The sequence below is a fragment of the Diprion similis genome, chromosome 14 (genome assembly GCF_021155765.1).
Source record: "Diprion similis isolate iyDipSimi1 chromosome 14, iyDipSimi1.1, whole genome shotgun sequence".
NCBI lineage: Eukaryota > Metazoa > Arthropoda > Insecta > Hymenoptera > Diprionidae > Diprion > Diprion similis.
The window spans coordinates 7,095,352-7,239,530 of record NC_060118.1 but is presented as its reverse complement, the minus strand read 5'-3'; the positions used below and the strand labels follow the sequence as shown (position 1 = coordinate 7,239,530).

The following is a 144,179-nucleotide window of genomic DNA, read 5'->3' as shown; positions in this document are numbered from 1 at the left end:
CCTGCTGCAGCTAGTAGACTATGGATGACGCGGACTATTTACCCCGAGGAGAGTTCTCGCCCTGAGTCACCTGGCCGTTGCAGGGTTCCTCGCAACCGCGAGTTGAATAACAATATGAGTCATGTTTCGCACACGAATTGGCCCCCCGTTTCATAGGGGTTTATGGTGCACGAGTCACGTCCGGAAGGGGGAAGGCAAAAATTAAACCAAACCCCATGGCGTGTGTTTTACTTAATTGGTAATGTCCCGCACTGCGTACCCTGTCTGCACAAATGGATATAGGATTTATAAAAGACTCTGTAAAAAGTGGTGGGGATGTACTTTCCCTTTTTTTCTGATTCGATTTAACCCCATTTGAGGCACAAATTATTGCGCTGAGTCAACGTTCACAGCAAGATAGTGTTCTATGGGTTTTGGGGGTCATTGATCACGAATCTGAAATCGAATTTTGAAAATTTAAGATGTTGCATTCAATATGGTTGACAAAATTTCAAAGATAACGGAATATGGCGAAAAGACTATGGTGCAGGGGTTTTCGGGTTCGCTGATTGCATTTGCTATACGGAATTTTTAAAAATACGATTTCAGATTCGTAATCAGCGATCTCAAAAACTTATAATTTATCTAAAATATGTGTAGATGAGTAATTTTCTCGGAGATGAATCATGCCTTCGATTCCTCGCAACGAAAAATCAAGAAAGATAACCGCGAACCGCGAAAAATTACTCGTAGAAAATAAAAATTATATGAGAATTGATCACGGTTTAAAAATTCTCGACGTTTCAATATCGTAAGAATGGGGTATTTTTTTCACTCTCTCTCTCTATTATACGTCTACTAATCGTGAAGAAATACGTTATAGCTTCGTTTTAGGGTATCGGAATGTAAGAAGTTAAGAAAACGGACGACTTCCGTTGCGTTAATACAAAACCCGTGTAATAGAACCTGGAGAAACCCCATGAAAATTCCTGTTACGCTTCAGCCTTGTGAAATATATTATACTATTATACTATTATACATACGAAGTAGGATAAAGTAGCTAATTAAATAAACTCATCTATGTATGAAAAAAAAAAAAACTTCTCTTTCTTTTTCACGACAGTTTTTGGTATGTCGATATCGGTATAATTATATATTTAATTTTGAGAGTACTGAAAAAAAATTTTTGCTGCTAATTCTAATTCCCGTTATTGAAAATGACTCGAAAAAATTTTCCCCCAATCTGTAGTTAGTGTGGAATTGAAAATTATTATTCATTTTTTTTTTTCTTTTTTCTTTTTTTCACAATTAGACAAATCATTCTGGTAATAAACTCGTGTGAAACCTTGATTAGAAAATAATTGACGAATTGTACTCGAAAGAATTCGATTATTTAGCCCAAATCTCATTAATGCGAGAACTCGAAATTTTCTTAAAATTTTTACCGACGAGCAAAAAATTTTGCACAAATTATATATAAAAAAAAAAAAGTAGGTATCTAATAAATTTCATGATAAGGCCTGAGGAAATTCGTGAAATTTTTTTCCAAAACTTATCCAATAAACGGGAATCTAAGAAGTAAGGGGAGAAAGAAATTTTACTATAGATTCTACATCAGACGGCGTAGAATTCGACTATCATACGTACTGTAGTGATATTTTAATACTGATTAAATCGTTTAACATCGTCGAGTGAATAAAATAAAATTGCTACTCGAACGTGAAAACTGTTTTTTTTTTTTTTTTTTTTTTTCAAATTTTTTTTCAAGTTCTTCTGAATGGGTTTTTGAAAATCCAAAAGCGTTAGGCTGGACGGCCGCTCCCAGATGACATAAAAATTTCATTCTACGCCCCGTCGCATTTTTAAAACGAACTACTTCCGGCTAATCACGCCCAATGAAACCCCGATGGGAATTCCTGTCACGCTATGATAAAAAATTGTCAAAGCGGAATGCTGCTTTGTTCCTGTAACACGCAGCTGTTGGAAACAATTTGTCTATGAATATTGAATTCTCTTTCCTAAATTGCAACTATTTTAACCATTATAATAATATATGAGGCATTCCAAGTGAAATCGAGAAGTCATTTGCCTCATCCCGTCGGATCCTTGCACAATTTTTTTTTTTTCGCATTGATTCCACTTCAAAAGAAGCCTAATTTTTTTTTTGTTTGTGTAGAAAAAAAGAGATAACTAAAAAAGTGCCGTTTTTAAAATTCTGCAATTTTTTCCACAGATACTTGGTAAAAAATAAGCAATATCGATCATAATCAAAAAGTTGGCCGCGGCTGCCTTATATTTTTTTTACATTTTTGTTTTTTAGTTTCCAAAATGATAAAAAAAAAAAAATAGATAAATAAAAAAAAACATCAAATCCTAATGGTCCTTATAGAAGCGGAAAGTGAAAAGAAAAATAAAAAACATGTCTTGGAAAATTTTGATATTTTGCATATTTTTCAAAATAAATGAGAAAATTTTTTAATTTTTTTTTTTTTGTTACATTTGTAGAATGAAAAAAAAATAAAATAAAAAAAAAAAAAAAAAAAGCAATCCGCATTTAAACACAGCATCGACAAACTAATATTTTTTCAGATTAGCCCTAAGTTTGCAAAACGGTGATTAAATTTTCAACAAACTCAAGGCTAGAATCTTGAAGCCCGCGATTCTTCTTCCCCTAAAATTTTCGCAATTTCGAAATACGTCGAAATTCAAAGCCAATCAGTACATCAGCTTGTTAATTGTGCCAACATGCGATTCAGCCGAAATGGATTCGGTTCAATCGAAAGCGGAAGCTTTAACCAATGGGCAGGGGTTGAATCCGGTTCGGGGTTGACGCCGAAATTCCATCCGCAACGTAAGGAAGGTAGAGGGGGTGGCCGCCCATCAGGTCTGTTCGCGCATATTTCAAACGGACCATTAACTCGCCCGTGAATTAATCCATCCATCCGCGATCCATTCATATTGTCGCATCAAATTAATGGACCAAAGGGCGAACCACCCCGTCGAGGGGTGGGAAAATCGCATCCACGCCAACATACCTACGTGCAGATCGTATTGCTTGCGGAATCGTGAGACGTGCGGCCGTTCCGCGACGCTTTTCACCCCACCCTTTGTGCCGGGAAAGAGGAAGAAGGGGTAGGGGATGGAGGGGGTGGAGGTAATTGTATAAAGGAAATGGGGTAAGTCGGAGGATAGCATTCATGCTGTTAACCTGTCAAATCAAGACCCTGAGACGTTAACGCTGATGCGGTTTCTTACTTCCGGTAGCAATAGCTTTAGTCCACCACCACCCCCACCCCCACCAACCCTTGCTATGTATTTTTAACTTCTCGTTTCTTCGTTTTTAGAGAAAAAAAGAAAGTTATTGTATTTTTTTTTTTTTTTTTTTATTATTTCCAGTCGATTTTTGGGGGGTGGAATAGAAAATATTTGTCGACACTCTGAATGAGGCTTCTGGCTTTACGAGAGACGATAAAAAAGTGACGAGAGATCGAGAAATCGCGACTTGATTTTTGTATGGAACTTCCTGTACTGGATTGGAAGATTTATTTCGGATATAAATAAGGGAATTCACCATATATTTAATGTTCGTTCAGTTTACAGATATGATAAATTTACTATGCAATTTAGTAAATTTGAGTTACCTTTTTTTTGGCGTTTTTACTTGAAATTTTGTTAAGTATAAAAAAAAAATTTCATCGTCAATAGACAAATACTTAGTAATTTATAAATTTGGAAATTTTTAAACTGATTTCGTTGATGAACAGCTTTTTTTTAGTACAGTATAAATGTGTAGGAAAGTTAAAAATAATTTTTAACAGTAATATGTGACTTGAATTTAAAGATATTTTTACGAAAATATTTTAGGTAATTACTCTTTGCTTAGTTAAAAAAAAAAAAAACGTGTGATTAATATTTCTACTCACCTCAGGAAGAAAGTTGAGATAATTATTCAAAGTACCTATTTTCTTTATAAAACGACAGATTAAAATTTTTATAACAAGATACTCAACGTTTAATTTAGTTAGTTTTATTAAAAATGTTAGTAATAATGTGTAGGTGATAAGAAATTTTATTCGAACAAGACTGAATAGATAATAAACGTTGATGGTTGTTGACAAACTTGAAAATCTTGTAACCTGACACGATAAAAGTTTACTTGGAACAACAAAAATTTACATGGTTTTTTATGCAATTTATTATCAAGAATTGAAATTTATTTTTACACTTCGCTCTGTACGCGTCAAGTAAAATTCGCAAATTCTAATTAAACGGGAAAAAATTTGCAACAAACTATACTTGATGCATGTTAAACAAAATTTTCATGTATTTATAAACGTGCAATAAAACTGTGCTAAAATTTAACTTGAGATAAGAAAAATGTGTGAAAAAAAACAGAAAAACAACAGATTTAAAAAATTTCAATACAGAGTCAAGTTTGTTCCATCTTAATTTTTAAACAACAATATTTTTTTTTTTTTCTTCATCAACAATCTACACATTTCGTATGTTACCAGTCAAGTTAGAAATTTTGACAAAAAGAAATTTGAATAGCGTAATTTCAGCGATTTCAATTCATAAACTATCCCATTAATTTCTAGTTTATCACATGCTTTCGTTTCCATAAATTTTTCTACAAAATTTCCATTAATCTCCAGTGAAATTATCGTATTATAATAAATGTGAAAATAATTGAAAATCGCTGAAACGCTCGAGAAATCATCAAACATCAATGAAAATCAATTTCAATCAGAATCAAAGGGTTGGAATCGTTCGTTAGATTTCGAAATGAACATCCCTTCAGTTTTTCAATCCTCTCAACACTCTTTCCAACGGTTTATATTACTTCCTGATGGAATCCTGGTTTCGGTTCGTTTAACCTTACGCTTCATTTGCAGATTTTAACTACCTCCATGCACGTCGGCGTAGTTTTGTCGCATTATTTATTTTATTTTTCCTTTTTAAACCACCACCACCAGAAAAAAAAAATAAAAATAAAGAGAGAGAGAGAGAGAGAGAGAGAGAGAAAAAAAAAGAAAATCAAAGGAATTATCAAATAGATTAAATCCGATTTAGTATTTTGATTAAATTCGATCGAACCCCGATCACTGGGATAATGATTTTTTTCCCATTCAGGATCGATTTGTTATTATTATTATTATTATTATTATACCTTCTCGGTGAACCAGAGTAATTGTTTATCGTTTGGGAGTTTGAAAATCGTTTTTTTATCACGCCAAATCTCCCGAAATGGTCGGGGCGTGAAGTACAGTAATCGTTACTAAAGCGAGCGAGAGTTCTACGTGGTCTATCTCTGGTTTTCGCCTTCCTCGAACCCCGATTTAACTACTTTGGATCCTTGAGCAGATGAACTTTGAGAGTTCCAGGCTTCTTGCCTCCTCCTGATCCGTCTTCGCAAACCGGAGAAGCAATCAAATCGATAGACTGCTGCCAAACCCTGCAGTGCGTACTTCGTGAAGAGTTCGTAAAGTTACTCTCTCTCTCTCTCTCTTTTTCTCTCTCTCTCTCTCGCACTCTCCTTTCGTCTCTCGGTATCGAGGGTAGATACGCTCCCGAGCCTATTCGTATACGATTTATTTAAGCTTGTAAAAAATGAAGAGCGAGAAGAGAGAGAGAGAGAAGGAGAAGAAAAACAAATTTTCAACGTTCTTCTTTTGTTTTTTTAATATATCGCAATTTTCCGTCACGCAGAGAAAATTTTCGGCAACGGTTGATTTGTTTCGATTTATTTCGTAAGTTTCTAGAAAAAAGAAAGAAGAAAAAAAAAAAAAAAAAAACATTCCGATAATATGCGAACCGTCGATAAATTGATTTGTAAATTTTTTTTGTTTTTGTGCTCAGCGGAAATAATTTTCAAATCGAAAAATGTCGAATTCTGAAAATAAAAACGAAAACAATATTTCGTATCAATTTTTATTCCAACACCCTATGGTTACAAACTAATGAATTATACATTTCTTTTTTTTTTCCCCCCAAAATCGATCAAAGTGTCGAAAAGAAAATAAGTGTTATTCTTGAGAAACAAAAAAACAACAACAACAAGCGTAGTGAATTTTTTTTTAACCTCGTAACATTAATTTGAATTTTTTTCTACGCGTTTAAAAAATGCATTTTTTTTTTTCCTCGAACCAAAACAACTAGCGAGCGAATAACGGTTATAAGTAGCGCTGTTCGATCAATCGATTCATCGACGATTTCGATTAGTCGTTTTTGCAATTGATCGATTGAACGACGGTTTTTTTTTAATTTTTAATTCCAATTAATCGATGAATCGAAGAACCGATTAATCGATCAATCGAAGTGTATGAGTCGAACCCGTCGATTAATCTAATTCATCAATTAATCGATCAATCGAAATAATCATTTAATCGATCAATCGACATCATCGATTAATCGATTAATCGAAAAAACGATTAACCGCACAGCGCTAGTTACAAATGACAAAGAAGGTACTTTTTATCGAACGAGTAGTTATCGTAACGTTCGAAGTTTGGTCAACGAAGTTTCCGGAAACAAAAAACAACAATAACAACGAAAAAAAAACATGGATGGAATAAAACGTTCCCGGAGAGTCGGCATGGAATGTCCCATGATATATTCGTATGCGTGTAATTATACAGACATAGATACCATAAATTTGCATGGGTGAGTTACGCCTAACCTAACCTAACCTAACCTCACTGATGATTCGACAAAATATCCCGTTCACACACCGGACGGCGACTCAATTTACATATTATATTATATTGTACATATCTACAGAGGACGCGAGGCCGAATACAGGGTGTCTCATTTTTGAATAATTAAATGTATTCGAGAAGCTGGAATTTTTTTTTTTTTTTTTTTTCACATCATCACGCCGCCGCGCCGGCCGAAAAACGAAATGAACATTTTCTAATTAACGAATTCATCTCGATGGTAGAATTATTGATCGAACGATGAAAATTCATCATCCGAAACATTGTCCTGAAATTCACCAAATAATTATAACAAAAAGTTGAATCAGCATCACAGAGAGACGTATTAAGGATTTTATCAAATTTTCAAATTTCCTTTTTTTTTTTTTTCCTTTACTTTTCTCTACGAAACTTTGAAAACCTTACACGTATTCTTTTTGACAGTGTTACTTTTTGCAAAATTTACAAAAATTTCATTATTTTTATACACTGCAATTTGAAAATCGATTTATACATTGTTCTCAATAATAATTCTCAATAAAAATTTATCTTTTTCTTTTCCCTAGGATCAAAATTTTTCACTGTATATTTAGAGTCGTTGAATGAAATAAGAAAAAAAAAACACACACACACACACACACAAAGTCACGCGTGAAAAATTTTCTTCACTCAAAATTTTTCACTCGCGCGGATAAATTTCCGAATATATTTCCGTTTTTTTTTTTTTCATTTTTTTTCACATTCGTTTTCTTCAATTCTATTCCACGTTTTACCGAGACACCCTGTACAGCAGCATGTTTGAAAAATTATTAACGCGACCGTCTCAAAAATGCCTCGAGTTATAAAATTATAGATGAAAAAGAAGAAGAAAAAAAATAAAAGTGTATACGGTTACCGTTTTAAGTTAAATAATAAATAATCTAAGGAGAGGTGAATTTTTTTTTTTGATTTTTTTTTCACAACTCGAATCTCGCGCCTCGTTTTTTTGTGTGTTTTTTTCTTCTTCTTTTTTTGCGATTTTTTTCCCTTGTTATTTTTATAACAACTCGCGTTAACCGAAAAATTTCAATATTCTTGACCTGAGAAAGAGATATAAAAGAAAAGAAAAAAAGAAGAAATTCACAACATGTGTGAAAAGCATTTTTAATGCGTATTCAGTTCAAGAATCGCGATTCCAACGTATTTTTTCGCGACTTGATGCGAAGTGGTTTTAAATAAAAATCAACGTGTCGATAAATAACTTTGTCGAATTATTTATCATTTCCGCGGTTTTAAATATTTTGCCTCTTATTTTTCACTCCTCGGTCCGATACATTCTACCGTGAATTGAAACTCAGGAAAAAATTAATCGTTGAAAGAATGTGATGAAAAATGAAAATATGTCTCAATTTCCGATAACCGAACTGATAATAATTAACTAATTACTGCGATTTTTTTCATCAATTCTAAATTATCTTTGTAAATGTATTATCGGAGAATTACTTTAATCGAATCTATAGATATTATACGATATATATATGTACTACAATATATCGAGTAAAAATTATAAAAAGAAAAAAAAAAAAAAAAATTGTAAATTAATCCTTGTTTTAATTATTCTTTTACTAAAAATTCACCCGTTATTACACCGCCAGACGATTTCTTTCGCAACCGCGAAACGTGGGAAATGATATAAAAAAAAGGCAAAAAAAAAAAAAAAAATGGTACAGACGTGAAGAAAAAAAGTAGACAAGTAGAAGGGAAAAATTGCGCTTATTGGTTAGAGATTTTGCTGCCTCTACTTGCTGCTGTATAATTATACATATATACCATGTATATTCTATCTGTATATATGTATATGTATACGCGCGTCCGGCGGCGAAGAGCACATTTTAATTAACGGAGTATTTACCTTCGGCTCAAATAGACTCGAGAGAGTGCCGCTATGCAGTCGTTGAAATTGATTCGAGAACAAATTTTCAACCGCAATCGTCGATCATTTTTTTTTTTATTTTTATTTTTTTATTTTCTGCTTTCTTTTTTTACTCGTTACTTTTCACCACCCGCTCGAGATAATATCGATGGAATTTTTTTTTTTTCTAATTGGCAGCGTTAAACTTAATAAGTTTTCTACGATATTCAGAGAATCAATTCAACTATTTTGTACCCCAGGGGTAAATTTATAATGCAAAATGAAGAAAGTAAAAAAAAAAATAGAAGAAGTATAATAATCAATCGACTAACTGCAAACCGTGGAATATAAGATCTACTATTTGAATTCCGAATTGTAAAACGAAACCGTGAAAATTAAATTTAGATAAAAAAAAAATTTTATGATGTCAAGTTTGCAATCACAAATATTGGAATATAGGGTCTATGATTCAATTCCGTTGAATCAGAATTGTAAAACGGAAACGTGAGAATTGAATTTAAATAAAAAAGAGTTTTTATTACGTCAAGTTTTCAATTACAAATATTAGAATATAGGATCTATGATTTGAATTCTGAATTGTAAAACGAAACCATGAGAATTGAATTTAGATAAAAAAGAGTTTTTATTACGTCAAGTTTTCAATTACAAATATTAGAATATAGGATCTATGATTTGAATTCTGAATTGTAAAACGAAACGATGAGAATTGAATTTAGATAAAAAGAAGTTTTTATGACGTCAAGTTTTCAATTACAAATATTAGAATATAGGATCTATGATTTGAATTCCGAATTGCAAAACGGAACCATGAGAATTGAATTCAGATAAAAAGAAGTATTTATGAGGTTCAAAGTTTTTAACTGCAAACCTTGGAACATAAAGTCGATTTTCCGAATTGTAAACCAAAACCTTTAGAATTAAATTTAGATAAAAAAAAAAGTTTTGTCCAACCAAAGAATTCCCCTTCGGGATTCGTAATTGGGGTAAAATAATGTTGGCAAAAAATAATAAAAATAAAAACAAAAACAGAAGGAAAAGAAAAGAAAAGCAATAAAACAAATCAATCAATTAATCTAACAGCTGTAAAAGGATTCAGGGGATGGGGTTAATATTGCCGTCAAAGGGGTGGAGAGAAAATGACCTTTTCTCCGATTTTATTGTAAATCTGAAGTACCTATGAGGGTCGGGATAATCCCTGCTGGCATTAGGATAAGTACAGGCTGTTACTGGCGTTGGTGCCGCCTATTGAACACTCTCCAATGGTAATAACTCACGATTGGATTATTGGGGGGGGGATTGGGGGTAGGGGGTTGAGGTGTAGGCACTTTGTTATTTATCACGTCGGATTTCGAGGCGATATCGGGTATTATTTTTTCAGTTTGCAAAAAAAAAAAAAAAAAAAAAAAAAAAAAAAAAAAAAAAAAAAAAAAACTGAAGGACAGAAAGATAAAAAAAAATGAATTAATAAATGAATTCGCTCGGTCTCTTGGCGTAATTTTTTTTTTTTTTTTTTGATTGTTTAAATATGCGTAATAACGAAAGGCAATATTGAAATTATTATAAACGACGATTTAGCTGCAATGAAAACAATGAGGACACGTTATGGAAAAATTCGGTGATTGTTTGAGAGAGGATTTATAAAGAGAGGAAAAAATAATATCGGCGTGAAAAATTGATGAATTTACCGATGAATTTTATTGTATATATGGCATATATTTCAAAGATCAATAGGAATGAATCTGTTTGTCGGAAGAATTAGAAAAAGAAGAGAAAAAATAAAGAAAGAAACAAACAAATTGTTGATCGAAATTTAGTCGACTGATGGTTAGAGAGTTTCCATATTTTCCTGTTAACCTGGGAATAAAAAATGAGAAATTGATAAATTGTCGAGATAGCAACGTAAGAGAATTGAAATGAAACTGTTCATCTCGAGAGTAACGGACTGCAGTTATTCTTAAGTACATCTGCAGCGATAAAAACAATTGGGAAAAAGGTGAAAAAGAATATAAGAATAATTTAGAGAAATGAAAGAAAGCTGAAAAAGAAAAAAAAAAAAAAAAAAAAGAAAAACACGCCGTACAAATTTATATAGAAAAGAGAAGAAAAGAGAAAAATAAAAAAGATAATTTCCCCTTGGTGAAAAATTATCCCATGAATAAATAATTCATACGAGATCGAATCTATACTTGTATTCATTTGTCATCTGTCGTGTGCTTTTGCCTATACATAGCTTTATGTATTCAACCCTGAATATAGATATATAGGGTATTCCACGTCAAACGAATGAGTCAATGCTCTGACCCCCTGGGATTCTGATGTCAATTGTATTTTTTCGGGTTTTTTTTTCCGTCAAAAATAATACCTAGATCTATATAATTTTTTTCGAAATTTTTTACCCCATTTTACCGTAAAAGTACGGCGATCTCGTGAACTAAGGAAAAACTGATCTTTGAGAATTTTGTCAAATCAAGGACTCGGAAACACATGTTTTTTTGTCACGATTCGAAAATGGGATGAGAATGCTGAATTATTGGCAATTTTTTTTTATTTCTTTTTAAATTTTTGTTTTTGGAAAACAATTTTTTTGATACTTTTCCTTGTAGCAAAAAGAGAAGAAAAAAAACAAAACATAAACAAATTTTGTCTTGGTAGAATTAGATTTTCATTTTAGTTCAAGAATAAAACTAAGAAAAAGATGATGGATTCGATGACAAATTATTGAAACTAAATGAACTGGAACTTTGAATAATTTGATCAGATAAACCACGTCATAAAAAATGTGTTTTCAATTGCCTGATTTTACAAAAAAAAGTTTCCTCGATATTAAAACCGTCCATTTACGTGAGACTTTTAAAAAATGGCATAAAAATTTGGAAAAACCAAGAGTCTCGTTTTTTTAACCGGAAGAAACAAGAAACAAGACATTCATTGGTCATCGGATTGACTTGACGCGGAACGCTCCATACATGCGTAGTTAAAGTTAATTGAAAACGCGTTCTACGCATTTCCCGCAGAAAGGCATATTACACAGAGTACATATACATACATATATATATATAGGTTTTACATTTGAGGTGTAATTTGCATGAATTTATATTCTCAGACTTGACAGAGTGACTGTGCGTATAGCGTATAAATATTGATTAATCACCGTATCGTGCCTTCGCAGGTATGCAATTTCAATTGTATAGCGGAAGAAAAAAACCGGGGGGGGGGGGGGGGGGGGGGGGGTGGAAAAAAAATTAATGAATAAATAAACAAGCTCGGAATCCTGAGTCGTTAAATTACAACGGATATGAGGTGAAATATTTTTTTCTTCAAAAAATCTATCGAGGAAAAAATTTATTCAGGAATTGGAAAAAAATCCATCGTTGATTTGAAATAAATAATTCACCCGGTATATAAGCGGCGCAAAGGTTATTATAAATTTTTTAAAGAAAAAATTTCACTCGCATTTCATTTTTTTTTTTTTTTTCCACCCTTATGTGGGTGAAATAATTCCGCGGTTTACGTTTGTCGTTTTATTTGAAATACCGGTAATATACATAAACGACGAAAATTGTTGCTAAGAAGTTGGGGAAATTTCAACCCCAAAAAACTCGAATATTGCCGCTCTCATGTGTTATACCTACGTGATACTGTATTTGAAATGTGATACACGCGTCGTACAGCCGTGTTATATATATATATATATATATACAAAATTGGCCGAGGGAATTCGAAATTCCGGCTCACCCCTGTTATATATTATACCTCTCTTCCCACTTTATTATGCTTATCTTTATTTTTATTCCCCGATCTCGCCTTCCATTCTCACAAATATTCAGCGTTGCTAAGTTTTGGTTTTTTACGAGGTTTGGAAACCGGTCAAGACGGTAAAAAACAAAAATACGCGACGTGAATATAACACAGGTCGTTAAAAAACTGATTTTTCTTTTTTTTTTATGTATATATTAGGGTAGCGCAAAAAAAAACCGACTATTTTTTTTTTTTTTCGAGTCTCGTGTGACAAAATCTTAGTTTTTGATGATTTAAGAGCCCACTCTAAAGGACAGTTCAAAAAAAAAATTTCAAGAGGTCACTACACATTTTTTAAAACGTTAGAAATCGTCAGAAAATTAAATTAAAAAAATTATATTTTTAGTATTTTGGTTGATTTTTAATTCATGTCGTGGTTTATTTTAAAAGTTTTTCTGACAATGTTCATTCTATCAAAACTTTTCAGTTGCTATAAAAATCTTTTGACGATATTCATTCTACCAAAAATTTTTAGCAACTATCTTAAAAGTTCTTTTGACGATATTCATTCTGCTAAAATCTTTTAGTAACTATAAAAGTTTTTTTTAACGATATTCGCTCTACCAAAATTTTTCTAGTATCTATAAAAGATCAATTTTTTTACTACAATATACGATATATATATCGATTTTGGGAAATGTGATTAATTTTATTAGCACTTCTACAGTAGAATTGCAAATATGCCAAAATTTGGTCAATTTTTCTCAATGCTTTGTCCGGATATTTACGGCGCGGAATTTTTCTGAGTTGGAATATTTTTTCTTTGTTACTTTCGCCCCTGGCATTCCAGATTTTCTTTCTCCTCTTTTCTCCTCTATTTTTCCGATCTGTTTTCGTTCCAATTCTTCTTCTCTCTGCAACTCTTTCTTTTTCCCATTCCTTTCCTTCAACTATTCGAGCTCTTGAACGGTTTTAGCGCATTGCTATTTTCGATCCACTTATACGTCCATCCAATTTTCTCCGTGATCTATCGAGATGATCGCATTGCAGCTCTTCTAACTCGAAATGAAACCTCGCTGCACGAAAAATACCAGAAGGTGATTATTTATTTCTTGTTTTGCAACTTCGCAAAATTTGGCGATAAATAAAATTTCGAAAAATTTTCCCTAAAATTTCAAACCGTTCGAACGATCTGGGAGTTTACTAAAGAAAAAATAATAATTCAGTAGTTGGATAAGAAATCTGAAAAAAATCAGATGAAATATACATTTTTTGAGCACAACTAAAAAACACCGAAATTGAATTTTATGAAACAAGAATAGAAAAAAAAAACGGTAATCAAATCGGAGACGCGGTATACATTATAATGGTTTTTGAAAAGATATGAAAATAGAGAAAAAAAAAAAAAAAAAAAAAAAAAACAATTGAAAGAAGAAAAAAAAATAAAAAACATCATCAAAATCTGAACCTTTGAGTGAAAACGTTTCGTTTTTGGAAATCGAAGGTATTTTTTTTTTTCGACTTGTTTCGTAAAATTCAATTTCAAAAAATCACGGGGTAAAAGATACGAGTGATAAAAAAAAAGATTGAAATTTTTTTTTTTTTCCGGAAGCCTTTCACGTGACGAAATAACGTCAGAAAAATCCTTGGTGAAATAAAAAAATCAGTCACGGTCAACCGCTTACTGAGTTGGCGTGGAATGGCCCATACATACATATACCTGATACTCTGACCGTCCGATAAGACGTGACTAAGGCTAACCATACGCCCACCAGATGTTCGAAACGTAGGGAATACTCTAACGGAGTGCAGGGAGCGCGTAGAAAGTCAGCCGCGTATCGTGGGTATGCGATGCACGTTGGGATGGTCGTTAAAAAGAAAAAAATATGTTTATGCTCCAAGTTGAAAAATTTTAAGTCAACCTTGAAAAAAGAAATTAAATTTATTTATTTTTTAGACCTTGATCTTTTTGAATTGTATAAAATTTTCAATTTTTTGTGATGGAATAATCAAATATCCCCCCCCCCCCCCCCCCCCCCCCTTGCCCGGAATAAAGTATATCCTGATAATTAGCCTATAATAGCTATTTGTATGGCATGCCCGTAAATCGTCTGTTTTTTTTGGCAAGAATAAAGATTTCAGGACGAGCTGAAGGCGAGCCGGAAGCGAGCCGGAAGCGGGTACTGAAATTATCCGAGCCAAAAAACGGTTTACGGGCATGCCACATACAATATTTTTTACGGTATGGGCATTGAAAAGCAAAACGAAGAGTGAGGTTATATCGCGATCTGTTCGACGAAGCTACTTTATTCGCCAGTTTGGGATGCGCACTTCGAACTGCGCATCAAAACTGCGGAATAAAGACTTTATTCCGCAACTTTGTTCGCTACCGTATAAAGCGTCACTTTACGGAACGAAAACTGCGAAAAAAAAGTGGACTTTTCAATGCCCATGCCGTAAAAACAATTTTAAATCATGTGCGGTGAGCATTTTTAATCCTAGTTTTATTTTACGACTACTTTATTTGTTTGTGACTTTTTTTTTTTCGAATCGTTATAAAATTTGTAAAGATCAAGGGCTAAAAAAAAAAAAAGAAATATGAATGACATATTATTTTAAAAGGGGACAAGATAGAAAAGAAAAGAAAAAAAATGAACAAAAATCTGACGGCACCCCTCAATAGTCAGATTGAGCATTGAAATTTGAGGATCGTTTTTTTTTCAACGTTAACTAAAAATTTTTCAACTTCGAGCCTAACCTTTTTTTTTAATAGTCACTCTAATGTACACACTTATATAATATTCTTTACATCCCGGTTGGAATGAACGTCGAAAACGGATTTCCTCCCGCCCACTGAGCCTTCCGGGAGAAGGATCGAACGAAATCATCCCTCGCATCCTGCAACGGTGAGCCAATCGGTTCGCTAATTAGGCCGTCGTATATATACGTCTTGTAGATTTCTAACAATCTTCGAGGAGCTGGAGGGAAAAAAAACGATGATAAAAAGGAGGGAAGAAGGAGAAGGAGGAGGAAGGAGGGAGGAAGTGAAAGGGAAGGGGGACGGTCCTCCTACAGGCTTCGTCTTTATCCAGATTTTTTTCCCTAATTTACGTTCAACGTCTGCAGGAGAAGGGGGAGAAATATTAATAAATCCAAAAATAGAACGTCCAATAATTCCGATTCGAGAGTAGAGCGATGATTTTTTGATGCGGAAATTTCCGGATCCAGCAACGCGTTGTGAAATTAAATTGTAATGAAGGTATCAGAATATTACTATGGATCATTATTATTATTAGATAAAATTATATACGGAGTTTGGATTGAGGGGAAAAAAATTTTTTCAACAAATCATCGATGTTTGGACTTTTTTGAGAATCGGATGCTTTGCTAAGGTAAAAAAAAATTTGTTAAACACTCGAATCGCTTGTACATCATTTTTACTTTGTTCATCTTTTGTTTTATCAGGACAAGGGACAAGTTGCGCAGAAACAGAGGGTCGTGATATCGAATTTTTCAAGATACGAAAATCTGATTTATACAATTTCGAAATGTATAAATTTATATTCGCATTGTGTCGGTTGATCAAAATATAGAGAGGTAAAAATATGCTAAGCCGATACACGAAATGGTGATAAATTGTTGATTTTAACGACTTGATATTTTCGCTTTTTTATCTGCCAACATTTTTCTACATTTTTATTTGTTTTATATATAAAATATATATATATACCTCGAGATTCCTTCAATTTATACGTTTCCAAATTCTATGAATTAGACTTAAATTGTGAATTATTTATTCTAAAGATTCTCGTGCATTTTCATTTTTCTAAATTTTGAAGTTTTCATATTTCAATCTTTTTCATACATTGCAAAATTCTACGGATTCAATTTTGAATTGAAAATTATTCATCAGTACCTGTGATTCTAACACATTTTTGCCATCTATATTTCAATGTTTTTTGAGTTTTTAAATTTTCGTATTTCACCTTTTTTACGCATTTCAAAATTCTACGAATTAAACTGAGAATGAGAAATTATTGATTTGAATGATTTTCATACATTTTCGCAATCCATATTTAGATATTTTTTTAATTTTGAATTTTTCATATTTCACCTCTTTTACGCATTTCAAAATTCTACCTCTTAAACTCGGTATTGAAAATTATTCATTTTGATAATTTTCACGTACTTTCGCATTCTATATTCTCTTTTCTCGACATTTTGACTGTTTTATATTTCGGCTCTTAACATTTCAAAATACAAAAAAATCAGGATTTCATCCCTTCAAAGAGTCGATATTGCGATCCTTTCATTGTCAGGTCATTCTACTTTTCAGCAAACAAGTTTTTAAACCTACCATCGAATTTCTAAGTCATTAATATGCATTCTCCCTTCCTCCCTCCCTCCCACTCTTCCTTCCACCCTTTCTCTTTTCCTTTTACCTTTCTTTCTTATTCGTAAATGTCACTCGCACGGTTGGTCACAGGCTGCACGACACAATCACGCGGCTCGTAATTACCCCAAGAATTATACGTGTCATGCAATATATAATACAAGTATCAGTACGCAGAGGGTAACGAGAAGGGTGGCGAGAAAAGGGTGGTTTAAAAAACCAGCGGAAAGAAAAATAATGAATTGAAAAACAGAAGTTGAGGCGAGAAAAAAATCTGAAACGCAACGCGCTAAAAACAAACAAGATTTATATAGGGCATTCCATGCCAACTCAACCCGGGTCTGACCCTTGACCTCTCTGATTTGGCTAGCGCGGTTTTATATGATTTTCTTCACCCTTGAAGGCATTCAATTGTTTTTGAATTTTTTTGAAATTTTTCGAATCGATTAGAATCATCTAAAATTAGAAAAAAAAAAAAAAAACGAAAATATTAATTTACACAATTTAAAAATCTAAAATAATCCTGAAAGATCCTTTATATAAATAACAATAATAACATCTTTCCACTAAAAGAAAGAGTCAGTCCACTGTGAGCTGTTACTTAAACATTTTCACACGTAAAACCGGATTTTTATAAATTATTTCAGATTTTTCGGAGTTTTTTTTTTTTTTTTTATGGTAAAGATTGAATCTCAATTAAAAAGCTTTGGAAAAAATTCCCAACAATTTAACGTCAGTCTCAGTTTTCGAAATGTGTCCAACGATATTTTCGATTTTAATAATCGTAGATGATTAAAATCGATTCGAAACGGTTTTGAAAATAATACCAAGTGCCTTTGAGAGTGAAAACAATCATATAAAAAATCGCGAGTCAAATCAGAGAGGTCAAGGGTCAAACCCAAGTTTAGTTGGCATGGAATACCCTGTATAATAATAATAACAAACCCTGGAGAACTCGACGTGTAACCTGGCTTACAATTCGAAAAAGAAAGACGCTTTAACATGCAAATGTACGTAATTATGTACACCAAGCTTATTGTCCTGTAATATTATAATATTTTCACACGTGCTCCGCATGGCGGTTCTGTGAAAACGAAATGTATAACGAGAACTCGCACCGTGTTGCGATTATACACTTTGTGTTACTCATTTGGTGCAGAAAAAACGGACGCCGGTTGCTGATTTTTCAAAAATTTTAGCAGCATAAATTAAAACTTATTAGTCAATTTTTTTTTTTTTTTTTTTTTATTTTATTACTTTTTTTTGCGTCGAGTGATCGCATTTGCGCCGAATTTTTGAACTGTCGGATGTGATCTGAGGTAAATGAAATTATGAAATATAAGAATTTTTCAAAAGACTTGAATATTAATTGAATTATTGCAATCTGGAAATAAAAAAATTGATGAAATTATAAAAATTTCAAAATATAAAACACTTTGTGCTAGGATTTGATGTTATTTAGGATCATGAAATTTAAAAATAATTGAAATCGTTTGAGATAGATCGAAAAATTGTTAAAAATCCTCGATCGTCTTTTTTTTTTGTCGAAGAAGAACAAAATACGGACTAATTATTTGTCATTTTTCTGCTTTATGTGTATACAAAAATTAAATTATTCTGTTTTTTTGTTTTTTTGTGTGGAAAGTAAATACCAGATCTGTTTGACGCAAAGATATTTTATTTCAATCCATGAACCTGTATCGAATTAATTCAATACATGAATATATATAATTGACTAATTGGCGTAAGCGAGAAATGTTTTATTTTATTTTGTTCGATTAAAATTTAACCCAACCTACAGTTTGAATTTTCGATTATATCCAGCGAATTTTCTAACAAATTCGATGTCGAAATACTTATTAGATCTCTCTTCTCCGTGCCTCAAATGAAGTGAGATAACCTCTCATCGCTCTGAATATTAATATTCATCCAAAATCACGCCAATGTGTGGTGTGACTATACATATATGGTGTGCCTAGAACTCCTATAAAACTCCTGTTTCTTCGAGGTTGAAGCCTTTAAGTAAGATGTGTACCAACTGTCTAAAAAAAAAAAAAAAAAAAAATCCCTATATTGTCAGGGAATTATTTTTACTCACGATCGCTACCCTGCTGGGTAATGCCATCACGTATAGTTACGGTGTGATTTATTTAAAGTCCGGCTCATTTTTTCCCCACGCAGATTCAACGTCACAACAATTAATCACCACCGATCTAGGGTATTTGGTGCCGTTGGTACACGTCTTACTTAAGTCCAGTCCAGCTCGATAGAAAAACTTTTTTGTAAATAGAAACTGCACTCCTAGGCACACCATGTATACTCACACCACACTCCAATAAAAAAACTCTTCCTATTTTAAAAATTCAGAGAAAAACAGAAATTTTTCGATTCAACTTCAAATTCCGTGCAGCCAAAAAAAATCAAATTCCAATTCTCACTCGTTTCTAATTGTGGAACGGAAAAAAGGTTTTCCTTTTTATAAAAGGTCTCCCTCTTTTCTATTTCGGGTCTCTAGGCCACCAACGGAAAGTGGGGGGGGGAGGGGGGAGGGGGGCAGGCGGTAGTCAAAAAGAGGGAAGCAAAGAAGCGAAAACCATGATAGGAGAAATAACGGTGGAGCCAGAGGGGGGAGGGGGGCTAAAAGGGAGTTGCAATGGCTGCGAGCTGCATTCCAGGAATCTCTAGACGACAACGACGACGACGACGACTGCGTCTGTTACTGAAATAAAGTCGGCTCATTTAAACCGTCGAATAGTCGTAAGGGTAGCCGTCGCTGGGCAGGCTGAGTCTCTTATTCCATCGGAAGATGTCTGTCGTTTGAATAATTACTGTAGGTTTGGATGAGCAGAAGAAGTGACTTTAGAACGGCGGATGAGAAGCGCTCGTAGCTTCTCTTTTTTAAATGTAATGAAAAAGTCGAAGTTGAAGTTCCGAATTTGAATAAGTTTTGAAGGCGACTAATTTCGAATGATTCGATGGCGAAAATTGAACGAAAGAAATTAAACTTTTACGAAACAACAAAATTTCGAAAGGTCGGTAACGCGACGGCTCAAAATTCGGACTACAAGATTCCGAAAATTCAAGTTCTGGTAAAGGAAAATTCGGAAGAATAAAGTCTCGATAGAGTAAAATTCGAAAAATTTTAATATAGTCATACAACTTAGTTTACTCAACGTTTGGGTGTAAAAAATGAGAAAAAATGAAAATCAGAATTACCAGGATTCCGGACGTAAAAATATCGAAAATCGAAAACAAAGAACGATCAAAGTCCTGAAATTTCTCCAAATCAAAAATTCAAGGATCACTGAAAACCGTCGAATTTTTAAATTTTCTCATTCTAAGACTTTCGAAACTTTGCACTTTCGGAACTTTGACCATTGGCTTTCGGATCATTCGAAACTTAGATGTCGTTCGTCAAAGTTTCATTTCTTTACTTTAAGTTTTGGCACCAAAAAATTCAGAATTTGGCGCTTTCGGAACTTTTCGAATTTGGAATTTTAACCCCGCTCCTACTGAACCGATTTCGATTTTATTTTTTCTCTTAAAACCCAAAACGTCGGGCCAGATCTTAAAATATATTTCGTTACAACCAGATCAATAGTTTTTCCGGTATAAAGATGTTTGTAAATCAGGTTAAAACGCTATTACACATTAATTTAAAAGAGGTTAGATTAGGTTAGGTTAGATTAGGTCAGATATTACCAATCTTCATTTAAATATTCTTGACTGTAAGCAAGATTGTTTTATCTGAATAGAATTTCCATTTTACTACATTGAAATGGGATACGAGATGAGTTGCTTGGGTCTATTAATTCAAAAATAAGATTTCTTGATTTTGACGCTGATGTGTGACGTCAGAATTAATCGGAACGAATCAAAATTTCAAAAAGAGCGAAGAGACCAAAACAGAATCACAACATGCTCAGATTTGGTGAAATTTATACAGCTGCATCGGTACCGCCATTTTAAACATAAACTATGAAAACGAACGATAAATAACAATTTTTTTATTCTTCGTCTGTGAGAGGAGAACGAAATTCAACAATTTGAGATTGAAATTATTTTCTTTTCTGTTTTTGCAATCAAATGATTAGATTCATAAGCAAAAATGATTCTTTGAAACGGTGATTGTACACAGTTTTCGATGAATCAATATTTTCGAAAATTATATGGTAAAATAATTTGACATCCGAAAATGGAGCGCATAAATTCTTCTTTTGTCAATGAAAAATTTTTACATTATTTTGAACTCTCCTTATCCTCAGCCACGAGTTTACGGACTGACAGTAACTTTTGTCAGGGTTGAATGAATTTGAATAAATTATCGATCCCGGTCGTTATAATTGTTCCCACACTTTGTAGATCTCTGAACTGGATTATTATAATGCGTATCTTTTAAATCTAGATTGCCCACGTCAAGGGAGTGATTATTGTCAAGCTAATCGCGATCGTGGAAGGAACAATTTTGATTAGGATTATAACGGAACTTTTTATGTTACGAATCACGAACATTTTCTCCTTTCTTTCGATAAGACTTTCATAAATCTTTCTCTGATCGGTATCACAATGAACGGTAAATCGTTATGTATATTTCAAAATGAAATCTATCATTATTCGAATCTAAATATATCAAACCGCGTTTCGTTGACGATTCGGGCAAAATTTGTAATTTTGCGAAAGAGAAAAAAAAAAATTTTTTTTTAATTAAAAAAATGAACATAGATTGTTGAAATAATTAAGTTACAGTGAAAAATGGCTTGAAATTTAGTATATATTGAAACTTATTCGAAGAAATATTTTTTATAAGAATAGATTATTGATAAAGTGGAATAATTATTGATATTCATAACTCGACGTTGAAAAATTTGATTCACTTGTTGTTCGTTTTATTGAAAATTTTGTGGACAGAGTTTGACTTACATTTTTTTTTTTTTTTTTTTTTTTTTTTTTTTGCATACGAACGGTTGAGTAATAAAAATCCGAAAAAAAAAAAAAAAACATTTCTTTGTTATTAATTCTAATTGTAAGAGGTAAAACTTTGACAGAATTTTTTTTACGTCATCTTTGAACGATATTTTCACGAAAAAAAAAAAATAGTCATCTTTTTTGCTTGGCCCACCCTAAAGTACGTACGTATGAAATATTTTTTCGGTATACAGGTACACCAGAAGTATGACGCGGTACGGATTTTTGACATTAATAATATCGTGAAACCGCGTATCATACGAGATGTACAATAGCTCGGTACGTCCCGCGTCCTCATTTCTCATCTTCCATTTCCCATTTCACATTCTCCCATTTTTCCATTTTCCATTTTTCCATTTTCCGCGCTCTGCCGCAATTTCGTTGTTTTCACCATCGTCGCAGTACACACAGCTGGCTATTATTCTCGTAGAATTTCTACCGACTTCGCTGTAAGCCGAGCACAAGGCGAGTTATTTTTCCTCGCAATGCAGGAACCTGCACCAGTTTTTAAATCCCCCTACCGTATATGGAAAATTGAATGAAACCTGCCGGAGAGAAGCCCACCGTCTCAAATTTCAATTCCTACCTTAAAGACGGTAAAACGTGGAGATAATATTACAGTATATCGTGCAGCCTTTTTGAAAAGTGGAGTAGTACTAATTTTTTTTTCTTTCTTAGATTATTTTCGACGCGGTTCGAATTTTCTAAGATTTTTTAAAATCATCTTATTGATCGACATAATTTAAAAATATAAAAACTTTATGATAATTCATGTGTCGGGTAAAAAAAATTTTGCTATTTTTTTTCATCAGCAAAATTAAAAGGAAACAAAATTTCTTGCAAAAAATGTGAAAAAATTTTCAACAATATTCTGTGAGAGATGAAAATGTTTCAGCAGTAAAACGACTCCCGTTTCTAATTTTTTTTTTCGGAAAAAGATTGAAAACAATAAGAAGGAAAAATCTTCCTACTTCAGCTCTAAGTTTGAAAATTTTTATATCTGGCACATGATTTTTTAGAATTTTTTCAGATTTTTAAATTGTGTCGATCAATCAGATGGTTTTGAAAAATTTTAGAAAATTCGAACCGTGTCGAAAAAATTTAAAAAAAAATAGAAATTAGTACTTTGAAACTTATAAGTCGTTGTTAAGTATACTGAAAATAATGGAAAAGTAGACAATTTTTGTTGAGAATTGTGACCCGGTCGCAATATCGACGGAGAGTAAAGTTTTTCAATTTTTTTTTTTTTTTTTTTCTAGAACGCCATCGATCAAAACTAGTAGAAAATAATTTTTTATATTCGTTTATTATAAAATGATGTTTTCGTATTATATAATTGAATGAATCTATTTCAAATTTTATAACCTGTATGAAATATGCAATAATATATTTGTTAAAGACTTATAAAAATTTCAAAGAGCAAAAAAAGTTTTTCCCGTTACTTTCACAAGATACAAACTATCTTTTTGGAATCGATATAGAGAACTCAAATTTTCAGGGATTTTTTTTTTTTCGTTTTGTTATCAATTTGAAAGCTTCAAAGTGCTTTAAAGAGCAAGAAAAAAAATCTAAAACAATCCTATCAACGCGATGTAGCAGTTTTACCTTTACCGACCGAGCGAACTCATCCGTTTTATTCCGATATTAAATAAACAAACGAACGAAATGGGTTTAAATTTCGACGGCGCATAGCTCTTTTGTAGCGGAATTCAGGAAGGTTACTGATAACCCGAAAATCGTATAAAAAAATTTGTGGTTTTTCGACGCGTATCGCTATTTCCACATTTTCCGCATTTCAGGGGTAAAGAACGATACTTTTTTTTTAACGATTTTCTGGATACGAGTAGCCTTCCTCGATTCCGCTACAAACGAGCTATGCACCATCAAAATTTCAACCCATGCTGTTTGTTTGTTTATTTAATATATGAAGAAAACGGATGAGTTCGCTCGGTCGGTAAAGGTAAAACTGCTACATCGCGTTACGGACCACCCTATTGTACTATACATTAGGGTGGCGTAAAAAAACCGACTATTTTTTTATTTTTTTTTTTTGAGTCTCGTGTGACAAAATGTTAGTTTTTGATGTTTTAAGAGCCCACTCCAAAGGACAGTTAAAAAAAAAAATCTTTAAGAGGTCGCTCCACATTTTTTAAAACGTCAGAAATCGTCAAAAATCGATTATTTTTTTTTATTTAATATTTCTCTCGTTACGGTATAATTTTATAGACAAAAAAAAATAAGTTTCCGAAAGTTTCAGGTCAATATTTGAATTTTGAAAGGTCGCTCATAATTTTTTTTCAATTTTTTGGTGCATTTCTTTAGATCTTTTCGAGCGACCTTTTGATATTCATATTAAAATTTCATAATTTTTTTTTCGTTAGTTTTGTAAGAAAGAATCGATAACAACACACCACGACATGAATTAAAAATCAAACAAAATACTGAAAATATAATTTTTTGACGATTTTTGACGTTTGAAAAAATTTGGAGCGACCTCTTAAAATTTTTTTTTGAGCTGTCCTCTGTAGTGGGTTCTCAATACATCAAAAACTAACATTTTGTCACACGATACAACAAAAAAAAAAAAAAACAGTCGGTTTTTCTGCGCCACCCTACTATACGTATATAAAAATATCGGACGAATTGAATTTAAAAAGAAATTCGGGATATTGATGGTATGAAAATGAAGAGGGAAAATAACAAAGAGATATTAATAATGAAACCGGCGCATTGAATCAGACATTAAGGAAAACCTGGCTCTCGTTTTCTTTTTAGGTTAATGAGAATTAAGTAATAACGAATTCTTGAGTAACTTGCTTGACTGAACTTTTAAAAAGTTTGGTTCTATAAAGATCGATACTTTTCATTTATTTTATCGCAATGTAGTCGCTTTAAATGACGTGTTTTTTTTTGTTTTTTATGTTTTAATTTTTACGAAAATAAGAAATACCGGAATTGGAAATAAAAGCTTGGATATCGATGCTTGATTTCAAATCGCTTAAAAATAGTTGAAATTCTGTGATATTTGTGTAAAATCTAATATTTCACGACATTATACAGAAAAAATGTTATTCGTTAATTTTTTACTAAATGGTATTTCGAATACTTGACGAATCATCGTAAAGCGAAATCGAACGAATCTACCAGATTTTCAGCAATTCAAAAGCAATTTTAAATACAGCATCGATATTTAAGCCTTTTTTTATTTTTCTATTTTTCAAGTGATGCTCATAGCTTGGAAAAAAATTAAACTCACAAGTAAAAAATACTAACATCTAATATTTTTGGTTTACCTTAACCATTAGTATTTAAAAATTGACGAAACTGAGAAACGTGATAAAAATCGATAACGAATTTCATTAAAAAAAAAAAAAAAAAAAAAACAGAAATTCATTGAAAAAAGCTGCGACGTTTTGGTTTTTGTTTTTTTTTTTACTCTCTCTCTCTCTCTCACTTTCTTTCTTCTCGTATGTACACAGTGACTCAGAATTAGACCCTGCAGGTAAAAGTGTACGTTAACCGCCTTTTCACTCAGCAGGTATATTTTCCATCCGAGGATATATTAATAATTTAAATCGTTTCATGTAACGCGATCACGTAAGATTTAATATATTTATGAACAGGCTGGCGAGCAGCAGCATTCAAGCCGGCTCTGCAGGGATATGTAATACCTTATATGTTCCTACATGCATATTTTGGCAGCTACGTGCTCCACTTCCGGTCGATTTAAAATCATTCGCAGTGCTACCGCGTGGATCTTTCCTTCCCCCTCCCCCCCCCCCCCCCTCCCCCCCACCACAAATTTTTTATTCCATCATCGTGAATATACTCGACGATGGAAAATTTTTCAAATTTCCTGACGTTATTCAAAGAAAGAGACGGAAATACAAAGTAAAAGAGAAACAAAAAAAAAACAACAACAACAACTATTAATTGAAATGTTCCTGAATTCAGGATTTTTTGGATCATTTTTTTTTTTTTTTCTCTTTCCTTTTTGTCATATTTTATTACGAAATTTTTTATTCATCTAAACTTCATTCGTTTTAATTATCACAGTATTCAGTTGCTATACGCAGGTATTGTGAGAATATTTACAGAGAGTGGAAAATTTTCCAATATTCTAATTTCTTGATTAAATACGAGATACCAAATATAAAATTTTTACGACGTTCGTAATTGTTACTCCAATTCAAGTGGATCAACCGTGAATCGATTTGGGGTGGAATGTAATGCCTCATACAATTACAAATCGTCAAGAGTTTTCACTTGCATTCAGAAATCATACTCTATAGACATATTCGTACGGTTGCCCGTACGAGAATAAATAAATATACGTCATTATACAAATAAATTCGCAAACCACATCGAAGAAACCGAAAAGTCTCTATTTCACTTTATTCCCCATTTGTTTTTTTTTTGTTTTTTTTTTTGTTTCTTCTCACTCAATCCACGATTTTTTACAGTCGTCTCATCAATCGGATCTAACGTATTTTCTCCCATTTTCCTTTTTCTTTCTGCACCACACTTTTTACCCCCGCTATCTTGTTTTTCCCTGCATCATTTCTCTCTCTCTCTCTCTCTCTCTCTTTCTCTCTCCCTACGTATATATATATATATATATATATATATCTATATATATACCGACATTTCTATCGGTATTCTCTCTTTCGCTCTCTTTTGGAGATGGAGAGGCAAATTTTTTTCCATCCCCCGTACCTCTCGAATCTCGCACGGCTCTCCCCAGCTGACAAATGACGATTTTATACACCGCGTGTATAAACATACCGAAAACCTTTTTGTAACTGCCTTAGATCGGCGGTCTGCGGCGGTGGTGTGGGGGGGGGGGGGGGGGGGGGGTGGTTGACAATAAGGTGTGTATGTATGCACCGTATATACATATTTACATACATCTGGATATGTCAATACGTACATACATGAATATGTGTGTGTACATACATATATGTATACAATATATATATATATGTATTTGACGCCGAACGCGTCAGAAGTTCTTGACAGCGGTCGTTTGTGCAGCGGGGTAGCAGAAACACAATATACGTACCGCGAAATCCACCCCCGTGTATATCATATATCGTAACACACACACACACATTCATATATATATATAAATATATATGTATATACATACATACATACATGCATAGCAGAGTCGTTTCTCACACCGGTTTCGAACCGCGAACGTGACAGTCAGTCTCGCTTTGAAACTGTCCCAGCGACTAATTATTGCGTGTCATGTACAGCGAGGCGTTGCCGTCGAGATTGCTAAGGTATACGGATATAACGCGTATATTATTATTATATATACCGTGTGTTTATGAGAAAAGTGCGCACCTTATGCGCGCGCGTCGTCAAGTCGTTCGAATTTTATTGGCCGACAGTTACCGCCTGATTGAACAGCCCACGTAATACCAATTGCCACTGTCAGAAAATGTCCCTATAGGAAACCACTGTTAGCTGTTTGTCAGAAAATATCCCTAGGAAAATGTCCCATAGTTAACGGTGGATTCCTAGGGACATTTTTTGACAGTAGCAATTGGTATTGCGTCGGCTGTTCATAGAAATTGTCCCTAGGAACCCACCGTTAGCTGTGGGACATTTTTCTAGGGATATTTTCTGACAGTCGCGATTGGTATTGCGTCGACTGCTCAACGAAATTGTCCCTAGGAACCCACCGTTAGCTGTGGGACATTTTTCTAGGGATATTTTCTGACAGTCGCGATTGGTATTGCGTCGACTGCTCAACGAAATTGTCCCTAGGAACCCACCGTTAGCTGTGGGACATTTTCATCGTCGGTTGGAATTCGTTGGGTCCGGTTGAAACGTCGCTAGATATCATTTGCTAATAAAAAATTCTTCAATGACCCAAAATCGACGAATTCTTCCTTCACATATCCTCGTGGTCGCTAACTTCAAATTGAAAAATATGCCCTTACAGGTACATATACATGATATATATCGCCGGGTGCGCGCAATACGCAAGACACGCGGTGCGTAGGTATATAATAAGTATAATGTCATGTAACATGAGGTGGAACTCTGATATACATACATATATCAATTTCTCAGGGTCTCAAGGGGGTGGATATATGTGTATACGTATATTAGACTGTTTCAACTTGGAGCAGTGATGTTTTATTTTTTCTTAATATCATAGTTCTGGCTGAAAAATATTATATTGTACGTGACAAGTGTGAAAAGTGGGTGATTTCGGACGAGTGTGAAGTTTGCAGCGAGTCAGACATCGCCCATCTTCACGTGTGATACACCAGGGTGGTCCTTAAAAATGTCATTTTGTTCTACCCCTAAAATCGGTTCCGAATTATTAAAAAATATTTCCCTGTTTTGTTTAAATAAAAAAAAAGTCACATTTCGATGGTTTGAATTTCGTCAAGATTGGCTGATATGATGATTTGAACTTTTTTTTTCAGATAGTAGCACTAATGCCTGCTAAAACCTCGCAGTTACAGATTTTTTTCAACATTTTTACTGTTACAATAAAATATATACCGAGAATGTGTCCGAAACACATGTATTTTAAATTGAGGTTAAAGTTGAGGTAAAAATCTGAAAATATTTAAGATTTCATTATAAATAATTTGGAATCGATTTGCGTGGTAAAAAAGTCGTTTTTTGAAGGACCACCCTAGTGATGCGCACAATTTTTATCCAATAATTGTGAAGGAAAGTTTGATTTAAAGTTTGAGAAGTAAACGAATCGCGCGCGCAAACTTCAGGTTGAACTCAGCCCAATGACGTCACTGGCATTGCGTGAAATCCGTGCGTAAAATCGATCTATCGGAAAGCGCGTTTGCGCCGAAAAAGTTCTAGTGCGTAAAACGGAGAATTTCAGTGAAGCGCATGCGCCGTCATTGTTTTGTCACACTGTTCAGAAATGTGGCACTTTACGCTCGTTCTGCAAGTTTCGAAAATCTAACTTTCCAAGCATCCGTTAAATAAAAAAAAGTCTTTGAACAGTCGCTAAACACCTGGTAACTTTTTTCCATGGAATAAATCGTCGTCGATTATCTGCAGTCTTGTGTTTTGTAGTATTTGAAAAAAAAAAAAAAAAAAAAAAAGAAGCAACGAATCGTTGGTTATGGAAGAAAATAAGGAACAAGAGAAAAAAAGCAAAGCTGCGAAATAAGAAAACACGCATGTTTGTTACTGCAGTTAAACATGCGACGACTTTTTAGGGTGCGTAATACATACAATAATAGTAATTTCTTCAAAGGTTACAGAATTTTTGCGAGACTCGTGAATTCACGTTAATTTAACGCACGCTAGTTCCTCTGTGAAATTGTAAAAAATTGGCTACCTCCCACATATTCAACCTTACGTTTAATTAAAATTAATTCCCGATTCAGATGCTTTACTTTGAGGAATTCCTACTCAAGTCTTTATTTATTTATCAATAAAGCCAATTAAATTACATTCAATTAATCGTTTTCATCGCTTGAGGGAGATATTTATTTGTCGTAGATAATGAATTAATCAGGACATCGATTCAACGGTTTCACGTTTCTTCAAGGCTATCAATTTCAGCTTCTTTTACCTAATACTTGACCCTCATTCGAATTGAAAATTATACAATCATCGGTGAAATAATAACAATTCGTAACTTGTCTTGACCAAGCTGAAACAACTAAAAATAAATAAACAAACATCTAAACTTAGATAGAGGCCACGGTGTACAAAAGTTCATTTCTACGACTCAAATTCACTTCCTTCTGAAGAATAATTATCTAGTTTGGTTAAAACAAACCTGCATCATGTCCGGGAATTCGATCAATTACCTAAAGCTGATCGCTTCGATGAGATATAAATAAAAATTATCGGAGCATTGCGAATAGTTCGTATAGTTATCGACTTGCCTCCGTACATCTGACGTTCTCAATGGACGTATTTTGTTGAAATGGAATTACAAAGTGACCCAATTAAAACCGGCCTGACTGAGAGTTTGAGACGCGGCCAAATCGAAACGTGCATAACCGATATGAAAACGATCGGTAATTCGAATCGGTTGATACAGAGCCATTTGAAACCGGGTCATGTACTTGTTTTAATCGAACGCCCTGCGAGCGATGGAAAATCGATCGTGTTTTCAAACGTAATTGCAATCTGTGTTTGCTCGGTGGGATTTCAAAGGTTCCGCAATTAGACGTTTCCCCCCCCCCCCCTTCCCGCCCCCCATCAACGTAATCCTTTGCCACTTCACTTAACTGCAGCCACGAACCATATACAAAGACAAGAGAGTCACACTGTACCTTGTAAGAGGATTGATAAACGTGATGCGATTCAAAGACTCGTTATGAAGTCTCTGGGGTAGGTATTTGAAGAATATGGATTAAAATATCTCATTTGTCTTTCAGAAGATATTTGTTATTCTACTTCAGCCTTCTTCACTTATTACTATCCAAAGATACCCTGAGTTATATGAAGTACCTACACTTGGTGGAAGCTCTTTACAGTTCATTACGAATCACGTGACGTCAGTAGAGGTCACGTATTCATTTGAAAAGACGTCAACTCATTTGGAATTGCATTGAAGTCAATTCCTGTTCAGTTGAAGTCTTGAAGTCAGGTGGTAGGATGGCCAATCCCCTCATTTGACTAGTAGCGTCCTTCTCGTTGTTGTTGGCAAGAAAAAAGGTAGAGCATAATGATATTCGTGATAATAATAATGACACGTTTCTGAACGTAGCTACATTCACGCGAGGGAAAAAGGAAGGGTCACTTGACCCGTGGCCCGGGTTTCTCGTTTTTCCCCGAAATACTACACCTCGGAAAAACCATTTCGGTGAAATCCCGCGACCGTGACCTAAAAATGACGCCTTTTTTTTCTTCGCCTTATACAAGAGAAGAAAGCGCGTTATTCAAATCCTTGGGATCTCGACTTTGACTGGCTCAACCCGAGTGGCTAGGGAAAAAGAAACAAGCTCTGAAAAATCGGATTCGGATCCTCCGTGAAGGTGACTCCACTAGCAAAGTGGACCTCAGAACTCGTTCGGGAAACTCGGAGCTGGCCAATCCAGCATTTCCCAGTGGATATTAACCTGATTATTATTAGTTTGCATTGTTGTTCAATGCTTGGAGTTTCCTCTAGCTTAGTCAAATCCTCTTCCAACGTTGATTCGTAGAAATACCAATGTTTGCATTTAATATTAGGTACGTTTCTCGGAAGCTTCGCTAATCACAACTCCAATTCAAATATCTTACGACGTCTATCTTGTACGGCAAACGTTCGATTCTCTGATCAATCAGTTCGCACAGCTATAGTCTTATGAACAGTGAGGATGTAACTTAGGGTTACGTGCTTTTGTCTACATTCAAATGAGTTCATCAGTGTTCAGATTTTAAGATCTACAGGCATGATTTCAGAGGATTTCAAAGGACTTCGAAACATGCCGGGGGATCTCGGAGACCTCAAATGAATTCAGGGACTCTGAATGACTTCAGAAGATTCTCAAAATAACTGTCAGTTTTCATTAAAACTTCGAATTACAGTTGGTTCGAGTTAAAAATTGTTATTCCGTAGTAAACAATTGCAACGGTAATGGAGTCTCCCATTTGTCAAAGTCAAGTCATACACCAGTACGTTTAACACGTCGATAAATAATGGTAAAAACCAGGGTTCTGGGTGTCGATTCGTATCTTCGTGGCACAAAAAGCTGACTAGAAAAGCTTGGGAAATGAATTTGGTGAGAGTCAGGCGACGAGTCCACTGGCAATTTCGATTGAACATTAACGGACCGTTTGACGATTGGTCTGCTACCGCGCTTCGAAGTCGGTCATTGATATCCCGCGACGAGCCTTATCAGCGTCGTATCTTTCGTGCGGCTGGAGAGTGGCCCACACGTCCTTCTGCACCAGGGGGCGTGCCATCCGTGTCGAGATAACGGCGACGCCCGCCCCCCTGTGGATACTTCAAGTCGTGCCACGGACAGCTCATTAAGGCTGTCTGCGATAATATCAATTACCAGCCGAGTTCGAGGCCTCGTGGAGCTGGAGAACTAGGAGGATGAGGACGTGAAGGAGGAGAAGGAGGAGGTGGAGGGCGACAAAAATAGGAAACGATTTAGCGAGGAACCGGATGGTAGCGGCGACTTCTCCGTCCAAGGTAGTAAGGGTCCTACTTTTAGACGACGTTTGTCGTCGCGAGGACGAGGGCCAGAAATAGCGGCAGACGAAATAAAAGGAGTCCTTCCACTACCCCCTGAAGGGGAAAAGACCGGGGTTTTTAACTTGGGACCAGGAATGAATCCTGCTCCAGCAACTGTGCCGGACGTCCGATACTTTGCGACGCTACCGTTGCACTGCTGGCAGCTGAGAGCTCTCTGCAACTCGTTCGAGCTCCTTAAATCCCTACGCCGAAAAGTTACCCTCGTTGTGACCCGCGAATTACGACCGACGACTTACACCCAAATATGTCCCAACGGAAGATCGTGCGACCATTACTCTTGGCTCTTCAACATCCAACGGGAGAAGGTGCAAAGAATTCGTCATACTGGTACGTGGTTCCAGGTTTTAAGCACACCTTGAGCCAGATGGACATTGGTTGCATGTCATTTGAAGTCAGTTGAGATAATTTGCAATTCAGTTTTTGCCTGCATTTGGCAATGATCAATTAAGATGTGATCAACTTATTTGAGAGGATGGGGATACGAGGAATTGATGATACTTACTATCACCATGAAGATTTGATGCTATTCGATATGGTGACCAGGAATCATGACGATCTTCGTATTCACGAAGCTCCGAATCCAACGTCGAGAGGTCAAAAATCGAAAGCTACGTAATTTTTGTGCGACCGTAAAACACTGCGTGTAGGGTACTTCCTTTCTTTTCAAGCGGAGAGAAAAGCGTCGGTCGCTATCCGAGAGAGTGAAGCGGCTGGAATTGTCAGGAAATTTTATATCCCCCAGTACCCAGGAGAGATCCTGAACATAAATCCGTGGACAACTGTGCTACCGGATGACCAAAGTTTGCCCTTAGAAACTCCTGTATGAAATTATTACACACACAGTGAGAAAATTCATCATGTTTTACGTGTGCACACGTGATCGCGTATCGGATCTCACATCGCCTTCTTTTGTTTCTCTTCTTCTTGTACATCTTGTGTATACGTGAAGCGAATACCCAGATCGAGAAACACAAGGAACCACTTTTCAACCAGGTACGCTACATCGCATAAACTTCTTCCCAAATTCGAATCCTTCAAGAATGACAGTTTTATATGGTTGACAGCAAAAGCACTCACTTCAATCTGTTCACTGTGTTCACAATTACTATTTGATCAGGGCTTCTGTCAGCCAGTATGTCGATATTGACGTTTAAATACTGCAACGTTGTTATTACATGTTCAGTGAATCGCAGTTCAGTCCAGGGTGCGTCAAGTGAAGTGCATCGCTTTGAGAGCCGCTGGCCTGGGGATGCAGTCAATGACTTCTGTTGAAGGAGATGAAAAGAAAGAGACAGACGAGAGGGCTAGACGATGGCCAGGGGGTTTTAGAAAAACGCAGAGAGAGCAGAACACACTTTAGGAGAGGGTCTCTCCCGCCCCTTCACCCTGGCTGCATAAGCACTTTTCCTCTCTCATTCCGTTCCATTCCATTCTATTCTATTCCATTCTATTCTACTCTATTCCATTCTATTCTATTCTCCGCTCATCCTTCACCCTGCCACCTCTTATTCTCATTCTTCTTATTCTATATTTACCTTTGGTACATAGTTACACTGCACCACGTAGTGAGCGCCAACCAAGGCGCGTGTATTTCAGTCCCACCGGTAGACTTCTTCGTCTTCTTCCGAGTTGTCACGACTTAGCTGGGGTTCAATTTAAGCCTCAGCCAGCCAGACTACTCCTCATGGTGTCACCCGAGTCCATGTGCGTCCACCTATACCTACACATGCCCTAAAGCAGAGTCTTGAGTACACACCTATAGGTATAACGTATAATCCTGTGCAAAGTCCGTGGAAATCCTTGATCCTTGATTCGTTCGTCGGATTAACTCTCCCTATTTTCCACCCCTATAAATTTTTACGTTTTTAACTGACTTTTGATGTTTTGTTTCCAAGACACACATGCTGTGACACAAAATCTTTCCATTTCAAGATATGCGATTGTATCCTGCAGGAAATCAATTGAGCCAGAGACCTTGCAGATGTTTGAACTTGGGGAACTGGTATCACGTCTCGTGTATCGCACGAGAGACGACGTCTGCGGTACAAATTACACCGCGGATGATGCAGACGCGGTTTTATAACGCTTCGTATGATGGATGCGGAGCACGCTTTTTATCACGGATGGTAACTTGCGAGTCGCGAGGTGGGTGCACGACCCCCATATGAATGATCGCAACTTCCGGAAGAAGAGGCAGGAGGGGAGTAGGAATGAAGGGTAACACGCGACTTGGGGCACGAGGCTAAGTTGGAGAATTTATCTTTTGAATGGTCCAGAAGAGTAGTTAGCAAGAGGTTCCGTGCGCGCCGCTTGGTGTGCGCTCAACTTCAGAACCAGAACAAAAAGCTGTTTGTCTCAAGTATCCCTCGAGAAACAGAGCGCGAATTTCATCCCTTCTCTCTCTCTACTTGCCTCTCCTTCCCTCTTTCATAACCACCAGGCCGTTTTATGCCGTGCATGAATATTTAAACTGATTGTTTTCCAGTTGTATTCATTCGCTCTCCGGGTGAACCTCTAACCCAGAACCTCTGCACCCTTCGACTCAAGAGCCAACCGTGCACGAAAATTTGATTATACTTAACTCGATTGAATTCTTGCGGTGCACCTTCAACGCACGCCTTACACCCTTCGAAAGTTAAACGGAGTTAAGTGTGGGCCAAAGAAAGAAGAAATCAAACTCACGGAACTCTTTTCGGTCAGGCATTTTCACGACGAATTGTGGAATCACTTCAGTCAAGTCATGTGATTTGAATTCTTTGCGAGGGGTTATTCGCTCATGGAAATTATATGGATCATTCCAATATGGCAACATTCTATTGATTTCCTAATTTATAATGTAGATTTTCAATGTCACCCAAAACGGTGATAAATCAGTGGAAATCACTCGGTGAACTAGAAATCATTTGACAAAGGGTGTAGGTGAATAGATTTCCCTGATTTGAAACCCTTTTCCCTCATTTCTCAAATAATTCGCAATGATTTCAGCTACCTCAATTGATTCCTCCTTATTTCAAATAAAATTTCAGTCATCCAAGTTCGTTTGATTTATACTTTCATTTGGAACTGTTAAATTTATGACACACTTGAATGAATGGCCCTCGATTCTTCAAGTCAAGTGTGCCCTCAGTTCTAATATGATGAACAGTTCAGCTCGACCATGACACTTAACAAATGAGACAAAAAAGAAGTGCTTGAAAAGTATAATAAATGGTAGTGACTTGCAGAGGTGCATTCCTTTTCTTCGAAGTTGAGAAAATTATATAACAGACCATAACCTACAATTATATAACTATAAAACTAAATGAATTTTGGAAATTCCTAACTTGACGACTAAACAATTATATGTTGGGGTTTGTTTTATGTAAACGTATATAGACAGAGATTCGTTTTCACCTTCTTTCATCAGTATCAATTAATAGGAAGTATCGTTATACTGACAACCACATCTATACCTTTTCGCTGCATGACATGTTTTTCAATGTACACGAGATCTCAAAAACGGCTGAACCGATCAGCTTCAAATTTGGAGACAGTATTCTTGTACAGTATATCTATCCTCTAAAAACCTGAACAAACAAAAAAAAAAATGAAAAAAAAAAAATAGAAAAAAAACAAAGCCAATAGGCCTGTAATTTCCGAACCTCAGGACAATTTCCCAGCCTTCCCATCTACTCGCGGGCACTTTGCATATTACTCGGACTCCGAAGCGGTCTTTTCGAATGTGAAAAAAAAAAAAAATCAATGAAGAACGAGGTTTTTCCTCGGGCATTTTGTCGCCGCGACGTGCAGCATTGTCCGTTCCCTCTGTCTCTATTTTTGGAAGCGGACGGCGTTTCAGGGTCCCTAAGAGTTCACTGCACTCGTAGAAACTGTGAACGTAGCGTAGCTCGGAACACCGAACGTTTCGGGGTTCCACAGACGTTTCATCTGCATCCGTCATCGCCGGAAGGGAGTATATATGTGGAATAGTTTGCTTAGGGGTTAGCCGGAAACTGCACGGATTGCGTCGGGCTGCTCGACGATAAACCTTCGGCAGTGTGCGACGTGGCTGATTTACTTTACCCATCAGAAAAAAACGTGTCCTCGTGCCCATCGCGGTAATTGCCTCGGTTGATCGCCTCGACGTTACGGTTCGGCCGACATTAATCCACCGAAATTCAAATGCGAAACGTGAATAATCACTTACTTTAACACTTGACTTCGTTTCGATGAAGCAATTGTTCGTTGTCGAAATCGACGAAACGTAAAAAAAAAAAAAAAAACATCACACGAATTACCTTCGACCTTCGACCTTGGATTCACGTTTCGCATTTGGTAATTCATAAGTTTTGTACTATATAATTAAAGTATCGACTTTATTAAGCAAATGTAAGGCAATGATTCGAAATGAGTTTTTGGCTTTCTCGTCGAGGCATCTCATGCAATCGGATGAGATAATATTATTCATGGGAACAAATCTGTGAGGAAAATTGTATGAATAATATTCGTAAAATTTGTCAGTACCAGACGGCAGGTATACGGATAAATATTCACGTTGTTCTGTATTGAACGTGACATTTTAAACCAGCTGTAAATTGACGTTGTAATTACGTGAGCTCTTATTCGACGTACCGGTAGTTCAATTAATTTTGTTACGGGATTTTATTGATCACGTAATCAATGGTTAATGATGTTCGATGGAGAATTGTCATTCCAAAACGACTCGTGTACACAAGTTACGACGCCATGGTTGCAATTATGTTATTTAGTAGATTCGCACGAATTCTAGAAAAGTGATAAAAATAGTTGTCTAGATTCCTGATCGCTTTGATAAAATGAGCTTTCTTCATTTTCAAGTTCATTGCCCAATTTCCCATATTACGGATGAACGGGTCTAACCGTCTGATACAAAAGTTAGGGAAAATGAGAGACTTTTACTCCACTATGACGTAACATTCCATTCCACTAATGTTTTCTATAAAAAATTCTTGGATATGTGGTCACCCAGTAGAAGGACCCCAAAAACATTAGAATCTCCGAAGAAAACCAAGAAGGTTTTAGTTGTAAGCCCTTTTCTCAAATCGTTCATATTTCAGCTTGTGCCACTCGTTCGTATTACAAAGGGGCAGAGTATAGGGCAAGTGACATTATCGGATATTTTTGTAAACGGTTTTGTTTTTCTATTCTCCTCCAAAATTTTCATTCAGCCCGTAATTCGCTCTGGAAGCATCTGACAGGTTCTCTGATATCGCGTTTCGCAGCCGTCAAGTGTAACCGTCTCCTCTGTTTTCTCTCTACGTAGATAAAATTCAACGATTTTGATTCTTTTTTCCGTGGATAGCTACAAATCTGGCTGGCCAAATTTTACGCCATATTTCGATACAACCAGATCAATAGTTTTTGAGATAAATACGACATTTGTAAGCCAAGTTGAAACGTGATCATACATTGATGTAAACGAGATTAGGTTAGGTTAGGTCAGGTTAGGTCAGATAAAGATATAACGATAGATGTCTTACAGGTAGAAAAAACTTAGGTTCAGGAGCTTACAAAGTTTCGACGAGCTCGGCAAAAGACGTCTGCTAGAGCGTATGGCTATGTCTAATAGTTTCATTAGCTACTAGTTGAATTATATATATACATATATAGAGTAAATTTTTGACAACTGCATGGTCTGTCGTCTGCTAAAATTCAATGCGCATGCGCGACAATCCGAGAACGGTTGTATGTCAGGGCGACCAACTGTCTGTAACCTCAAAAATTTGGACAGTCATGAATTGAGTACAACTACCACCGAAAACTGTCAACATTTTTAAGGTTACACACATCGCGGCGACCTGTGATCTGAATTTATAACGGTTGGTCATCCTGGCAAATAGCTGATATCGGATTGTAGCGCGTGTGCAGTAAAGAAGAAAAAGGGTTAATTTACTCGGTCGGTAAAGGTAGGAGCACTACATAACCTTAAATTTGAGCAGACCACGGAACGTACAGTCGGTAAGAATTCACTCTGTCTATAATATATAATTATACCGCAAGGAATGAAGTCAGCAAGTTTCGGAAGGCAAACTAAGGCAATGATGAACGCTGATTTTGAAAATCGAGGCTCGCGTCCTGACTTTATATATATATCACACCGAAGCCCGCGGCGCAGCTGCTTCAGGTGGGGCAGATAATTGCTCTCGTGATGTCACGGCATTTATCAAATCCACGGACTCACCGCGGTTCCCCCCGACGCGGGTGGCAGCAGCCATGCGGCTTCGATAAGCACAACGATCCCCGCGGCAACCTGCGCCATATCCAATTTCTTAACCACCGACTTTTCCATCCCCGTTGATCCCCCATAACCTCCATTTTTCTATATATTCATTAGCTATCTGCGCGGATCGCCGTCACGCGGTGCTCTAGTGGTAAAGAAGGGAGGAGGAAATGGTTCGCAGACTGTTAAAATTAACATAACTTTACTTATTTTTATCATTTTTCAGATTGTTAATATCTGCATGGATCATCTGTCCCACCGCAGACATTCATCCTCCATTTATAATCTGATATGACTGGATGCAGCAGTTATGCAGATCTCCGTCGGTCAAAAAATTTCGCGGTGAGTCTTGAATAATTCTAACATAACGGAATCCCATAGACATGAATCAAAATTTATGATTTTTTAAACAACTTTCTAATATTTTTATACATCGGATTTGTTTCTTCGTAGTAATTTCAATGTTTCAAATTGTTCTCAATTGCAAATTGATTTCACATAGAATTGGGGTGAGAGTGATTGAAAAAATTAAGTATAAATATAAACAGAACGCGGCAAGTTTTATGTGCGAAAAATGTGAAGACCATCCTCACCATGGAAATCAAAAGGATTATTCCAATTCATTGAGACTGATTTTCAGCATGTTCTATTGATTTCTACTTCACTATCTCATTTTCATTCATTCACAGTTTACCAAGTGATTTCTGGAGTGGTCATAATCACATGAAATCACAAAAAATCACTTGGAATCATTAGAAATTACCTGGAACGCCAGAAAATCATTGAATATCAATTGGAATCTCTACGTCCGACGAGAAAAGTATCCCAATTCGATCTCTCCGATTCAATTTGTTTTGTAATACTCGTACGTTATAGTAAACTAAAAATTAAGCGACACGTGGTTTTTTTTATCGGCCGAAAAAAATTTTGAGGAGATGAAACCGCATTTATCCCAAAAATGGGCACCAAACAAGGTGATTTCTTAATTTGCTTGATGTATTTGAATGAAACCAACTATGAAATGCATCGATTGATGAATAAAGCATTACAAAAAATCATCCCGATGGGTCTCCTATATTTAGAGGTTATTTTCACCCCTCAAAGGGTTTTTTGGCCGATAAAAAAAAGTGTCGCCTAACGTTTAGTCAACTACATTTCATTTTTTTCGCAATATGTTGCAGTCACCAGAGAGAAAGAAAAACGTAGGTGTTGGGATTGACATTTTGCAATGCGCCATCTGGTGGGAAAAAATCGAACTAATATAACCAGACTAACATCTGACAATTGACCCTGATTTTTCACGTATGGATGTCAGAACAGATGTATTATCGATTATGTTTCATTAATTTATGGGACATGAGTAGTTTGAAACCTCATGAATTACGATTTGCCTCCATTAAAATTACAAACTTAGGTTATGTGGTGATAAAATGGCGTCGACAACCAGTCTCTGACGTCATAAGGACATTTTCCAATACGCGTTGGTAATCCATCGTATCAGGCTTGCCGGGAAAGTCAAGTGAGTGCCGGTCCACTCCGATCCTTCGGGACAAAACGGTGAATTCCTCTCCGACGCGACGACGTCGGAGTGACTTCGGATGTATTCAGACCACGTATCAAGCCCACAAACCTGATACGTAATACGAAATCCCTTGCGTTTACTTGTGATGTTTCGGGACACCTGATCGTCGACACCCGTTATCCATTATAATGGTCCAACATTCCCCCGGACATATCGAGACTGGAGAAAAATTCCAATAACATGAAACCAACATCCGGTTCACGCAGGGTCGGACTTTTCATGAGAATTAATCTAACATATGAAATGTTAGAATCTCACAAATCATCTGCGGATTTTCTTTTTTACTACACTATAGTTCTACACTTCCTGATTAGTTTTAACAATGGATTTAGCCCTTTGAAAATGGGGGGTGAGGGGGTGTACAGATCGGATGGTCTAAAATCATATCTATTTAGCTAGGAGTTATTGTTTTTTTTTTTTTTTTTTTCAATTAAATGGACACACTTAGAGAAATTTGAGTTTCATGGTTTTATTATTTATAGCTTCGAGTACATTTTTAGAAGTTTTTCATTGAAATTAATAACCAAATGGCGCGGGTCCAATTTTTTACCTACAAAAACACGGGAACTTTTATTTTTGACTTCAGTGGCATTATTTGAAGAGCTTTTTTCGCATGTTTTGTGCTCACGCGAACACCTTTTCAACCTGACTGTACACCCCGTACATAATAGAAAGCTCATATCTGCCCACGTAACACAGCGAGTGCTGGGGTGCGATGCATTCCCGGGATAACTCTCAAATCACGGTTTAGGTATATTCGGGGCTTTTCTACTTCGAAATCCGATCCCGTTCGTTTCATTAACCTTAAATACATCCATGGTTTTGTCGGCAACTCACCAACCCTCCTCTACCCTACAACATTCCCCGACGAATATTATCGCGGTTATTCGTCCCCGATATACACTTCGAATCGGGAGCAGTGAAATTTTTCTCTGTTTTTCTTGTATAAACGCGGAAAAAATAAATTTTAACAGGGTGGCGCCACACACCTGAAAAACCTGAAAACATCAGGGAATTTGAAATTGGGTCATGAAGAAATGGGAATTGTCAGGGAATTTTTATTTTGGTCAGGAAAAAAACTAGAAATATCAGTTTTTTACCGTGGGGATTAGGAGTGTGTTTTTTTTTTTCGTTTTTTTTTTTCTCTTACAAAGTTTCAACCCTTACGAAATCTCGAGTTTAATTTTTAACACCATGCGTATATAATTTAAATTAATTTCTACCTTAGAGGACACTTGTCGGTTAAAGAGGATTGACACGTGGATTAAAAATTATCAAAATTTGACAATGAGACGGTGAAAAATTGCGACTCGACTTAATTTAATTATATTGAATCAAATAATTCCTACAAAACATGGAAAATATATTAATATTATCGAATTTCAACCTCGAACGCTGGATCATTAAGAAATATTGACCGATTAGATTGTGGTATATTGTTTTTCTCATTGTCAGTATCAAAAATTTGACAATCCTTTATGTTCGCAATTTTTTTTCTAACCTCTTTCTTTCAGATTCTCACGATCTGAAAAAGGTGTTATTTTTATTATTTTTTTTCTTTTTAATGGTTATAGATTATAGTACACAAAATAGCTTCAGTAAACAAAAAGAAATTTTTTTTAACAAGTGCAAGTACTTCATTCGCATTTAAAATCAACTCGCGTTAATAAAAATGGTAAAATTGAAAATATTTCCCCATCGAGAGAATGCAGATTGTTTTAAAAATCATGATCGAATAAATAAATTTTAGTATCACTTTTCGAAATAAAATTCTCTTCTCCGTTTGATAATTTTTTCACCGGACTGTACGACCTGCAAATCCATAATGCGGCCTGCGATTAGGCCTCGTTATTATTCCGCGATAGACGAAGAAGAAGAAAAAGAAGAACAAGAAGAAAGAACTCCTTTTGTCAGTCTGAAAAGCAGGCGATTCGGGTTCTTCTTCAGAGCAAATTAGAATTCTCGAAACAAGTCCCGGAGAATTTCGGGGAAAATTCGGATTCCCAATGGTTAACAACCATTTTCGTATAACGTAATAATATATGTATATATATATCCATCCGCGGGATTCCCTCAGCCGAGACATACCCTGATTATACCTGGTATTATTAAAAACTTTTCTTTCGTCAGGCTCGACGAGGCCTTTCGCAGCCCGTCCGCCCCTCAATCCGAGGGATTCGAAAAGCTCGGGGTGACCGATATTAATTCTTTTTCCGCAAAGTATAACCTATAATACTAATTTATACCTTCGACACGTTCTCAACTTTTTACAAAGATTTATCATATTTATTATATAACCAGTTATACAATACATATAAAAGATTATTCGCCGGATATATATATATATATATATATATATATATGTAAAAATAAAACATTTTAATGAATTATAAGAGGAAGAGAAATTATTTTTTATTTTGTTCCTCTTTTGTTCTATTTCGAGAAAACTTTGAGGGAATATTTTATAGCACTCCTTTTTGTCGGCGTGAAAAGTTTTCGTCAAAGACGATCTAACTCATGCCGGCAAGTATGGCGAGGGTTATAAGACATCTTTGGAATTTAAATTTTCGATTCTTTGCTGCGTCTACATGTTTTTTGTATTTTTTGTTTATTTTTTTTTTTTTTCACCCCTCTGACGGATCAATCGTTCCGATGAAATAAAAAAGAAAGAATAAGAAAAAAAAACAACGGACAGATCAGCGCGTTTATCTGTATTATATTTTTTCTTCATTCTTTTTTTCATGTAACGGAGCATCAGTAAATGACTAGAAACAAAAGAAACTTTGTTATTTTTGTTGGATTTGTGAAAGATTTTAAAAAAATTCGAAATTCAATATTTAAAATTAATTATCACTTGTTTTGAAATTCTGCTCGTAATCAACAAGAAAAAAGTTGATAAATAAAAACGATACTCTCATTTGCGATTATTAAGTATAACTTTTACGAGAGAGTGTATATATATATATATATATACATACGTTGTGCATCGTCTGTAGAATATGCCTACATATACTATAGTATTGTGTACAGAACGAGCACGTTGCCAGACCACGCGTCGCCGTTCCTGCGTTCTCTTTCATCGGCGATGATTAAGTAATGAGGAGAAGCAGGGGCTGCACGATAGAAAGAGAAAGAGAGAGAGAGAGAGAGAGAAAGTGATGGAGAGAGGGTGCGAGGGTGGGAGGGAGAGAGGGAGAGAGGCGCCCGAGCAACGAGCCGCGACGGCGCCAGGACTGAGGTCTAATCGTAAGCTCCTTGGCTTCATTTTTCTATCTTTGCCCTTGGCAACTGAAAAATTCTACACTAAGGATGGAAAAGATTTCACAGAGAAAGCTTCGCTGTTGCTTGTGCCAATTGTTTATTAGTGAGTGATTTTTATTCTTGTCAGTTAACTACTTTCCATTTTAATTGTTCACTTTGAAGTTAAACAATTCATTGTAGTTGGTTTTAAAAGATTTTAAGGATCAAAAGATTTCAAAGATTTGCATGAGATTTTATAGAATTTTTTAAGATTGTCCTGGATTTTGTGTAATTTCAAGGATTGAAAATAAAAAATTTCACGGGAATTCTTGTGATTTTCAAGATTTTCAAAATATCACAAGATTTTTCATAACATTTTGAAGGATTGAAGAAGATTTCACGAGATTTCAGGGATTTCTTGTGATTTCAAAGTTGCACAAGTTTGCACAGGATTTCATGGAATTTCTTGTGATACACAGTTTCACAAAATTTCAAAGGATTACAATAGCTTTCACGGGATTTCAGGTATTGTCTGTGATTTCAAAGTTTTAGAGATTTCACAAATCTTCACAAGATTTTACAGGATTTTATGAAATTTAAATGGATTTCATGGAATTAGATGGATTTCTTGTGATTTCAAATTTTTCAGATTTCCAATATTTTAAGAATTTTTATAAGACTTCGCAAGATTGGATACGATTTTAAAGGATCATAAAAGATTTCATAGGATTCCATGAATTCCTTGTGATTTCAAAGTTCCAGGTATTTCAAAAGATTTCACAGGATTTCATAAGATTTGAAAGGATTTCATGGGATCTCTTATGATTTCACAAGATCTCATAATATTTCAGAGGATTTCATAAGATTTGAAAGGATTTCATGGGATCTTTTGTGATTTCAGAAGGTCTCATAATATTTCATAAGATTTCACGGGATTCCATCGATTTCTTGTGATTTCAACTTTCAGAGATTTCACAAAATTTGTAAAGATTTCGTAGGATTTCTTGTGATCCTTACAAGATTTCATAATATTTCAAAAGATTTTATAGCATTCAAGAGATTTCTGGTGATTACCAAGATTTCCAATATTACACAAGATTCCATAAGATTTCAAAGTATTTCAAAAGTTTTCACGGTAATTCGGATATTTCTTGTGATTTGAACGATGTTTAAACCGTTTTTACAACGATCCCGATATTTTACTAAGACCTTCCAACGCAGCCGTAACAATTATATTTTCTCCCAGTGTGCATTGAATTATGACCCTGAAGCCTTCGATTACTCGGAATAAAATTGTTCCGAATTCGAGAAAACACGACACATCAAAATCTACATCACTGATCCCCGTCAGTCTTGCATGACGACTGCATCACCGGCAATACGATAGACAAAGGTGTCTACATCGGCGCCTCGGAGGGTGCGGTTCTCGCGTTAATACGTGTTTTATGTAAAGGAAGTGATGCACGTGTGCAGTACCAAGGGGATGGAAACCCCTACTTTTCACCCCCAACAACAGTGCAGGGTAGTTGTTGATAGCGGCTCGCAACGCGTTGCCGGCTGCAGTCACTGAGAAGTTACACAAGCTGCACAGACTGTAAGAGTTAAGACGACCGTTGCAGCCGATGCAGCGACTCCCAGACTCCAGGCATGCCACCCTCCACCTCCACCCCCGTAAGATCAGAGCCAAAGAGCCGCGCCGCGCTGAAACTTTCATATTCTCACAAGAAATCCTCCCAGAGACGAGGGATGCAATGTTTACACAACGCTCAAGATCGGACAGTTTATTTTTATCTTGGCAATTTACGGCGCGTCCCACGTCCTCTCTCTCCTCTCTCTCTCTCTCTCTCTACTTTTTTTCCTTGCTTATAATTTTCGGAATGCATTTATTTTACTTCTTTTATTTCATTATTGTTGTTATTATTACTGATATTTTTATATCTATCCTTTTGTTTTTCTTCTTCTCTCTTCTTTGCACTCAACATATCGATTTGTTTTTTTTTTTCTTACGATATTATTGGATAGTTTATACGGATTGAAAAGTTTCTAACGACTGAATGGTTTAATGCGCATGCGCTAAAATTCGAGAACAAAGCGCACATCGTTTTACCAGTGCAACCAACATTCATAAATTCAGATTACAGACCGCCGCGATGTATCTAACCTCAAAAATGTTGTTTGGCCTGACAAAACCACGACTCTAAGCGCATGCGCATTAAACCATTCATGTGTATAATATAACTCTGGAAGCCGAAAAAGTGATCGGATAAATTTCACCTTGTTCCTAATCTTTTTTCTTTTTCTTTCGTTTGTTGTTTTCGTTTTTTCTTTTCTTTTTTTCTATCTACTTTTTTCATTCGTATTTATACACGAGGCGCGTAACTTTCGCGTAATCATGACCCGGGCATCAAACTCTCATGGGAATCGCTGACGTTGTCCGTTGTATACGTATGTATAGAAGATATGACAAAGGTAAAATCGCGTGAATAAGTTATTACAAGATGACACGGATAAGGTGAAATTTATACGTGATATGCAGGGAGTTGTCGTACCGTACCTATAACGCGTATAACTAATATAATGGATGGATGTACGTTATACGTGCACGAATTTATACGTCATATATCCTACGTGTGCATTTGACACACACGTATATGGGGCATTCCAAGTGAAATCGAGAAGTCATTTGCCTCATGTCATCGGATCCTTGCACAAATTTTTTTTTCTTGCGCATTCATTTCGCTTCAAAAGAAGCTGAATATTTTTTTTCTTTTGAGAACTTTCTCGCTACTCCTTCGGGTGGCGCGACGATCGCTTTTGTGTTATGTGTAAAGTGATAACTAAAAAAATACCATTCGTAAAATTCTGCAATTTTTACCACAGATTCTTGGCGAAGAAGAAAAAAAAAAGCAATGTCTATCATAATTAGAAAATAGGCTGCGGCTGTCTCATGTTTTTTTTTGTTTTTTTTTTTTTACTTATTTCACTTTTCGAGACAAAAAATAAAATAAAAAATAATAAAATCAAATCCTAACAGCCGTCACGAAAGCGGAAAAATAAAATAAAACGTGTCCTGGAAAAATTTGATATTTTGCATATTTTTCAAAATAAATGAGAAAAATCTTTTTTTATTGAAAATTTTGATCTGCAGAGCCAAAATGGCGTACATATTGAGATACGCCCTTTTGGCCTTGGTAACGCGATGTTATTCTTCGTTAACGATCCTTGATGGTTATTGGTTCTTCAAATTATGGTAAATACGTTCTGGAATTTCGTTTGAAAAGCAAAAATCCAGACAAATTTAAATATTTCGTAATAATCTTTGATTAAGTTTTTAATAAAGTAATAAACTTGTTACTTGTAGATTCTGGTCTTTTCACGAATTACCGTTGGTATCATTCTTGTTTTTCATTGGTATAGGCTATTATTGAGTTAAAATTTAGCATCGTTTTATCACTAATAAAAAAAAAAAATAAATAATTCTATTACACTTTAGAAAACAAAAGACTCGAACGTGTTAGAATATCTTATCTTATCTCAATCACGGGACTCGTAATAACAAATAATTGTGAAAAAAAGAAAAAAAAATTCCACACACATCAAGTTACCGTGCGCAAATAATAATCTGAAGAAAAAAACAACTAAAACCCAGAAGAACGGAAGACGGAGAAACAAAAAAAAACAACCAAAAAAATTATGCACAACATATTTTCGTTCGCTTGCATTTCGCCGGATCAGTTAATAATTAAATCATGAAAATTTGAGGTTATGGAAATGAAAATTTGTGAAAGAGGGTTCGAGAAAGGATTCGCGTTACGTATACGTAAGGAAATAAGCGATACCTTAAGCAACCCGCGGCGACATGCGTGGCATGCATGCGGGTATTAAGGTAACCGTAAGACATGGACACAGTAAGGTGTAGGTATAAGTATCAGGGTGCCGCTGAAAGGTTAGGGCGTGGTAATTGGCGGGCAAGGTACCAGCTCGTGCCTTCGTTACCGAATAACTAATTGTAATCTTTAATCTCGAAGCGAGGGAGATAAAGAGAGAAAGAGAGAGAATTGAACAAACTGAGAGAGACAGACAGAGAGAGAGAGAGAGAGGGGAAGAAAGTCAAAGGCCCGGCAGAATAGAAGGAAAGGAAAACTTCCTTCCTTCCTTCCTTCCTTCCTTCCTTTCTTCCCTTCTTCCGTCTTTCTCATAATTTTTCAGGATCGATATCCATGTATATTTATGCCCCGTTTCGTGTTCTAACGCGAACTTCACACACGCTCTACTCGAGTGCAGAGCGCTAACCGAAACGCGAGAGCTAATTCTTACACGTTCTACTGAATATTCATACCCATAATTTTCACGAGAAGCTTGAGAGGGAGAGAGAGAGAGAAAAAGAGAGAAAGAGAGGGAGAGACAGAGAGAGAGAGAAAGAACCGCCGCGGTAGGCGCATATCTTTAAACAGCTGCGACACACGTGCATGCCTCACTCGCCCTCGCCCTCCTCTCTACCCCCTTTTAATCCATTACGTTTTCCCTCTCGTACGTATATGTATACATACACATATCACACACACACACATATATATATATCTCATTCTGTCTGCAGTCTCTCCCTCCCCATCTCACCGATCCTCTGGGTTCATGCATCGTTGCAGGGAAGCCTGCACAGGGTGTCTCGCAAACCGAAACACGCAGAGTTTCACGATCTTACAATGATTCTTCGTCCAAACTCGGGTTATTTTTATATATTTTTTTTTTATCCAGACGTTCTACGACACCCAGACAGCGCAAAACTGAATGAAAGTCACGTCGAAAAAGGCGTTTGAACGTTTTTTTTTTTTTTTTTATCCATTTTTTATCCATTTTTTCCTGCCACGTACGAGAGTCGCGAAATACTTGCAAGTTTTTGAAAGTTAAGAGATTTCCTGTTTTTTTTTCTTCTTTTGTTGAAGGGGAAAAACGTAATTTAGATGATTTTTTTTTCCCCGTCTCTGGTTGGTTAGGTATTTGCAGGAAATTGTTGGGATAGGGTGAAATTGGTTGTTATCGTTTAAGTGACGTTCGAATATGTTGGAATCACGCCAATATGAGTCGAATTCCACGTCAAATGGTATAAGTTTCTATGAAATTGTGAATTTTGTAGAAGAACGAGTTTTTCCTATTTTTACAAAATTTTAGTTTTAATATTCTCGAAATTACGCTTATGAAATTCCAAGACATATGAAAGAATCGAATAAAGAAAAATTTGTAAAGGAATGTTAAAATCAAGACTCGAAAAGTTAAACTGAAATCGATCGAGTAGAATTTTATTCGAAGTATCTTTCTTGACATATCAAAAATGAAAAAAAGAAATCGAGAAGCCTAAATTTTCCAAGAGGAAATAATTCAGTTACCAATACGATCTTTGGAAAAAAATGACATTGTTGTTAATTACTTCATCATTATTCAGTCGAAAGTTGTGCCGTTTCTTCAACCTGTATATAAACAAATCAAGGATAATTTTGCACGAGAATGAATTTTATAATAAATTTATTGTTTTTTTTTATTTTTATTTTGTTTTTAATGAAGCTAAGTTTGTTAATTCAAATCTATAACACACCGAATTTTGTATAACGACGTTTTTGCAATTCACAGTTGGAAAACAATGCTCTTTTATTACATTCTTGCATCCATTTATCTATCTATAAAAAAAGGTTTTTTCTTCATCAATCATTTATCTTTTTTTCTTATTTTCACACAAAAATTATAATTTATTACAAAGCTTATGTTATAATTCGAGATCGCGTTAACGTATCCTTCGAAATTAGACACCCTGTACGTTATATTCATTTCGTCGATTCGATAGATTTATATACGTTATTATAGACTTCACGTATACATACGTACGAATGCACTATACATTTATGCCCCTACCTACAGAGGGAACGCTGCTGTTACTGCTGCTGCTGCTGCAGTCTGTCGCGTGCTTTATGAAAGCCTTTCGTTTCGAATCGATCTAATTAACGTCAGCGCCGTTAAATTATTGTTAGTCAGCGATTACGTTTCGTTAAGATGGCGATGCTGTTTATATAGTTAAGTAGAAGAGGGTGGGGCAAAGTGAGACCCTTAAGAAAATAATGCCTAAATGAGTTTTGATTTTATACATCGAATTATAACCAAAACCAACATTTATTACATACAAAGTTTGATTTTGTATTTTTTACGTTGATAAGTAAGTCTCGGAAGTTTTTGGTCGATAACTAATTGTTATTTACAATAAATGTTTGAGAAAATGAGTAAAATTTTACTTAAAAAGCGAAACATCTTTATTCTGGTTTCTACAAAAACAAACTTTATCTAATGCATAAAACTATATTTTCATTTATTAGTCACTTAGAAGAATTCATAATTTGACATCTAGAACCTAGACTCAAAATTCATGTTGACCGAATAATAATCGAATAATCAGCAATTGCACCGTCTAACGTCTTACACTTCGCATTACGCAATTACGCAAGTACTGAAGAAGAAGAAATATCCCCGTAGGATTCCTACGGTTGCAGGTTTTTCTAAGAGACATGAAAATCCCCTGGAAATACGTGGGATTCTACCACATTTCAACATTATTACACCCCGAAGGTTTTAAAAAAAACAAGTGTAAAGTAGCGGAAGTCGCGGGCTCAGCAGATTGCGTGTACGGTCAGTAATATTCCACCATAAAACCGACCGATCACGGGATATTACATCCAACACGTTATGTTTCCGCGAAATAAGGTGTTCCAGTCATGTACATAGGTATACTCATGTATATATATATTCATGGATCCACGCAGGTATATAAAAAGCTCGGTCTCGTGGGTGACGACGCGTTCGTGTGGTGTGGTTAAAAAAATGCTGTCACAACGAAAAACATTAAACCGACCCCCGTTTCTCCTCCCCCGATGTAAAAATCCGCCAGGGAGGGGGGGGGGGGGGGGGGGGGGGGGCTGAAAAGAATTCGAGTCTTAGGATTTTTTTTACCAAAGAAGAAGAAACTGTACAATTTGAATTTTTCGCGCCAAACAAATCAATTTATAATGACTGGTGATGAGGTTTTTTTGATATCAGAAAAAATTTGAATTTTTTCGCTTGTAATCAGGCAAAAGTACGATTCCCGTGGCGCCAAAATTCGAAGGTGACTTTATCACTAAACAAACATTGTTATACGGAGACCAAAATCATGAATACTAAAAAAAAGAAATAAATACAAATCGTTGAATTTTGTCCTATTTCCAAATTACCGTTAAAAGTGTTTAAATTAACCCCTTAACGAAGCCGAAACGGCAATATTTTTACTTTCGAAATTGTCGTCATTTTGTTAAAAATATCAAGAACGAATCTTCAAAAATTGTCGCTACGTATACCGACTATTCCCTAAACCTACAACAAGACACCCTAAAAATTTTTCTAAGATCAAAAGATACGGTTTCTTGAAAATAAATTCGTAAAAATCGCCTTACTTTTACCGCGTTACACGGTTCTCCGTCCTTGCAGAAAAGTCTGGGGTATTCGGACGATTTTCGCGGGTGCAGCAAGCAGCAACAACAGCAACAGCAGCAGCAGCAGCTTAAAACATCTAAAACAAAATCGGCAAAACGATCGTGTAATTGCTTACCCCTCCTGTAAAACCTCCCATTATCTTGATTGTTGAACGCGGAGAACGAGAGAGAGAGAGAGAGAGAGAGAGAGAGAGAGAGTGTAAGCATAAATATCTCCTCAGGCCGCCTACGACTCCACACGACGAGACGGGACGCGGGTCGCCGCTGGACGACCGCTCGTCTCACTCTCAAAGCTGCGAGCCGGTCGCGAGCTCGGCGCATGCGCGCCCCCCTCCACCTCGACCGCCACGCGACCCACTCCCCACTCCGATCTCGCGCGTGTGTCGCGCCCGTTGCCCCCCCCCCCCCCACTCGATCCCCCGTGGGGCTGACGGGTAGGACGGGCGGGGTGGGGGATTGCGGGAGGGGGGGGGGGCGCCCCAGTGGGGGGGACTCGCTCGGCGAACGCCAGTCTTGTACCTGCGGTGCAACGGGACGTATGTACTACGTCGATAGAAGGGGATCGGCGCGCGTATTTTCGAGCGGAACGAATGCGTGCGTACGGAGGAGACAATCAGGAGTAAGTAGGTGATAATTGGTGCATCGCGATCGTGTTTTGCGCCACAGTGTTGACCGTTTTTTCGACCCTTTGGCGGCGGGTTGAATTGTTGGTTTTTTTCTGTTTTTTTTTTTTTTACGACCTTTGACGTACGTGTTAAAAAACAAACATCCCCGTGATGAAGGTGAGGTGACGTGACGAGTGCGTGTCTGGTTCAATTGTTTTACCTACACCCTACGGATTACCCAAGAAACACCGCGCATATATTGTGCAACTGTGCATCTGTGATGTTTTTCGTTTTTCAAACTTGTAAGCGTGGTTTCAGTGCCGGACAGAAGTTGGTCGTCGTACCGATCGCATGACTCGTGTTTTTGCGATTTTTACAATTTTCCTGCTTACTTGTGGGCTGGAAGAGTCGAGCTGACCCTTCGGACTTTGGCCGGCCGGCCGGCATCGCGTACTCTTCGACATGAGAAACGAGGACTCTTTTTTCGACTTCAATACCGTCGACGACGACGACGAGAGTGCGACTAGTGAATCACCATCATCATCATCATCGACGACGACGACCGTTCATCATCGCTCAGGGCTTTTTTAACGCCAGATTTTTTACTCATGCACCGTCCAGTCCCCCCCCACCCCCGCTCGACGCGAATTCATCGGATTAATCGATCGGCAACTGTTTCGGTTATTTTGATTCATTTTCATCGTCACAACACAGTTTTTGCGTAGAGTTATTCTTACCTTGTTCATTCATTCGTTCAACACGGTGTGTCGATCATCGCGTGTTCGTTCGTCTGTCTATATTTTTTTTCGACCCCTCTTTCGTCTTCGTCGTCATAATATCTCTGGTAAGATTCATCGCCTCTGCAGAGCACAAGTGATAATAAATAACGATAAGAAGGAAGTTTATTACGGATTTGATATAAACCACGCAAAGACGAAACACTAATGATATCATCTCGCCATTGCGAGTGTACAGCGAAGAAGAACGTTTCGACAAGTAAAACGTACAAGTTTTTAAGAAGGAAAAGTCGGTGCGTGTTTTCCGTTTACGATATTCGCTTATTTTCGCTTTGATTATCGTTGTGGAATATTCGATTTATAACTTTCATTTCTACTTGGTTAAATTTGTAGATTGAATTTTATCATTGTCGGATTTGAGATTATTATTATTATTATTATTATTATTATTACTACTACACCTTGTCGTAAAAAAAAAAAAAACAACGACTAAACAGATAAACAGAAGGGATTACCTACGCAACCAGAGTGTTTCGATCCGTCCGTCCGTCCATCGTCGACGAGAAAAAGTGTCGACGATATAGTGAAAAACGAAATAGAAACAAAGCGAAACCCCCTGCGGGAGGATTATTGTGAGTTTGTTTTGTTTTCTTTTTTTTTTTCTTCTCCCCCCCCCCCCCCCCCCCCCCCCCCTCCTTTGTGAGTGACGGTGTTTTGCGCGTGTGAACGTTCGAATTCGAACGCGCGTGTTTGAATTCGAGCTGAGTGAAGTTGGCCGAGGAGTGTTTCGATGATCGGAAAACAACGGTTGCAGTGAGTAAAAAAAAAAAAAAACAAACAAACACGCCTTTACGAACAAACTCACAGATTGATGCGACAGAAATTTAATACGAAGTAAAAGATTTTAAAAAGAAAAAGTGAAACTCGCACAAAAGATGCGAAACAACGATTATTCTCATTTCACGGTAAACAATGACGAAAAAAATATCGCAACGATTTCGGTAGTGATTCTGTGAGTGTTCCGAGCTTTAAAACCACGCGACTACAAGTTTTGTTTTGGTGGTGATTTCGTGATATTCGAAAGTGGGTTCGTTCTTTTTATCATACCCGGGTGTCCTTGAATCATCGAAGTGAATATGTCGCTAATCGCAGCACGACCCGTTCAAGTTATTGAGAATCGTAGAAAGAGGACGACAACGACAGATACGGCGTTTCATCTTGCATGCAGAAACCAGTGGTAAGTGCATTAGCGAATTTACTTTACTTTATTCATCGTACGTACAATGTGAAGTTCGTCGACTTTTCATTCCACCTTCGATTATCAACGATTGTGTTTAAAATTTTGTTTAACATCGATCTCTAGGGAATTTTTTTTTTAATTTTATTTTTGCCGTTATCGTCACTATTTATTCTTATTCGACAATGTGAAGTTCGTCGACTTTTCATTCCCCAACTTCGATTATTATGTACGATTGTTTACATTTTTTTTAATTTTGTCGATCCTTAGGGATTTTTTTTTTTTTTTTTTTTTTTTCTTTCATATTGCCGTTATTGTCACTAGAGGTCTTGCGAAAATGTCCAAAATTTTTATTTCATCCTTCTGGCATTGCCTTGCAGTGTGTGATTTGTTATAAAGAAGAATTTTCATCGTATTCTTATCTAGCGCAACATCCCTGAATATAATTTAGACACTTTTTCAGAATAAAGTGTTTATGAAATTTGTAAGGTTAATCTAACGACGCAACTAATTAACTACCCTTTAAATCATTGTAAACTTCCAAAGTAAGGATTTCTCTTCTTACAAGTTACCAACTTCAATTTCGTTGTTGAGAATTTTTTTCTTGGCAAAAAAGTCCCTAGAAATTTTTTTCCCTCGTGTTCCGAAAATTTCATACCCAATAAATTTTCTTTTTGTTACCGAATCATTTACGACGGCTGCCCTGAAACAAGCTTAAAATTCTTTCGAATTGGATTCTATTCTAGCATTTTATTTCTTCGAACATAGTTTCAAGTTCGAAGTTTATTAATTAATACTCGAGTCTCTACTGATGTCGCCAGGATTTCTTTCTCCTTTCATCTTCGTAACCTTTATTTATTCACTAATGGTACATTGTTTCCATATCGCTTGTTACTCGTCGACTTTGTTACATATAATATTAGGGCCTGTACAGTTGCCAATTACGTACGAGGCTGAAGTTAGTTACGTTAACGTGACGAAACGTTTGGGGGAGAAAAATTACTATTTTGCAAGTTTGTAGTGACTTTGAAGTGATCAAGTTTTCAAAATATGAATACATTTTTCATCTTATCATGCGATTTAATGAAATTCGGACGTTCCTGATACTGTGAAATAACGATTTTCTAAAACGTTAATCATTACAATAATGTTACTAACTTCAGCCTCGTCAAGTATGTTGTATCTTTGAATAGAAAATTGGAAAAAGTCTCGAATCTTATAATTCTTTCTAGACTAATTACAATGATAAGAAACTGACGAAAATCAGTTTTAGGATAAAATTAATGGATCTAAGAAATATGCGCTAAACACAAAAGATAAGATTAATATTTTTCAATGTTCAGATGTTACGAATCAGGGCTCTAATCATCATTTTATTTCGTTAACTTGCGAAATAGATTTACGAAGAAAATATTTTTCCAAAATAGAATTTTTCCAACACGTGTTGTTACACGCGGGAACAATTAATGAACATTATACGGTAAACAAGACGACTAAATCGTATAACTATTCGTAAACGATGATGATAATGTAGGTCAGGTCAGGTTGGCCGAGGGGTCGATACCGCGAGTTTGTTATATACGGAACGTAAATTCCACCCCCAACATCAGCCATATATGCGTCGCGTAAACTATGTCAATGGTACGCTGCTGCTGTTGCATTTTTTTTTTATAAAAATTATTTATGAATGTATATATGTATATGTATATATATATATGTATAATATACATAAACTAGAAAGACACAAAGAAAACATCGTGAGACGGAGATGAAATGATGCAGGTGATTTAATTACAATTAAACCCAACGACGACGGCGAGTCGAGGAATCAAGTATAGCTGCTGGTATTAACTTGACGAACCGGAATGCAATTCGTTTCTCAATTGTCGAGAGTTTCTCCTCTTCTCCCTTAGACGAGAGAAAAATCTCTCTCTCTCTCTCTTATTATATATATATATATTACTGAAAACTTTTCGTTTTTACAATAAGGATAAAGAAAAATATTTCCCGCTCTCTCTATACGATTTTCGTACAATTTTTTTTTTTTTTTTTTTTTTTTTTTAACGGAAGGATTAATAACGACGTGCGGGTATGTGTGTAAAATATACTTTATAGGGGAAAGAAAAATATACCGGTGAAGAAAGATATTTTCGTGTGTTTTGTATGAATTTGCTGCTGATACGGGGAAACAAGAAGAAGAACAAGAATTTTGTAAAGGCATAAAGAGAAGAAAAATGAATTTAAATTCTATTTAGCGATGAAAAATATATAGTCCTTTCGATTTTGTTTCACTGACTAGGATTATAATGTGTGTTTTTGAAAAGTCTTATAGAATTTACCCTCATTTGCAGATAAAGAGAGAATAATAAATCTAATTCGTCAGATTCGTTCATTATGTACATATATATATATATATATATATATATATATATATATATACATACATGTATGAGATCAATCGAATGAATTCTGGGATAATATGGAAACATTTTTAAATGTCAATGCATTAATCGCGATTTAGCGATCACGAATATTACTGTTTCATTCGCGAATGAGAGATAATAAAGATATTAAAAAAAAAAAAGTGTCTCTATTTGAAATTTTCACATTTAAGCGGTGTTGAATAAACAATATTCACGATCACAAAGTGGAATCAATCGATCGATCGATCGATCGATCGGTGTAAATCGTTCGACTAATATTGCGAGCAACGATACCGATCGTACATGTTAAATAATTTAATACATAAAATGTGTGCCTAATGGCGAATGCCTTAAATATATAATAACGATGATGTATTATTATTATTACCGCCATTGGTCGGCTTCGCATCACGACAATGCGTCGTGTAATAACGCGGAATGAAACAGAAAAGGGATATTATTATAAACAAAGAAAAACAAACCGGACGAATCGTTTTTTGTCGTTATTTCTTCGTTTGCTTTGTTTTTTTTCGCTTTGGGAGTTCATTGAAACGCAAGTATGAGATTATCTTTTTCAAATTAACGCGCTTAATTATTTCTTTCAAATGTACATGTAAATTACATTCTTAAATCTGTTAATTGTCGTAACGGGAATTCAGTTGTTATAATATAATATTACAATTCTGGTGAAAAAAAAAAGCAAAATACAAAAAACAAAACGAATATCCGAATAGAAAAAAAAAATTATATCTGGTACGGAGAAGAAAATTAGCTTAAATTCCTCTTCGTATTTAAATGAAAAAAAAAAAAAAACTAATAATAATAATAATAATTCTTTCGTTTCCTTTACCGAGAAGGTGTAGAAAAACTCGAAACAACGTACCAATATACGTGGTGGTTACGCAATTGGCTGTAAAATACCTTGAAAATAATTGGTTTTGTTTCTAGTTCGAATTCTATAGTTTCAAAAAAAAACTTTTCTCTTTTCTCTTAACGTCGGGTTAGGCAAGAAGAAACAAAAAAAAAAAAAAAAAAAAATGTACCGTTTCAAATTAAATTTCACTCGATTGGCAACTTCTTGTACAATTTTCTTTGTTCGCGGCAGCCTATAGATCCTTGAAACAGAGCGACGACGTTCGTCACGTTCGAAACGGTGTGGTGATCCTGCGCATTGATCGATGAATCTTCTCCTCTTGCACACCTTATACATATACATATATAATACAACAGGTGTAATATACGTATATATATATATATATATATATATACATATATGCATGTATACATGTACATAATATAGGATTAGATACGTATCAAAGTTTTTCCCGTCGTCTTCTTTTCCTCTACTTTTGTTATTCGCCCCCCCCCCCCCCCCCCCCCCCACGCCCAATCTTCTCCTCCTTCCAGCCGTTTTTCATTCTGAAATATCTCGTCGTCCTCAGTCAGGCGGCAGTGACGCGTGTCGGGTTGCATACCTCGCGTAGCAGGCGTAAATGGTCCGTGACGTTGGTATACGTGTACTATCGGCGTGCAGGATGCGTAAGTTTATATATATATATATATATATATATATGGGTTCGATAGTGATAGATTTGGCGTGGAATGCCCCATATATATTATATTAGGGTGGTCCTTAAAAAGGTAATTTTTGCATTTTGACTGTCTCACTTTAAATCACCTTAAATCGGCACCAAATAATTTGGAAATAATTCCAGAATTTTTCTCAGATTTTTATCTCAACTCTAACCCCCTTTAGTAGCCAGAGGGTTGATTTTCCCATCCTAACACTTTTCAAGTGTACAGTAAATCTAACCAACGGATTTAGGTGAAATTTGATATAGGAGGGTTTCTTGGGTCGCTGATTACGAATCTGGACTCGAAATTTCGAAATTCAAAATAACGGGTTCGGTAGGGTGGACTTCGTTTCACCGTATTCGATCCGCCATTTTGAATTTTCAAATTTTGAGATCAGGGTCGTAATCAGCTACACGAAAAATCCTCTTACATCAAGTTTCTTAATAGTAAGATCTGAAAAAATTCGGGAATTATTTTCGATATATGTGAAACCGATTCGGGGGGTAACATGGTTGAAATTCAAAAATTACTTTTTTAAGGACTACCCTAATGTATATGTACATTAAATATATGTGGCAGTCCAGCTCACTTGGACCTACGTACACTCCTCGATCTCGCGGATTTGGCCCGTAATTTTTTATACGATTGTTCTCACTTTGAAAAGCAATGATTTTTGATTTTTTTCTTTTTTTTTTTCATTTTTTTTCGACATGCTTCGAATTTTCTACAATTTTTCAAATCCATCTTACTGATCGACACAGCTTGATAAATCGGAAAAAAAATTTGATCAATCAGGTCAGGTATCAAAATTTTTGCCGAAACATTTTCATATTTCACACAATATTGTTTTGGAGATCTTACGAAGGATATTTTTTTCCTCTTTGTTTTTGCTGATAAAACGAAAGAAAAAAATTTTTGCAAATCGTAAAATGTGTCCGAAAAATTTCAAAAACTTACAACATTCCGGTATGACGTGTGAAAATTCGGCTCGCGTTTTTGTTACCGAGTAGAATGTTGTGAAAAAAAAAAAAAACTGAAATGATTCATTAACTTATACTAACCTTATTAAACAAGGTAATTAAAGAAAAGCAGAGAAATACGATATTATATTATATTTAAATATATATATATATATATTTACACACCTATATATATATGCTGCGTCGCGGCGTCGGCGTCGCCGTCGTCGATACGTGTCGTCGAACCTTTCGCCTGCAGGATATGATCCGACGGTCGTTGGTTCGTCGCTCGATATAACCGGCCGGACTACATTTTTTAAGGTTTTTTTTACTTTTTCTTTTTTTTTTTTTTTTTTCCTTCAAATCTTTTATTTTTCTTCTTTTTATAACGCGTAACCGTCTTTCGTTGATTATTCATTGCAACCGAGCCTTTTATATTATGTAGGTATATACATGTAATATGTATATATAATATATATACACGTATGTACGGGGCATTCCATGCCAACTCAACTTGGGTCTGATCAATTCGCCTCGCAAGATTTGACGCGCAATATGTTTTTTTTTTTTTTTTTTTTTTTTCCACATGATCATCCCGAGTCTCGAACGTAGTCAGTTTTTTTCTTTTTTAAATTTACTTATCTATTCATTTAGTTATTCAATGTACGAAATTTATCGAATGAGAAACTTTTGGCGAAGAAAATATTATCACAGTTTAGGGTCAGTCTGACCCCAGTGTGGCAACAGTATGATTATTACAGAGAGTGATGTGGAGCTTAAGGGTTCAAGTTTCAATCATGCTTTTATTGTGAATTGACATGTACATGTACTTTTGGAAGTCGTACGTGATTCATGAATTATCGGAACAGATTTTTAATGGATTTGGCGAAAGGTTTTTGCACCTGAAGAAGTGCTTTGCGGTAGGGGGGGATTGACTTGAATTAATAATTATTTAGCTAATAATTTTAAAACACTTATTGATGTTACTGTACTTGAGGATTTAGATCTTGACAATCTGATTTAGAGGATATATTTTTTTAATTATATCATTTATCAAAGCTTATAGTTTACAGCTTCTTAGTTAGAAAAATCATTTTCCAACAAAGAGCACTGCTGATCGAGAAAACTATTCCAACTAGTTTTAAGTGGCGAATCGCGTATCTTTAGGTCTGCTCCGATGAGAAGTAGCTTGGAAGGCCTCGAAGGCCAGTAAATATCGATTCCCGTGCTGTTTCCCGGTGGTGTTGGGGGTTACTGTGAAAATGATGACATCAGTGATTCTTAGAGCGTCGGTTCACCCAATTACTATTATAATCTATATACAATGTAACACTGCAGAAGGAACTTGACGATTACCCAGTTTTAGCAAAGTTACTCCACATTCGCAATTGAACGATGGTAAGCCATCGATTCCGGCGACGATGCGTTCTCATTCAATCTTGGAAGTTTACCGTAAAATCCACGTCCTTTAAACAAATAAGTCAACTCGTCCATGTGCGTTGACGGTGGAAACGTGTTGTGAGAATTGTATGAGAATCACCCATGGATATACTGATTATATATGTATAGACGTAGGCTCCAAGTTAACGGTTATGAAAAACCGATGTTAGTAGTTCGGAGTTTATATTTTGGGAAAACGGTGAATTTTTTTTTTTCTTTGTTTTTGGTCTACGGTAACGGTTGGCAGAATATTTGAATTATAATACAAATTGATCCGTCGTGTTTTCATTCGTTAAGGATAATCACACGGTATGAGGAGAGAATAAAATCCAAACAAAAACCAACAGACGTAAGCATCGGGAAATAGTATATTGTGCAACTAGTGGAGAAATGTGACGATTCTGGGTGAGTGCGAATATTAAACGAACTCAGAATCGCCGTTAATTTTGTCCACGAGTTGCAGACGATATTTTTTACTGTAAAAATGTATAAAATAAGCAATTTCGACCGCCTCGATAATAGCAAACCGTTTCTACACTAGTGTGCAAAAAATTGTTTTTATCCTTAATATCAATATTAAAATCTGAAATTTTTATGGTATTTCTTTTTCGTCATCTTGAACATTATTTTCAGTATGCCATTGAAAAAAAAAAAAAAATAGTCAATTTTTTTTATACAGTCTAACATATATACATATATATATATATATGCACATTTTACAATAACGATTCCGTTTCGGGTTATGTCAGGTCAGGTCAAGTCAATCGGCCCTGAATTTATCCCTCGAATCTCTTTGTATTTTTTTATTCTTTTTTTATTCCTAAGGCATGTTACTTTATGTATACCTACTACACAACAATTGACGTGTCGTGAGGTAAAAATGCATGGATTATACTCGTGTGGAACTTATTTTACATGTATATAACACGACGAGCAGGGGGTATAAACTGTCGCGCGGCGTCGAGGGACCCAAACGAAACTCGTGTACATACTTGTATACGGTATAATGTATGTATGTATGTATATATGTATGTATATAGTTGTTTAGATAAATAATGTGTCTATCGGGGCGCCGGGCCGGTGAATTTGATTTGATTCACCGAGCGAATGGCTGAGCAACGTTCGCGGCATCTATATACGAGGCCAAGAAACCGACCGAGTAGAAGGAGGGAGAAAGAGAAGAGGAGAGGCAAGGAGTGGAGTGTGTGAGAAAGAGAGAGAGAGAGAGAGAGAGGAAGGAAGGAGAGTGCCTCTACGTCGGAACAAAAGAGGGACGCGACGGACCCGACGTCGACGTCGGCGTCGGCGTCGGCGTCGCGGCGGCGCTGCGCTTCGCTTTGCTGCTTTGCTCTGCTCTGCTCTGCTCTGCTGCTGCTGCTGCTTGCTTGCTCGCTTGCTCGCTCGCTTCGTCCGGGGGTTCGCGCCCCCTATCGATTCCCGGAAAGTAAATAAAATTTCACCCCACGTTTCTGTTACCTCGCGAAACAACCTTCCTTCACTGAGCAAGCGAGCTTCACCGCGAGTGAGTGAACTTACGCTGAGAGATAGATAGATAGATAGATAGATGGATGGATAGATAGAGGAATTTTATCTTCTTTTTTTTCCCATAGTAATTAACTACGACAATATTGTAGTAACGTGGAAAGTTTGTGCAGTAACTGGGAAGTTGTTATAGTAGCTAGTAAGTTATTTTTATTTTAGTAACACGGAAAGTTATTGCAGTAAATGGAAAGTTATTGTAAGTTTTAGTAACTGGAAAATCAGTGTAATTTTTGAGACTGGGACGTTATCGCAGTAATTGCAAAGTTATTGTAAATTTTAGTAACGTGGGAAATTATTGCAGTAAGTGGAAAATCAATGTAATTGTAGTAACATGGAAAGTTATTGCAGTAAGTGAAAAGTTATTGGCATTGTAATAACATGGGAAGTTATTGCAGTAAGTGGAGTGTTAGTGTAATTGTAGTAACAAGGGGAATTATTGCAGTAATTGGAAAGTCATTGAAATTTTATTAATGTGGAAAGTTATTGCAGTGATTGGAAAGTCATTGAAATTTTAGTAACATGGGAATTTATTGCAGTAAGTGGAAAGTTAGTGGAGTTGTAGTAATATGTGAAGTTATTGTATTAATTGGGTAGTTATTGGAATTTTAGTAACTGGAAAATCAGTTTAATTGTACTAATTGGGAAAACATTGGCAGTCTTAGTAACATGAAAAGTTATTGCAGTAAGTGGAAAATTATTCGAATTTTGGTAACGTGAAAGGTTACTGCAGTAACTGGAAAAAGTTATTGCAGTAAGTTGAAAGTTATTGGAATTGTAGTAACTGGGAAATCATTGCAATTGTAGTAACGCGGAAAGTTATTGTAGTAAGTGGAAAGTGTTTTATTATTCTATGAATCACGCTGAATTTTTTTTTTCTTCTTTACTTCACGTATAGTATATACATGTTAGGTACGTCTTACCTAGTCGGTCTCTAAAATTTTAATATCGCTAAAAGCGGTCGTTGGTTGTATATGATGTATAGACCATTCCATGACAACGATCACGATCACCTTGCAGCTCTGTGTGATCCACATTTTTATTTCATATGTTTCGTTTTTCTCCAACTCTAAAAGACGATTGCAATTCTTCAGATTGCTTTTCCAAATCTTCTATTTTAATCAATAATTTTCTAATTTTCAATACCATTTAACATAATAATAGTACGTAAAAATAATGTATCGTATAACGGGGAAGATTTTATGTGACATATCGCGACACGAGATTCGAGTCGAATAATAATTATTCATTGTTTGTTTGAAACATGGAAGAATGAAAGATTAATAAATAAAAAATCAATAAGTAAAATAAAACAAATTGAAATCGAAACTAGTAAAATAACATTTTTCTATCAGGTTTGTTATTATACACAGTATTCGTGTAACTAATTTCTGACTTCTGAGGCTTCTTCTTCATCTTCTTCATCTTCTTCTTCTTCTTCTTTTACTCTGCTTTTTCATTTTCGTCTTTTTCGACATATGTACCTTACATAAAACGTACTATATATATATATATATATATATATATATACAAGGGGTAAATGCGACGTGCCGCATTATTATACTATAGTTAGAGATAATTTCTCGCAATAACTCAAAGTCAGCAACCCCCGTCGTCGTCTAAGGAAGGAAGGAGGCTGTCGTACTTTCAAACTAATTGCGAAACGTCGATCGAGCGCGTCTCTCGAGCTATAAGGGTTACGAAAATTCTGTGAAACGAGGAGGTGAGAGATGAAAGTTTAAGGTCACGGAAAAAGGAAGAAGGTTTATATATATATATATATATGTGTGTATAGATATGTTATATAATACGCGGTATGATGCAGTCTATATTAACCTTATAACTTTATCCCTGATACACGAAACGAGAGCAGATGAAACTTTACTCGGCCAATTTCTTCTTCTTATTTCCTCACTCGTTGTAGTTATTTATTTATTTATTTTGTTTTGTTTTCTACCAATTCAATGATTTACGCTCCCTTCTTAGCCTGCACTTTTCCTCTTTCTCTTTTTGCTCATTTTTATTTATACATAGACGTAAAAATTATTGACTACGAATATCGAATTCAATCGTATAGGGGTCATTCATTAATTACTTAAGGACGATTATAGCCTTTTTCAACCCCCCCCCCCCCTCCCCCCGTGTAAGAACACATAAGATTTCTTGGACTCGCCCTCCCACTTCTTACGTAAGATTTTACTTACAGTTCTTCTTTATATAGTTAAACGTCGTTAGAAGAGGATCAGTTGTACTAATAGTCATAATTTGACATAGATTAAAGATTTTTTATTTCATAAAAGATAATTATTTTTGATAGTTTTCATTTATAAGCTTCAAAATTTTGTAAATATGAACACATTTGCGATTTTAAAAACTAGTTATGAAATAAATTTTTTTTTTTTCAAATGAAAACTAGATCTTACAGTATTTTTTTAAAACGTCTGAATAGAAATTTTTTTCTCTAGTTCTTGAAACTGACCTTTTTTATTTTCTGTGCAATTTTTATTTCCCGAAACGTTGCTGTGCTAAAACATTTTTTCGCAATGAAAAATGTCTTATCGTGCGCCTTTCGATTTGTAAAATATTACGTAGGAATAACTTTTACCCCCCCCCCCCCCCCCCCCCCCCCCCTCCCCCAAATACCATTTAAGTACTTGATATTTTCAAGAAATGTAAAATATTTGTTGGATAAAAATTCTATCAAGTAGAAAAAAAAAAAAAGAAGAGAGGGAGAAAACAGAACAGAGGGAAGAAATTTAACGAACAATGTTTCGGAGGAAGATAAAAAGGGCGCGTGGCTCTTTGATAAAGGGATTCCTTTTTCTTTTTTTCCTTTTTTCCTTTTTTCTTCTTCCTTTTACGCCTTTCTAGATTAATCGTGGTTCTCGAATATATATGTATACGTTACACGTATACATATATACATATATATCTATGTACCTGTGAAGGTTAACCTATTCGGTGTAGCCGACGCGAGGAATTAGAGGCATTAAAACAACCCAGAAGGTGAAATTTGGTCAGTCCTTCCTTCCACCTTCCATCTTCAACCTTCTTTTCTTCCTCGGATGCTGCATGCTGCATGCGCCACACAACCCGCGAAACTTGATTTATTTTCATCGTTTTTTTTACCCTTAGTTCTACTCTTTTCTTGCTTGTACCTTCATACATACCTTATGGATCGCTGGTTTAGGGTCTTAGCCGGCATTGGTAATGTAAGTTGTTGTTTTTCAGGGATCAAAAATAAATTATACGGGTATAAAATATTTATATATATATATATATATGTTAGGGTGGCGCAAAAAAATCGATTATTTTTTCTTTTTAGCCTCGTGTGGCAAAATGTTAGTTTTTGATGTTTTAAGAGCCCTCTCCAAAGGACAGTTCAAAAAAAAAAAATTTAAGAGGTCGCTTCACATTTTTTAAAACGTCAGAAATCGTCAAAAATCTATTTTTTTTTTCTCTCGTTACGGTATAATTTTATAGACAAAAACAAAAATAAGTTTCCGAAAGTTTCAGTTCAAAATTTGAATTTTGAATGGTCGCTCATAATTTTTTTTCAATTTTTTGGTGCCGTTCTTTAGATCTTTTCGAGCGACCTTCTAATATTCATATTAAAATTTCATAAATTTTTTTTCTTTAATTTAGTAAGAAAGAATCGATAACAATACACCACGACATAAATTAAAAATAAAACAAAATACTGAAAATGTAATTTTTTTAATTTAATTTTTTGAACATTTTTGACATTTTAAAAAATTTGGAGCGACCTCTTAAATTCATCAGTATTTTCCTAATCGAATTGCGAATCAAAAGGATATCGAACGATAATTAAAATACTGTTTGAAATAACGAGTTTCTTTTTTTTTTTTATATCGTTGAAATTTACATATACATGATACATATGATGAGGTAGAAATCAGTGGAAATCATTTTTAAATCAATGTTAACGAATTTCGCATCGTTCTCATCATTCGATTTCTTTTCAATTGAAATTAGGGTTTAGATCGTGTAGTATTTCTACACTTACCGACTAACCGAGCAAACTCGAACCTTTTTTCTTCCTCTATTAAATAAACAAACGAACGGAAAGGCTTGTGATTTCAACGGTGCGTCGCATCGCTCTTTCGTAAGGGAATTCAGGAAAGTTATTCATATCCCTTTCCGTTCCTTTGTTTTATTTAATATAGAAAGGAAAAAGGGTGAGTTTGCTCAGTCGGTAAAGGTAGAAGTACTACATGACCCCAAGTCTGCAGCTCGGGATGTTATTCTGTTTTCAAAAATTTTGAATGCCATTTTTTTCTCTCTCTCTCTCTCTCTCTCTCTCTCTCTCTTTCTTATCGTTACCAAAATCCTTTGATTTTAGATTAAGTAAAAAAAATGTCGACACGCAATTTTTACGATTTTAATAAAATGTACAAAAAAAAAAAAATAAATAAATAAATAAAAATAAAAAAAACAGATCACGCAACACTTTCAAAAGTTTCAACGTCGGACGTAAAGTTTTCACACGCTTTGTCATTATTAATAACCGCGGCTGAATTTACGAAAATCCTAAGGGTGCGAGTAACGTTCCTAATTTCAACCTCATTCTGAAAATAGAAGAGAAAAAAAGGAAAAAAAAAAACAAAACAAGCAAAACAGCAGCTAAAAAATTGATCATTTTTCAAGGGATGATATCTGCACCGCATCCTTCTCTCTCTCTCTCTCTCTCTCTCTCTCTCCACTTTTTAAAAGCGGAATCAGGGGTGGCAAAATAGGGGAACTCTTTTTTTTTTTTTGCTCTGTTCTTTTGAAAATATATATTTTTTTTTTCTCTCTTCCCATTCTACCGTACAGAATGAGCAGTGATTTATCAAGATTCGCGTTTCTCTTTTCTCTCTTTCTCTTTCGTCCTACACATACACGTTCACTTGAATTCACGCCATACCCCCTCTACTTTTTACCGTTGACCCCTAGCACTCGATTTTCCACCCCTGCTCATCGTTTTTTTCGCTTCCTAATTTTCGCCTGCTTAGTTTTCTTTTCTCTCTCTCTCTCTCTCTCTCTCTCTCTCTCCGTCCCTTTTTTTCATCAACCAGTAGGCTCTCTCTCTCTCTCTCTCTCTCTCTCTCTCTCTCTCTTTCTATATGTATATATCTCTCTTTTTTTGTATTCCCGTCGGATTCGCGCCGGGTTCGTCGGGCGTTCGCGGTTGCGGCTGGAGGGTCGTTACGTTGCGTTGCGTTACGTTACGTTACGTTGCGTTTCGTTGCGTTGCGTTACGTTGCGTTACGTTGCGTTACGTTGCGTTACGTTGCGTTACGTTGCGTGTGCCGCCGCCGCCGCCGCCGCCGCGGAACTGCGCAAAGGGTGGGTGCGAAACGAGGGATTTTGTGAAATGGAACGGGGATGCAGCAAGTCCTCCCGCAATATTATATTTCGTTTCATTTCATTTCTTCCGTTGGCTCCTCGTTCATGGTGAAACTGCTGTGCGAAGAAGAGAGACCGACGGAGGGTAGTAAAAAGCGCGACGGCGAGAGGAGCGAAGAGAGGAGAGGAGAGGAGAGGAGAGGAGAGGAGAGGAGACGAGAGAAGAAGTGAACAGGAATGATGCGGTGCATGGAAAATAGTGATAAAAAAAAAATATGTTATTCATTCGCTTCAAAACTACTTCACAAAAACGTTGAACGATTTTTGTTGTTGTTGTTGTTCATGTTGTTGTTGTTTGTATATCGAATAGTCGAACATAGACTATATTTAATATAATATTTATCGCATTGCAATATACATATAGGTGTATAAATATTACGTAACGTGACGTACAAACTCCCGATAGTTTATTATATATATATATATATATATATATATGCAATACGAATCGATACAAAAATAAAAAAACAATTTCGGGGTTAAATTTATGGCTTCGAGAACACGGAAATACAGCCGCCCAGCCTGCATACATACATACATACATACATATATAACACATACATACATACATACATACTTCAATTCCGTTTTCACGACTCTGCGAATTGCCAACACTGTTATATTATGAATACACACACACTCACGCGCACACATATGTATAAAACAAATATTGTAATTTAATGGATATACGAACGGATTGTGCGTAGCTCGAATCCCGAAGTGTGGATATTTACGATGAGGCGTTCAAATTCGTTTTTGGGGGGGGGGGGGAAACAAACGGTGGAGTCAAAATATCGATCTTCATTTGGCGAAAATTTCGGAATCGACGTTTTTATTACAGTCGCAAAAAAAAAAAAAAAAAAAAAAAAAGACGTGAAATCAAAAATACAAAATAAACGTACAATTTCGTGCGTCTGGAATTATCATTGTTATTACGTGTCTGCTGTGGCGAATTGTAAAATCGCGTTGGATTTTAACTCATTCGGAAATAAATTGGATCCGGGGGGGGGGGGGGGGATCAAACGAAAGATAACAACAACAACGAGATCAAGCATTTCCTGTACAATAGCGAAAATTTTTGCGGTAAAAAAAAAAAATGTGCGCCGGTCTTTTTGCTGTTGTTGTCTCGTTGTTTTTTTTTTTTTTTTTTTTTTTTCTTCTTCTTTTTCAAGCTCGGAATTTCCGACGCGCGATAAAAAGAAAAGAAAAGAAAAGAAAAAATTCAAAAAGGGCAGCAAATGTTAGTCAGCGGAGTTTGTGCACGAATTCACATCGTCGGAATGTTATATTTTATTTACTTGTATACTGTGTACCTACGCACCTAATGTTTCATGTATAATACCTACCTAGGAAATAAAAAAAAATGCCAATTCACACTCGCGGGTATTGGGTTTAAAAATTTGCGCACAATTTCTACGCGTCTAACTAATGGATGTGTTTTTTTTTTTTTTTCTTTTTCTCATTTTGTTTATTTTTATTTATTTTTTTTCCGTTTGTAATTACTTTCTCCCACGATTTTAACGATATAACAAATCTTAACAGTTCACATCGATAATTACAATATCATGGATGCGTACCTTTAAATATATATCCTAGATTTTCTTGGATCATTTTCTTGTTTTGCAACACAACACGAAATATTTTTACGTGTCTATGTATATTCAAATTAGATTAGAATCCATTGATCATCGATATAATGTAAATAGTGTTTATTCTTCTTAACGTTGTTGTTGTTTTTTTTTTATTATTATTATTATTATTATAACTACAGTGCGTAGAATGAATGTTGCACAATTTTTTTGTCCCCAAGTAAGAAACAGAAGAGGAGAAAAAATTTTTTTTTTTAAATTAAACCAAAATATCTACGTGGTCACATTGAAAATTTTCTAATTTTTCCATAACAAAGTTCCTCCGGTTTACACTGTTTAATAAAATTTTACACGTACACGCACGTATAACATTTATTATCAATATCCGTTTATGTACAGGATCGGGTGATTTTTGACGCCGCGTTAAAAAAAAAAAGATGAGAAAAAAAAAACGAGGCAGCCGGGGGGGGGGGGGGGGGGGGGGTCCTCTGAATTTGAGAGAGTTTTTAAACCCTCGATGAGGAGGACGACGACGACGACGACGACGCTTCGGCATCACCGAACCCTCGAAAGTTTTCCTTCTTTTTCCATCGTCCATCGCGTTATATACGGGGGGAGGGGGGAAACCATCGACCCGTTCTGTTTACCAAAACGCGCGAAACGATTTGCATATTGAAAGTGCTAATAATCGGTTGGATTATTCAGTTACCTCTTCACACGCGCGCGCGCGCGCCCGCTAATATATACGAATCAGCCAATTTGCTGCATCCCGCGGTGCATCTGCGGCTAATTTTCCTGTTCATAGACAATCGAGTCTTTGATTTTCTTCCTTATTAACTTGTTTCAATTTTTGTGTTTTTATTTTTGTCTCTTGTACAATTTTAATTATTTTTATTATTATTATTATTATTATTATTATTATTATTATTATACTTGATCAGGGTGTCCAGTATTCATGGAAATTATAGAATCTGGGAATTCTGAGGGAATTTGACGTCGTATCTGGAATATATATATATATATATATATATATATTAATTTTCATCATAGGTTCATAAAGATTTAGCCGATTGGTGAGAAAAAGAAGCATTAAACTTTCAGGTAATGTTCGTGGAAAAAGAAGAAAAAAAAACAACTACAACAACAACAAAAACTTAAATTTGGACCTAGTATTAAGAAAGTTGTGAAGAAAAAACCAAAAAAGAGCGATTTTTTTTGAAAACTTGATATTTTTTAAACAAGTTATAAAAAAAAAAAAAAACTCAAAATTTACCAGAAAGGCTCGTTTGAGAGTTACTAAAAATTGTCAAATAATTAGGGAAATGAAAAATCAAAATTTTTTAAATCGTTCGATCTGGCGTGGAACGCCTCATATATATTTGTACATATTTTTTGCAGAAAAGAGGCAAATAATGATCGAATCTTTAATTTTTTTCTTTGTTCTATTTTCAAGTAAACCGTAATTCAACTATTCTCATTCACTGCAAGTTCATGTGTCACTGTGCGTTCGTGTCCTTTTCATTTATTATATTATACTTGACGGAAGTTGGTACTTGTTAGAGGGGAAATGACGAGTTAATTCCACATCCCACAATTAATTTTACAACTCTCGCCGCCATTCTCTGCGATAATTTTATCAAGCATTTTTTGTCTGTTTTTCATTCTCTTTCTATATTTCTTCAAAACATATTTTGTTCGTCAAATTTTATAACACTCAATCGCATTAACACGATGTTAAATATTGAAACACACTTCGTTGAATGATATATTTTTTTTTCTTCCATCGGTTATCAATCATTCAATAACGTATAAAAAAAATTTCAAAATTTTTGGCAATTAGGAATTAGTTCGTTAATTTTTTTTTTTTTTATTGATCGTTTATACGATTTAAAAATGCATTCAGATTTAAAACGATGAAAAAGGGGGAAGGAATTTGAACTAATTCGAATTCCTTTAGCTAGCTGACTAAACGAACAGTCGGCAAAAATGTATTTCATATCTTGGGAATGCCGGAAAGAAGGTGTTCAATTTCAAGGAATCTCTAGTATATCCTAGAATAAATAGAATTGAACAAGAACGTGGAGAGAAGAAGATCTGCGTTATCGAATGATATTCCATACAATTTATGGTCAAACGATATTACAGTTCACTCTGAGGGTTTTAAACTTGTGCATATACATATACATATAATATATAGGTAGAAAATATTTTATCCATTGTTGAAAATACTATTTACCTCGGGTTAGCTCTCGAACAAGTTTTGGTATTTTTATTTTGGAATTTATTCTCGTATTTTGAGCATAAAAATCGTGACAAAACTTCGTTCGTTGTTAAAAGCTAGTTAGCGAAATATTATTTTATAAATATTAAAAGACAAAATATATATGTGTGTATAAATATTACATGTAAATTCTCAAATAGTCGTCTAATTTCAGAACGAAGTTATATTTAACGTACATAAATTCACTCATGGTACGATCGTGGTAGGCAAAATTGTCATTTTAAGACGAACATTAATTTTCATCAAAGTTCTCCGAGGTCACAAGGAAGGGAGTTAATCTCGAAATTTGTAGAAATAATTATCTTCGCCGTCGTGGCGAAGGTACTCTGGTTAAGATTTTGACATTTCTCTGACAGAGGCGCACAGGCACGGATTCTCAATGCCCGACTGCACACGTACACGAAAAGGTGAATAGCTACCGCACATATACATCGCGAATTCGCAATCCGAGTTCGGGGGGCGAAGCGAAGTTTCTATCTCGAAGCGTCTTGCCGCTCTCTCAATCCCGTCATCTCCTCTCTTCTCTTCGCGTCTCCTTTGCCATCGTAATTAAATGTCTAATTGGCCCGACCTTGAGGCAGTAGGATTCCCCGCGTGCCTTCTGCCAGGCACTCACCATTTCGTTCCTGTCCCCGCGAGTATTCATCCCCTTTCTCTTATCTACCTCATCCTTACGATAAATCCTCGAAAATTCTTACGCGTCCGATTTAACGACGTTATTAAATTTGAATTTTCGTTTGGGTTTAACGTGTTTCGTCGGTTATTCGAGATCAGAAGATCGCTACATTCGGCACGCAGATTCTACGCTCGAAATTGATTAGAAACTTCCTTTGCACGAACATCGAGAGATGTGCCGTTAGCGAGTTATCAAAGCTTCAAATTGGACCAATCCCCGCGCCGCTCCTCCAGCAGACGACCCGAGAGGCGGGGCGCGCGGCCCGCTTCTGCCTAACTTCACGTCGTCGCGCGGTTATTCAACTTAAAATCTCTCTAACTCGGTAACTATTCGTCCTACGATTTCCGCGCTAAGAGATTTTAGTCTCAAATTTTTACAAGGAATCTAGTCGTACTCGTCGTTGAATTATTTATCCCAATAATATTCAAAAACAGCCCGTTAAACTTGACCCAATTCCTTTTTCTCATCACCAAACCCTCTAATCTTTAAATCGTGCGCTGGGTGGCTGTTTCCGTGTTCCGGAAATGAGGGCCGCTTACATCCGGAAATCACGTAACCTATACATATATACCATGCGTGTATGAGAAAAAAATCATTCAGAACATAACGAGTTCATTTAAATACAGGAAATACCATTTTTCTAACAGCAATTTAAACGTCAGGGTAGATCAAATTAGATCAGGTTCGGTTAGGTTTAGCTTGAATTAGGTTAGCTCCGATTAAATTGATACAGGTTAGGTCAAGGGACGATTTGTAATCAACAGAAGGCACGGAGTATCGGCTTACGAATGGTCTTTCCGTCATCCTCTTCTAATCTGACGAAAGTGTGTTCAAGGTGCAGGTTACTTGTAACACAGTCTTGTACTACGGAGGAATTACAAACGAAGTAGGAAAGGTCGGCGAAGGGGGAAAACGCTCGAAAAAAAGAGAGGAGAGAGACGGAGCTAAGGTGTATGTGTGGGGGGGGGGGGGGGGGGGGGCTTAATATGACCCAGCGGTCGCATATTTCTGGTGACAGGCCTCGTTGGGAATATGTCTGGTGGTGGACGGCAATAGGCTAGAGTTACGACCACCACCCCAAAACCGCCGCAAGAAGTCGTCCGTTTCACTTGCCTCATGCTACCACTCAGAGGACGAAAACCTTTGGGAGTCTTCCTCCTTTTCCTCCTTTTCCTCTCCTTTCATTCCTATCTTTCTTCTAACTTACACCCAACGCGAGTCTATCTGTTGTGCCGACGTTGGAAAAGTTGGTGAAAAATTTTTTGATTCGATTTTTACTTAGAAATATTACTCTTCAACTTTTTTCTTCTTTCTGGCAAACATCTTATCATTTATCCAATACATTTTTTATAGATAGGAATTTCGAGGTCGAGGTGATTATATTATTTTTTAATATTTCGTTATGGTATATTCACGTATCACGTGGTGGTGGCGTCAATCAGTTACCAGAAAACCTGGAAATTTCGGGGAATTTTAAAAAGGTGGTAGAAGATTTTTTTTTTTTTTTTTTTTATTCTCCTCCTCTTCCTGGAAGTCGTCAGGGAATTTGAATCGTGGCAAGTATTGGGGGAAAAAATTGATCGAGGTTTTATATATACTATATATATCAAAGAAACGAAGAGAAAAATTTGAATGATGTTATGAAGTATGTATACTAATGAATAGGATGATGTGAAGAATGTGATGAACAAACCGCGCGTTTTCAATCCCATGGATTTCAATTTCAAGTGTATTCAAAAGTTACCAATTCTTAATACATAATATAATTTCTTTTTTACCGTCATTTCAACGATTAACGACAGATGCTACAGAGATTTTCAACGAATTTTATTAATATGAACTTTTAATTTAGTAGATTAATATTCTCGGTTGATATGTACATATAATGTCGTTTTGTTACGAATCGTGATCTTTGGGTTTGAATATAAACCTCAGAAAAGGAATAATAATTTTGAAGTGCTGAAACTGCTGTTTCTTCGCGAATTTACGGAAAAAAAAAAATTTGAAAAATCAAACGAGCATGATATTCTACATAACGTAGAACGCTCGTCATCTTTTTGTATATCAATTTTTTATATTAGAATCTTAGGCTGCTAAATTCAGTCTCCTCAAAATCTTCACTTTGCATCTTTGAAAATGTACGACATTTGGTAAATTCATGATAAATAAAACATACTCCGACTTAGCAGAGCCAACTCCTTGGAAACTCATTCAAAAATTGAGCAGCAATAATATTTTTTTTTTTTTTTTTTTTTTTTTTTTTTTTTTTTTTTTTTTTCTACCTCATGTTTTGTTACAATAACATTACTAACTTCAGTCTCATTTTTTACAGAATCTTTATTTTCATCTAAACAAACTACTTTTTTTTTTAAGGTATCTGCCACGTGGTGCGGGTGGTGGTGGAAAATCGCTAATAATTCCTTTTCTCTGAAACAATCTAATTTACATGTGTTTCACACATAGAAATATTTCTTCCCACGGTGTCGTCGGTGAAATCAAACAATTCACTTATATATATATATATATATATATATATATGTGTATACATATATCGATCATCGTGACTCCGAAGTGACAGCGAGCAAAAGAGAATGAATAGAATAGGAGTTGCGAGAGAGAGAGAGAGAGAGAGAGAGAGAGAGAGAGAGAAGCTTCGCCCCCGCGTGACGTAAACCCAAAAGGAAATTTGAAATTCCAGCTAACCAAATATTGACGTGACTAAAGTGTGTTTTTTTTTTTTACCTTTCCTTTTTTTTCTCCCTCCCCCCCTCCGCGCTCCTTCGTTTCTTTAACTTTTTTTCACCACCATCCCTCTTCTATTCTCTTATACTCGAATCCTGAGACACTATCCACTCTTTTCACTTCTCTTCGCCTCATTTTTGCTTCGTCCCTCTTTCATTGAGGTTATATTATCTTTTTACCTTTTTATTCTTGACTCTCCTTACGGCACCAACATCGCGTCACGCATAAAAAATTTATCCCCCCCCTTTTTTTTTTTTTTTTCACATATATATATATATATATACATATATTTATATACATCATGGCTACTCTACGTACGTACCCCACCCCCCACCCCCGCCCCCTAGAAATCGCATTCTCGAAAACGTCTCGAACGCGTCCCGAGACTACGAATACGTGACATAAATTAAACATGCGGTCTGTCTATCTATATAGTATTACGTATATGTACGAGGTACGTATTGTGTATTATACGTACACGTATCTATATATGTACTTACAATATTATACTTTACATCATCCTTATAATACGTCCGATGTTTCATATCATAATACAACGAAGACACGACGCAGAGAAATTATACGCCGGGACCTATTGTAAAATGTATATACATATGTATTATACATTTACAGCATCTGTCGTACCTTTCACTTGCATCGCATGCATTAAGCGTCGTTCAATGTACCACGAACAAGAAAAAAAAGAAAAAAAAAAAAAAATGTTTAACAATATGCACCTGCATGTAACGTATACCTATAGGTATTTAATGGTTATACATATAGGTATAGCGACAGGTTTCAATAGTTAGTTTCACGATGTTGTTGTTTTTTTTATTTTTTTTTTATTTTTTTTTTATTTTGTGGAATTTTTTGGTGCGTTGTGTTGGTTTTTGTTTGTTTTGATCACATGGTGCGGGCAACTTTATAACGAAAATTTAACACCCACGGATATTTTGTGTGCACGGAATAGAATATATATATATATAGAATTTTTGAGAATTTTTTGAGAATTTTTAAAAATATCCTCTTCACCCTCTCAATATTTAGAAATCAGTAACTATTAGTTGAATGAAAAAATCTGGAAGATATTCGAGGTACTGTTTCAGAGGTGGGACTCCATTGCAGAGTAAATTTTGAAAAAAAAAAAAATCAAAAATAGTTAGGGTCAGACATTCCTTGGGTTCGTATGGAATTCCCCATGTATATATATATATATATTGGATAATTCATAAATGTCTGCGAGTAGGGCGTCGCGTCGGATCTGCATCTCACACCGCCGATCCGAATAAAAGATGGAACAATTTATATCACAGAGCATCTCGCAATTTTTAGAAAAGGAAAAAAAAAAATTTTCTCACGCTTCAGTTAGGTTAGTTTAGGTTAGGTTGGATTTTGTCCAACGCGTTGAGAGAAGACAAACTTTTCACCCCTCACTCGCAAATTTCTGAAAATGTTTTTTTTTTTTTTTTGCGTTTTCTTCAGCCCCTTTGCTCACTTTTCTTTCCTTTATTCGCGTCAAACCGATCATTTTATTCATAATCAAATTGTAAATGAACAGTTTTTGCAGGATGGTATGAATTAGGAGGAAAACAATAGGCGATCAGTTGAATTTATTTGTTGACTATATCTGATATTTTTTCTTTTGGCAAAGTAAATTTTTATTCGTTCATTTTCTTGTCGTGTGATTGAATTTGTCACTTTTCACAGTCTATCTGTGAAGTAATGAGAAAATTGGACGAGAAACAAAACTTCTGATTACGAAAGAAAGAACAATTGTAGGTACTCGATTGATTTTAGAATTTTTGGTCACTTTTTTCACAACGATTTTCATCGTAGAATTGGAATTCGAATTTTTGTTCTACGTACAACATTGTTGTGTGTTTGTTTATTTATTTATTCGTCTTTGCATGTTCTATCCGAGGCATTAATCACTTTTGAAATCTGGTGTATACTTTTCCGTCAATCCTGCTGAGTCTCTTGAAATCTTTGATATCTTCTGAAATATTTTTTAGTCTATGAAATTTCTTGAAATTTTCTACTAAAATCTCTCAAAATCCACTGTAATTGTCTGAAATCTTTTGAATTCGTTTAAAATATTTTGTAATAATTAAAAAGAAATTTGCAATCATTGAAATCTTCTGAAATCTCTTGAAATCAGCTGCAACCCTTAAAAATCTCCTGAAATCGTCTGAAACCATTTGTAATCACTTAAAATCTTTCAAAGTTTTTGGAATCTTTGAATTCAGTCGAAATCTTTTCAAATTCACTGAAATTATCTGGAACCTTTTGTAATCCTTTGAAATGGTTGAAATTTTGGAAATATTTGAAATCCTCGGAAGTCTCTTGTAATATTTTGAAATCATGTGAAATTTTTTGTAATCCTTCGAAATTTTTCAGAAATCCACTGAAATCCATCTAAAACCTTTTGTAATCATTTGAAAGGATTTCAAGTCATTTCAAATTGTTGAAATCATGGTAATATTTGAAATCATCAAAAGTCTCTTGTAATGTTTTGAAATCATGTGAAATTTTTTTTAATGTTTCGAAATATTTTGAAATTCACTGAAATCCATCTAAAAACTTTTGTAATCATTTGAAAGCATTTCAGATAATTTCAAATTGTTGAAATCATCGGAAGTCTATTGTAATCTTTTGAAATCATGTGAAATATTTTGTAATCTTGAAATCAGGTCTACATTAAATCCACGAGTACTGTCAAGTACATAAAATGTAACAAAAACACGTCGACGATGTGTGCAGAAAGAGAAACAGCAAACTCTGGGAAATGAAAAAGAAGACAAAAAAAAAAAAGTCCAAAAGTTCAAATTCGGTAAAAAAAAAAAATCGGAAATTTTTCTCTCGGTAGGCTGCTCCATCAAAATCACTGGGCTTGATTGCTGCTACGCTTGAGCCTCGATATAAAATTACCTTATACCTTATAAATTAACAGAATTCGGTATACAGTGTAGATGACTGTGCAAATATAATATATATATATATATATATATATATATATACGAATGTACCATATATATGTATAAATATTTATATATATATATATATATATATATATATATTTATTATATACACAGTATTCATCTGCGTAGGAAAACGAGGCCTTGACCTCAAGCCTGCGGGTGAAAATTTATACCCTAGTTGGTACTTTTCGAGCATCTCCCCCATCCCCACACCACCCTTCGCACCGCCACCCCCGTCATTGATTTTAGCCAGGCTAAAGCTAACGCGACCCGCGACGCTTGCAGCCCTTAGCCGCCTTTTCACTATTGCAGGGTATATGGATTTGATGTGTATACATACATATATATGTATATATGTATCATCCCGGGTATTAACCCTAACGATATCGGTAATTTGACCCATATTTTATTTTCTATTTTCTCTTATCATATCTCTTTGCATCACTGACATCCGCCGACTTGGATTTCTTTCTCACAGTCACCAAAATCGTTTTTTTTTTTTTTTTTTTTTTTTTTTTTATTTATCATTTCATGGTACGTTTATTTTTATGCAATTTGTTGACGATCAATCCGGTTACGTAACTACTCAGTTTTTTATTTATTTAATTGTCGTCAAAAGAAAATTAAATCAAATCTAAGAAACTTTGAAAAACAAACAATGTTTCAGAATTTTTTTAGGAAAACTTTGAACAAGTTGAACATTCGACAAAAACATTTTTTTTTTTTTCTCCGAATGCATAGTCACATCAACTTTACAACCTTTGAACGTCATTTCTTAAATCTCGTGTGTTTTTTTTTTTTTTTTTTTTTGTTTTCTTATTTTTATTTTGGACAGTAATATCGATGTGAAAATTTATTTTTCCCGATTTGTTGTAACTACATTAGGTTATAATATATTATATATATATATATACATTATTATGTAGTATATATATATGCTTAGGCATATAATATCCGAAAACAAACATGGATACATGCAAATTGTTTACGCCTGTAATTCGACACCTACTGACAATAAGTGAATTTGAGCCTTTTCTTCTCGGCATTGTGTCAACCGTGGCGGCTTATCAGGCTTATCTTACACTCTTTTTTTCTCTTCGATCGTCTCCTCGTCGCGTCGGTCAAAACTTTTTCCTATAAGTCGGCATCTTTGTTTTTTTTTTTCCCCAACTCCCCTTTCAACAATTAGAAAACAGGAAGAGATGAAAGGAAAAATCGTAAGCCGCAAATCTTATTTCCGCCATATTTGTCGCATCTTCTTTTCTTCAATTTCTCGCTGTTCTTTTCTGTTTGACGTAAATTCTTGTCGCACATTTTTTTTTTTTTTTTCTTTCAACTTTTGTCGTGCGTCAAGACATCCGCATACTTGTAGATAATTCATCATTTGAAACCAAACAATTCTCACCAGTAAGATAATCATTGATAATTTCCAAATCACAAATACTTTTCAATTCCAATTCGGATGTGTCGTGACGTCAAGAATCCACGTTAAAAACGCTGCCAAATAATTCGCTAATACAAAAGAAATTAATAATTCGTGAACTCACTTTCACCGCGAGAGAATCAACGATCGTTTGGCCACCTAGCGGTGCGCAACGAGATGACAGCAGTAATTTCTTTTTCTTCACCCTTTTTTCTTCCCCTTATATCCATAAAGGGAATTCGTATATATTTATAAAAAAAATTTTATCATTTCGCACACACGTGTGCGCAGGCCTGATTTTGCCTAGTCAAAGAAACGATATCGATGACGATTAATCGATGATAAAAAAAATTTTAACCGTTTTATCGACGAATGGCAAATAAGTTTACTGTTTTATCGACGAATCAAAAAAAAAAAAAAAAAAAAAAAAAAAGTTTACCATTTACCGGTCCTCGATTTTATTTGTTATTTTCTATACCTACGTATATCTATCTATATGTATATATACATATACACACATATATATATTAAGGTTCCGGCTAACGAGGCGAACCTGCTTCCGCGTAACACGGACTTTACGGTTGCCGTCGTCGCATGCTGGACAAAGTTTCGGGAATTCGGCCCCAATTACAACCTCCCTCTGACTAGTGGTGAGGGGGTGATTGGGCTAGGAGAGGGGGGTTAGGTAAGGATGGTGGTTACCGGGTGGTGGTTCGGGGTTGGGGGGGGGGGGGGGGGGGGTGAACAAGTGTTGCAGAAGTGTGAGGTGGTGGTGGCATGCATGCCGGCGTCAGGCGGTCGGAAACTTATGGGAAAGGGAAGGGGCGGGGGTTGATTTTGAACTCGCTCGGGAATATACGGTGAGCAAATATACAGCAGACAAAATACCGTCGCGTATTTCCAACCTCTAGTTCACTTGATGCTGCTGCTAAATTTCGGTCTACAGTATATTATGTATTTCGTGTTGATATTATGTGTATATAGATGTATGTACATATATTTATAGGTATATAACATATATATATATATTTTATTTCATTGTATATATATATATATATATATATATAGACGCTTTGTACTCTCGCTGAGATGTACCTTTGTACGAGTATCTTTATGTGTTTGTGCGTACCCGAGGACCGGAATAAATGAGGCATTCCATGTAAACGCCATGCAACGTCTAACGCCCCCCTCCCCCCCCCCCCCCCCCCCCCCCCTGTTGAGTCTCGAATTCATTTGGATCTATAGATTTGCTCTCCTGTGGACGTTTTTTTTTTTTTTTTTTTTTATGACAATTTGTTCTACAACTGATTGCAATAAATGATTTGTTTGTTTAATTTCTTTTTTTTTTTTTTTTTTTTTTTTGGTTGATCAATTGTTTTACAACAGGATTAATTTTTCGTCTATTCCAATTCATATGTTTCGACTATTTTTTCATTTTGGTAATATGACGAACGACCGTGAATTGACGAATATAATAGAAATTTTTAAACGTATGTTGACGATATAAAAGAAAAATTAATAACTTGTTTCGTTATTTTGAGATCGCCGTTTCTAAAAGTGGAAATTTTTGTAAAACGTAACAAAACGGAATATTATATATACGTACACATATGGGAGAAAGATTTGCAAAATGGTGGGCCTCCTATACAATCGAATGGGATTTTTTTTAAATGTCGATAACGCTTGAAATTTATTTTTAGTCCAGATACAAAACAAAAAATTGACTTGTCGAAATTGTTCGCACGTTATTTGTTTCTTAAGGGACCCAATTTGCCGGCTTCTACATCACATATAATCCAATCCACATAATGAAATATATTCGAATGATATATAAAATATCCATAAATCATTGTTTATGTATCGTATACAATTTATACTTCTAAAGAAGTGAGAATTTTGAAAGTATACATTGTAAAGTCAAATACATAGTGATTTTCATCAGATTCAACATCTATAGATTCCATTTTTATAGTTTCTTGTTATTGTGTTGTTGTTGTGTTTTTTTTATCTTTTATTTATTTTTTTATAAGGTATCGAACGTGACGTTCGCAGGTGTGTGTGTGGTGTTAAAAATCTGTGTACTTGGGGTGTGGATTTCTGGTGTGAAACTATTTCTGCAACGTTTGCACACTCTTACACTCCCTCACGACATTTAACATACATACATACATACATATATATATATATATATATATATATATATATATTCCCGCGTAATCTCGATCTTAATTCAAAACCCTAATCTTAATTCAAGGGTTGATCCCTAATCTGTTTGCTGTTGGTAAGCAAGGCGGCCACCACCAACGCGTGCCCCGCAGCTTCTCTTTCGGTTACACCTATACGTATAATAATAACAATAACAATCGCAATAATATTAACAATAATAATAATAATAATAATAATAATAAAATGTGAGGGATTTGATCCTTTATTTTTTTTTTCCTCTTTCCAATTTATTTATTTTTTTTCTTCCACATTTCGTCCAAGTTGTCGCAGTTCATCGAACGGGGGCGGGGGGGGGGGGGGGGGGGCACGCAGGGGAAAAGCACCGATAGATGGTTTCGTTCCGCTTTTCCTGTAGATCACTGAAATCGGGGTTGGATTTTAAATTTTCCAGTATTTGTTGCTGCATATATGAGGGTAAAGAGGGGTGAGAGAGAGAAGTTAAACTATAAATGGGGGCACCAAACATTTATTACGTACATTTATATACATATATATTGTATACAAGGCATACTATGATTTGATATACATGAAATCAGTAGTGAAAAAAATAAATCATAGTGTACGCACAAATTTAGGTAATTGTATGTCATTATAAGTTACACTGCAACTTTTCTGTATTTAAGTCTAACTTCCATCTTGAAAAACTTGGGATACCAAAGAGAAAGATTCGGGCAGAGAAAGTCTGATTTTTACATTTCAACGATTTTCCAGTTGAACAATTTTGCCGTTCCGAATTTTTAGTCATTCAATTTAATCACTCCTGAAATTTGGTGTACATCTTTTCGTGAATGTTGTGAAGTCTTGAAATCTTTTGAAATTTTTTTGAATTCTTTCAAAGCTTTTGAAATACACGGAAATCATCTGAATTCTTTCGAAATTCTTTGAAATCCTTGAAATCTTTGTAATCTTTTGTGATCCCTGAAATCTTTTGAAATCGCCTGAGAACCATTAAAAATCTCTTGAAATCACTTGCAATACTTTGAGATCGTTAAAAATCTCCTGAAATCGTCCGAAATCATTTGAAATCTCATGAAATCTTTTGAAGTCTTTGGAATCTTTGAAATTAGTGAAAGAAATTTTAAATCCACTGAAATTATCTGAAACCTCTTGTAAAACTTTAAAATCCTTTGAAATTTTTGAAATCATCGGAAGTCTATTGTAATCTTTTACAAACCTTCTGAAATCTTTTGAAAACTTCTAAAAAATTTTGCAATTTTCTAAAATCATTTTTAATCCCTGAAATCTTTTGAAACCTGTGTAATCTTGAAATCGGATGTACATTAAACCCTCTTCGAAAAAAAATTTTCAATTTATTTCAATTAATTTTAACGATATCAATGATCATTCAATAATTTTGGACAGTTTGAACGGTTTTTAGATTTTCGCAAATTTGAATGATTTCGCGAACGTAGATTTCATGCGTTGCGATTCGATTTCGAGGGGTGCAGTGGGCGTCGGATATTTCACCCTCAAGTGAACAACCCCACTCGTCGAGTCGAAACCTGTATAGGTATGTAGGCACCTACATGTAGTATCGCTTTGCACGGTTCAACAATTGCCAAAGCTCAACCCAAGTGCCCGGTCGAATTTCGTTCAAGCTTTTCTTTTATATATCTATAAAAAGTCACACTTCTCGGTACACAATTTCATACAATCTATAATTCGCAATCTCAAATTTAAATATCGGTGCTTCTTTTTTAAACTAAAAAAAATCTCACGACAAAAGATGTTACAAGTAAAACAATTTTCATAATTTCTCACTTTTCCGGCTGATTTTTTTCACCCTAAATTCTCAAGTGAGATTAGCAATAAATAAACAATAATTCCGACAATTTGATTCTTTCAAATAATATCTAAGTCATCATCTCTCAGTACCTTCTTATTCACGATTTCATTTCGTTCAACGATTAAGACGATGCTATTTTGTGTACAGCTAACTCTTTACCGACTGAGTAAAATCTCATTTATATCTGTTACTTGCAATAAAAACCTACGCATCAATGATGTCAAAATAGCAATCCTAAATCCAATGCCGAGTACAATTAATTTCGATCTTTAGCAAAGAAAAAAAGCAAAAGTTACCATCACTTACTCGGTCGGTAAAAACCGACTCGACACACCACGGCATCCTCTTAAATTTGCGATTTCGCCGACAACCAACGAATCCGGGCAGCTTCAGTGCAACCCGGGGGATGAAAAAAGGGCCGGTCGCTCCTCGTCGAAGGTGCTCGTCGTCGCGGGTGACGCGACGCGGCGTGGCAGCAGCGGGCTCAGAGTGCCGGCGAAAGCCGGTGCCGCAGTGGTATCGAGCGACTCGACGCCCCTCCGCTTCTCTCCCTGGGTCGCCGGTGCTGGCAACCCCCAAACGTCCCGAGCGTCCCGGTAACGCCGTCCGTCGCTGCTGCACAACCCCGAGACTGACTATACATACACATACGTAGATACATATGTATATATATACTGCACTTATGTGTGTATGGGTGTGTGTAGCTGTATAATTTATAACCCGGCGAAGATCACGTTGAAACAAATTTTTGTCTTTGGCGTTTGTGTGCAGTGAATGCGGTTGGAGATTCGCACGGAAAAAAAAATAACTTCAGTTGTATAAATTCGAGGAGGGGTTATTGAGTTATAATACATATAATGAAGGATTTGAAATAAATTTTGAATCGAGGGGTTCATTGTTCGTGGATTTGATGGATAGAGCTGTATTCAAGATCAGAAATGTTTCAAAGGATTTGAAAAGATGATTACACAGATTTTAGGGATTTCAGACCGTTTCAAAAAGTTAAGAAAAACCAAGGATGGTTTTATATATTTCGAGAATTTCAAAAGATTTCAAATGATTTCAAAGGATTGCAGAAATTTTTTTGGGATTTCAAATGATTTCAGACGGTTTTGAAATAGTTACGAGAAACTTTAGATGGTTTAAAATATTTCAAAAATTATAAAAGATTTCAAATGATTTTAGTGAATTTCACAAGTTTTATCACAGATATCGAATATTTCAAGAGATTAAAAATGATTTCAAACGATTTCAGGAGATTTCTAAAGAACTCACGGGATTACAAGTGATTTCAACAGTTTTCTAATGATTTTAGCGGGTTTTAGGAAACTCTCAAAATATTTCTGAGAATTTCAAAATATTATGAATGATTTCAAGAGATTTCACAGAATTTCCAGAATTACAAGATATTTCAGAGTATTTCAGTTGATTTTAAGGGATTTCAAGAGATTACGTAGACCACAAAAAATTTCAAAGATTTCAAGAATCTTCGCAAGATTCAGGAAAGATTTTTAGCAAAAAAATCAGCTTCAGATTGATTTTCGAAAATCAATTGTGATCATTGTAATCGTTCATTGTTTCCGTATCAAATTGTTTCGTCCGAAATGAAAATAAATTCATAAAGAAATCTGCGATAAAAAAAGAATCATGCAGAGAACGATTTAATAATCTCCTAAGCGTATTATTATAACATGATTCAGTCTGCTAAAATTATGTTATATAATATATTTAATAATATGTATCAACGATGAATGAATATTTAATTGCCTAATTTATATTCCCTTTGATCGACTTAATCGGATTTATAATTAATATAAATCGTTCGCGCTAAACAGTCCTTGTTTTTTTTTTTTTTTTTTTTACCGCTATACTCAAGTCTTTATTATCTAATCCGATGTTGTGCTTATAATGTATAATAATACTAATAATAATAATAATAATGATGATAATATATCTGATACAGTTTTCAATTGAATGCTATTAATTAAGATGTATTTCATCATCTAGATTAAAGAGCTAACTAATTTGATATTTTCATTCATTTTTATTTTATTCCATTGTTTAATATTCTTTATTATTTAATAATCTAAACTCGAGAGAATCGTATATATAACTTTTGAGCTCGAAATTAACCTTTAAAACAAAATTCCTTCCTTACACATGTAGAAATATTTCAGTGTTTCACCCTCAAGATTTCCCAAAAAAAAAAAAAAAAAAAAAAAAAAAAAGATAACGAAAAACTTCACTGTATTCTTATTTTTCGTCGACCGTGTAAAATAATCGTAGACTATCGATTTTATAGAATTTTTCGTAACTAGAGACGAGCTTAAGAAAAAAATTAAAAAAAAAAAAAAAAAACAACAAAATGACGAAAAAATTATTTTTTTTAAATGTTGTAGGTTGTACGTGGAAAATTTAAGGTTTTAGTATCTCGTCCCTCTCGCTCCTTTGTGCTGTTTTTTTTTTTTTTTCGTACACAGTAGACGTTATAATAAAAATCTGCGATATGCTGCAGTTATATATTGGGGAAAAAAAAAATAAAAAAAATTTCCTGTCGTCGGCAGCAGCTGGTGTAACACGTATAATCGCTGGTGCACAATATAGGTACATACCTACATACATATATTGTACATACGAATACGTATGTGCAGTATATATGTATAATCCTGCGTGTGGTCGACGAGCATTATTATTATTATTATTATTATTATTATTATTATTGTTATCATTATTATTATCGTCATAGTTCATGAGGGATGGGGAAATAAGCTAATGTTTAAATTCTCTGCGTGTAAATTTGAAATTCCAAATTCCCACTTGACGCGAAATCCGCCTCTTGCATAGTTGCGGAAATGACGTATGTATATACAACCTGCATTATGATTTGTGTGTGTGTGTGTGTGTGTGTGTGTGTGTGTGTGTGTGTATATATATATATATATATATATATTTTTTTTTATGTATGTATCATAAATAATTATTTTGGCGGTAGTGAATTTCGGCGAAGAGGGGAAACGGATCTGCAAATGAGAATTTATTGTTCGTACTGGGTGTTTCCACTTTTTTAGTTTTCTCGTGTGTGTTTTTTTTTTTTTTTTTTTTCAATTTGTTTTGTTTTCTTTTCTTGTCAATTTCGCGTCTGCGGATGTGTTCAATTTTTGTTCTCGTTATTATCATATTTAATTGATGACACTTTCATTTCGAAGAAAGAAATTTCTGTGTTACAATTATTCGTGAGCGCAACCGCTTCAGGTCAAGAAATCAAATGTGAAACGCACTGTTTTTGACGCAAAGTGGGTGAATTTTTTTTTCAACATTTTCATTTGGAAAAATTGTAATCAAATAGGTAACAGTCAAAAATTTCATAATCGTTTACACGTATTCGATGGTAATTCTTATCGAAAGAAAATTATTTCGTCTGCAATGCAATTAATACCGAATAATCGATTCGGGTATCGAAATTTATACGAAATTGCGATGATGAATTTAATTGTCAATCAAGTGTTGTGAAAAAAAAAAAAAAAACATTTTTCACCCGCGATGCCATTGTCTTCAATCTTTTAGGAAAAAATTCTTCCCCAGTATTTGTATACCTACAGTATGTACGTATGTTTATCCTAAATAACATACGAAAAAAGGCAATAAATTTTTATCGACCAAGATTTTTCATTTCACTTCAATTCTTGCAACTATCATTGAGGGCGGTAATTGAGGAAATACTTAATTTCCAAGGACCCAAAAACGTTGAATATTTTCTTTCTTGTAATTGTAACAAAAAAAAAAAGAAAAAAAAAAAATGATTTTCACACGTGAGGGAAAAAAAAACATTTTTTTTTTTTTTTATTTTTTGAAAATTTAAAACAATACTAAATAATGCTCAATAACGTTTTTAGAAGTAATTTTTTACTATTTAAAAGATATTTTGAAAAACGAAATTTCTTTTTTTATAAGATTTTAAGGGTATCCCATTTTGCCCCCCCCCCCCCCCCGCCCGCCCGCCTCCCTCCCTCCCGCCGTACCCCGTTTTGCCCGCCCCACTCCTACTTTAAGTTAAGATCAAACAACTGCGAAGAAGGAAACTTTGGGGGTACACAAAGTTGTGTATAAACTGTGTAGTTACAGATAATATGAAACGATAATTGGCAAAAAGTGCTGAATATTACTTCGAGTATTCGAGCATAAATGCCATATGTCTACAGTATATACATATATATACGTTCAGTTGAATAGCAAAGAAGATAAAACAATAAAAAAATAGATAAATAAAAAAAATAACAACATGGTAAAAAAATAAAACGAACAGAAGTATAAAACTGCAGGTAAAACAGCAGTTGACTGTCAAAAAAAAGTGAAAAATTAATGAAGGATAAAATGGGAAATGAAATATCGGGTATTTTTCAGGGTGCGACGAGCGTTGCGTAATAACAGTTGCAGTAATTATCACCATTTTTTTACTATATCAATTTTTGGATTTAATTTAAAAGGGTTGACAAAAAATTACAAGTATAACAACAACAGTAAGAACTGCAACAACAACGACAACCGGTCGATACGTAAACCCATGTGATCCGCGCATTAAAATTTGACAATTTAAGGATGTTTTTTACACACCCTGTGACGACTTTGGGGCAGGGATGAAATCCTGGATTTGAAAATATCCAAAAGGGCTTAATTGCGAATTATTTGGTGGTGAAACTTGAAATATAGAAATGAAATTTTGAGAAACAAAAAATTTTACTCGACGAGTGGGTGTGAAAAATCGTAAAAACCGAAAACCAAAATTACTCTTTAAGATTCCGAACGTAAAAATATCTACAATCCAAAACAAATAAACATCAAAGTGGTGAAAATTCTTGGATCATTCGAAATTTCGATGTTTCAAAATTTTTTTATTTTCTCATTTTTCCCCCTTCGTAAACTTTGAGTTTCGAGTTTTTTGGACGATTCGATACTTTGATGTCTCTGCAAAGTTTTCATTTCTTTTCCTTAATTTTCGCCGTCAAGAAATTCGGAATCTGGCGTTTTGGATCTTTTCAAATTCGGAATTTCAACGCCGCCAAACGGCTTCGACCTTAGGCCTCTGACCTCGTCATTTCTCCCTCCCCCTCTTCCTCTCCCTCTCATCCGTCTCCTCTCCCTGACATAGCGGTTCACGCGTCATGCGTGTAATTAACTCGGGCCCCGTGACACTCGGCGAGTCAGTCAACCCCTCTGACCCCACCACCACCACCACCACCACCACCACCACCACCATAACCACCCTCGCTTGACATCAGCACAGCTGTTGCAGTTTAACTTGGCAAATTCATTTTTGAATATGCGCGGTCTTCCCAATTACGCACCTCGGCTTTACCGTTAGTTTTCATTTTTTTTTTTTTTTTTTATTTGTTTTTTTTTTCTTTTTTTTTTCTACCAATTTGTTATCATTTTTATTTCTTGGCAGTTGGTGTCTGTTTTATACGAGCGCATATTTTTTTACTTGAAAACTTGGTGTATAATTTCCTCGCCTGTAACAATTTTTGATATTTACTAAAAATATTTTCCGTTTTCTATTACATACTTACTTTGTAATAAATCAAATCAGTGTAACAGGAAACCGCTGAATGTTTTTTTTTTTTTTTTTTTTTCTATGTTTTGTCACATCATTAAATCAGGAAAACGTTGTAGGGAATTTTGTTGATTATCTGGAAAAACTAAAATTTGAAACCTTAAATTTTATACTGTATATATATATATATATATATATATATATATATATATATCAAATATTACGATTTTAACCGAATATTCAATTTAGCATACGTTGAGTTGGGTAAAATATTTTTTACACTCGCTACTTTTTTTTTCCTTTCTCTTATTCTTTGTTTAATTTCGGATTTTAACAAAGTAACGTCAAAAAGAGAAAAAACTAACTCGACTTTCGAGATGATTTAAAAAAATTAATGTTTATATATATAATTATATAATCAGCGTTACGGTAAAATCATCGCAGTATTTTGTTGCTGTCGTTGTTATCTAATCTAATTTTTTTTTTTTTTTTTTTTTTTTTATACCAACACACCATAAATTTTTATCGCCATTCGTCTTTTTTTCTTTTTTTTTTATACGCGGCCTTATTTATTAGGTAAACACGTTATCGCAGCTATACGTGTATGTGTGTATGCATGTATGTATTTATTTATTTATTTATTTATTTGTGTACATACATGGGTATGGCATGCATGCCCAAGGGCCACATTTGCCTAACAAGTCCGTCGGCGGCGGCAGCGACGCGACGCGCAAAGCAGTAACATGTTGGGATAGATAGATATACCGTGTGTCCATGAGGAAGGTACACACCTTATGCGTGTGCGTCAAGTCGTTCGAATTTTATTGGCCGATAGTTACCGCCTGATTGAGCAGCCGATGCAATATCAATCGCGACTATAAGAAAATGTCCCTAGGAGCCAACAGCTAACAGTTAACGGCGGGCTCCTAGGGACATTTTCTGAAGTCACGATTGGTATTGCATCGGCTGCTCAATCAGTCGGTAACTGTCGGCCATGCAGTCTCAATTGCGACTGTCAGAAAATATCCCTAGGAGCCCGCCGTTAACTGTTAGCTGTGGGCTCCTAGGGATATTTTCTAAAGTCGCGATTAGCATTGCATCAGCTGCTCAATTAGGCGGTAACTGTTGGCCATGCGATATCAATTGCGACTTTCAGAAAATGTCCCTAGGAGCCCACAGCTAACAGTTAAAGATGGGCTCCTAGGGACATTTTCTGAAGTCACGATTGGTATTGCATCGGCTGCTCAATCAGACGGTAACTGTCGGCCAATAAAATTCAAAGGACTTGACGCACGCGCATAAGATGCGCACTTTCCTCATGGACACACGGTATACCAACATGGTGCCATTATTATTAAGCCCGACAGCCCCGAAGCACCATCCACTCGACTTTTCATCTTCATCCGATCGTTACACGCTTTCCATATCGTATAAACTCTCCGCGTCGTTGCTCACATGAGGAAAGCAAATTTGCATCCTTTGGAAGGAATTTCAATGATGGTTTATTTCAAGTATGTAATTACCTGGACAAGAAAATTGGTACAAAAAAAAAAAAAAAAAAATAAAATAAAAAAAAAAAATAAAAAAAAACGAAGCAAATTCCAAAAATTTTCCATATTCACTATCTATTATTGATGAAGATTTATTTTCCGTAATTTCTTCAATTTTTTCATGTTTCATTCGTGATAATAATGGTTCAATTCTTCGAATCTTTAATCTAATTTATTGATTAAAAGCTAGTGAAATGCCAGAATTTAAAAAAAAAAAAAAGAAAAGAAAATAGAAGACATCGTTGACATGGTATTAAAAATTTGGAAATTCATTAATAGTTTTTGATTTCATGAACATGAAAAAAGACATTCGTGACAAGTAAGGTTTTTGTTTGTAATCCATATTCTTCTCACACATTGTAGTCTGGTCTGATTTTAATTAGCACCCTATAAAAGTGCCGTATAATAATCAGTAAAAACTTGAATGAAACGTTCGAGAAATTTTTCTCATTTTTCTTTCTCCTCATTTCTTCGTATAATGTAAACGTAAAAGGAAGTTAGTATAGTCTTGAAAAATTAATTTATAACGAATAACAATAACAATAATAATGATAATAATAACGGTTGGACATTAATGTATATGCAATAATAATGATGATAATAACTGAAGAGAGAGAAAGGAAAATAAAGCAAACGAAATTGTTTCCCTCTTTTCTCGTGACGCAATGCCACTCTTAGCTCCTTGTTGGTTTTTTTCTTCTCCCCTTCTCTCTCTCTCTCTCCTTCTTTCTTTCTCTTTCTGCCTCTCACCCCCTCTCGAGTCATTTGGTCTTATCCCTTCCCACTTTTTTTTTGCCTTTTTTTTCTTTTCCTTTCGTTCAAATTTGCGAAATAATTTGACGAAACGTGAAACAATTTTCTGCGCCTTAGAATCAACCCTCCTTCCTCCCTTCCTTCTCTCTCCCTTTCTTCTCTCATCTATACCTAACTACTACTACTACTACTACCACTACTACTACTACGCCTTAGGAAAGTAGCTATCGTATAGCACCCGTTGCTGTCTCGTCTCGTCTCGTTTCATTCCATCCCTCCTCCCCTTCGTCTTCCCGCTTTTCTCCTCCCTTATCTCTCGTCTCCCTTAATTCAACGCTGTCTAAATTTTCATTTTCGCTCTATCAAAGGACGGGTAGCTACGGCCTATCTTGATACGCAATATAGCTGTGTTATATCCAACGTGTGCAAATTATATGTATCCCACTGTGGTACATACGTGTGCGGATAAATGTATATATATATGCATATATTGTATGCACGTGTCACTGTGCCTTTTATGTTTTTTTGTTTTTTTTTCACGAAAACTCTCCAGGTCTCATATAATTCTGAAGATGAGATGAGACAAGTAAAAAGGTACCCCGGGAGATATATATATATACAAAAGTTGAAAAGTATTTCGAAGAACCATGGATAAAAGGGAAAGAGGATTCGTGACAAAGGGAAGAAAGCTTCTACGATAAAAGTCGTGAAAGAAAAATCGTTATTCAGCGTTGCGATATGAATGCTAAAGGATCCTGCAGGAAAACATGGATTAAATTTGACGTGATTTTGAGTTTCACTAATTTTTACTCTGAAAAATTCTCCCAAAAGGAGAGAATTTTGCTTTTTGCGTTTTTAATTTGCATGAATTCGAGTGATCTTCTTACAAATTTGATTAATCTTCAATATTGCGATGGATTATTAGGATTTTTAATGATATCGAATGACATCAACTGAACTCAAGTAACGTCACGTGACTTTGGGTAGGTACAGTCTTTGAACTTGAATACATACCTTATATTCTTCAATTCAAGAGAGTTTTAGTGCAGAATTCGAATCCGTTGCGCTGACTTTAATTAAACGTGTTGATTTCATCTGTCATTTGACACTACTTACATAAAATGAATTCACACGATGATGAATTGTAGCATAATTATGTTATTGTATATAAAACTTATCGATAATCGATCATAGAAATGAATATAAAAAGGAAGAAGAACAAGAAATCTTGTTATTTACACACTAGTGAACATTGTTACAGAGTTGTATATACTTATATAGTAATATTCGTTAAGCTTGAGGCCGACATCCGTACCTCAGCATCACGGATGAATTATTCAATCGAAAGGATATTACGGTAGATGGTGTTGCGGAATTGGTAACCGATTGTTGCTTCCCCTCGGGGTGATCACGAATTTCGCAGTTATGTGCGAAAACGCACATAACGCGTTGCGAATCCTTCGCATCTATCATCTTCGTCTATTCATTTGAGTTTCCTGAGGTAACCTAGATTAATATTTATACAATATTAGAAATTCGCCACTAAACGCCAGCAGATAGGCAATCAGATTTGTGATAAGTTCTTCGATTTTCAGTTTTTCCATATTTTATTTCTACTTCAATTTTTTTTTTTTATCAGTATTTCCGCATTTTATAGATAATTTGGGATTTTAACTGTATTTTGTCGGTAATTCAGTATTTAGATATTTACCGGCAGAGCAATATTTACGTAGTTACCGACACGAGCCGTATTTTAGTAAAGCGAAAATACCGAGGACGAAATCGATACAGAAAATCGGTATGAAATTTTTTACACCGCACAACCTTACTGTTGGATGGTTCGGTGACGAGTATATACATTCAGCTATTTGCGTATCAGTATCTAATTTTATACGCTCTTCGATTTTCTGTATTTCACATTTACTTCAAAATTTTTATCGGTATTTCAGCATCCTATCGGTAATTTTTTATTTCATCGATATTTTATCGGTAATTCAGTATTTCGATGGTTATCGGCATAGCAATATTTCGGCAATTACCGACCCGAGCGGTATTTCTCGGTAAAGCGATAATACCGAATGCAAAGTCGATGGACAGAAAATCGGTATCAAATTTTCAATACCGTACAGCCCTACTACTACTACTACTACTACTACTGAATTCGAAATGTATCTACGGTTGCCTATTTTTTGGCACCGAGTGGTGGGTTTCGCAAAAAACTTTACCGGCTTATTCCAACAATCGAAGAAACGCGGGAATACTTTGGAATTCAGAATCCGAACAGTCGTTTCTGCAGAGGGCAACTGACATTTCTAAAATTCCAAACAGTGCAAATTCAGTCTGGCTAGGGTATGTAGTAGATATGTTTTATACTATAGCCGTATATATGTATACACAGCCGCCTATGTACTCTCCTCTTACAAAGCCTTTTGTGGAGATTGGCGACCCTGCGCAATTCGATTTACGCACTGTGTTGTGCCGATGTGCCTGTTTGCCGTGTGGAAAAGAGCTGGATGCATGCCTACAACAACTGCTGGAAGGGATTTCACTGATACGGTTGAAAGAAAAAAGGGGAAAAAGAGGGCCAAACGCGGCTGGAGATTTTATTTACCGAATGGGTGAAGATAAATTTTGAAAATTTCATTCCCCTCGTGACCGACCCTCACCTTTTGGGTTATTGCCCCACTTTCCGGCTATCAGGGAATTAATTTGTCCCAGATTTCCGCAGCTTATTTTAGAGTGAAGACGGCTATTCAAACATCAGGAACTGTAATTCTTGTTTGAATCAGTTTTCTTTGTCTCGAAAATCGGTGTCTGGCAGCTAAGCGATTAGGGGAAAAGAATCGAAACGAAAATTAAAATCAGCTTGAGCACGTCGACATTGCGCTTTAAATCGTTAGTGATCATTCCTTATGATGTGAAAATCAACGAAACTATTTTCTTAGTATCTGTTATCTGCAGGATTTTTCTTGATAGTGGTTGATTAAAAATTTTTGCTTCGATCATCTCGAGGTACGTATCGATTTTTGTGTTCATTGTATACGTATGAAGAATGTGCAAATCACCTTGGCACTACCGCCATTACTGAAGTTGGAAATCAAAGTCCCTCGGCGATAAACTTTTCCCAAGAATCCCGTCGACACGAGCACTTGAGTCATTATGAATCGTTTATTGGTAGAAAAATGGTGCAAGAAAAACCGAGCCCAAACCGAACAAAGAATCTTTGAAAAACGAGCGAATCGTCGAATCATGCGATCGAAGTGGTTTATGACCAATTTTCTCTGAAGCTGTAGGGCGTCGAATCGTAAGAGAGAAAGAAAGTGTAAGAAATGGCTCTAAAAATCGGGGTTCTTTTATCGCTTTGTGCGGATACAGTGATCAACTGCTGCCAAAATGGTATAAAATTATTTTCATACCAGGCTCGATTCCGTGCCGATTATTTTCATCTAGTATCCTCCTAAAATGAGAATGAAGATAACGAAGAAAGGCTGCATAATAATCCTTTATGTACATGCAGATATCGGATAACTTCTTTTAGACTTTGTAATCAAACCTTGTTTAAATCTGAAGGATCGGTAGCCCCATGCTTCTATAAAAATGAAAGAATGACCAAATTTGAAAAGGAATCTTTAAAAACTTTCTGTGAAAGGTAGGACCTCATCTCCCTGCGCAAAACCGTTTCGCGAAAATCGTGATCCATGGAGAAATAATAAAATGCTCGATTGGAGTTTGCATAAAAATAATGTGGCGCCATCTTTCTCGTCCCTGTAATAGCAAAGCTTGGGGAATAAGGTCGCGTCGGTGCGTTCGAAAGCATGGTCTTATAGTTTCCTCGTTTATGGCAGTGTTAACTGAGGGGTCCCGGCGACCTTCGACCCTACCACGGGGGGCAGCCGGGCGGCGTTCAACCTTCGACCTTCGAGCTTCGACCCAGAAGCCCCTCAAAGTTTTAGAATCCAAAAATACCGGTAGCAGATTATATTCGCTTAACGGCTCACGCGTCGCCCATTAACGCGGTAAGTATGAGCCCCTTGTACATAGTTATATATACATGCATATACATATGTATAATGTATAATGCGTATGCGATGGTGAAGCATCGGGGATACGTATATACGTATATAGGCTGTGGATTTTACGACGTAACCTCTGCATTATAGGGCACCAAACACCAGCGGCACAACCAGCCTCGATTTAATGTATATTGAACTTTGGCCAACTCTTAAATATGTAGGTTACCACCATTATTCCCGAATCGATCTTCAACCGAACCACCACCGTTTTCCTTTTATGGAAACTCGTTACAGAAAAACGTTTTCACTGCTCGTTCCTAAAGTTGGATGTTTATACGACTTTATCTACGGTCGATAAAGAAGGCAACCTCTCTTTACTTCGTTGCCCTACGAAGTCAAGTATACATATTGTAACGTTGTTGTTGTTACATATTGTATCGCACGTTTTCTATTAAATTTCAGTTTCTTTGAACCGTTACTTCGTCTTAAAATCATCTCTAAAAGTTTTCATAGTCGCATGTAAGTTTACGAGTCTTTTAATCAGCGTGAGATTTTCTGATCGAATATCCAATTATGTATAGTTTTAAAGATTGGAACTCTATGGTGATTATCAATCTACGATTACCAATAAAGCGTATTACTAATAGACTTTTAATGCTTTCGTTAATGAATAATTATTCAAATAATTAATTAACAGTAAGAATCACTTCATATTCACATCATTCGACTTTAAGATTGTATTTGATTGCCTTGGCAAAATTCGAAAGAACAAACTTTATACCAGGTCACACCTTTTTTTTTTTCTCATATTAGCTTTTTTTTTCCTACCCTCGCAAATACTGACCTGCGTCCAATCGCATCACTCGCAAAACGTCGCGTTGCAGGCGTACGATATATATATTATACACATACATACGTAAACGTGCAGGGTGGCATTGCGGACTGCAAGGGTGATTCCTGTTTCATGTCTGCGATCGATCGGAGGGGGATGCAGCAGCCTGCAGTGGCAGGCAAAGTCACCCTGTATATATATATACAAACTAGTAAAATTATCGGAAATAAATTCCACAGAAGCTGTCCTTGTATATATAAATATATACAAATTCACACACATTTATATAAGAAAATTATATATCAGCTCACTCTTTCATGCCTGAGAGTAGTCTGGAGATGAATCTATAAAGCTATTCTCGTTCTGTACTTTAGAGTCTCGTTCGACTCGACTTATTCAGGTTAATTGTTAACACGTAGATTCACGGAAATGATTTATCAAGTTACACTTCTATATATATGTATATATCAGCGGATACAGTAATGCCAATTTTACTGCAGGGTAATTCAGGTGGGAAAGGAGTCGAGAAATTGTAACTATCAATATTCATAATTGATGAAAGAAGATACCGATATAGTTGATAGATGTTTCCTGTTCTCGGTTATATTTGATTCGCTGAATTATTGTTACGAATTCTTAACCGTAAGATTTCATCTACAATGAGAATCAATTATCGACTGATTTGAAAGTTTACATATTTAATCAGGCTGAAATTTTTAACGTTATTTTAACGATGCATCTTTGGAAAGAGACGATATATTTTGCAACTTTGTGATTAATAAATATTTGAAATTTAATAAACTGTTGATACAGAACCAACACAATAACGTTACTTACTTCAGCCTCGTCGTGTTTAATGATTTACCGTTAATTTCATCATCGGATATAGTAATCTAATATATATATATATATATAAATTTAACAAATTATTCAGTTTTATTCAAACGTAGAACAGAAAGTTTAACGAAAACAATTTTGGAATAACTTTGAAATACTAACAATTCACGCAGGTCTATATGAATATTGAATCGTAACGATAAAGATGACAATAATAATTGTAATCGTTTATTATTTTTAAACTTTTGCTACTGTGGTATCATAAGCATGACAATATTATAACATCCCCAACGAAAAATAAATTCTATGATTGTCCGAAGATATATAGAATATCTTATATGGTTTATGAAGGTGATGGGGGGTGAAGAGGATTTCGCCTAGGATTTATCGCCGTACGAGTATATATAGAAATCGTGGAAATAGAGAGGCTAAAAAGAAATATAAGAATAAAAGGAAGCTTCTTCGTGAAGATAGTCTAGATCGCCTTATAGATACACAACGCTGTAAGAAGAAAATCTTTTACCATCTATTTTTCTCCCTCTCTTTCTTCTCTCTCTCTCTCTTTATCTTTTCGTCTACGGTATCCTCTTTATTATTGTTGTTATTCCTATTATTACCATCGTCATATGTCCTCTCTTTTTTTATTACTTTCATCTCTATGCATACGCCGTACAGCAAATCCTTTTACGTGCACTTCACGAAATACACAATAATAATAACAATAACAATAATAATAATAATACTAACCTAACAGGATGCAATCATCTGGTGGATAAATTTACATTATACCATGATTGAAATGTTTATGTAAAAGGATAAAACCAACAACAACAACAACAACAACAACATAAATAAAAAAATTCGAACGAATTCAATCAATCGTCGGCGAGAGCCGAAAATTTAGTAATTGAAGACAAAGGAAAAGAAGAAAAGTTGCGCATATTGTGAGTAATCATGAAATTGATACATTTTCGTAGGCGACGATTATATTTTTTCATAAATAGTTCAAGTTCAATAATATGAATAAAAACAAATTTAACAAGAGGTGAGACAGAAATTTTTTAATTTTTTTTTTTTTTTTTTTTTTTATATGCAATTTTAAAACTATTCAAAATGAAAAATTTACGTCTAAAAAGATCGTTTTGTTTACAACTTGAGCAGACTGTATATTTTTTTATTTCCACAAATTTACAGAATAAACGTCAACGTAGAAGTTTACTGCAACAAAAAATTTGTCAAATACTCAATTATATGTTAAGACTGTCCGATGATTATATACAAAATTAACGAAGAAGTATAGATTCCATTCGTGACTTACGAACTTTCTTAAATCATTCACGGCGTCAAGATTTGTAATCATCTTGAAGTTAGAGCAAGGTTATCGTAGCGATGAATCGAAGTCGAGGAAAAACTGTTATTTCGCAATTTTGGAACTTTTTGAAGTTCAGTAAATCGTAATAAGATTAAAAAAAAAAAAAAAAATAGAAAAATAGAAAAAACACGTACACACTCATATTTTGCAATCTCAGTTCTCAGAAAATAGGAAAACGGAAAAAAATTATCGTTCCAACAGGGTATAAGATCTTCCATTTCCATTTCTTCTTGTCTTCTACCCATAAATTTTTTTCTCTCTCTTCATATTTTCCCCCTCTCTTTGAACTCTCTTCGTTGTTTGACCTGCACATAACATAAGCCTGCAACGAAGAAAATCGTACACATAAATAATAATAATAACAATAAGAAAACAAAGAAGAAGAAGATTAGATTGGACATCGATGCAGAGAGGATTACGTCGTCGTCGATACGAGTATGGGGGGGGGGGGAGGGGGTTGATTCCATATCCTATAGGATACATCCTACATATTATCCATATCGCGCAGTGATCCGGTACGGCATCCAGGGTCAGTCTCTCTCCTCTCTTCTCTCTCCTCTCCTCTCCTCTTATCCCCGCCATTTCACTACCCTGAATCAACGATCATGTTTTTCTTACGTCCGATTAAGCCGTCAGTCAATATTTTCGTTAGTTTTCCCCTCCGCCGCGAGGGGTGGTAGGTACGGATATACCAAAAAGGGGTGGGGGTGGGGGTGGAAGAGGGTTTTTTATTATTCTTACCCTTGTTACTGGATAATATAAAGGATGAAGCCTCCGTGTTGCGGGAGTAACAGAGGCGGAAAGGTGCCTCCCTTCCTTTTCCCTCCCTCCCTCCCTCCAGACTGCTCCGGCTGTCCTCCAGGGTGAGGAAATCGATGCCCTCGTCGCTTCCCTTCTCTTCCTTTTTCCAACCCCTCGTACGTGCCCGCCCGCCTACCCTCCGCAGCAGTGTACGAGTGTATAAACGCAGACGGAAGAGAAGGGCGGGAAGAGGTCCTGGAGGGATTCTCGCAGGGCCCCGCGGACTCTTCCTCTTCCTCTTCCTCTTTCTCTTCCTCTCACCCTCCTTCCGAACCCCGGATTTTTCCTTTTCCTCCCTTGCTCTTACCGCCTCCGTTGCCGCGTCTATGTCTATGTTTTACGGGTTGTCGATGGGGAATGGGAATCGTGTGTCGAATACGAGGACGACGCGCGGGACATTTGTAGAAAAGAAGGTGAAAAGAAAGGACATAAAAGAAGAGGATAGGATGTTGGGTATGTCCTGCAAAGAGAGGACAAAAACGGTCAGAGTCTGTTCGCTCGGTCGCTAATATTACAGGGACTATCTACCCTTCGGGGGAAAAAAAAAGAAGAAGAAGAAGAAGAAATTAAAGGAGACAAGGAGACGAGTAATTGTGGATTCGGAATCGGAGTGAATTCGAGATAGTTTTAGTTCGAAAAAAATTAAACATTTTTATTAATATCGTTGAGAAATAATCGCGGTTTGAGTTTTCGTCAAATTTTCTAGCCCCTAAAAAACTTTGAGAATTAGAATTATTTGTGAAATTTGAAATAACGGTTTTGAAACGGTTTCTAAAAACTGTAATCGAATGCGTTAGATTTCATTCTACGAATATGGGGGCACGTTTTATTATTTTGAATAACTACTAACTTCGACTACAAATTCGATGTAACAATTTTTTTTTTCTTTTCTTTTCTTTTTTTTTTTCCCCCCTTTTTATTCAACCATATTCGCATCGTTGATGTATTTAATTTTGAAACATGGGCACCGACAAATGGCAATTATATATTAAATTGACTGCTAAAGAATAGAAAAATGATAATTTGGTTTTTTAGTAAAATTGTTGAAAGTTAATCGAAAGTTTTTGACTCTGCACTGAGGTCCTCGATTATTTTTTTTCTTTATTTTTTGTACGCGTCACGCGTTCAAAAATCAACCCTCCTCTCTCATTTTCTCCCGCATCTTTGTCTCTCTATTTTTCATCCCTTATTCCCTGCTGCTGTTCCCTGTTGTGTCGGCGAGTTTTCCTTCCTCCACGAGTCGTCGCTTTAGTTTACCGTTCATTACTTAATGGCCTGTCCTGTCGTGTTTCTATCTAGACCTCCGCAGACTTCGTAAGAAATAGCCTATTAACGAGAAATGGGAGATATATTTTATCGGTGTGTTGTCTGTATGTGTGTACGTATGAGGTATTCCACGCTAACTCGACTGAATTTCTTTATTTTTTATTATCTTTAGACATTGACAAAAAATTGAATCTTTCGTTTAAATATTGCTCTTTGAAGTCATATATGAAAATGGCGATAAAATAAATAACTGGAGCCAATTTCGAAAACCTACGCTTACTCTTAGAGTCGTTGACATAAAATCTCATGAAAACCACTCGAATATCAAGGGCAACAATTACCAGTGTAATTGATACTAGTGAGAATACAAATGATATCCGTTTAAAAACGATAAACATAAAAATGAAATAGAAAAAAAGAAAAGAACTTTCCACAGACAAACGCCGAGGAAGTAACACATGATTCAAGGTGTGTGCAACGATAGCGGTAATTGTTCGAGGAAATTCGCTTGGGATTTTATACGTCAGCTATTATGTGTTGTATACACCAACGAACGAATGAACGAACGAACGAACCCCCAACAGCCTATATCTGTATCCAAAACGTTTATTTGTTACGTATACAATTACGTTATAACAATGACAGTTGATGAGCCTGGGGTAGTATAATTGGCTCGCCTGGCTCAGTATAATGTATATATACTATTATAGGTATAGCCGCAGAGCACATCGACCCCTTTTACGTGTTATATTATATATATGCATGTTATGTATATATGAGAACCGGAGATTTCATTAAATTATGTTACACTATGCAGAAATAGGTAAAAGGAGGCAATGTGATCTATATGTATATATATATATATATGTGTGTATGTATATATATAATCTCTTTGTACAGTCTCTGTGTGCGTGTGAATGTGTTTTGTACACACAAATCAACGGGATAGAATATTAATTGGTGAAAATTGATACGTATATCAAGTTCCTCCGTCCTGTTTTACCCTGTGAGCGTGTATAATTATTACCTACAAATGATCAAGTGTCGATACACGTGCACAACTTCACCCCTTGTTAGCAACTTCCTCTTAACTAATATAATATTGTTGGAATTAGAAGAAAATTTGGTACAAGTATAACTATTGAGTATCATTGTACATGTCAATACTAAATTTTTTGGTTTTCACGAACGTTAAATCTGTTCGGGTAGATCAACGGGAAAAGAATACTAGTTACGGTTACAAAACTCCTTTTTCATTTTTCAACCGAGAAGTATAATAATTTTTGTTTATGGTAAAAATTGCAAAATACAAAGTAACCAAAATTAGAAACTTCTTTCGATGTGGCACGTTCTGAGTAATCGATGTTGTAGATTTCTTATTTTGATACAATTATTTTTTTTTCCATCTGTTTCAAATAAAATGATCGTTCTTTATTAATTAGCAAAATTACTGTAACATTTCACATTTATACCTGATATCTCATTTTTTCATACCGCAAGCGCCATTGATACATTGAAATTCCATATAAAAAGAAATAATAAATTTGAACGTTTGTCGATTTGCTGTGCAAGCAAGAAAATCAGCGCATACTTTTCTAATTCGAAAAGTCGTCAAATAAGAAAAGATTTGTAATAATTCATCGCTGTAACCGAGCGTAGTAATTAAAATCGAACGCGAGTAAAAAGAGAGAAAAAGCGGGGGTGGAGGAAGGGGGGTGGGGGCCTCTGCTAATAAATCCTGAATTATAGACGGTTCCCTGAAAAGTGGGAAAAATTAAATCGTCACAGTAGTATAGCTATGAGAGTTCTTTTTGAGCCTGGGTAAGATGTCGGTAAGTGTCGGTAGTAGGAATCTGCCGCCGGAATTCACCAGTTACCAATGACTGTGCATTACATCTTTATCCTTGACAATTTTACACACGTTACGATGCGATCCACACAGGAAAGGGCGATTATTCCTTCAACTCGAGTCGTCGGATCCTTGATTTAGGGGTGATTTGTAGCCAGCCACAAGCCACGCTCGTGAGTTTCTTCGAGTTTGCGGGGGTCGTTGGGAGTGTCGGATTCGGATTGATCGGCGAAAGGACTTGGGAGATTTTTCACCGGGTCCCCATGATCTTTATGGCTCTCTTTCTCTCTCCTTTTTTCCCCTTCCCTCCCCCTCTCTAACCTCCTAGATAAAGGCACAGCCCGCCGAGTTCCATCCGGCACAATAAAAGCCCTCCTCCCCACCTCCTGACGACGTTTATCAATGTTCGCAGCGGAATTCTTGCACCGCCGAGAAGACGACACTGCGGTGTCCACACTCCTCGTTCCGACTATTCGTCTTCCTCGTTTCACCCCGAGGAACCCTAGTATCGCTAACTCAAGTTTACCAACCATTTTTACCATTCTTTCTACCCGTTTCGCCCATACGGTATACGCCTTTGCTTGGGTCAGACAAATCGCAAAATTGAAGACAAGCTTATAAAAGTAATATATATATGAAAAAAAAATTTGATATGGGAAACAATTTTGATAAAAAGCAGGGCATTGGGGGAGGCATGCAATATCAAACCAAATATTATAACTTCCAAGTAACAAGTTGTAAGCTCAATTTTTTTTTTTTTTTTTTTTTTTTCAACCCCATGATGATTAGACTTCATCGATTGTAGCGACCATATTTGTTTCGTATAAATTTTTTCTTTTTTCTTTCATTACCTATTTTTTCTGCTTCCTCAATCTTTCCCTTTCACCTCGTGTTTCTTTTCACCCGAACCCTCTGTCCCCATTTTTATAATCACTATTTTTCTCACTCTCTCCACCTCCGTCATGAGGGTGTGTCAGGATAACTTTGTTAATCTGATGTTACATACACGATACAATGCCGAGATTAGCTTATACTCTTCTGAGATCGAGGACAAGCCTGTTAGTCGATGTTATACTACGCTTGATTCAATCCCTTATTATACGGGAACCTGTAGCGGAAATAAATCGATTCTTCTCTCGGGTTAAACGGTGAATTAAAAAAAATTATTTCCCGGGTTTTTTAAAAACATTGTCAAGATTTTGTTTTTTCGTCGTATAAGTGATCAGTATTTCACAAAATTAAATGAAAATATACAGCATTTGAATTTATCCCGTTAGGGCAGTCTCTCTCATCTTAGTTAACTAATGCAAAAAACGATTTTACTCTTGACGAGACTGATTTCATCATCAAAATTTTACTAGAACCACTGTTTTACATACATCACGTGCTTTAAAGCAAAGCACAGAAGGGTGGTGAAACAGCATTCGAAATATAGTAACAACGAAAATGGAAATCTGAGAGAAACTTGTTGTACGTTTGGAGTTCGTGCGCAGGCGCGAGATATTCGTGTGTTGGGGGACTTTGTCAGAAGCAGCGGTATCAGGAGGGATGAGTCGGAGTCGGCTTGAATTTGCGGCTGGGAAAAGTCGGGGAATGCGAATTCGGTTAATTCGTCGCCACTAGGCTCGTACATGGATGCGGGTAGTCGGAATCCACCGCGAGCTCTACGCCACGAAGTTGGAGCCTTGGCCTTCTCTATCTATAGCCCAGGATTACAGGGGTGGTCGATTTATACATAGGCACATTCGGACACTGTAGTCTACAAGGGATGAAGGAGCGACCCACGAGCCAAGCCAAGCCAAGCCAAGCCAAGCCAAGCCAGTCGTCGATTCGAATGAAATATTAATTGCAGAGCAACGAAGCGCGGCCATTCCGTGCCGACGTCTGAATGCCATTTACCAAGGAGTGTGAGACAAAGTTGGAACGCAGAGAATGCCTCTTCGTCCATATCGTCTTGTACAGTGTGTACAGTAAAATCTAAGCTGAATAATAGTACCGAAAAATTTATTATTAATCGGGATTAGTGGATAGTGTTTTTTTTTGTCTGCTTTAACGTAACGCATTGTAGATTGAACAAACGAAGAAACTAAAAAAATTATCATTGAATATCGTAAGAAAAAATTTTGAACGTTGCTATTCCACTGGGTAACGATTATTTGAAAAGTTACATCGACTCCGGGACAGGAGGCGATCGTTACGCCGCCTGTTGGCGAAACGCGGTACTATTCCTTCTTTTTTTTTTTCTTTTTCATCTTCTTTCAACTGTAACACAGACGCGGTCATGGTTAACGAATCGCTAACGAGATCGATTTGTTACAATTTTGTTAATCTTTCTCGTAAGAAGCAGAGAGAAGACATGCAGGTACTGGAAGTAACTGTCGTTTATTGGAAAATGAGGAAAATTCCGTCGTTGTATTGAATAAGCAGGCAGCGGGTGAATTTGAAGGGTTGAAATATTCGAATGAATCGTTTAAAATTCGCCACCCTGTCTACTGGTTTAACGGTGTCCCATCGTCATTGGGAGGCACGTGACTTTCTCCCGACGACGTTTGCGCGTCCTGAAACGAAACGAAGCTTTATGCTGATGAAAGATGACGCACGGGGGCGCTAATGCTCTCTGGTTTTCGACGGTTAAATTAATTTCTGAGCATAGAAAGGAAGGAAGGAAGGAAGGCACAGCCCAACCAACCCCCCAAGCACCCTTATTCTGAAACCATCCGCGTGGGTGGTGCCTAGTGGGAGTCTTTTACTCACTCGGAATTTTCCACAGAGAAAACGGGCTGGGTTTTACGGGGGTGAAACCCAGAGGTGTGAAAAAAAGACAGCCAGGTGTCAAGGAGCGGGTGTCACGCGACACGCAACTAACAAACCAACCGACTCACCACCCAACACTTTCGAAAACACGCGCGAAACCCGAATGAGTTACATGATGAAAGCTCCACCGTACAAACGCGCCTTATGCACGCGCCCCTCAAAACGAGAAACAGCTTTCTCCGCTGAATGGAATTACCTTTAAACAACAGTCATTCAATACCGACGACCGTAATTGTGACAGTGATTGTCGGAAAAGGTCTGTAATTTTTTTTTTTTTTTTTTTTAAACTCTTGCCTGTATTACGCAACGCTCTGAAAGAGAACTGTTTACAATGTGAATTTTTTTTTGTCGAAAGATTCACCTGCGAATTTCTGAAGTTTTTTCATTCCACTTTGATTCTAGAGTAGTCACTGATTTTTCACCAAAGTTTGTACTTGGGCAAAAAATATTATGTTCAAATTACAGATATAATTGTATGAAAAATATAGTTTTTCATGTGAGTATCAAAAGCTTAGTTAGATTTTGATCAATAAGCAGTTTTTATTTCACATAACTTGTCTCAGGATGCGGATCGAATTAAAATTGCGCTATGGAAATTGTGAAGAAAAGGGGAATCTACGAATTTAAATTTAGTACCCAAATGAAAATTGTTGTACATATATATATATATATATATGTATACGATTCACAACTGTTTTAATTTGTAAATTGAAAGAGGGAATGATTTTTAACTGTAAAAAGTAAGGTGAAAACTGATTTTGAGCTACAAGACTGACCGGATGATGTCCTGCATTGCAGAACGAGGCGATAATCGAGGCAAACAGAAACGCGGTATGTGATCATAAAGAGCGACTGGCCTGGCCACAGTTATGCATAATGCCAATTTCTAGCGATTTGATGAGCTCGTCAGGACTTCACTCTCTGCTCTGCCTATACTGTAGGGTAATACATATTATACACACGCAGGGTATATTAGTTTTTCCTAATCAATGATATATTGTTGTTACGTTTACTATCGCTCGAGCATACTGACAATGAGCGTCGCGAAAATGTTAGAGAATGGATTTGTGTATGTCATATGTGTTGATGCATAGACCTATGCATATGTACAAAGCACTTGTTACGCGATACTACGCACGAAGGTGATGCAGGGTGGGTATATATATGTATTTATATATAGGTATGTATATACATACGTTATATCGTATCCAGTTTGTCGTTGACGAGGCGCCGAGGGGGAGGAGGAGGGGAGTTGCGTTGCCGTACACCGGATTAACCTCGCTAATTAGGCCACGTTGTAATTATTAACCCAGACGTAATTGGACGTGGATTCGACGACGCGTGGAAACAAACCGCGATTCGCAATTTATATCAAAATGAATTTGAAGATGAGAGAAGAAAAAAAATGACGAAACAAGAACGGGGACAACAATGAGAATGAGAATGAAGAAGAAACGTTGAAGTAAAAAGTATCGGAAGTTACGATATCATGCAACTAATAAATTCTGGGTGAATGTGTTTTGTTTTTCTTTTTTTTTTGGCGGGGGGGGGGGGGGGGGGGGGGTTTGTTCTCTCTTCGCTCGGAGATCAATTGAAACACTGTGCAAGATGAATTTTCAGTTTCCCCATAATCAGTTTAATACCAACGAATATACTAACCGAATCCTAAACTGATCACTAATCAGGTAATCACGCTCGAATAACTCGGTTGAAGAGAAATCGTTTTTGTGACTAACCTTCTCTAATCAAATTAGGCGAGAGTCCTTCAAAGGTGATTTGCCCATTTTGACCCAATCGTTGATGATGAGAAAACGAAAAACTTGGTGCTCGAAAAAGTAGAACCCTTTCATTGATGCTGTGTCGGTAATTAGCTGTCTTGGTTTGAAAGGCAGAATGAAAAAAAAAAAAAAAAAAAAACTAAAAAAAAAATCAAAGAAATAGAAAAACCATCGAGCTCTCATTTGAGAAGAAAATAATTACCACGTGGCCAGACCGTGACTCGGTATATCTATACGTATATTTGCCTCCATTCATCAGAGTTACAAACTCGTACCGGTCGACCCCTTAACTTCTACGGCTTTTCACGCAGCGCCCGCCCTTTCCTGCACCGGGTATAATAATATGAGTCGTCGGAGAGTTTTTCAACCCCTGCAGCAGCAGCAGCGGCAGCGTATACATGCAGAAAATACCGCGCGCGGTTCTGTGGCTGAAAAGCAAGCTAAACCTCCCCCCACCCCCTCAGCCCCACGGAAACTCTCTGGGAATCTTGAAATTTGTGTAGTATAACCTACGACTCGCGTAGGATTTCGTCCTACAAACTCGAAACTTTGCCGGCGGCTTTGATCCAGGCTGCCAGGAGTGCCGGAAAGTTTCATCATGTCTGCTGCTTCTTTCCACATGTGATAATTCGCCGCCATTCTTTTCGTAGACTGGAATCTGCACTGTTGGTTGAAAATTGACATACATGGTCAGCTAGTTTTGTCTATCTTTCTCTGATAATCGGCTCGAGGGTGGCTTGCTTCTTATATAAGCTGTTGCCTTTCTTTCCACCTCGAAGAAGGAGAGAAAAAGAAGAAGGATGGGAAAAAGTGACTTCCTATCCAATTTAGACCGAGGAGTTGATTTACTCGTTAGACTCTGACCGAACTCAGAGCCCAGCTCGCAAGTTTTTCGGTTCAACAATATGACGTCAGCTCGTTCTATGGATGGATAGAGAGTGACTCTTGTGCTCCGCATAACTAGGTACCCGCAGCGTGGAGGCTGCACCATCGTACCGGAAGTAACTCGATAAAAAGTATCGGTAGTTAACAACGTACAAATTGATCGTTAACGTTGATGGGTTCGTTACCATTCTTCTGGTCCATGGACCGCGGACGACGGATGCTGCCCGAGATCCATTAAATTACCGTAACGGCGCCGCGCCGCGGCACAGACCTGAAGACGTTCAGTTTTATACTTCAATTCCGCCGCGCTTCCTCGATTACGATCACCTTATACGTACGTAGAAAGGCAAAAAGATTGAGAGATGATAGGATAACCAGTTATGGTTATCGGGTTCGAAGGGTGTGACGGTAACAGTTCATGAAGTAAAGTTATTGTAGCTACTTGGAAATGAATGATGAAACGTTTGAGTTTCATTAGAAAATTTGACTATTGAAAAAATGCGTGCGGAAATCGGAAAGCTTCGAAATTCAACTAATCGAACCTTAGGATGTCAAGATCTGAATGAATGGTATATACTCAATCGGATATTTACTTAAGGTGCTTATAAAGACCCGTTGTACACCAAAATAAGGCATTAATTGCCCAAGTTTCAGTCTGATCGCTTGAGCGGTATAGGAGGTTTGCTTCCCCGCGTTTTCGAGGTGTACAATGCTTCTTTATAAGTATCTTAAAGGTTCCAAGGTTCCTAAAATTGAGATGAAAAAAGTCAAAATTTAAGATTGTACTGACGGATAAGAAACGTGATGAACAAGCGAAGAAGCAATGATGCAGGCAGAACGAGGGATGATCTTAAAAAATAAGAATCAAAAAAAAAAAAAAGCAGTAGGGATAAACTTGTTCAGGTGTTGAAGAAAACCGCGTGGTTGCAGGTATATTTCTTGAAAATTGTTTTACCAACAAGCTTCGAATCCAAGATTATCTTTGAGGGGTAAAATTTCCCCCGAGACATCGCCAGGCGGAAAACGAAGAGAGAAGTTGGTGGTGGAGCGGATAGAAGCGAGGATAGGAGAGGAGAGGAGAAGAGAAGAGGGATGGTCCGCGAAGACGGAGATCTTGCGGGAACGGCCACGTTAATGGTTGGCTGGCTGGTGCTAATTGATTGTTTACTTTCGAGGGATCCGTATAGTTTGTTTACCGGAAAGCCAGACTTACCCTCAATGCCGGAGGAGCCATGGCCCACGGTCCACTGCCGCCACAGGGATGGTAGAGCAACTCCCCAATGGCATGAAGGCGGTAATGCTCACCTATACCAATACACGTCGATTTACTACGGGCCTAACGACACAGACCAGAATTCCTTAACTTCCCGGGGGGCTATCCGTCACGGAAATCAACGGGATCGACCCGCTGGAATACGGAGGCGAAAGGGAAAGGAAAAAAGGACACGGGAAGAGGAATGAAAAAAGAAGAAATTCTCAAACACGCCTGATATCGGCCTCGACAAAATTGCCAATTTATTCATATTATTTTATCTTGATGAGTTGGAATTTCATCAAATTTTAAGTCCCAAACTCATCAATATTCATGATCGTTTCTAAAAATTACGACAAACTTACTCCGGATGTCGTTTATATTTTTAGTTTACACTTTCGCAAAGCAAGTCCATCCAGCAAGCATCGAATAATTTTTGCTCTGAATTATTCAATCTTCTGAGATAGTTGGAATTCTAAATCCGATCGTATGGTCGCAAGTAAGCAACTCAATTTATGATCAGCGTTTCCACGTGGGTTTCCATTTTTCTCTTGGCAAGCTCTGGAATGATCAACCCAATCCAGCCGGTTAACCTTCCAACAATATTTTTAAACTGTATAAGAAACTAAGGTCCAAGGATGAACAACTGAACACTGCGGTTGAAAAAATGGTCCAATATAACTAATTAACTTGACCATTGATGTCTTCAATTTGAGTGACTTATGGACAGGTTATGGCGGTCTACCAAATTACATCACAACTCCAACCAGACTAAAACATCGACATAATTTTCACCGACATCGTTCCTCCTGGTAAAAGTAACATAGTAGACGATACATCCCATGAGACTAGATTCTCCTCCGTAATGAATTCCGGTTAGTGCTTAACGCACATACTGTACAATGTACCTGCAGAGTGTGGTTTAATGAAAATTGTATGCACCACCAACGTCCGTGCAGATACTTCCCGCGAGTGAGTGGCGACTAGCGTGAGCGTCTTATAAGCTCAATAGGATAATAACCGCGGTGAGGAGTTGATAGTTGAGGGTTTGAATACGTCGTGAATAATAAAGGATAATTCGAATAATTGTACTTGTGCGGTGTCCGCCGTCCGACGACTTACGACTCTGGTATTCATCCGGTTCGACGTCGTATTCGTTATCGTTGCACATTGTTGGACATCACGAATGAACGAATGGGTCTTATCGTGCCCTCACGAAATGATAACACGCTGAGGGAATTCCCCGTGCGATGTCTTCCCGTTTGTTGATTGATACAATCTGACATGCGTACCGAAAAGAACAATTCTCTTCGTAATATCGATCCGCCTCCTTCCATCAGCTATTCACTTATTTAATACACTCACCGGTCGAACGTTGAGTTCCGTTCTCGGAACTTATCTGGTAGAAACATCGTGCGTTTCCAGTATACCAGGCTTTCCACGTCGACTCATAAACCCCCTTCTGACCCTAACCAACCCCCATTTCTCTTCCTTCCTTCTAATTGATAGACTGTGTCGCGTGTGGAAAGAGAGTTCTGAGAGACAGTTCTCAGAGTACCCCAATTCGAATCATCCATGTGTTGCGTTCTTGCGGCAAACATTTTGCAAGGTGATGATTGCGGAATTGGAGAATAAATCAAAGGCGTCGCATGTCTTCGCCAACAATAACCATAATGTTATTTCTCCACTGGTCCTAATCTGTGTCCTCAATTTTTATCATTGCAGGAATCGATGCGGTGGAATCGTCGGCAATTCGATCCTCTTGGTGGGTTGGATCCTATTGACGTTCTGCACGTCGGAAGGGAGAGGAGACGAATTTGCTGGAGGTGCGACGGGACACGCGAGGTCGAGTTGGTCATCGTCGTTGGTCACCACATCGAGGACAGTGTCAACAACGGAAATGCTTTTTCAGAGAATTGTAACCGACCCGCAAGATCAAACCGCCGTCATCGGGTCCGAAGTCACTCTCCCCTGTCGCGTTGTCCATCAAAAAGGTCCTGTTCAATGGACCAAGGACGATTTCGGTCTTGGCGCCGTTCGAAACCTGACCGGATACGAAAGATACGCGATGATTGGCAGTGACGAAGAAGGTAAGTTGGTAGCAGGAAAAGAAGGAAATTAAACAATGAATGAAATAGCTTCATTATGAATGATGTGGTAGACAAACCCCTTTTGCAGCATGTCAAATCTGAATGTCCTGAATTTTTCGTGGTATCGTCACACTAATTCCAGCCACCTAAGTGCACTTCGCGTGTCGATAACCAAGTTCTGAAACGTTGGTACGAGGGATGGTAGTAATTTGTCAGATTTTAGTTGAGTACTAGTAGCCACTGCTGAAGCTGATTGTGAGATGGAAATTCTACTACCGGCCTGTCAGCTGCACGCACAGGCATTCAATACTTCTGATTCTTTCCGGCTTTGTGCTCCTCGCGGGGCTGACGTGCGCGGTGGTGCCGTAGAAATCACTCCATAATAACTGCGGGTTTGTTCTCTGGAGTGAGCTAGCTAGCTGCCAGCAGGGTTGAAAGCTCATAAACGGCAACGGCAGAGGGGTGCCAGGCAGCCAGCAAACCAGCCCTTGTGAAGAATCCTCACGTGCCGACCCCTCTAATAACTGTTCACACTGAACAAGAGCAACCTATGAGTCGGCGCTCGGCTAAGCAACTTCCGAGTCATCCCTCAATCAACTCGATCACTGAATCTTCTTCGTGTAATAATCGGGAAAATGATCCAGTCCCTCGGGATTCTCTCCAAATAAACTCCCAATAAGCGACTATTCAATGATCCATTTCGTCATCCTCTTTAATGCGAGCACTGGTTAGTGATTTCCTGGTTTTTCCAATCATCGTAAACTTTGAATATAATAATTTCTACCTTCTAAACTAAGAATTTTAACGGTCATAGAGTACGCTGAATTAGCATGGCCAGAGAAAATGCCCTGATATCCGTCGATTAATCCCTTCGGGATATATAGTCGCGCGGAGTGCTGCATTGTTTATCGAATGAGCCCATGAACCGCGAAGTCAATCGATATCGACGCTCTCACCCAAAATCTACTTTCGACATCGTTCGAGCTCACTCGCTTCTCCTCACTAAGATATTGGGTGTCTTTATGGCATCGATGGTTTAGTACTTAAACGAGACGCACACGCACGCACGGGGAGGAAGGAAGGAAGGAAGGAAGGAAGAACCCTCAATCCTGGTCGTAGTAACATCACGGTGGGCTTAGTTGGATTTGCGGTATAGCTGGCACAGTGCTCTTCCTCTGATCTCATCGACTAGTTCGTAACATCCTTGAGATTAGTCCCAAATTGGTCCTTTTCTTTACTGCTTTTCCCTTTGTATTCAGACAGATTAGACCGAGGCGAGGCTCAGTTTATTGAATCGGAAAATGAAGCTTAACTAGTTATGTCGAGTAAGCATATAATTTGTTTCCAAAATTCCGTCAGCATGTACGATTCTGCAAACAATTCAATTCGTCAAGGATCGAGTTAACGCCCGAACAAAAAGTCAAACAATTCATATACTTGGTCTGAACTAAACTAACTTTCGGGGGTTTTGATGGTTTGAAATGTAGAACACAGTGTACAACTTACAGCGAAGTCCATTTTCAGCGTTGGAGTATATTGGGCTGGTAATTGGTGGGAAATTGGCCACATGCGGGTATCGAAAGATCTTCGACTTAACACCACTTGTCACTGTCATTTCGCGTCTATTATCTTCACTCGGACTTGTTACACGCGAGGATAAAACTATCGACAGACGGAAACAACGACGAAGAGGACTAAAGGAAGTCCCTTTGGAGGGGTTGGTGGAAGCTTCGAGGTATAAGAGGGATAAGCGAGCAGCCGGGACGGAAACGTATCAATCAATTTGTACGTATCGAAGTGGTTTCTCCGACTCATTTTATCTCTCTCCCCTGCAGATCGTGCCTCTCTTTCTTTTACCGCTCTCCATCCTCACTGTTCTTCTTTCTTCTACCTTCTGCACGCAGGGTGCGTCGACGAATTCCGAGGGGCCAATTGATTTTATTCGACCCCCTTGGCCCTGCGCGATGTAGCGACCACCGAATTACACCCCGGGACAGAGGCCAGCCATTCTACCACACTGAGAGGATGACGCCGACTGCTTGGCTAGCTGGGTCCGGCAGTTTCACGTTTATACCATACTTGACCCCGACGCTTGATAATAAAAATATCCCTAATCGCTCGTCGTTCACTTGTCCGAAGAAAACAGCTCAGTATAACTGGCCTGTAAAGCACCGCGATCGAGCGATAAAACATCATTCGCATGACACCACACGTTATATCTCCAAGAAATGACATACCTTCGACGGTCTTCCACTACTACCATGATTTGGATTAAGGTGCTTGACCCGTTGTACACCTCGAAAACGCGGGGATGCAAAACTCCTATACCGCTCAAGCGATCAGAGTTAAACTTGGGCAGTGAATGCCTTATTTTGGAAAAAGTGGAGCGTCTTTTTACTTTTTCAAAATTTGGAAAAAAAATTTACAGATTGGTTACCAGTCACAGAAATTGGCCAAATTTTCACAGTTGCACTGAATGGATCGACCTATCCGGTATGATTCCACTCGGTGGTGATAAAACACACATTTTGAGCCCAGTCCCATGAGATTTGATGGTAAAATGACGAAATGGCAGCTGATCTGGTTTTCGATTACGAAGTACACCGAAATCTCATTTTGGCGACATTTGTTACACATGAAGGAATTTCGAAAAACTAAAAAGACGCTCCACTTTTTGCCAAAATAAGGCATTAATTGCCCAAGTTTCACTCTGATCGCTTGAGCGGTATTGGAGTTTTGCTTCCCCGCGTTTTCGAGGTGTAAAAAGCTTCTTTATAAGCACCTTAACGGCCTATTAGTATTTTGCCTAATGATTCAAACCCCGAACAATCGAAAAACTTTTGCGTCATATGTTATACCGTGGTTACTTTTATTCATTTCACATGAAGGTGAACTGAAGGAAACTTGGTGCACGAGGGTAATTCTTAACTGTGGAAATACATCGTGGTTCCTCATGCCGTTTGAGGTTAGTAAGTATACAAGGGAGGTAGAGAGAGGCCGAGGGATCGGCGAAAGCTTGCTACTTTAAGCCGACGTCGTCCCGGAATTGCACACCGAAGTTTAAATTAGTTCTGAAACATTTGGCGCACGCTTCAATGCTTAATGGTTTCATCCATAAATCAATACAACTCCCTTGGTGCTCGGTTACTGCTTTGTTATACCGGCACCTTAACCTTACCACCGTTACGTGCCAAGATGGCGATATATCTTACCTCATACCTGCCTGCGGGTGTCGCCACGCCACGCCGCGTTGTGTCTCCTTCCGTCGCGCCGGGCTGCTTGCGAAATATCAACTATTTATACAACGTAATTCCCCTGCAGAGTCACCCTTCATCAATTATAAATCCTCAATCATTTATCATCCCGTTCGGTATTATCTCAATCTGTTTTTTTATTCTATACGCTCAATTGCGCACCGGCACGCACGTTCTTATTGAACTAGAAACTCTTCTTCAACCATGTTCATCAATTATGCAATCCATGATTTTATAACATTTATTTTTCACTGCAGAATTTGGAATGGTCAGGTTAACCTTTGTCCTGCAAAGATATTGCATAACGAGACCATCTACGTGTAGTAAAATCATTTTTTGTTCAATTTCGCACGAAGACATTAATGATTGAAATCGTATCCATAAGCAACGACCACCATCAATCGTCAATGATCGTGAAACTTTGACGCGTTTCATCAAGTTAAAACTTTTCTTCATATCCCCAGTAATTGAGGCGATTACACGGTGACTGATCGTTAAGTGTGATAGAGAATCGGAAAAATTTCCTCAACTTTGATGCACTCTTTCGGAACACATCAGAGGAGAAGATAAAAAGAAAGAACAGTACCTAGGCACGCAGCAAATGGAAGGAGAAAACGAACTAACAACACGATGGAACGAAGCTTCCCCAATAATCCAACTCAACGTTCACCCAAGTGTCTGGTAGTAGCAATTTGCCATGGCGTCGTCGTCGCCGTTTAATCAGATGATCAGCAGATCCATTCGGTAGTAGTTGGCGGGTGTGAACAGCAACACAAGACACCTGAAACTGGCCTTTGTATCCTGATACGTTTTCACAGCAGGTACATGCCAAGAAATGGAAGGTACGAGGTCAGCGTGTCTTCCAATCGTTTCTTAGGGTACCGTGTCAACGGTGCGTTCTCGTTCACTTTGAACTCCGGAGACATTTTCCACCACTTGCAATTACTTTTGGACTTCCGTGGCGCTTCCGCAATCTCCACGATCACCACCGGTAGCTCGCTTGCTGTTCATGATCGTCGTGATAAATATCGTTGATGTGCACCACCATGCAAAGTGCTGTAAAGTCTGCGCTCCAACTTCGCGTATTACATTCGTTGTTACAAGCTTTGAATTATGCATGGATACCTGTGTATGCGACGCGTCGGAAATGCTCGGCCATGATCGTCCGTATCACCGTAATCTTCTATCGCACTTACAAATCAATTTCATCACATTATTTTGAACGTGTAGACCGCGGTGTGATAGTGCTTGAAATAACTAATGAACCGGCCATCCATCGATCCATCCACACTTCCCTACAAATTATCTAACCCAGAAAATCTGCTCGGCGATTATTTAAATCGACCACGAATTATCGAATCCATCATAGGAAGTGAACCGAAAACTTGATTCAGCAGATGAGTATGTACCGTTATTGCAAAATAAGGAACTCACATTACTACTGTATCGGCATTTTTCAACACCATATCATGAATTACCTCAGTCGGTTAAGCTGTGGTTGTTAGATCATACTCAAAGTCTCTCGAGTGTTCATTTTCCGGAAAGGAACCTACTTTAGTCTGCCCTCCGGACAATTGAGAGACACTTTCTTGCTATAAAAGATAGCCAGGTTTGCACAGACGTTTTTTCTCCACTCGAATGGTTAAAAAATTGCCAAGTACTGGCTGAGATCCAACAGGAAGTAGAGACGAGAACGTGGGAAGGAAAGATGAGTTTCTAGCATTAGTGGTCTTTCATAAGTATGAACTCTTTCAAGCTTCGTGCATTGGAAACTGTCTCAATCTAGGGATTTTTAATTGTGAAACTGAGCGAATGGCCGGAAATGTGACTTCAGACATCGTATGTCTAGAGACTTTAAGTGACTTCGAGTGATTTCACGTGAAACATCGAGAAACTTGAAATGAATTGAAACTTATACTCAAAGATACGACATGTAAAATCAGCCAATTGTGTCCCAATTGAGACGAATAAACGAAGGAACTTTACTGATCTCATATGTTTCTACGCTACAAATCGCGCCTTAAATTTATTTATTCCACGACTGCCAACAAGGAACGACAAGTGCACTACGGGAGCGCAGGCTTCCGGAGAAAGGAGGCTGACTGGGTGCTGAGCGTTCATGCAGGTTCCTTATGATACTGTCACACAGGGTGCGAAAGGAGGTCAGGGTAAAATTTGCGAGAGAGGTGCAGCATGCAGCGGCATGGCATGCAAAGGCGTGCAAACTCCCCTAAAGTGCAGGAAACCCGCTTTGAGATCTACGACTACACAGAAATTCCCACAAGTATATACATACATACCTATGTAGGTATACATATAAGTACGTGCAAAGAATATTCACACGCTTTTAGAATAATTTCATCCGTCTATTCATTTTTAACATTTCTTATTTTTGCTCTCGCAAAAATTTATGCCAAATTTCATCTCTCTTTATATATGTACATCTATCTATCTCTCTCTCTCTCTCTCTGTTTCTCTACAGCATTGATCGAATTTTTCATCACCAAAGAGTACATCTTATATAGAACCTGGTACTATACAGTACCTACATGGATTATACGAAAATTACAAACGTGCATGGATTCCTTTTACGTTCTACTGCGAGTAATGACAAACAGAGTGTCGAGTGTTGAGTTCTGCATGTATACAGTGTAGGACAGAATTGTAAAACGCTAGTTGCACAACTGCCGCCGGTTCCAATTGCGTGGGAACTAATGCGCGAAAACTTTACCGAACACAAAACTATATTTTACCGCATGCATGTATGCAGTTCAACTGTGTGAAACCAAGCAGAGGCAAAATACTTGGAGTATACAAGAAACTATAATGTGGCCTGTTTAACGGCGGATGTAACAACTGCAAAGGTGTCTTGTTATTGCGTATATGTATAACGATCCCAGTTAATACTATTTTCAATCAACACCTTCAACCATTAATTATCATGAATTTATTCGATGACGCGATTTATCGATGAAAGGAAAAAAAATTAGCAACAAGTGATTTATCTGTATCTGCATCGACTCGTCTACTAACCAACGATTGTAGACAAGTTCTAGTTCCATGTCTCAATAGATGTAGAATATCGAGAACTAGGGACATATTCTCGATACAGTTTTCTCTTTTTTTATAGTGAGATCGACGTTGTGAAAAACGGAAAAATATCAGTGTAACGTAAATGCGTTTCAAAGGTGGCTATGGACCGTTTACCCTCGTTCTATTTATTCGAGGATATATACCTTCGCCTTTCTCATTTTATAGAGCCGTACGCAATATGCGAAATGTAAAGCCACGCCGCATTAGATAGACGTAAATGCAGAGATGGAAATTGGCCGTTTAAAAGCAAAGTAGAAAATGGTGGAGCTAAAGTTCTCGATTCAAATATTCTTCAAATATCTTATCTCAAACACTCGTGTCGACTCGATAACTCACAGGAGATATGTTCAAACCCTTTTTTTTTTATTTTATTTATTTATTAGTGTATGGATTACGCATCCTTTGGACGGTTAATTGCAATATGCATATATATGATTGATCGGATAACAGGATGTCCTGATTCCCTTGACATTTCCCGGCTTTTCAGACGAAAATAAACATTTTTCTAGGACTCGTTCTAACCTAACTTTACTAACAAACTCAATTTTTTCATGCATATATTTGTTGAAAATTATTCATCGGGATTCTCCATCATAAGTAGAAACAGTCCAATTTCACCTTCAGTACAATTTTCCTCAAATTCAATTGACAAGCTTATCAATAAATACTCCAATTTTAAAAAACTAAAGTGTTGAAAATCATTTTGATGATTCTTGAAATTTCTCGAAAAACCATATTTTTCATCAACCATAACCTTTTCACACTAACCCCATGAATTGTCTCACATATAGTAATTTTCTACATTTCAAAAAGTCGTATTCTAGTTCGGAATTCTCTAACATTTCCCGGTTTTTCCGGACGCATGGAAGTCTGCTGATAATTCTTCGTTTTCCCAAATTCCTTGACGGCTAAAAATCCTGATTAGTTGTCGAAAAACACGGAATGTAATTCAGTTTACATTTAGTGCAGGCATACTAATCATGAGACATTTTCAGCGGTGAAAATTTTCTAACACGGGGAAAAATCCACAACCCAGTTTTCAGGTTAGAATTTTCTCGGGGACAATTGACAGGTTTGCGAGAAAAACTGAAAAACTTTTAGGTGTTGAACTTTTAGGTGTTTACATCTGTATGCATATACTCTAAACCCTCTTCGCACTTGGAGACGGGCGCCCGCACAAAACTTGTTGTGCAGAATTATTTGGTCTTGTATGTGTGCACGGAAAACCTCAACGTAAAACCTCGAAATGGAGAAAGAAAAAAAGTGGAAAAAGACGAAGAAGAAGAAGAAGAAGGAACAAGCGAACTTTTGAACGTTGCAGAAACTTGGAACTATTGAAACTCGGGAAAAGAACTGCAGTAACTGGCGAAAACCGTCGGGGCAGAATTGATCGCCCACCCTTCAAATTCACCCCGTAAACTTTTAACAGGTGCTAACACCCGCCAAACACTTCGTCGCCTGTAGGATTTTACCCATATATAACCGATCTACTTAGGATTAGTTTCTGACTCGTAAAATTTGAAGAAAAATAAAACCGGCCTGAGAAAAGTTTCCAGAAATGGAAACACAAGCGAAATTTTTTTAAACTGGAATTGCTCGTGGTACAAACATTCGCATCGCATGTCTAACGTTTTAGACTCTCAAATTTCACGCATCTCACAAACTAAGGTATTACCGAAACGAAAAGAAAACGATGGAACAAAGGTTCCAATTTTTATCACTAAAACGAATCGAGTTGCAGTTAATATTGAAACGATGTTTCAACAACTCAGAAAAGGAATGTAAATCATAGAATATTTCGATCGTCAAGGATTTCTTTGCAAATGATCTTGACTGAATTTTTTCCCTTAGCTCTTTTATTTTTCACAAATAACACTGTAAATAAACTACTTTTATTAAAAATAATACCAACCCTATTGAAGACTCAATTCAGACAACTTATAGTGAATCCAATCGCAAAGAAAATGAGTCCGCATCCATCGAAATTGACCACACATATGCTTTTGGTATGCGAAAAATGGAACAATATGACGTGATGTTTCGAAAGTTATCAACGACTCAATTTTCTTTGATAAAATTTGCGGTGTATAAATTTTGTCGTAATTTTCCGAAGAAATTTTTTCAAATAATATTCAACTCATTAAACTTTGGTTCGTCTAAACCTTTATTTTTTTACAACTGAATTGTGAAAGAAAGAATATCCTCGCATGTAACGCTTGAAGGTCTAGACGAGTTTTAAATTCCTGGCAAATTTTCAAATTTCAGGTGACTTTTCGTTGCGTATACACCCGGTGGAGTTAGAGGACGACGGAAAGTATCAGTGCCAAGCATCGCCAACGAACGACGGTCAGCCGGGTCTGAGATCGAAATTCGCATACCTCACCGTCCTCGTGCCACCCCAAAAGCCGAAAATTACTCAAGGGGACTTTCTCGTGACGACCGAGGATCGGGAACTGACCTTGGAGTGCGTTAGCGTCGCCGGAAAACCGCCCGCTGAGGTAAGTCACAATTTTCCACTAGATTTCCACTCTCCGATTTCGTTGTAAAAGATGTGGGGTTAAAATTGACCGGCGTAATGCATTCTAAAACAATTTTTTTTACGGCATGAGCATTGAAAAGTCCATTTTTTGCGGCAGTTTTCGTTCCGTAAAGTGATGCTTTATACGGCAGCGAACAAAGTTGCAGAATAAAGTCTTTATTCCGCAGTTTTGATGCGCAGTTCGAAGTGCGCATCCCAAACTGCCGAATAAAGTAGCTTCGTCGAACAGATCGCGACATAACCTCACTCTTCGTTTTGCTTTTCAATGGCCATGCCGTAAAAAAATATTGCATGAGGAGGGGGGAGGGGGGGGGGGGGGAGGGGGTTAATGATACGATTTGGATGTTAGCCGAAGATGAGCAAGTTTTGCAAAGCAGTCAATTTCTCGGCGTAACCCCTCAAAAATTCTTACAATTAGTGTAAAAGCTGTGCGAATTCGGCGTGACTTGATTGCAGATAACCTTATACTTGCACTTTGAGGGTCGCTATAATTGAAAAACTTACAACTCTTTCTGATGAATAGTAAGTAGCACTTTTTCCCTTCCACGTCTCCGCTCAGCGTTTACCCAAGGGAAATGTCGTCTCCTGCTATGAGAACCTACCTCAGGGAAATCCCAACGGGCTTTTACCCTAAGTGAGCTTATATCGGTTACCGATACCCAAAACGAGTCTCGGCGACATGTTTCTTCGTCTCGCAAAGCACCATCGTCCGTTTTATGGTCTCCATCTTGTATTCTCTCAATAGTATTTTGAATCCTAACAAAAATCGGTCGCTTTTGAGGGTAAAAAGAGTCATCTGAATTGATTTTAGGTCGATGAGTTACAGTACATAACCTGAAATGATTGAAAGTCAGGTGAACTCGTTTGACGACGATACTAAAAACGTTTCAAATTCATTGACTGTCTTGGAGTAATGAAATCCTTCAGACCTAGGGCAGCGGGCATGCTCCCATCCATAAACAGGGTTCTGAATGGTTTCCGCAAACGTGATTCATTAGACATTGATCCCATCTCATCCCTGTGTGAACAACGTACCGGGTCTTTCAACTCTGCTGTAACGACGGTGCTTCGCAGGAAGGGAAGGAAGCACGTACGACGTGCACACATGCATGATGCGCACACGCGAGAAGTAGGTACAGAGATAAGTGAAGGGGGCCAAAGAGCCAGAAGCTCGAGAGCATGAGGAAGGAGGGCTGAAACGCGACGTGGCGTCGCGACGCTGCTGCTGCTGCTGCTCCTTCTCACACACGCTAAAAACGTACAAGGATACACTCACCAAACCAGTCAGTCAGTCAGTCAGTCAGTCAGTCAGCCTTCCTTCTCCTCTCCTCTCTCTCTTTTCTCTTTCTCTGTCAGTCTTCCGCCCCTTTCTCTCCACCAGCAGAGCCACTTGCTTTGAGCTTTCTAGCACTGTGCCATTTAAAGTTTCCCCATCACTGTGTAAGCAGCAAACAGCAGCAGCTCTCCGTTTTCCTATACTCCTCGCAATCCCTCCTCCTCCTCCTTCTTCTTCTTCTTCTTCTTCTTCTTCTTCTTCTTCTTCTCTTCTACGGCTCTTTTTTCCACTTCCGTATATTGTGTATATGATGCGCGGTCCCATTTCTAGCTTCGGTGACAAGTTGTTTTCTTCCTCTGGATCGGTCACTCGCTGTGTCTCTCTTAATTCACGCTCTTCGCCTCCTTCTCCTCCTCCTCCTCCTCCTCCTCCTTGGAGATGGGTCAAGTTTCGGTACTTCTCTTTTCTTTTCCTCGCCATTTTTATCTCTTGGATACTTACAGGGTCGTTCCATTATTCTTACATTTACTATACTACAGAAAGAAGAAGAAGAAGAAAAAGAACTTCAGTCAGTTTGTTTTTACTGAGAGTCTTGGGTTCGCACGAGGTAAATTATCGCTACTTTCTGTGGCGAACCTTTGAGAGAATCGTTTCCAGTTTGTAAAGCTTCAAACTTAGTCAGATGGTATCCTTTCACTTCTGGAGTTACCTTACAAGTGATGAACGATATCACAAAACATGATCCAATGAATGAAGTATACTCCGCATCAAACTTAGAAATCCAAATGCCAAAGAACTTGCACTCGGTTGAGTGGTCCAAACGAAATGATAATAATGAGTAAACTACGCTAACCCGTCACTTTTCTTGGTACCTCAATCATTGCCAATGTCTTCTCTTTCTTCACTGACATCATTATGATACTAAGAAAAATGATGGACATTTAAAAATGAGAACAAGTACGAAAATGCAATTAACTTGAAGAATTAAACCATGTAATGAAAAGCCCATCGGTTAAAAGAAAATATAATAAATGGAGGTAGATTTATTCTGCAACGATTTGGAATGAACCGTAGAGAAATACTCATTGATTATCCGATTTCGTATTGCTTCACTCGAGCATCGTTCTGTTGAAAAAAAAAAAGGAAAAAAAAGTTTGATATACACCAACCATTTCCCGTTCGGTATATACAAATCGTTGCGCTTAATCTCGATGATTTGTAATATTATGCCTGAACACTCGGCCTCGTCGCGTCTCTCGTTCATTATAGGCATATTCTATATAGCTTGCCGAAAACGTGAGAGCAGCTGTATAAAGTAGGCGTCAGCAGCAGCAGCAGCAGCAGCAGCAGCCCTGGTGATATGAGATCTGAATTCATCGTTTTAAACGAAACGCCAAATCATATCTCTCAACAGGCACATTACACGAAAATTCCATTAGCCATGGTGGTCTGCTGCCACGGACGCTACTACTCCAGCATCGATATCAATTTCGGCACGCCCGTGACCTCATCCTCATCCTCATTCTCATTCTCTCTTCCTCTTTGGGTCTCATTTATACACATGTATGTAATCAAGTAATTATGTAATGTGAAAAATAATTGCCCTACTCGGGTTGTAGGATTACGAGTAGTATACGACTACACTTGTGGGTACGTCGCAATGCGGTGAACATTCATCGCGAGTCCATTGAGTGGTTTAATTTTTCCCGTTGTTTTCATACTCTTATTCATCACGAGGTTGAAATTAGTAGAAAATCGTTCTAAAATTGTGCAACAACTACTTTTTCCACCATGTTTCTGCATAATGCAAACGTTGTTAACATCAGCCTTGGTCTTCACAATGTAATTGCAATGCGTGTATCAAGTCATTATTTAAACTTGTGAAATTTTTGTCTGTAAATATATATTGTGAGAAATAGTGGTTATTAAAATTGACAAAAATTGGACAATTTGGAATATCATGAAACGATTTTAATAGTCAACCCAAAAAATCTAATATCAGCTATGTATGTATCTAGTGTTACAGAGACCGGAAGTAGTATTATTTAGAAGCGTGAAACCGCGGTTAACTTCTTTGATGATACAATGGTACCAAATCAAAGATTCCAACTTTCTGAAAAAAGTATAAACAAAATGAAACATCAGGATAATAGTTGAAACGAGAAGCCGTTACGTTTTTTCTTTTCTTTTCTTTTCTTTTCTTTTCTTTTCATTTCAACCCTTCTGAAACACTGCATCGACAATGTTACTTATTGTTAGATGATCGTTAGCTGGTACGCAGCTGAGTAACTTCCCAAACTTCCGTTGTAGGTAAGAAGAATAAAACCGCCGCCACCGCCTACTGGTTTGTGGATGTTTGTATTACGACTATTAAACGGGTTGTTATTTTTCGGCAAATTGGTGTCCCGCGCAGCCTTCCTAATTAGCCTTACGGGGGTGTTTATTCTCCTCGAGACAGGGTGAATTTCGTTTGAGGTTCTATCTTTCCACGGCCTGTCGAGGAGGGTTGTACGAGTGCCTGCCGTCATGTATAATGCACACGTCCTGCAAAGGCGGGCTGGATGGATGGATGGATGGATGGATGGATGGATGGATGGCGTCTTGTAGACCTAAGAATATAACTTCTCAGAAGGAAGAATGGAACCGCGACGAGTTTACTTTAACCGTTAGGTTGGTACGCCTGCGGAGGGGGTTGAGAAAATACGCGGTGAAAATTCCGCCCCTATTTCTCATTGGCGGAGGCTGTTGTACCTGCCAATCTGCTGCTGCCCTGTAGTATAATAATCGACTCGAGAGTCGCGCCCCGTCTTCCGGTCTCAATTGCCTCACGTTGAAAAAGAAGAAGAAGAAGGAGAAGAAAAGTGAGTCGGTGAAATATTTTTTCCCGTTAATATTGTCAAGGCGACAAGAAGGCGAGGGTGGAAGCAAGCGAGGTTATTAAAGCCGATTGTCTTTATAATAAACCTGGATAAAAGCGGCACTCGAGATTATTACCGTATTAAAATGAAATGAAAAAGAATATGGTAGGAATAAAGGATAAAAATGAAAAAGAAAAATATTAATGAAATAAACAACCAGCCAACAGATGTTGAGATTCATCCAAATGATTTATCCTTCAATCGTACGACGACGCGAAGTACCGAAAGAAAAGAAATGAAACGCGTATTGGAGGAGGTTGGTTAGATTGTCAAAAAAAATGTAGAGTTTTTATATTTATATCTGAGAGGAAGATTATAATTTAATGATTACTCTCAATGTTCGCAAGTATCTCGTAATGGAATTATTAAAATGCAGCTTGTATCAATTTTTGACAAACAAGCATTCTTGAAAATTTCATGCGTATATTTTTCTTTGCATGCGATTCACTCGAAATTATATGCAAATGAGCTTTTGGGGTCACTGATTCCGAATCTGGACTCTAAATTCAAAAATTTTGAATGGCGGATTCAATATGGCGAACGTAAATTCCAAAAGTTCCTTGATTTTGGAAAAAACTTTGTGTTATACGGTCTTTGGGGTTACCGATTCCGAATCTGGACTCAGAATTCGAAAACTTAAAATGGCGGTACCAAAATGGTGAACAAACATAAACAACAAGAGAAATTTTTTTTTGTAAAATTCTTTGATGTGTATTAAGTCTGTGTAAAAATTGGCATTCGAATTTTCATGATTGATTAACAGATAATCTTTTTTTTTTTTCGTGGAAAAATACGAATTTCGACCATTTGTTCACACGTGCTATTTCTGCAATAAATAAATAAATAAATTTTAAAACTTTATATGTTTTTGATAAAAAAAAAAAAAAAAAACTCAAAATAAACGCATTAAAAAAAACTCCTGGTTTTTTGATAAATTGGTGAATCAATAATTAATTTATAACATATTGATGAAACATAGCCATCGCGCGATTGAAATCCAAACGACGTTTTTAGAAAACCTTGGAGAAGATTCTTCTCTCGGGGGTTTGTAAAACGTACTAAAGATACCTTCGCAGTATAATAAAAATAAAAATGAATTTAAAAAAACAAACCGAAAATAATTCTTGCTGGTATACGAAAACTCGCTGAAATTCGATTATACTCTTAATCCTCGAAGCCTTAGCCACAAATTCAAAGTAAACGTACAGAGAGAGAGAGAGAGAGAGGGAGAAAGCGAGAAAGTATGTTTATTTGATCCTGGAATATTATTAACTGAGGACCACAGGCGTAAATTATAAGATAAATAAGAAACAAAAAACAAAGAGAACTAATAATAACCTAAGACTAAATTAATTTTGATGACAATAGATAGAAACTAACTAAAAGAGAGAGAGAAAGAGAAAGCTTTGACATTTTCTTTTTATTAATTTATTCAATCATTTCCGGATATCTCCGTTTTCTTTTTGTTTTTTTTTTTTCACTTCTTTTTCTTTCTTTCCTCGTCTCGTATCCCGTGACGCGCGTGCCTGAAAACCAAGAAACCAACTGTGGCAAAAAATGGGAATGTTGTTTGTTGAAAGTTTCCCTTGGATGATTCAATCGCAGAAACTGGTACGTTTCCCAAAGCGCTGTTTTCTACTCTCCCTGAACCCTCGAGGCATTATATAATCATGGATTTGCATAATTTTAATTAAAAACCGAGGGTTACAAATGCGAAAACAAATTTGATTAATTTTTCAGTGGAAGCTGCAGGTTTAACCCCCACCTCCCCCCCCCCCCCCCCCCCCTTCCCAAGACAGGCACACAGGAATGTTTAAATATATATATATATTGTATACATATGTACATTATACGTGTATATATATGTATTACAAAACCGCATCGCGAATCACATTATCCGATCCCTCTTTTCCGCGAGTAATTCTGCAACCTTTCTCGCGATTCAATTATGCAAAATACAGAGAGCGATTCGATATCTTCCCGATAATTACTTTCTGAGATCACGTTGGGAATTAAACCCTCTTCCTCCACCCCTTATCAACGAGATATAATTACCGACCACAACAGATATTTTCAGTCTTGTTATATATATATATATATATATATATATATAGGGCATTCGCTTACTAGAATAAAATAATCACATGCAGTTTTCTTATTACGTGAAATTTGATTTCAGCTAGCGTATAACGGTTTAGAGCTATATATAATGTACAGAAAACTTTATCAATTTATAGGTCGTAGTGGGGGGGAGGGGGGGGGGGGAAGGAACAAAGAACAACACTTTGAAACACACGAGCTAGTGACTAAAATTATCGACCAATAATAATAATCTTACATGATTACTCAATAACATCAAAATATATGTATACGAATATTTTTTATTTCATTCTATAAAACGTACAGTTTGATCGTCAAATTCTTTACAATCGCGTAGTAGTTTATTCGTTTAAAATTAATTCTCGAATCGACGAATTTTTCACAAATATTCTTTTTTACATCAAATAAATTTGTTTAAAATCATTGTAACAAATTGTAACAATATATCAATATAATCTTACCGGTTTGTAAAAATGAAATAAAAAATTTTCGCCTTATAATATAATAAATTTATAATAATTCAAAGAACATCGTAAAGTTTATAATACCTTATAATAATAATAATTCGTATACGATGTTTAATTCGATTTAGGTAAAAAAAAAAAAAAAAACGCAAAATTACAAGTATCAGCTCGCGATTAGCCTGGTATTATACATAATATATATGTAATATATATATATATATATATGTATAAAAAAGTATCAGAATATCATCTCTGACAGAATAATAATGCAGCGGATAAACAAGTTGTCTATCGTGTACTGCGAAATATTCAAGACACCGCAAACCCTTGATCCAGTTTCTCTGAAAGTTTTCTCATAAGCGAACGTACAGACGACGAATGATCGGATCGCATTGCATATATACATACATACATAAAGTATACGTATAACATACCTGCCGGAAAACCTCTCTCTCTCTCTCTCTCTCGCTCTCTCTCTCTCTCTCTCTCTCTCTCGACAAACAGGAGGCTGCACCAGAAATAAAACTGCACAAGCTATCATCGTCCTCATCTTTCCCGAGGGATATTAAAAATTTCGTGCAAGCACAAATAGTTTTCCCCATAGAGTCGTGCCAGGAAATCAAGTATTCACTGTTCGTACGAATAATTCAAAAATTGTATACTAATTACTAGGGTGTCGTAAAAAAACTGACTATTTTTTTTTTTTCTTCAGTCTCGTGTGACAAAATGTTAGTTTTTCATGTTTTAAGAGCCTACTCCAAAGGGCAGATCAAAAAAAAAAATTTAAGAGGTCGCTCTACATTTTTTAAAACGTCAGATATCGATCTTCTTGCGTTATGACGCCCAATCACAATTGGCAATAATCACGATAGATACGATTTATGGAGTAATCTACTCAAATTTACGATGATCTTTGAATTGAAGAAACGAAAAATGCGATCAATTGTTTAGGTAACAAAAAAGGAACGGTCAGTTGAAGAGGACTGATTAATCGATTCGTCGAAAAAGCGATAAATCGAAAAGTTCGATTATTGATCGATTAATCGCTAAGCGATAAGTCGATAAAGCTGATTAGAAGACGCAATAAAAATAAAATAAATCATTCATTAAACAGGCCTATCAATGGAAAAAAAAACAAAGAAGAGATAAATTAAAAAGTCTAAACGATCAGTTAATCAATACAAAAAAAATTGAATTAAAAGAAAAAGAGAAAAAAATACTTATAAATTTAAATATCCAGAATGAGTTGAAAAACCAGTTGGTCAAAGTCTACGATTAATCGATCAATCGCGCATATCGTTAACGCAGATGCATAATTTGAAAATTAAGATAATTTTGTACCATATAAAAAAAATTCTCTATTTCATTACCGCCCCCCTCCCTCCCCATGTATATGTAGAATAGTATACAATAAGTTTTATCTGACTATGAATACAGCGGAGAATAAGGATGAAAAGGACGAGAATGAGGTGATCGTGAAACGATAATATTTGCACGTCAGGGTGAGGACGACGACGAAGGTGGCAGGAGGGGTGGAGGAGAGGACAGGGCGAAGAGGGGGGGGTGGATTCTTCCCGCCCGGAGGAAGAATTCCTTTCTGGTATCGACGGAACGCGGTTGCCGGCGAACGGTAAAGAAGATCGTCGTTTTTGAATAGCCTGAAATGCCTCAGGGCGTCGCGACGCCCCGTTACAGACGATTCTCGAATTGCCGCATATCGCGCAGGAACTTACACCAACTGGTTTAAAAATAACTTCTGATCGGCAGTTAACCGTCCGTCTTTCGCCCCGTTCCTCCTGTTCCGTTCAATTCCGTTCCGTTTCGTTTCGTTTCGTTTGGCTTTCTCGGGATGCCCCGCGGCACGTTCTTCGATTCACCTGTCGCAGCAACAAAATCCTCGAGAAGCCGCATCTTCTCTCTCACTCTTTCTCTCTCTCTCTCTCTCTCTCTCTCGTTTTCTATCTCTCTTCATTTCCTCATCCTACCCAACCCGACACTAATTAACGACGTTAGTTAATTAAGCACGCCCTAGAAACCCGTCTGAAAGCTCCCAGGTAAAAGCTTTCTCCCTGAGACCGTAAAGGGCACGTGCGCCCAGTACATACCTATACCTGCATATATGTATTGTAGATATATGTATACATATTATCTATATATATATATATATATATATATATATATATATATATATATATATATATATATATATGTGTATATTTGGTATAGGTATGTTGTATACATATTTTAATGTGATAGGTGTACTCGGTGTAAAAATTCGCTCGGCAGTTTTCCACTAGATTGTAGCTGTTCACTTTATTTTTTTTTTTCCATCGTAATCGTGGTGCGAGTATACATGGTGTGCCTAGAACTCCTAGGTCACGTCCCTTTCTTTTTCGAGGTTAAGGCCTTTGAGTGAGATGTGTACCAACTGTCTAAAAAAAAAATCCCTATTATTGTTCGGGAATTATTTTTCTCGCCAAAGTGGTCCTGCTCGGTTATGCCATCACGTATAGTTCTGGTCCGAATTATTTAAAGTCCCACTCATTTTTTCCCCACGTAGATTCAACGTCGCAACAATTAATCACCAACGATCTAGGGTATTTTGGCGCCGTTGCTACACGTCTTACTTAAGTCCAGTCCAGCCCGAGAGAGAAACTTTTTTGGAGAAAGAAGCTGCATTCCTACGCACACCATGTACACTCACATCACGATCGTAATCCACGAATTTCGATAATGGGAGAGGGGGGGGGGGGGGGGGGGAGGCAGCGTTTTCATGTCGATATAAAAATAAGAAACTTCAACGAATCAATTTTTTTTTATTACTTTTTGTATGGTTTAATTACATATTATCTATCTATAGTATTTGTAGCAAATAAATAACATTGTGTGTACTTTGTTTGATCCTAAATCAGACGGATTTCCTTTTTTTTTTTTTTTTTTTTCTTTTCAAATCAAGTTTACTTGCGGCTAAATAATTAAATTTTAATTAAATCAACGAACTTCTGGTTTCACGTGACAGAAAAATATTCTCAATTTAAAAACTAAAATTCCACTGTCGATTGAACGTTCGAAAAAGGTTTTAACGAATATCTAACCTATTAATAAGCAACAATACGTGAGAATTTTTTTTTTTTTTTTTTACATTCGTTTCATTTTTTTGTTTCTTCTGTGAATCGAAATATGACGGATTATTGATTCAGGTACAGTTTCACATCGGTATAAAATATCGCTTAAAAGGTAAAAAAAAATAAAAAAATAAAAAAAAAAAATCCGTTGAATATAAGGTATGTGAGACTTATCGAAGTTACCACGCAGCGGTAGAACCGAGCCGGAATACTCCATATACCTCCATGAAAAAGTTCCCAATTATTTTTAGTCAAGCTTCAAAGGAGTGGAAAGTTTGTTAGAACCGGGGGAATAGTCGCTTTGAAGCATGCGGTTTTTTCCTCCCCTTCATCTTCCGCTTCTAACTTCTTTTTCTTCTTCTTCTTCTTCTTCTTCTTCAGTTATCGCACTCCGTTGGTCGAGAAGAATTTTCAAAATTGGTGCCGAAGTTTACCGCGTTATGTATATTTATTCAGTATTTACTCCTCAAGGTATACCAGCCTTATTGTAAGTATATATGTATATGGGATATTCCACGCCAACTCAGTAAACTGTTGACCATAACATTTTCTAATTTCATCAATGATTTTTCCTACGCTGGTACGACACCTGAAAAGCTCCCAAAAAATGTTTACATAGGTATAAAAATTGAAAAAAGGATTTAAAAGAAGAATAATAATAATAATAATAATAACAACAATAAACGAAGTCCCACCCTGACAAATCTTGCGTGAAAATGTTTCATTCCGGCGAACCAAATGTTTTTTTTTTTTTTTTTTTTTTTACATCTTGTTTCATAAAAAAACAAATTGGGTGTTTCAGAGATGGGTTTAAAAGATTATGGAGTAAAGACGAGTGATTGAAAAAGTTTGAAAATTTTTTTTGCAAGCCTTTCATGGGTCGTACTACCGTGAGAAAAGTCTTTGGTGAAATTAGAAAATGTCATGGTCAACCGTTTACTGATTTGGCGTGGAACGGCCCATATAGATATGTATGTATGTAGGTGTCGTGTATATCTACGTAAATTTTGTTTTTCTTCTTTGTCTTCTTTGTCTTCTTCTTCTTCTTCTTCTTCTTCTTCTTCTACGGTATGACAGAACGGCTCCTTGTTGGAATTGGGTTTCAGGATTAAAGCGCGCCGAGGAGATAAGAGAAGAGAAGAGAGGAGAGGAGTTGAGGAATGAAGGAAGAAGAGAGGATTAACCCAGGGCGGCTCCCTCGTGCTCGGCCGCAGCTTAATTTGGCTGCATTTTAATCGGATGCGTCATGAATATTCGTCAGGAAATAGATTTTCACACCGTCACATCCGCCCGACTCCTCTACACACACACACACACACACACACACACATATATACCATCGCCAGGCCGACTGCACCGGCAATCTTCTAGAATCTGGAATCTAGATTTATACCGTGATACCACGCTCTCTTCTCTATCTCTCTCTCTCTCTCTCTCTCTCTCTCTCTCTCTCTCTTTCAAATACACAGGCTGTTAAATTAATCCTTGATTCGACCGCGACCCCGAGGTCGATGCTCCATCCGGCCAATGCAGGGTAGGAGATTGCAGGGAGGGTAGAGGATTTTTTTTTTTAATTTTATTTTCTTCTTTTTTATTTTGCCGAATGCGCGACCACAACGAGTTGTGAATTGGGTTTAACCTGGAAATGAACAGGTTTCTAAAATTCATGAAGCTTAAACGTCGACTTATTCTTACTGATACTAACAGAATTTATTCTTTAAGCGTTTTTTCATGCATGTTTTCTGTGCACGAAGTACTCGTTTCTATGACGGTAGAGTAAGTCTGCATTTGCGCATGCGCGGAGTACTGAAAAGATCACATTTCACTTGTCTATTTTAGTACTGCGCGCATGCGCAGTCGCGAAGAAATTTGCCATTACGCGGTCCTAACCTCAATTTCGTACTTCGTGAAAAACCGCGCGAGATACTATTGTTGTATAAAGAATCGCGTGCAACAAGGAGGCAACGATCTTTCCCCTTAAAAGACCGAGTTTGCATCCTTGTTACACAATACAGTGTTTTTTTTTTTCTTTTTTTTTTTGTCGGAATTTTTCGAATCATCATCGGCACCGAAGATATGAAAATTATCAATTATAATCAATGATATCTAATTGTTCGACTACTTTCACTTTGGCTAGTTACGAAACATCTCTTTCGCAGAATATTATCAATATAAATTCCTCTATGTGTAGAAAAATTCAAGGGTTGCTATGGTAGCAATGGAAGCAAAAGACCACGAAATTCCGTATCCAATTTTCCTCGAAATCTCTGATAATGATCCGCAGAAATATTTCGTCGATTCCGCATGAAAATTCTTCCAAGTTAATTAAAGAGTTCCCAAAATATTATGTAATTCCCATAATAATATCCCGGTAAGAATTTTCGCTACTCGAAACTCCACTGGAATGAATTTCGAACGAAACGGTACTTGGACCAATTCACGTGAAAACAGTAATCGAGAATGAAAGTTATCATTATTTCAGGGATATAAAAATATTCTTAAAAATTTTCTACGATCTTGTGTGAATTTTATTGAAAACTATATTATAACCTTCCAAATTCTTTGACTCGATTTTATTCTTATTTTTCTTTTTTTGGTTTTTTCCTTTTTGCAAAATGTAGAAAGAAATTAATTTGGTTACAGATGAAATTTTATAAGAGAAATCGATTAACAAACACGCATACTCGATGCAGAAAGACAAATGAAAGCAAATAGTTCATTTAATCAACGAAATAATTAAGTTCTCGTGTCTTAACCAAACATTTTATAAATGTAGGTGCGGAATTTTTTAGATAACACAGAAAGTGAAATTTTAGAAAATTTGAAAAGCCAGTCACCGCAGGAAAGAACCGATTGGATCTCGGATCGACAGGTCAATCGATCGATGTATCATCCGATCGCAATTTCGGTTATCAACTCATCGTCGTCTTAGCACTGCAGCGAAACTGATTATCGGTTATCGATTTCGGAGCCGCTACTCTTTGGGTGGGTAGGGTATATACACCAGGAAATCATTTGATTTCAGGAAACTCAATTATGGCGAAATTTCCGTCTTCTATACTGTGGCACAGCCTATAAGGATGCTGCTGCTGCTGCTGCTGCAGTGCTGATGGTGCTGATGCTGATGCAGCTCTCTCTCTCTCTCTCTCTCTTTCGCTATCTATCTATCTCTCTTTCTCTGGCCTCTACTGCTGCAGTTGCAACCCCTTTATGAGCTTACATAGCAATCAATTTCACGTCCAATAACAAATCCTCCCTCCTGGCTGCCGGACAATATATATAAATATATATTGTACATACATATACGTATAGTGCACATGAAAAGCTTGATTAAATTTTTTCACAATAATTAAAAATGCAGCACTACGTTCAAAGGAGACTTTACAATAGTCTGCAGTCTTGAAGAAGCACAGAACGTATCTGGTTTATTAAGAAAAACTTTCAGAATTTTCCAAACAGTATGAATATCATTCTTGTTTTGTTTGTTTGTTTCTGTACATGTTGTTCATTTTTATTGAAATTTTTATTCTATGACCATTTTGAATTGATGTCGGGAAAAAATAGTAGATGAAAAAAAAATTTCTTCGACTGATGTACCTTTTTAACCGCAAGAAACGCGCAGCCCTTATTACTTCTACCCCATTGAAGTATATCGTTGTACTTGTACCAATTATAATGAGAAGAAGGGTCTTTATATAGGAAAGAATAGACGTAGAGAACTGCGCAGAAAACGTCGGATTACATCAATGACCGACCTGCCATACATACGTACGCATTATATTATATCTGAAGAAGGTGGATGTATCGAGATATCGGAGAAAAAGTTACTTCTGTCGGATCAAAGCGAAAAGAGGGTACTTTCATCCCTCTCGCGATACTTTCCGCCGTCATTTTCCACGGTTATACATATACCTACTCTATACATACATGGTATATATGTAATCCCAGCAAGGACCAGCGAGTCCAAGCAAAGGAAACGATACTTTCTTTTTGGAAAAGCAAGAATATACTAAGATACCAGAGTATTTGAAATCGTTATTTCAGGTATCATGCATATAGAATTTCGTCAGAAAAAACATTTGCGATGAAATCGAGGAATTGACTATTTACTCCGACTGACTCTTTATCATGGGTTGAAAAATTTCGTCTCGAATTCAAATTAACTTCAAGTCGATTCGTTTGTATGACTTCATACTTTTCATGAATTTTCGAATGGCTATATCTTGTGGCATCATACTTATGTATAGATTGAATGCTTCGTTTAAACCCGACTGAATTATAACAGCAAATCTATAAATTTTTCCTGCGATTAACCTTCTTGATCCAACGCGAATTGTCAGAGAAAATTGACTGTCCACCTGCGGCAGTTGCCGCAATGCCTATAAATATACTATACTCAACACCCCATCACTGTGTACTTCACCCTCCGATGATCCCCGGGAACAACTCTTGCGGTCGAACAAACAATAATTTCCCGTGGGTGTAAACCCGCGGAATGCTGCACCGTCCAGAATGAGTCCAGAGTAACGCGGGTAGGTACAGGAATTCGAAGAACCAACAGCCAAGAGCCAATCGGGTTTGAGGCCATCGGGTCCACCGGCGCAATCCTCGTTTTATTGGGAAAACGTTACGGAGCTATGTTCGATGTCTGTATCTACCTCTATGTACAGAAACGTGTTATGCTCAGGGTTGCCCTGACGTAGTTTTGAATTGCTCGTTCAATTCTGTATTTCGCTGAACCGTTGCAGGATGCAACATATATAATAATAATGTATGTATAAAATGCTCCGCATTGCAGTTATTCCGTGGTAAATGAAATATCCGCTGATTTGCCATTCTCTTGGTTATATCGTTTCAGATCACCTGGATCGATGGACTGGGCAATGTTCTTCGCAAGGGGATCAAGACTCACACCGAAAAATATGAAGGAGGACCTCTCGTCACTGTCAGGTCGGTGCTCACTGTCATGCCGAGGAAGGACCACGACAACACCACCTTTACTTGTCAAAGTCATAACGCCGCCGAGCGAACCCCTCAAAACGTAAAACTGCGCGTTGAGGTTAGTAAAATTCGTTGCATTAATTTATAAATGGCATTTCAAGAAGAAGAAAGAGAAGAAGTGCGTGTTTATAAGGTGAAAAATATTTCCTCCAGGTAGAAATTGGTAAAATCAAACTTTCGAGACTTTCATTTGTATGGACTAGAAAATACCTGCATGACAAACAAGTTATGGTAACGAGGATGAATTTGCCGTACAGTCTAAAACTGGTTAATCGTTAAACACCATTATCTTAGTTAAATAACTTGTATTTCATGTATTTATATAGAATCGATTCTATACAAATGTTTCCGAGTAAACACCGCAGTATGCTGGGTTGCCTACCACCGAGGGGAACAAATATCGGTAATACAGACCTACCGAGTTATCGGTTTAAAGTCTTTCGCCCGTGTTCCCAAGTTGTGTGGATCTGGTCAAGCAGTTATTTCGTCGTTTATAACGACTTTCGGAGTCAAAGTTAGAGAGTTAAGCTGATTATATGACTTGACTGAAGTCATTGTGACTCGGTAGGTCTGTTTTACCGATATTTATTCCTCTGAATGGTAGGCAACCCCCAACATTCTATGGCGTTTACTCGGAAACATCCTGTACATGTTTACTCTCAACAGTAGTCCTACGTAGAGGAAATTTGACTAATTTCTCAGTCGAAACACCCTTTGAAGCGAGAGGCTTACGGCATATCTTAAATGAGAGGATTCGGAGTAACGGAAATTTGCCAAATTCAAATCGAATGGGATGATAAAGGAATGAATTCATTAGAGTAAAATTAGGTCCCCGCAATTAACCTCGGGGCAAAATTGATAGAGAGACGGCAACGATTCTGTGTAAAGGTGGAGAAGATATCATTAGAGAAATTAACCAGCCGTTTGTGTTCATCCCACCATGGAATAAATTTCGCTGAATTTCAGGTTCGGTACGCGCCAAAAGTTTCGCTCAGAATCCGATCAGGATTATCGAAGAACGGTAGAATAGTCGAAGGTGCTGAGCTGAGATTCAAATGTCGAGCGGAGGCGAATCCTTCAGACATGGAATACAGGTAAGAATTGTAGTACCGGCACACACCTCCCCCCCCCCCCCCCTTCGACCAATTTTTCCCATGAACCAATCGTACCTTATCGAGTATTTATCGGGACGTGTGTTATAACGCGGCACGTGTATTTACCTTCAGACTGGCTTGAATTTAGCATTTACTTTGATTCGCGATATACAACCGACGACGCAACGTCTCGGCGAAATTGGAACTCCGCTCAGATGCGGAGCGATACATACACAGAACAACATCAAACACCTTAACTTCTTCCATCAGGAATCAATATCATCATCCAGAGTTGCAAATTCAATCTTTCCTCTCTCTCTCTCTCTCTCTCTCTTCTTCTCTCTCCTTCTCTCTACGCGTCCCAACCCAAAGAAATCCAATCCCTAGCTCGCTTTCCTCCCTCCCTATCTCGATCCTTCTTTCCTTCCTTCCTTCCTTCCTTCCTTCCATCCTTGCTAGCTTTAAATAATGAACGTCGTCCTCGTCTCGACGACGATTATTTATTTCCAGGTGGTACATCAACGAGAGAAAGGTGATCGGCGATTATACGACAGAGATGATTATACACAACGTTACGAGGCACGATCACGACGCTATCGTTAAATGCGAGGTCCACAACGACGTTGGGAAAAGCGAGGAAACCGAGACTCTCGATATCACTTGTAAGTCAAATATACAGTGCATTATTGTACCTTATCTATACGTGGGCGGTAGTGACGATCTCTGCATTGCCTGCAATCATAATTGTCATACTGCAGAGATTGTTGTGATTTTATATAGGGAAGAACGAATCGTCGGAAAAATTGATATACAGCATTTGTAAATCAAGGACAATAGGACGTATTTTTGACATAACATGTTACATCGTTTCTATAGTACGATCTCATAATGCCTATGTTACCACAGTTATAGCAATACATCGTAAAATTGTTATACAGTAATTAACTACGATTAATGAACTATGGGAATATTTGTTTTCTCTTTTTGAATAAAAAAAATTTGCAGTACTTCCAACGATTGTTTTTTCAATTGGCTCTGGAAAAAGAGCCCTTGGTGAGGATTTTTACTGGAAAGCTTTGGAACTTACTGTTAGTGTTTCAGATAGATTTTTCTAAAATATTGTAGCTGACTCTTTTAAAATGTCGGAATTAGAGAACTTATAAAAATTTATCAGATATTTATATCTCTTGACCAAAAACTCATGGCAAAATGAACTTTAGATATCGTCAAAGAATTTATACTTACCTCACAAACAATCAAATTGTCTAAAAGGATTTTCAATTTTGACAAGAAATTCAAATCCTTATGTTCGTTGAACATTTTCACAGCACATTGTGGTTTTGTAATTTTATGGATATATTGAATAACTTTTAAGTGTAATAAATTTCACGACATTTCTGAATTTTTATTATATTGCATAATTATTAAAATTTTATTTTATTGCAATTCTACTCAGGTTGATCAATCATCTCAATTGAACATGATTAGCAAATATAAAAAAAAAAACCTCTGATATAGTAAAAGAAATCAGAAGAAATTGCTAATTAACTAGAAAATAACTTATTAAATTCCAGGAATAATCGAAAATGTATTCCACTATTGAAATAACGATTTACAAGTTTTCGATCGCTGTTCAAATTTGATCCTATTTCATGTAGAATTATAGTGAAACCAAATACTATAATATAACTAATTTCCCTTACGATTCATCTAATCAGTGTCTACCTTTTTCACTGCAGACAGTTTCCATAAATTGGTCTAAAAGAATAGCGCTGTGAAGCTATTTCGAAGAATAGAAGGAAAAAACGAGGTGAAACTCTGTGACAAATTTTTCATATCGAATTTTGTTTTTTGCACAGATGGGCCACAGTTTCGGCACCCTCCCCAATCGGTAGAGACTCACTATGATGCTACTGAAATCCTGCAATGTGACGTAGACGGTAATCCAACGCCAGAAGTTCTCTGGATCCACGAAGAATCCGATCGAATCGTGGCGAGCAGTCCTAACATCAGCGTTCATGTTAGCCCAGAAACTGCTGGACGATATTACTGCAAAGCGCATGTTTCTGGATTCCCAGAACTTACAGGCTACGCAAATATCTACATAAAAGCTGCACCAAGCATCGTTTCTCAACGCACTCAATACGTCCCAGACGAAGGAGTCGTCAAGGTACAAACAAGGAATCCGTATTTTCTTCATTAATGAAAGTTGACTAATTATACTGTTTTCTATCTTAAACAGTGAATAAGTTAATGAGGAACGTCAGTAATTACTAGATCTAAATTTCTATCACAAATTGAAGTAAAATATTTTCATCCCGCAGGTCGAATGCACAGCTATTTCCGTACCGAAGGCAGATTCGGTGACGTGGAGCTTCGGGGGTAGGGAATTGAATTTCTCATCGAATAGCACGCCCTATCTTGTCCAGGAAGAATTCACACCTGAGGGAATAGTCAGCACTATAACACTTCTGGATCCAGTATCGACGTATTTTGGAGACTACAATTGTACGGTGACAAACAGTTTCGGAACTGACTCTGTGATCATCAAGCTCACCACTCATGGTAAGCAATAAAAACTCTGTTCTTTTATTTATACCTGACCTCGTTACACGACAAAAGCAAATATTACGTAGAGAAGAACGGGAAAACGTACTTTGCACCCTGCTTTGAGATTGAAAACATGTCTACCGAATCTAAAGCCAATTAAAGACTTGGAATTTGTTTACGGACTTGACGCATAATTGTGTTCCTTCCATGCAATGTACTTTTCGTTTTCTTCTTCAGAGAATTCAAACGTCATATGTAACAAAATTTTATTACCTTTATAGCACTGATTCCAGTCGATTGGCAGCTAATTCTTATCGTCGGAGGATTAGTCGTATGTGTGATCCTCGTTGGGATAATTGTAGCTCTAATTCTACATTGTCGAGATCGTATCAAACAGCCCAGGCCACGTAATGTACAAGCTCAAGACAATGATCTGCGTAAGTAAAACACTGCAATTATCAATTCTTTGCAATGAATCTCCGTTGTCAAGTATCATCGTAGTATTCAAAATAGTTAAATCTTTTAAATGGTAGTTGAAAAAACACTGGAATTTTTTATTATGTGCACTAATTTTTCACCACAAGTTTCAAGGTCTGCATATACTCTCTTCTTCATGTGAGCTTACCCATGCATTTTACAGAAGAGACAGATTCGAACGTCGAACGATATCGCGAAAGCGATCGTAGCAGTAATCTTTCCGACGTCAAAGCAGATATTAGAGCCGGATCAAGCGTAAGCAATGCAGAGAGCGTTACTGCCCTGGATAGCGAAGGGGAAGGGAGCACCAGAGGCGTCAATGCGCTGGCATTAGCAGGACCGGTTCCTAATCCGCTCGGATTCAGATACAGCGCCGATTACACGGAGCCATCATTTCCGCCAAAAAACAATGTAAGAAAATCTTCCGGAAAAACCTTGCAGAAAATGTTTACGCTCTTACTTGTGTAAATTAAATCTTGGATTAATTTAACTTGTCAATGATACAGGATGGAAGCAACAACAACGGTTATGTGCCATACGTCGACTATGCTCGTGACTACACGCCGCCAGTTGCCCAAGGAATGGGCGCATCCAGAGAATCCCTGAGCAGGATACCCTCGGGAGGTATCCTCGGTTCTAAAAAAATAGGTCTCAGTTCGGCGAACCTTGGTAACAACACGCAACAGGTCAATTCTGTTATAGATCCAAGGTTTTCAGCCACTTATGGCAACCCTTACCTGAGGTGAGTAATCGATCAAATATCGCACAAACTTATATACCCTGGTACGAAAAAGTTTAATGTCAATATGCAAATAGCAAGAAAAAAATTAGCTTTTGCAAGTTTAACTTGGCTAGACTCGTAAAAACTTTGTTACTGCAGTGGAAATTTTTACTGCGATAGCTAAAATTCTTGACGTCTTTAGTTAAAGAAGATTTGTAAGAGTCGATGGTTGAAAAAGTGGGTGAAATAATAGTTTGCCGAGACCTTTATTCCCGAAATAAATTCATGAATAGTAAAATTTCCTGGTCCAGCGGCAAAATGCACCAACAACTATCTTTGATGACTATACTAATGAAAATTTTTTCCCAATTAGAATGTCAGCGGCAGAGCAGCTCAGGCATGCACCTCACACGGCGATACCTGGTGTAACTCCAGCCCCTCCACCATATACTCAGGCGATGCGAATGAGTAATATGAACGCGTTAAACGGGGCAGGTCCACAGGTAAATATCATCATCGAATTACAGTAGCTTGCAGTGCAAAAGCACATCGATAGACGTGATAATGGAGGCTTGCCGTACCCAACAATGTGAACTGAACGCACGCATATTGCGTGATTTTTAACAGGCTCCATTGTCTGCCCATTACATAACGGGGGGGCCGAACGGAGGCGTTGCAACGGTGAAGCGTACATCAGCAGTTGGAGGTCTGGCGACGCATGTATGAGACTGGAGTTCCTCAGCTGGAATAGTCCCTGCTAAATATTAGAGGATTCGGGTTTCAAGTGCGCGTCAAGAGTATCGTCGAAATGAGTCGTCGCCCTACTGCCTAAAAAAAAAAAAAAGTACAAACTTGAAGATACGACGATTTTCCGACGGTAATATCGTCGAGGTTTTCCGCCCACATCGCAAAATCTCTTCAGCCTGAAACTGCTTTCAAAAGATCTCATGGCGAAGACCGATATTGAGATTCTACGAATATTGAAAGTTAGACACACGAAGGCTACTGTAAGAAGTGATGAAAATGTATAAGAATCGGTAGGAGATATTTAAATAGGTATATGATCGGTAAAAACAAGATAAGAGAAAGAAGATGTAATATGCAAAAGATTTCTAGTATAATATTCTTTTCAAGCGATGCCTTAGATCGTTATAAAAATTTAAAAGGAATCGTATTTCATCTTAAGACGCTCGATCCAACCTGTGATAAAGGCAATATAAATAGTTGTAAAGAGAAGCCTAGTGTTTCGGATTTTAAAAATGATGAACAAAATATAAAGTGAGAAAGGAGAAAGTAGAAGAAAAAAAAACAATATCACCGCTATCTCGCCGTGAAATAAACAAAAAAAAAAAAAAACAATGACGATCTAAAAACTAGCATGAATATAAAAAAAAGGTGACAATTGCCACTGAAATTCGTGTATCGATAACAACGTCAACATGCGTTATATATTATTAGAAGAAGAAAAATCGTTATAACAAGTCAACTTGTATACAAGTGTAAGCAAGGGATCTGGGTTTTCTGTCGATTACTTGTGTAAAATGATTATCTAATCATTATTATTATAGTTTTTAGTTGTCAATTTTTTTTCTACCTACTCAGTAGATGTAAGTAGTAAGAATTGCCAGCTACGCAACTTGATAAATTAGCAGTAAAACGGAAAAACTTATCGTGTTTGTAAAAAGCAATCTTTTTAAAAATTTCAGTATGTAAAAAAAGAAAAAGTATTCTTTAGGTGTAGTTGATGATAATAATAGTAATCATAATCATCATACGCGAGCCTTCTTAGCCTTACGTTCTGTTGCATAGATTTAAATTGACATGTTTATCATTGTTATTTGGACAATTTTCACAATTTTATTCCTTAGATGAATGAATCATAAGATTCGGTCATTATCACAATCTTTGGCTTTTGATATTGTTCAAAATACGTCTACGTTATTAATTAATTAACGTAAATTAAATGAAAAAGAAAACATATATATATTATATATATGTGTGTGTGTGTATGAAGATTTAGAAAAAACGGATTTAAAAAAAATAGTAGATAAATTATGCCGAAAACATATTCAAATTAATGCAGTAAGGTTGAAATTTATACCGATGCGTGTGATAATGATAATTATCGTTATAGTACGCGTCTTCGTAATTAGCAGAAGTAAAAGAAAATTTTCAAATGTAGTTCGTACCAAGAATACATACACTTGAGATATTGACAATCTTTTGATTAAACAAAGAGAAACGATGAAAAGAAAATAATACCAACTAGATATCAATATTATAAGCAGTTATTTGAGATTCGGTTAAAATCTCCGTCGTGCGTCGTTTCAGACATTTTTTCGCATCAAGCATCACAAAACGAATGAAACAAACAATCTCGTATTATATTCAAGCAAGAGGCAACACAAACAGACAGTCCCAGAATCACAAATCGAAACTAACGATGAAACATATTTACCACAAATACGAAACTATCGAAACAAATTGAGTGATCGCCAGTTCGTTTAATGTATTGAAGAAAAAGGGGAACAAAAACAGAATGAGTATACAGACCAGGATACGAAATATTTTATTTTTATTTATTCATACGACGAGCTGAGCAAAATCCTTTTTACACTGTAATAATCATTCTATAAGGATTTTATAATTGTAAAACTGACACTTCTTTTTGCGTGTCGCAATAGTTTCCATTGGCCTGAAATCGTTATATAAATCCGAGAACTGACAAAGCAAGGAATGCTTTTGCATATTATAAAAGAAACCCCAAATGTTAGGCCACGTTATGAATATATATACATATATATTATATAGATAGCTAAATAATTAGATATGTTAATCCACTGTTGTTAATATGAACATATAGAGCCTACAGTTCAATGGCACTAAAGTGAAAAAAAAAAAAAAAAAATGAATAATAACAATTTTACTATAGAAAAACGAGCGTTTCAAGCAAAACGTAAAAAGAAAACAAAAAGGTAAAATCATCTTGTAAGTAAATAATAACGTATAGATGAAAATATGCATATACAAACGTATATGTACATACATATAAATGTACATTTAAAAACAAATGCTTAATTTTCAAAACGTCACTGAATCTTTTTAATGTAAAAAAAACAACTTCTGAAAATATTCTTCGTGGTGCGATAAACGTACCTGGAATAGATATCTATGGTTACATATATATACGTATATAGTATACATACATATATATATATATATATATATATATATATATATATATGTATAATATCTGTATGATTGCCGTACGTAAGAAGCCGCACCTATACTAATCTTGTCCTATTTATACGTTTTTTATAAGTATACTTCACCCTATCGCTATGTACTCGCAAGTCTGTATAGAGAGAGGCTGACATGGTTTCATACTTTTTCATAAAAAAAAAAGAAAAGAAAGAAAGACAGAGAGAAAAAAAAAACAACAACAAAGAAAAAAATGGATTTAAAAAAATAAAAAAACTAAAGAAAAACTCGTAGTAGGTAAATAAATAATAAACTGTACAAAGATACATACCTAATAATACCTGGTGAGGTATGTAATTACACGTATGCGTGTATGTATTCTCATACATCTCGTTATACTGGTATACAAACCCTATTTAAAATCATCCACAATATTAAAAACTGTGTACGAATGACAAGCTTTGCTAATTAATAACGAAACAGGGTCGCCTATCAATTATTTAAACAGGAATATAACACGAAGCGGCAGTACGCAAACAGGGCAACCCTTCGTCGTCGCGAGGTAATTCATTAAAATTGAAAGCGTATGATAAAATCTTGTTACACGATATAAAATGACGAGAACAGGAGAAAAGAAAAAGAAAATAAATAGATTTGAAAACAAAAGGGAAATGAAAAAAAAAAAAGAGGAAAAGAAAATATCTTTATATTATACTGAGAACTCTGTAACATAACTTTGTGTAAATAGCTGAAGTTATTGCTCACTGTATCTTGTAAGTTTAATTAGTTTTATATCATTAATACGATTGACTATATGCATAAAAAATTATCATGATTATCCGAATCGTACGAATAATTTAAGATACCTACCGGTGTATAATAAGAGTTTTTTTTTTCTTTTTCTCTCCACATTCATCATGTAACTTTACACCTAATCATTCGATGCATGGCGATCGAATCACTAAAGCTTTACTGCGCTGTTCTTACATAACAAAAATTTCTCGTACTCACAAGTTTCAAATGAATGCAAGAGACAAAAATGAAATTGATTTAGTTAAAAAATTTCTGTACTTATTTCTTGATCATTGTTTAGTTTAATTCTTTATACTCATTCCACGTATTACTACCGAGTATAGAAGTTAGATTTACGAATCCCTTCGTCAATTTACGCACATTTCTTAGAACGCGTGAACTAAGAATTTCTAACAATATCAAAGATTGCTTTTTCTAGTTGGTTCCATTGGAAAATCTACATACTTGGACCCCTTTTTTTTTCTCTCTTTTGTCATGGTTCTTTATGGGTAAATGATAATGCCACGAGCCATTGAACTCTGTAGTTAATAATAGTATAATTACGTATTACACTAACTGCATGGTTTCTAAACTCGAGTTATGTAAGCCTGTAATGTGTGTAAAAAAAGAACCGAATGATGAAAATTGATCAAACATTTCTTCAGTACAACGTTCATTATCGGTGGTGCGTCATTTCATCTGAATACATTATATGAATACATATTCCAATAATTCATCGACAAAATTAAATACATAACAATAACTCTGTGTACATATATACTATATTTGTAAGATGATAAAACTAATCACGCGTATAATAATTTATCAAATCCAAGTCTTGTATAATAACTTGTATAAATTACGGAAAGAAGTTGAAAACTAAAAAAAAAAAAGCTAACAAAAACTATGCTACATGGAATTTACTCACCATGAATGTATTCAAAGCCTACAAATATTTATTTCTTGCCTATTCTTTTTTGTGCAACTTTGATTTTTTTCTGAATAATAATAGTCAGTTTATACCCCAGATGTAAAAAATCACAACAATCAAAGGGTGGCCTGATGCAATGGTTTTAATTAGAAAAGTTCGTTACTTAATATTTACAAAAATTTAATGTGAAACGTATTCATTGATTATTTGTCAATTATTATATTTAACGTGTAAAATAGTTAAGAATAGTAATGATAATAGTGATGAAATCTCGCAGTATCCCTATGTTTCTAACATTTTTTCGTTTTTATTCTTTTTCCGAATCGATTCGTTTATTGAAATATGATCGTGGTTCCTTAAACATTTTTTTTTGTTCAACTACCCAAGTATATGTTGACTATAAATGTTTGAAAAGGTGAATTTAACACATCGGTATACGAGAAATGATTTTTTCAATCTTACTAGTAACGCGACGATTGATAGAAATCTAATGAAACAATTCATTTGACAAATTCTTTTTCTCCTTAGAAATTCAATGAATATATGTAAGTAGTGTATAAGATTCATGCAACGATCGTACTTTTCGTTACTTAAAAAAATCAGGAAAATAACGAGATGCGTTCAAGTCGACACCCCACGATAAGCAAATTACGAATTACCAATAATTATCAATCGATCGGCGAGTGAAAAATTACTTTTCAAAATGTTTCATACTTTTGATAATCCGTCAAAATAATCAATGAATTCAAAATATGAAAAAATAGAAAATACTTGTTGGAAAAAAAAAACATTTTTCAATTTTACGCAGACTAATCGAAAAAAGATAAAACGTATCCGATACTAGTAAAAGTGATCAAGCCATGTTAAAATGTTTTTTTGTATTGTTTTTTTTTTTTTTTTTTTTTTCAAATCGATTAACGAGATTAC

General features: G+C 36.5%; 1 protein-coding gene across 1 annotated transcript; it reads left to right on the top strand.

The window, feature by feature from the left end:
• Positions 1 to 52,501: 52,501 nt before the first annotated feature.
• LOC124414781 (irregular chiasm C-roughest protein-like) lies at positions 52,502 to 139,347 on the top strand. The gene is made up of 13 exons (XM_046895854.1): positions 52,502 to 53,030; positions 109,352 to 109,716; positions 118,329 to 118,561; positions 133,344 to 133,544; positions 134,453 to 134,580; positions 135,091 to 135,242; positions 136,440 to 136,750; positions 136,905 to 137,145; positions 137,412 to 137,567; positions 137,771 to 138,018; positions 138,114 to 138,349; positions 138,702 to 138,831; positions 138,956 to 139,347. The coding sequence occupies exons 1-13, from the start codon at positions 52,930 to 52,932 to the stop codon at positions 139,052 to 139,054; spliced, it is 2,601 nt and encodes an 866-aa protein (XP_046751810.1). The 5' UTR covers positions 52,502 to 52,929; the 3' UTR covers positions 139,055 to 139,347.
• The last annotated feature ends 4,832 nt before the right edge of the window (positions 139,348 to 144,179 follow it).

What these genes read in the sequence shown, in the direction of transcription:
- LOC124414781 (XM_046895854.1), top strand. Translation starts at nt 52,930, where the DNA reads ATGTCGCTAATCGCAGCACGACCCGTTCAAGTTATTGAGAATCGTAGA. An exon ending in AGCTCAAGACAATGATCTGC is followed by an intron (nt 137,568 to 137,770) that starts GTAAGTAAAACA and finishes TGCATTTTACAG; the next exon opens with AAGAGACAGATTCGAACGTC. An exon ending in TATGGCAACCCTTACCTGAG is followed by an intron (nt 138,350 to 138,701) that starts GTGAGTAATCGA and finishes TTTCCCAATTAG; the next exon opens with AATGTCAGCGGCAGAGCAGC.